The following is a 144,179-nucleotide window of genomic DNA, read 5'->3' as shown; positions in this document are numbered from 1 at the left end:
CTGCAGAACAGCCTGATGTTAGTATTGCAGTATTTCTGCCCGAAGATTTCTGGATTGATTTGGGTTTGTGGTAAACAAGAACATAGCCTTCCCCCTCGCCCTCACCCCAGCGGTCGGTGAGAAGCAAACCTACATGAGGTGTGCTACAAGTGTGCTTTCTACCCTTACTTTTACAGTCTTTGTGATCCATAAACACATTTTGACTTTGGGTGAGGTACATTTTGATGGCACCACAGTTATCAAGAAAGGAAGGATCTGCCCTCCTGTATGATTCACAGAATGGGGAGAAATGTTACAGGTTTGTTTTCTCTACAACTTACTCAGAGCAGTACAACCAGCCAGGCTTTCAGTGAAATGTCTAGCTAAATGTCCAAGCTCCTTTAGATAGCCTTTCCTCCCTATTCCTGTTGTGAACCCATCCCTAAGCCTGCATTATTGAATGGTAGGACATAGAAGAGGGAGGAAGAGTGGCTGCAAATGTAACTGTTATCCCTGCCTAACAGAGAATTTGCAACCCCTCTCTCTGCTGTCAAAAACCAAGTACCTGGGGTGTTACGCTCCGTGGTTATTGGGAAATTGTTTTCCCATTTACTTAATGCCCTAAGAGCTCTTAGGACTGTATTACTCATCTGCATTAAAGAGGAAGACTAAAGAAAGATAGTGTTTTCCTTGACTTGTCTCCCCTGGTAACAAAACAAGCAAACAAGAGGTCATAGCTTGTGTGAAATCCAGGGAATGCCATGTCTCTTACTCCTGAGGTTCTGTGTAGGAGCAAACCAAGCCTAAAAAACCCCTGGAATAATAAAATAGACATTTCTAATGGTGGTTTTAAGGGTTCGTTTGCTGTCACAATGACACTCCATCAGCAGGTCTGGAAAAGGTGAAGCATTCCTTGGCCATGCTGGTCTAGATCTTCCATGGCACATTTTCCATTGCAGATAGTTGTGTCAGAGCTGGGGGCAGCCGGGACAAAGAAAAAAAATATGCTACCCCCAAATTATAATTTCCAAGGCTACAAAACTGAGAAATAAAATCAAAGGCATGACTGTCGTTTGGTGACACTGAAAATGTTTTGCTAAGTGTTCCAGTAAAGATGATACAGTAATGGTGTCACATTGTGCATTTATATGTCACAAAGCTTTTTACAGTAGCTATAGACTTGCAGATGCACTCCTTGATAATCCTGCAATTTTATCATCAGGGAGTGATAAGCTCTCAGATATGAAAGCTGATGTCAGCGTCTTCTGCCACTTTGATCTGCGTGAGCTGATGCCTTGAAAATTAATGAGAATGCTACATGGGAAATCAAAATCAATCTACTGTGGATTTTTTTCCTCTCTCCACCTTTCCAGGAGCACTGGCAGGGGGAGGGGATGGGTGGGAGACATGTGTTATCAAATCTGAAGCGTGGCAGAGTATAAAGGCTGTAATCTCATCTCAGGATTCTTATGGCTTTAATAAACTCTTCATGCTTCATTCTTGCAGTTTACTGCATCGTAGGGACCCCTCTGCAAAATTGCAGCCATAAATTTTCCCTTCCTCCGGACAGATTTTACTCCCTTGCTTTGGTATATGTCATCCTGCTTTCAACAGAGTCGAGACATGACAAAACTGATTAAATATTTGTATTACCTTTCCAAAATATAGAGAGAACTACAGTTTCTCAGATGGAGGGAAAGAAGGCCAAAGTGTTGTTGAATATGCTTCATGGGTACTTCTTGGTGCTTACAAACACACAAAGAAAAGTAAAACTCAACTCCTGTCACCTCTTGGGATGAAAATTCCTTGTCGCTTGATCTAAGATGGGCAAAATAACTTTATTACCACTGGCATTTGGCAAAAGGTATTAGTCAATCATCCAAAAAAGCATTATTGTCCTGCCATCTGCTCCCACATCTGCTTAAGTCCTGATGGCCCCCAAGAAACTGTCTGCCATTAGCAGTGATCCCTAAAAATAAAGTCCTTTTTACTATGGGTAAGTGAACTAAGTAGACCATGTTCTCCCTTAAGATGGTCATCTGGCTGCGATTGTGCATTAATTATGTTTGGGGCTGGCAGCTGTAAATCGCAGTAATTGTTTGCCAGCTTCCGCTGGAGGAATTTGTGGGGTGGAGCCTATTACAGTCCTATCATCTTTTCATCTCTGTTCTTCTCTCCAAGGCCCAGGCATGGCCTCAGCTGACCCTGCTGCTAGCCAAGCTTTCGCCTGTGCTGTGTGTACGGCTCGCTGGAGCCAGCTTAGGTGGCACGAGGCTGGCGGTCGCAACTGCTGTTGAAATGAGCGCAGAGCCGGAGCTACTTGCCAGGTGTGACGCCGTTGTGTCCCTGCTGCTGTCACCCAGGCTAAGCCTGTGATCCCACCACTGCCTGTAGCGCCCATTCCTGGGAGGAGGCAAGCACCCAGGGCTGCGGTTTCCTCAGCCGGGAGTGCCAGAGTAGGGATGGTTTCTATCTTCTGCGAGGATGGGATACCTGTGCTGGGGAGACAACTCTTTTCCGCCAGGGAAGGCATTCCCAGAGCTGCCAAGGGAGGGAAACTGCAGAATGCAATTAGAGTCAATACTGCTGGCAAATGTGTCTACGCCTATGACAGCAGTTTGGTACACACAAGCGAGCTAGCATCAAATTAACAGTCGGAACTGGAAAGCAGGCATTTCCAGGCGCTCTGTGCGCACGTTTAGGTCGTGGTCTACACCACATGGAAACTGTGCTTACAGCTAGAAGTGTTCTGTGTTGGGTCTTCATTGCAAACTGTTTTGAGCAAAGTGTCATATCAGTATTGCAATGGGGTGACAGTGTGACATGAGTAAAACCTTTGCTTTATAATGTTTTGACCACTAGGAACCAAACTAATCAGAACCTAGCATTTTGGGGTTTGAGATGATCAGAGAAGTTTTTAAACGGACAAGGGTATTAGGAATTTCATCTCCATCTTCCTAAAATGTTCAAGAAAGCTGCAGAAAAGGTAGGATATTTCCATTACAAAAAGCTGCTTAGTTCTAAACCTCACCAGTTAGAAGTATTCTTGCTTTTCTTTTGTTTCAGGTACTTGTGTTCAAATTAGTCATGACATAATATATTGAAAGCTCTTTTACTGATAATGAAAAATAAATTCAAATAACCCTGGTGCCTCGGTATAAATGTCACGACGTTTGAAAATGCAAGTCTAGAGTATCAAAACTCAAAGGTCTTCAAATTAAGAACCAATTTTAAATTTGCAACTGTCATGCTGGTTTCAGCAGGGAGCAAGTCTGAAAGGATGCAGTACATGAATTGAAAAAGCAGTTAAGATTTATGTGTCTGCATTACCATCGCCAAAAGAATCTTTTCCTTTCTTTTTTAAAAATGGCTTATATTAAGTCTGTAGTTTCCTAAGGAAGGGAAGAAAAGACACTAAGCCTTAAATATGAAGGCAAAGATGAGACATAAACATTTCATAGTTAAGGAGGATTGTAAGATGGATGGGAAGGAAGATGGATAGACAATTACAGGGAGTTTCTTCTGGCCTTATTTCCTTTTGTCCTACAAATCTGAGAACTCATTCTGATCATCCGCATCCATGGTGGGACCCAGTGGCGTGTGGCAGTGGAGGTAGTCGTGTAGATTCCTGAGCGGGTCCAGTTGTGTTTGTGTGCGGACATGACTTGAGGATTGCTGTCTTCTCTACTGTAAACGAAGACCAGCGATTAAGCCCTTCTGTTTCAGCTGGGTTTAACCCACGTTGGAACAGGCAGCTCAGCAGTTAGTTTTATATATTCATATGTATTCACGGTGTTTCTAGAACCTCAGTTCTTCCACAAAGAAAAGTGAATATTTCCACTGAGTTCATATTTTTTAATGACTTCCCCAGTTCATTATTTTCTTACCTTGCTCAGCTCTTTGTGTATATAACCACGAGGAGCACTTCTGTGGTGTGCTGCGCTTCTGGTCTGTAGGACTTGCTGCTTCTTGTAATCCAGAGCGCTGAGCATGGAACATAAAGCCCTCCCACGGCATATGCGCTAGCTGTATTAAAGGCCCTGAGACATATATGCTGAAAAGACTTTGAGGACCTTTCTAGTGTCTCACTGATGTTTTGCCTAACAGGTTGTAGCAAAAAAGGTCGTTGAAATATGGAACACCAGATTTTCATTCTCAGTGGATAGAAAAAATAAAAAAATAAATAAATGAGGCTTTCCAAAATAGTTACAGGATTTAGGAAGACTTGTTTCTTAGGAATTCATTAGGAGTTCATAGAGCTGGCCAGGAAATTGATATCTAAAAGATGTTTCAGCAAAAAATATGATTCCTGCTAGATTGTTAGTGGCATTTTATTTCCAGTGGAAAAGCTGAAAAGTCCATTTCAGGTCACTTTCAATACTTGAAATTGTAGGGATTTATAGAGTTTCATTCCAAGCTAATTCAATAAGAGGTTAAGGTGTGCATTCTTCTGGGAACCTGTATTCCCAGCCCTTTCCATCTCATCTGGACAGGGTCTCCTGAAGTACTGGTATTTCCAAAGAGACACTATGCTAAAATATATTTAACGAAACTGTACAGCACAGCCTGCCGCCAACATAGCCGTAGTGCTTTAGGGAAGATGTAGTTCACAGCAGGAGCTTGGGCCACAAGCAAGCCAAAGAACTACGACTTCCACAAGCCACCTCGGGGATCTCAAAGGAAGAAGCAGCCACTGTAGCGTTTTTCTGCCCGTTTTAGGCAGACAAGGACTACACTCATTAACCTTCATATCACATTGCAAGGTCTATTTGCTCGAGACTTTCCTTCAATGAGAGGTTATATGCTAGGCTGGTTTGACAATAAAAGCATCAATGTCAGTTCTGAATTCCTTTATGAACTCATAATGTTTTAAATTGAAATACATTTGTTCAGAGACTGCCATGGGTATACATCCATCAGAGTAGAAAATAAAAGTATCATGCTATTTCTGATGCACCAGCAGCTGTACAGACCATCAGACGCTGCTGTTCTATGTCAAATGTGCTACTTAATCTGGTGGAACAGGGGAAACAAAAGTTTTCACAGTCACATCCTCCTTCCGTTGTCCTGCTCTGTTGATTGCTGCATTTCCAAGGCGCTGGGTTCCTAGCCAAAACTTGCCTGAGCGTTGGAGATTTTCAAAGACATCCAGGACAGCTTGTCTCCCAGCTCCCGCACTAAACCCTGGCCATTTCAGGAACCAGATATGAGTCTACCCAGTCAGATAAGATGTTGTTTCTTGTAGGTTTATTCAGTCCCTGGAGTTGTAGATACTGGAAGGTGGAGCAGAAGCAGAGCAGGGTGCTGGAACGAGTCAGTGCTGGGGCCAAGGGAGAAATGGATGGACATCTGCTCAGCAAGAGGATGTCCGGGGGAAAGTACTGGCCCAGTTACTCCCCAGTACTCTGATCAGACCTGTTTTATTGAGATTTGTGATCTGTGGTGTGTCCTAGAGCCTCAGAGGATTCAGTCAGCGTAAAGCAATTTCTTGTTCACAGGAAACATTGCACTGGAGCTGCAACCTGCTGGATATCTCAAGAGCCAAAGGCAGGCTACAGGTGTGGTAGCAGTATTTGGACTGTCCTCCTTCGTTGTCATGTGTTATCCCTGTCACTTGGCGTTTGTTAGTTTTCTGCCCATTATGCCTGCTCAGCTACTTAATCTGTTCACTTAACAAAGCTACAAGAAACAGGTTAAGCTACATATTAATGTTTCAGTGCAACACTGCAATTTGATAACAATAAACAGAAGCTTTTATGAGGCTGTAAATGTCTCTTCCATTTATAAATATTGTACTATAACTGCAGGCTCTGGGGTTATCAGGCAGTCAAACCTTTCATCAAAGCCAAATAGTTCCTAAAGTACCACTCTTAAAAATCTTTTGCAGGCATTAATGTTTCATTAGTTCTCTCAAACGAGTCTCCTTGGGAATCTGTACAGCAAGTAAAATCTAGCTCTAACCCATGGAAAAATTAACTGCATTTTTAATTCATTTCTTTAGAATTTACTCCACATGGCTTGTGGTGGTACATAGCTGGTATTCCAAATGTACTCAATTTTAAAGGGTAGCAGTAAATTAATAACATATGTACAAATGCACATTGTACAAATGCGCACGCACCCTCCAGCTAGCTTTCCTTCTGTGTGCCCATCCAGCTCTCTGTCTATCCCTTGCTTTTCCACGGAGAGGGGCTGTGTGTACCCCGAGTACGTGCGTACTCAACAGAGCATATTGCAAAGCCTGCTGGAAGTTCCGAGTATACTCATACTACCACGCAGCACCCTGCAGGGATAGTCCATTCCATCTTGAAAAGTGTGTCGTTCAGCTAGAGCGATACAGCCCTGAAGCTTGAAAATCTGTTTATGCAGGATATAGCTCCACCACTGCTAGTTCCAGATCGCTCTCGTTTTGCCCGAACTGGGGAATCTACATTGCGTGGGGTCAGCATGCGGGTCCGTATGTGCGTCTCTCCAAACCTGGTGCTTCCTGTCTCTGCTTAGCCAAGCTACATTTCCAGACTACACTAAAGTTGCACCCGTGGTGCAACAACTAAAGCAGCACTGTCCAGTTTGATTGATTCATGGATTTTCAGCTCAGCAGGGACCCACTGGGACTGCCATAAATACACCTATTACCTATCTAATGTACTACTCGAAACAAATTGTGCCAGCAACACACACAGCCTGTGTATTCACCGTTCCCCCTTTTTTTTTTTTAACTCTAGCCTTGTAAAATATATATCCTCAGCTCCTGCTCAGTGTTTAAATGTGAGAAATTGGCAACCTGTTGTTACTGCACATTGGTATGGGGCTTTATAATTGGTGTGAAAGAAACTGATTTTGGTGTCTGCAGTGGCTTTGGTTTTTCCAGTTCATATGTGGTTTTCCAAGCAGTTCTTAATTTTGTGTAGTTTATCCAGCAGGCATTTAATATAAAGCACAGCCAGAGTGCAAGTGGGTAAGACTGAACCTGCATCTTTCATTTCACAAGTGACTGACAGTTTATCCTCTCTGGGCTGGCTTTTTTGGGACAGTCAAGGCCTGAACTGATAAATAGATGTGCTTTGTGAGCATTTATGGTTATATAAGGCCTCTTAGAAGTAGAAAAAAGAAGGAAATGCCTGCATGTTGCCTTTGCTGAGATGTTGGGAGTTGGGATGGCAGGCACTGGAGGGACGAGAGAGGTAGGGGCACATCAGGGAGGTGCGTCTCTGAGTGCCAGGTGGAATGGGCATGAGCACGTGAAATCCCATGGCTTACACTGCTGTTCACACTGTTGGTTTGAACAGGGTTGCAGTTCAAAGTACAGCGAGCTGAGCCGTTCCTTGCTTCGTCACCTCCAGCTCAGTGTGACCTTGGCTCTCCCATTTCAGAGAGCTTTGGATTTTGGGCCGAAATGAACTGTTAGCATTGGGAAGAAGGGTGAGTCTGTCCTTGACAGGGAGTTTGAACATCGTTATACCTGATGTCAGCACATCTGTAGATTTCTGCAAAACACTGATATTCGTCTCAGATCTCTCCGTTATTGAACCAATTGCAAGTGTGTTTACTGATAGTTACCCAAAAGCATTAGTAAACAGGGAGTCAGCAACAAAATGGTTGCGTATCTGATGGGTGCCCCGGGAACCTGTTTGGACTGATTAGTCTACATTATCTGTTCCGACGGTCTGGAAGAAACTGTCCAGCCTTCGCTGAAAAAAAAAAATTCAAAATAACAGAATTGGTAAAGCGAAAAATAGCAAGGGGAACAATCACGTCGTAGGGGACGAGTGAGACTGTGTGGTGCCATTGCTTGATTTGAACTACCTCTTTAGCAGAGTCAACACAAGATGATGCATCCAGGAATGCACGCTATAGTTCCCACTGACTAGATGGTGCTGAGTATCTCAGAAAATGGTGTCTCAGGAAAGGATGTTCAGCATCGCAACAGAAGTAGTCAACAGAATGTGAGCTGACTTCTGCAAAAACCTACCTGTGCCAAATCACTATAATAGGCTCACAGGGTTGCTTTACTGATCCACGTGCTGAAAGCATTTGTCCTGCGATATCGCATGGTCATTTGCAGTGAGTAGAGAGGCCCAATTTGTGAATTTGCTTCCCAAGTTTTCCCTCTTTCTTTCTCTCACACTTTATAAAATTGCTGTCTGTGGCAGTGACAAGGCAACCTTGCAGGAGAGTTACTCATCATTAATGCAGACAGTTTGAAGGCATAAGCAAACAGTATTTGGCAGGGAAAACTTTTTAATGAGAATGGCATTAAGGAATTCAATTTAAAATCTGTGAAGGGATTCTTTGCACATGCCTCCGGCTTCTCAGCCTTCCAGTGCTTTTCCTGTCTACTAAAGAATAAAAAAAAAAAAAAAAAAGGCAATTTGGGGTTCATCTTCCCAAATTCTGGGCTTTATTGACTTCACAGGACATCTTTGCCACTCAGCTTTTCACAAACAGGAATGCAAAAAGATTTTAGAGTTAGGGCAAAGTGCAGCAGGGATTTTTGATACTAGAAATCTCTAGAAAAAGGGCACCATGGAAATAACTGGCTGGAAAATGAAGCTGGCCAAAATGAGTCTATAAACAAAGTGGAAATGTTTAACAGGAAAGGAACAACTAAGCTCAAGTTGGGGTGAGTGATCCATCTCTTCCTGTGACATCTCTCTAAAGCAACTGCTAGTGCTCAGTCAGGAATTACAGGGTCGATGCAGAGATTATTTGGTATTGATCTTCAGCCTGGCTTTAGGCAGAGAGCGTAAGTCTGTAAAATTACAATGGTCCTTGCAAACGTATTAAAATGGCTTAAAATTTATTAATCACTTTGGAAATGCAGGTCATGGACTCTGAACTAGAATAATGAAGCTTTAAGCCACTACCAATTATCTGAGGAGTTTGTACAACGGGGTGGTTCGATTAGCCTGCGTGCAGGTTGCCCAGCCAAACTGCAGCGAGGCCACACTCACCATCTGTCCTTTCCTAAGTAGATGGGGCTGCCAGCACTCCCCAAATTAACACCATATCCCACCATCAACGATTAATTCTCATTAGTGAGGTATGTTGGTAAATTATTACAAGGATATTCAAATAAAATATTAATATCAGACTCAAAATATGCCAGACATGAGAAATGGGAGACATTAGAAGAAGCTATGGGCATGCATCGCTGTTCAGGGGAGTGGCGGGGGGATGCTTTTCTTATCTACACAGAAGTAATGGCTGCGCTGTCGTATCCCATTGCTCCTGATAAAGGAAGAGGTCATTGTTGTACATATTTTCTGACAGAATGAGGTCGTTGACGTTATCCGTGATTAGTTGAATAATGGTCATGACAGATTCTTCCTTGTCTTACCTTAGAAATGACAGTCTCGTTTCCTATCCTGGCTGACCTTTTTTTCTTAAAGGGAACTAGAGTTGCAAAACAGCGGTGGAAGCTAAGATCTGTGGGGGTTGGGGTTTTTCCTCTCTCCTTGTGAAAGGATAGTGGGAAGAAAAGGAGAAGAAACTTTAGTGGGTACTGCAGCAATAAGGGCCCCTGTTTATCTTGCGGTGTACGTGAAGGATATGGTCTCTGCAGGGTGAGAGCCAGTGGAAGATATTCCTCCACCTCAGCCATAGCAGATTGTTGCCCGACAGATGAGGCGGGAGAGCTCCTTGCAGGGTTATTCTATAAGAAGGGTCATAGAAACGGTCTGAGTTGAGAGCAACGCCTTCTGGGTGGAGGAGTGGGGTTGGCAGCAAGGGGAGGGCGCTTGCACCATCGGCTCTGCCATTAGGAGTGGATCTGCCCCCTCCACCCTGCAGGGTCTTACGGGCTCGTGGTGGCTGGAGATGCCGCTCCTCCCACCTCTGCCAGAGACAATGTCCTCCTGGCAAGGATCGCCACTTGTCACCATCCCACGGGAAGCGGGAGGGTGGTGGCACAACCCCAGGGGGGACAGCAGGCTGTGACAACTCGCGGGACTGTGGTGAGGAGCACCCCAGATCATCTGCTGAAATGCTCAGCTGGTCAAACTGGGTCTCATACAGCTGGGGCAGATGCCTGCTGAAGAGACCCTGAACAGCAAAGGGCTACTCTTCAAAGGAAACATTTAACTGGTTTGCCTGTGTGAGAAATTTCTTAAGTTTGCCTCGGTAAGATATGCTTAAAACACTGCAGAGCTGAAATTGGAGCCTTCTTATTTCAGATAGGTTTAACAGTATTTCCACACAACTCGATTCAAACTGGAGAAGGCACTTTTATACCAAAATGAGAGTTTAAGTTCAGGCTTTATTCATTTTCATAAATTTTAAGGCCAGGAGGACACATTAGATCATCCGCTTTGCCCTCCATAGCATCTCAGCCCTGTGCCCTGGTACTGAGCACAATAACGTGACTAAAGCTCCTCTTAACATTTAACGGCCCCATTAATTTTCCATTGATGCACCACTCAGACTAAGGGATTTGCACCCTTGACCTTGGGCATTTAACACATAAACTATCAGATTCTGTTTTTGCAACTCTCTTGTACGCATTCAGTCTTTCAGTGCTGGGAGCACAGACGGTTATAACCAGCTCAGTCAGCCAACATAAAAACCACTTAAAGTTTTCTGGCGTAGACAAGGCTAGAGACGCAGGAGAAATTCAATGTCCTTGTCTTGTTTAATAAGTCTGCAAGCTTGAAAGTGTTATTAAACATTCAGAAAACAGAACGTGACACATTTAGAGAAAGTTTGTAGGAATTACCTTTTCTTTTTTTAAAATTCCTGTTGAAGTCTCCTTGAAAAGTGAGAACTGAGAACAGAATTCTCATTTTTGGTGCCTTACAGTAATTTGGATTGAATGTGAACTGGTTTCTTTTCCTCTCTGTTCATTTAGCCAGCAAATGGAAAACATATTTTGCTTGAGAAACCTTTAGGGAGTGCATGGGAATGAAGTTATTCTAACTAACCACTGCACTGGAGAAGTAATATAAATGAGGTTCAGTTTTTCTGTGGAACTTCTCTTGAGTTTGACCTGAAATGCAATTAACTAGATCAGAGACACACACTTACAGGAATAGTTAAATTATAGGGAATAGGAAGGGATGCAAAAGTTAGAGCTAGAGCTGACCTGTGCCTGTTCTCTGATGATCCTCCCTCCCCGCCCGCCAGACTTGGATAAATTTGAAGTCTGTAGTGAATGGTGTTAATTATTCACGTAAGCAGCTCATGGGAACTCATAAAGCACTAAGCCTTCATGAGGGCAAACTTCAGCGAGCTAAGTGGCTGCTTTACTGGAAAACTCCTTCAGACACTTCTTACTCTATTTGCAGCAGGAAGAAGGGCGAGACATTGGTGCAGGGTGGCTGTAAAGCATGAATAAGCTCTGGGGTGAAGCACGGTGCTGTATTTCTGAGACTGGTGGGTGCCATGTGCAGCCCATCTCAGGATTCGGCAGGAAAGCGAGGAGGCTCTGAGACCCTCTGCGGTGTCCGTGCTGGGTGATGTCTATCCTAGCCACCTGTGGAGCCCTTAGGGCTTTCTAGGTGCTGTGAACCTTCAAATGCCATCTCAGTCTTGGCAGTGTACAGTGATTTCAGGTCACTTAGAAAGCTCGTGGAAACCTGCTAACTTGAAAGAGGACCAAAGATGGTGAAATGCCTTCTCTAGGAGCAGGTTTGTTATCCGCCTTTGAGGCAGAGTCAGGACTCGTCCTGAGGTCGTGGGGCTTGGGTGGGTACAGACACATGAGATGGAGATGGCATCCATCAGGCAGGGGCACGCAGGCATTCCCCAGATTGTAGGAACGCATTTTCTGGGGTGATACTGGCCAGTGCCTTCTCTCCTGCAGCAAGGCTCGGTTTGCTAGCCCAGCCACTGGCCAGGCCACGGCGATCTCCTCGTGGTACCCAAGGGGTGAAGTCCTGGCAAGGGAGAGATGCTCCTGCCATGCCATGCCACGGGAGCGGAGGGGACTCTGAGACAGCAGGTCTCACACGCTGCGGGTTTTTTGAGGCATGTCCTAAGCAACAATATCTCTGTTTCTTTAGATTCAATGACTTCTCATTTTGAAACCTGCTAGGAGGCTAGCTCAAAGAGCTACAGTGTTTTGGTTCATGATCCAGTATCATCCGCTACTTAGAATGAAAATCACGACCAAGCCCTTTGTAGAAAAAGAAAGGGGCCAGTCTGGGATGGAGCAAAAAATAAACCGACTCTCTAAAGTTATAACCACCCACAGAAAGGCAAAATAATATTTTCCAAGGTTGTTATCAGGGAAAGTTAATAGAGCTCTAATGAATATTAATTTATATCCATATAGATTGCTATCTTCTGTGCTTCTGCTGACAGGGCAAGCAATCAGTATTTAAATATCTAGTATTTCTTTTGATTTGCCACAATTAATGTTTCATGGCATGTATGTGAGTTTATAAATTAAAAAATTTAATTAGAAGTTGTCGTTCTTGGTTTTTTGTAAGGACTGAATGGCAAACAGAGCCATAAACCCATGTCATACTCAGAACCGGGATGCTGATGTAAATATGGGTGGATGATGCTAATCACTCTGAGTTATTTCTTTTTAATCTCCTCATATTTTGAATGGAAATACAGCTTTAAATGAAAATGCTCATTATACAAATTAGATGGATGTTATTACTAAGCACATTAATCATTTTTTTCTCCAAATTTCACTTCACAAATGTAATTATTTTTAATCATACTGGTTCCACTAAATTAAAGATTTGGTTTCCCTTTTATACTCAAATTCAAGGCCTTTGTATTTAAAAGCACGCTACTTTTTTGTAGATTATTTCCTGCCATTTTATTTCAAAAGCACCTAATAAAATTTCAATAAATGTGATTAAATAGCACAGAAAAGTTGCCATGGTATTTTTCTTCCTTTCAGCATCATGAAATAGCTGGTTTCTCTATTGCAGGTTTGCAGCTTCTCAAGGGTGTGGGTGTGTAATTAATCTGATTCCTTACTGTGTGCATTGAAAACATATTTCCTTGCAGGTCAGTGACTGATAGTAAGCTATTGAGTATTTAACCCCGGCAGAAGATCAGGACAGGGCCCGTATGGCATTCAAATACTGCCTATAGCTTATTTTGGAGTCTCGCAAGGTACTTAGTAGACCTTGCTGTCGCCTCAAAAGCAAGCATGAATTCTATCCCACGCTTAAAAAAATCCCAAATCCTGGAACTCACGGGAGATTTTGCGGACTGCTTTTCCCCTGGCAGTCTGCAGCAGAAAAAGCAGCACAACATGTTGTGTTATCAACCGCCATCTGGCAAAATTTCTTTGTCTGAGCTTTTCACCTGCTTTATGAGGAACAACAATTAAACTCCACACTGAAGACTGTTCAGCCTCGCAACCAGATCCAGTCATTTTCAGTACTGCCCCTCTGTTAGTGTGTATAATTAATATGGACTTTGAGACATTAAGCAACAAATTCTGTAATTGGAAGATATTTCATGTGCAGATTAGGAAGCAACCATCTGCCACCTTCTTTGTGCATTACTGTGGTTTATTTTAGAAAGAGAAGAAAAACCGTAGCATATTCGCTGTTTTGCAAAGACCAAACACGCTCCCAAGAGAACCTGGCTTTGCCTTTGCTGGCAAGGTAGTTCAGCTACAAGTGTAAATTCACATTCTCTCTGCACGTTATCTACAGCAATTTTGCTAATGTGTTAAGGAATAGTACTTCTGTGAGATTCTGCTTAACAAAAAGTTGAGCAGAATTTAAAAAAAAGAAGAAAAAACTAAAAAATCTGCCCTTTATGTTAATCCACACAGCAATCCATGGATAGCATATTATTTGTCTGTGGTACGATGTTACTTACGTTGGCATCCCCTGCTCTAATCGCAATATTGCATTTGGTGCTGCGACACTCCATATCTGATCTTGTATGTTATGGTGGTTCGGTGGGGTGACTCCCAAAGTGCGCTTCAGTGATGCCTCCCCATCTAGCTTGTACGATCTTCATCTTTTTTTAGAAAATAAAAATCCACCTAGCTCCTATTGTCCCTGACATTGATGTTGGTTATATGACCGAGTCTGCCTCGCCACAATTTGTCTACAAAAGGGATCATGCAAAAATGCAGACGAAGGAAAGAGATTAATTGATTGTAATTAATTAATTGTAATTTGGGATGAAGCAGAGATGTGCTATGAGTATTTGTGATAGTTAAAGGCAGCACAGGTATTCTTAAACATGTAAAAGAGAACATCCATTCAAAAACTATTCCATGAGGAAACACCGCTCATCTCATTGCGTTAGCAATTTAATGCACTTTGAAAAATAGTTTGAAAGATTGTTCCTTTTTCATTCCTTGTACAGCAGGTTGCTATTGTAGAGCGTGGTGTTGTAGCTCTGATGATTTGTTGTTTCAAAGGCATTTTTGAAAATTGGCAAAACATCTATACCAGTTTTGAAAAAGCGAGCAAACAGCTGTCCAAAAGAAGGATGTGGGAAAAAAGGGATTGAAGCTGTTGAGAGGAGAGAGGCTCACTGGTAACTATCACATGCAGTGACCCGCTGGTAACCCATTGGATGCAAGTGTCTACACTGGAAGGAGGTGGGAGGGAGTCCCAGAGGAACGCGTACTCCGCCTGCGTCCTCTTCAATGTTCTTCTGCAAGGGCCTCTTGCTGTCAAGCTCAGAGGTAGAGACTCACTCCGTGGACATTTGAATTGATGCACAAGGGCTGCGTATGTAATTCCCGTGTGGCATTTTATAGTTTTTACTGAGATGATTGTCTTGGATTTCCCCGTGAAGTCCAAGGAGGCAGGGAGCTGTGTTTCACTGAGCTGTGCTTCTCTCAGTCCCATAGGGTTTTGTAAGATCCCAACTGAAATATTTCTCTTCCGCACTTCTCTTTACAGCGTAAAGCTCATTTTTTCTTTGCTCCATAGCAGCTTCCATAGTGGACTCATCCCCTCCGTGCAGCTCTAAATATAAAACCCCTCGGCTGAATGACCACAGAAATCCAGTACCATAGGCAGTCAGGGCAGTAATTATTTTGCCGCTGTTATTGCACCTCACTGGCATGTTAAAGAGCTGGCAGCTCCATCAGTGGTGGGATGAATTTAGCTCGGTTTCCTATGACTTTTTGTGCCAGTGTTGGCTTCTCGGAGGCTGATGCGGGTGACTCGTCCCCATCTGTTCCTTCAGTGGGAGGCTGCTAATATATCTCTCTTTATTCGCTTTCCCAGTTCTGTGAAAGTTTTTAGGTATTTACTGTCTTTAAGATCTCTGTCTTTTTGTCAAGTTTGATGGAAATCTTTGCATTTACTGGGGAGGCATGGATGTATGCATACATACAGCACGATCACCTCACCTTTGTTTCCTTAGGGAAGCTAGGTAGAAAGTGTCCACTGCATCCCCAGTCCCCATCAGTGCACAGTGGTGAAGCTGTCTTTCTTCAAAGGCATTTAATTTTGGGACAATTTTAAAAGAGAACGAGTGATGTGTGTTCTATCTAGTTTGTAGTAAATGAGCTGGGATTTTTTTTTTTCACCCTTCAGAATCCTTGACATATAACCTTTTGCTTATATAAAACACTTCAGCTGTTCATTCATAGGTTTAACTATGCTGAAGACTATCCAGTGGAAAGAAATCTTATTATCTCCAGCTTAATGTTTCATTATCTGGCACAATATGAGGATATTAGACTTTGATTGCTGGTTCTCTTCAGAGATTACAGCATTTAAGTTCTTATTTCCATCTTCATTTGAGATTTTATCTTTTTTTTTTTTTTTAAATTGGTCACATTTACGTTACATTTAAATCTTGTCTTCCAAATTTTCAGGGTAAAAAAGTTTAGGCAAGAAATATTCTAATTAGGTTTGCCTTAAATCGCCCAGATTATTCTGGTGTTCATCCACTCATTTTATATCCTAACAATATGTAAACAAAATAATGGACACCAAGCAATTGCAATAGCCGTTTGCTAGACACCAGCATCACAAATCTGACCAAAAAAAAATCACTTCAAGAATGTTACGATGACCTGATGCACCTATGCATTTTACAAAACCATTAATCTGCGACAATGTCACCCAAAGATACAGTAAATAAGTTACCAAAGTAGTTTTATGGGTCACAGTACCGTATCTGTTTGGAATCTGTTGTACGCAGAAAGGCGTATGCGTTTGCTGTAAATGGATCTTCAATCCCTGTGAATCATTTTATTCTTTTTTTACACACTATAGAATTGCCGTTTTTATGGCCGGGCTTGATGTATGATATGGCTGAAGAATTGTATGAGTTAATTAAAGAATAAAGGGCTGTCCCTTCTGCTGTATATTTCTGTTCATGACATTAGCATCTTAGCACCACTGGTTTGTACCGTGCGGAGATTTAACTTTAAGTGAATCGTATAGGTTGTGGTAGGCATACTGTCATACTGTGCAGGAGCACGTGAGTTGGTCCAAAATCCAGAGGCTTTGTATCACTGAGGCTAGCATCTGCACTCCTAAGATGTCTTTACATTTCTTTGAAAGTGTCAATAACATCCCAGACTGCAAAGCGGAGCAGTTTCTGTAAATGGTAATCCCACCAAGAAAATGAACAGGGAAAAGTAGGGCAGGGAAGGATCACTTAAATTCTGTCTGCTGCTGTCACAGATGGCCATGCTGTCTCATCTCAGTCAGGCATGCATCAGCCTCTACCTCAAATCTCCTTGATGTTTGCTTTTTCTTGCTTTTTTTTTGTTTATTTTTGCTTTCTCTTCCCCCATCAGCAGGCTGTTCTAGGAAATCACTCCTCGAACAGCTAGAAATCACCCTCAGCTTTCCAGCCAAAATTTATTCATGCCAATTAATGCTCATTTGTTCTCGTGCCAACATTGTTCTTTAGCTTAAATTGCTCTTCTGGCTCTCTGATGCTTACCCCGATGTATTTATAGAGCTCAGTCAGATCTCTCTCTCGGCCTCTGCTCTACTAAGCTAAGTAAGACAAACACTCTTAGTTCACTCTCGAGAGACAAACTCATCATTTCTTTGAGCATCCTGCACCTATTGGGCTTACATTTTTGCACAGAGCTGGCCAGATCTGTCCCCTGAACATCAGTCAAGGTCTCCCCAGGTGGGAGATGATGTGGGAAATGATACTCTTCTCTCCGGGGAGGAGGGAATCAGGGTTGCCAAAGTGGCCTATTTTGCATCAGCTTTCAGAAGAGAATGTGTGTGCCCAAATACCTGACTCTGGGCTTTACACTAGCCATGTATTTCCCGGTCAGTAGCTCTCGTCTCATACCAGAGATGAGCAAAAATCGTATCGCCAGGGAGCACCTTCAGTTTCGATGTTTTCCCTTTGAATCCTGGCTGCTGTGCATTAAATAAGGTAGTTTCTTCCTCTGTAGCTACATGATGGGAGTTCCCACAAGCACTTTCCTTTTTGTCAAGAGAATATTATTTAGACAGCCTATTCTTCTATTATTTAGACGGCAATTGTAGCATAGGATGATCATCAGAAAGAGAAAAGAACGCCTCCTTATATTTACATTTTAGAAAGCATGAAATTCTGTTTCTCTTGCTCATCGTTATCCAGTACGAGCTAAGACATTTGCAGAATGTGTGCTCTCCAAAACAATTTTAAAAGATAAAATATTCTAATTGCTCTGTGGTATAGAACAATTTTTTTTCTCCATATTAGTCTCAGAGAAAAAATAGCACAAAAGTGTCAGGAACTGTAACTCATTGCTGTTTTTCCACATAACTTAATCATGTGCCTTAATTTCGAAGCCCACATCCAATAATGCAAGTTCACTTTTAACGGCACCTTTAATAAATCATCCTTCTCCTGCACAGCCTTTATTATTGCTGGGCCCTTTCTGTCATATTTTTTCTTCATGTAAATGCTATTATACATGCAGATTTTTAATATCACATGGATACCTATGTCTTCTCCTTGAGAACATTTTCTTCTAAGGAAAAAAGTGTTGTCTTTAGTTTCAGTTACAGACAGGTGCAATGTCTCATCCCCATGGGGCACTGCTTTGTTGCAAACAGGCTAGAAAAGCTAGAAGCGCAGTTAGAGAAATGAACAGTAGAGAAGGCAAAACACCGCAAGAAAGGTTCCGTGTGGGTTATAGGGCTTTACAAGGTACATGGCTCTGTCATATTCCTTCCTAGAACCCAATTTTGTCTTCACAAATATGCCCTACAGCTACCATTTCTCTCACATACTAGGCTTATCATCTCCTTGCCCTTTACAGCCTTCCTCATGTCCTTTGTTAGCTCTAATAAAAGTTAATCCAGAAGAAAAGGCTCAAAAGACCAAGCTGACCAAGCTCAATTAGTTCTTTGATTAACTTTATAATTGAGCAATAAGCCACAGAGCCAGACCTTCCTCAGCCAAAAGGGACGGCACTCGTAGTGGCAGGGTAGAGCCTGCTCAATGTGCATTTCGGCACAATCGTATTTATATCGCAGCCTTTTATAACTTAAAGCATTTGTTCTTATTACCTGAGTCTTCATGCATTGTTCTTTTCTCTCTCCCTGTCTGTAAGCCAACTGGAAGGGCGCTCTCATAGCCGCTCTGTACCTCGTTGCATGTGGACTTCACTAAATGAGGATGCCGGCCCCCTCTACTTGGCACGAGCCGCTTGGGACCTGTAAATGTAACTTAGCGTGAGTGCAAACAATTTGGGAAAGGAACCTCCGCTTAGGACCTGTAAATGTAACTTAGCGTGAGTGCAAACCATTTGGGAAAGGAACCTGCAGTTCCTCTTCACGTGTTTCAGCGTAGTAGGAGGGCTTTGTATTCTAATGAATCTATACAATGATTAGGGCTGTATATCTTGGTTAACACCGGGTAGGTAGGTGTAAGACCCCAAATAAGACCACAGGTTATTTCTCGTGCTGTGCTCCAAATTGGACGGATGTACGCCGACTGCAGCCCACAAGATGCAGATCTTTTAAGGGGGGGTGTGTTTGCCTGGGCATATGTGCTATTGCTGTTACGTGGTCCCTGCCCCAGAAATATTTTGGCTTTGGCTTTTTGGATCGTACACTGAGCCTGTCTGCTTCTGCCCAGGTCGCTACACCTGCCGAGTCAGAGTCCTGAGGCATATGCAATCGCTTTGTCGTTGTGTTCCTCCTCTGTCATCCTTTCTGGACGCTTTTGAAGACAAGACGTCAGGTCAGATGGGCCTTTCGCGTGATGCAGCATGGCCGTAGCCTTGTGCTCTGCTCCAGACCAGGCTGCCCACAGCTGTACCCCAAACCTTTCATGTGCTCATGAGCCTTTCCTCGGCATCATCACATTTCCATTTGCAAGGTTTAGCGGGGAGGTAGTCTGGGTGTCACGCGAGCTTTTATTAAGAACACCAAAAGGTGAGCAGCCAGAACGAGACATTAACTTTTAGACCTGCTTTTCTGTGGTAGGAAAGTCTCCTTGCAATGTCCTGCAGAAATGTCATCTTCTTGAGGCAGCTCTGTCCGGAAGCATTGTATTAAAGAGGGTGAGAAATGCAAGGATTTGGGCTGGGAGGCAGAGGGGAGGCAGTAGAAGAGAAAACAGGAGGGTCCAGGAAGGGTGTCTGTGATGCACCGGTATTTGGGAGCAAAACCCAGATGTCTGTCCGTGCAGGGGGAAATCTGTCTGTCCTTCTTGGCATAGGGTGCAGTAGGTGGGGTTTCCCATGTGTATTTCTGTACCAAGATATCCGTCTGTACAAGACACTGTAGGTGTTTGGAGACAGAGGAATACATTTTTTAAGAACCCAGCAAACAACTCAGATTGGTTTTCAGGAGTTTCCTCCTGCAATTGAATATTCGAAAAATGCTCTCACGGTAAACGTATGCCCATCTGTGATATTCACTAGCAGCTTGTTTTAACTTTATGATGCTGGAGACAGACCTCGAATCTCAGTGGGCGCGTTCTCACTGAAGAAATAGCCCTATAAAAGGTAATGGGCAATTAATATAATCAAAAATTCTTCAGTAATGGCTGGGGATATCAGAATTTGGCTCCTATTTCCTTTTGGGACCATGGAAATTAAGTTTTATACTTTCTGGCAAAAAGGCTGCCCTTTCTATTCTGAGTACTTTTATCTCAAAGTGTACATGCAACAGCAAATAATACATTTCCACAGTTTTGTACCGTTCTTAAAAGAATTTGATTTTTTCCTTTACTAGTGAAGGAAGGAAGATCTGAAACATCCTCAAAGCCTAACGAGATGCTAATGTGCTAGAAAGAGCCTTTGAATGAGCTTGTTTTAGTCAAAACATTGCAAGTGTGTTAATTCTGAGACCTTCAATGACACTAAAAACACTCATTGACAAATGCCTCACTTTCTCTTAATAACACTTGCTTTAATGTTGCTGTAAATGACATCAACTTTGCCGTAATGAAACAGCGTTAGCAGTTAAAATCTACCTTCAATGGTTATTTGTATTTTAAGTTTCGCATTTTCATTTGATCCCATATGCTTTTGACAAGCCTGGATTGATTTAAACCCAGGTGATTACAGAACATTGAATTAAAGCAGAATCCTGGGTGCGTTACAAAGGCGAGGGAGCAGCAACATTCTAGGCGACACCTGAGCTAATGTCTCTTTTCTAATTGAGTGATAGTCAGGCAGTTTGCAGTGCCAGCAAGTGTGGTTAAATCAAATTGACTTTTAGTGTTAGACAATGGTGCTAATAGGCTGGGTTCACTGTCTATGAGTGGATATGGAAAGACAAATACATTAAAAGCAAAGGTCATTCTTATCTTTTGCTTTTGGCAGCACAAACTTAACTGTATGAAGTTCGTTTCGCCTCCAAGAAATTATTGTTCTTCCAGTTTATCTCAAATGAGTTTGGTAATGAAAACCTGGAAGGATTTTTTTCTTTCCACATCACCCCTCATAACTCAAGACTTATCGCCCTCATACCTTGTTGTATTCGTTGCCTTCCCTCATGCTCAGATGGGAGTAGGGATTGTTTGCCTTTCCATTTTTGCTTACGGCATCTAGCACAACGATGTCTTGATCTTTGCTTCAGGTGCTAATATAGCAACTATTAAGCAACCACGGGTCCAAGTCTGGGGAACAGGAGGAAGCTGTGAGCCGTCTGAGGGAATGGAGCACATGGTAGGAAAGATGGATCATTGCTTCCTTCAGCATCCAACAGAAAGAGAAAGAGGCACCCTGGTGAACTCGCAACGCTGTTCCCCTGCTTTGAGTTCGTGAACTTTTTGCCGATGTTAAAAGAATGGCCTTTTCCCACAGATGAATACCATAGGCAGGGAAAGAGTTTTAATACTGCTTTCGGTGTTAAATGTCAGGTACTGAGGGCTGCAGAAGGCTTGGCCCATTGATTCCCAGGCCAACTGTATGAGGTTCAACAAGGCCAAGTGCCGGGTCCTGCATTTGGGTCACAACAATCCCATGCAACGCTACAGGCTTGGGGACGAGTGGCTGGAAAGCTCCCCCGCAGAAAAGGACCTGGGGGTGTTGGTTGACAGCCGGCTGAATATGAGCCAGCAGTGTGCTCAGGTGGCCAAGGCGGCCAACGGCATCCTGGCCTGTATCAGAAACAGGGGAGGTTTAGGCTGGATATGAGGAAAAATTTCTTTACTGAGAGAGTGGTGAGACACTGGAATAAACTGCCCAGGGAGGTGGTGGAGTCACCATCCCTGGAGATGTTCAAGGAACGTGTGGATGAAGCATTGTGGGACATGGTTTAATGGGCATGGTGGTGTTTTTTGGTTGATGGTTGGACTTGATGATCTTACAGGTCTTCTCCAACCTTCATGATTCTGTGATTTGTGTAGGGCTTGCAGTCTACTTGGGGTTAAGTGTGTGCCTCTGTCTTGGTTCAGGATAGCGACCAGAGAGCTCTGAACCCTCCTGTATTAATACCAATGCCGGTAGCAGTTAGTCAGGGCACAGAATAACTACCTTCAGCACAGTGGGGGCAATGACAGCGCAGTAAAAATGCTGCATGTTTACAGCTGAACGTTTGTGTCTGAAGATGAAAGGAGTTGCATTTCAGGAATGCTTCTCCTTACGATAAGAAGAAAGAATAAGATTTTGTCAGTAAATAGCGGGATCCTGTACCTATTGATCGTGGCTGAGAGTCCTGCCGGCATTTCGGCAATTTTTGTGGTGTTATGTATCTAAGGCTTCCTGCCCCATAACAGGCCCTGAGAGCTGTCTGGGCAGTGCCATCCCCCACACCAAGTCACGCGTGAGGGAGGGGAAATTCTCCCGAGAGCCTGATCTGGTCAGGGGATCCACACGGGATGTGCTTCAAATCCTGCCAGTACCCGCAGGGTGGGAGAGGAGAGAGATCTCTTACTTTCTGGGTTGGAGCCACCCGATACACTGAGCGTGATGGCCATGATTCACAATGCATCACCCGCTCCCTAAACTGCTGACTTACCAAGGTGCTTCTTTCCAGTCTTGAACGTCGTGGTTTGCGTTACTGGAGGATGACACAGGGAGGGAGCAGGTTCTGCATGCCTGGGTTTAACGAGCTGAGAACTGGCAGTGCTCGGTGCGCTGCTGCTGCAGCCAGGAGAGGCTGTGTCACGCTGCCTGTCGCTGTCTCTTTGGAGACTAGAGAAATATGAGGGCTGGGGAGAACAGATGCAAGAGGTCCAATGCTCGAGAGCAGGTAGGGCCAGAGACCCACGCGCTTCATAGCTCCAGTTATCGGCGCATTCCTTGGCGCTGGCCAAAGCCATTTTCCGGAATGATTTTTGATGGAAAATGCTCTTTTGTTGACATCTGAAAATTCTGTAGGAAGATATCCAATGGCCAAATTCAGACAGAGCGCTTATTTTTTTTTTAATAGTTTCATTTTACCTGTCAATAGTACTGCCTATTTCTATTAGTTTGGATGATAAGTCATTTTTGATTGCAACTGTTATACTCTGCACTGAGAACTGCAGTGATTCTACCATCTTGCAAGGAAACATTTTGACATTATGAAAACTAAACTTTTTACTCAAAAATTTTGACATCCACAAAGGTAAAATTTTGGTATGGTCATTTCATGGTTTCACTGTAGACCAGGTTTGAAATTCTGTTCCACGATACATTCTGACTGCGCAACAGATTTTTCTCCCTTGATTTAAGGAGGGCAGAATAACAAGCGAACTGAATACCAAAAATCTGGAGCTTCTTGCAAGTTGAAAATTCCATGTTTTGTTTCCCTCTAACACCAAGAGAGAAAAGGTTAATCTGAAAGTACACAGAAATTCACATTTACAAAATCTGGTCTCCACAAGGCCATGAAATCCCTAATTTGTTTATTTCTCCCAGAAGAATACAAATCACTGTTGCATCCCCCAAATGTTTGCGAGTTTATCAAAAGGAGCATTTATTCAGCATTCATTCCACTCTGTCATTAAATCCTCTGGATTATATGGCTGTTGTTGTCTTTTAAATTCCTGGTAAATATGTTGCTGACAACCAGCTGTTCTTTTCAATGCCTCATAACCAAGCATCCTAGAGTAGATCATTAGTCTGCTTGCCTCCATCTATTTCATTTATGTCACTCAGGGAGATTACAATGGCCATCTGCAACTGCGGGCAGCTTTTGTTTTGGAGGAATGCGCTACGGCACCATCGAGGGCAGGGGAACGTGAGGGACAGGGCAGAGCTTCAAGGCTATTAGCTCGCTCGGAGTGATAAGGCTTGCTGAGAGCCTGGCAAAGGGACACTTTGGTGTCTCTGGTGACTTTGGCCCTTCTTGCCCTGAGGTTGCTTTGGAGCCACGCAGACCGGTGACGCTACGAGAAGCCCCTTGGGGCAGGAGCCCCAAGCAAGGTGGGGGGAAATGCGTGAGCCATCGCATCACCTGGTTATCCCTGGGACCCGCTGGACCTGCTGGCTCCCAGGGACTCCCTGCTCCATCAGACCCTCTGCTCCCTCCTGGCCCCTGGACAGAGAGCCCATGCTGGTGGCAAACCCCATCGCATCAGCTGGGGGTAAGGAGAGAGGCAGCCTGTTTCTCACCCATTTCTCTTCCACATCCATCCCATGGGTGGAACAACCTGGACGCTGGCCCCATGCCTACACTCCCATGTCAAGTATAAGCGTAGCCCCTTTTCAGAGCAAAAATTTGGGTGTACAGTAAGTGTCAGTTATGGACCAGTCTTTTTCCCCTCGTACTCTGACCCCACGTTACATTTGTTAAAGAAAAGGTCAGAGCTACATTTGTTTCCCCCTTGGCAGCATGCTGAATCTTCCGGCTGCTGCTTTTGACTTTTCAGTGGTCTGAAGCATCAGGTTTGGTTCACTCGCGGTTGAAGCTATGTCAGACGCCCATGCACAGAGCAGTCAGAGGATGTTTCTGCTGGGGAAATCAAACTGTTTTCCAGTTTGCAGCGCTCAGCCCAGCTGGTGCTTTCTCTGAAAACAAGGGAATGCCATCCCTTGCACTTGTAATTTACAGTAATTAGCAATGAAGTGATGCTTGGTTTGAGGGAAAGAAGCACTGTGAGCAACTCATTCCTAAAAAGGTGATTTGGAGAGCAGGGCCCACAGTGGGAAATAGTACATTTTGATTCCTGGTGTAAACATAAATATTCAACACTTTCTGTGAATCAAAAATCGGAAGGAAGAAAAACCAGTGATCTTGGATTGATTGAACTTTTTCTCTCCTAGCTTATGCTGAAATGCTTAGTATTTCAGCTGTGTGTGAAATGCAAGCAAGCTGATAGATTACTTGTATTAATTAGAAAAAAGGAAAAAAAAACCTAAACCAAAAAAAATCCTAGCTGAGACACTTTACTTCCAAAGAACAGATGGCTTTCATTTCTTGCGGCAGTAGAATATTTTGCTGCAACATAAAGGCATATAGTATATCCTCTGGGGATGAAGGGAATTGAGATGGAGAGAAAACATTGCTGGGAAATTCATTAGAAGCTCTAGAAGTAATAGCAATGCTAGGCATGATTTTTGGTGCCACCAACCTTCATCGGCTCCAACTGGCAAGTCCTACGGTGCTTGCCTGAGATCCAGGCATCAGGACCCCTATTTGCCCTGAGTTTTCCATCCTTCTCCCCAGCAGGACAGCAGCAGGAGAAGCCCGGTCCACAGACATTTGTTCTGGCGGAGAATGTTTTCTATGTTTTCTCTACCAGCCTGCCTGGCTTAACCTTTTAACCATCCTTCAGCCTGCCTCTTTAATGGGACCGTTTTATCGACAATTGCAGTTAAAATGGCAGTTAGTTTAGCCGGTCCTGTCCACTGCTGCTTGAAATCTTTGTGTATCGTGACCTTGTTTGTGCCCTTAATTTCTGCTGGAGATGCTCATCTCCTTGCACTGTAACCAGTGAATCAATTTTATTTTCTCTGCTGAAGGTGGGGGGGAAACAAAGTTTCCCCCTGACTCCTTATCTCCCATAAGGAAACTCCTGCAGTTTTTCTCTCTTTGTAACTGTCTATTGATTGTGTATGTCAACCGTACATTTGCTGTACGTTTGTGGGCGTGGAAGGATTTGATTTTATTTCTGTTTGCTCAATATCTGAAAACCAAGTGCTCAAAGGGCTGCTGAGCAGTGGGGATCTTGTCAACGTGTTTTATAATGCGTTATTCGCATATAATTACAACACGAGCGTGTGACTACATGAGGTATTTCTTTTTGCTTCCTTGGATATTCCTTTTGGATGATATATGCATCTGCAGTCGTGAGGCCCCAGAACTGGCAAGATCGCCCCATATTGCCTGTTGCACATGCCCAGATTTAGTGCTCCTATATAATCTGTTTGCCAGTCATTTTTCTAAGTGTTTGATGGCAACGGCTGCTGTGCTCACTTCTGCTGGTCTGGGAAGTCCTCTGTCACTGAGAGCAAGTCAGATGCGTGCCTTAACAAAGCACAGGCTGGGAAGGACCACAAGAGTTGCCAGGGGGATGAGAAGCAAACATCAATGACTTCCTCAAGGAGGAAAAACTGTTTGGCAGGCTGCTTATTTAGATGGCTTGCCCAGGTGGCCAAGAAGGCCAACGGCATCCTGGCCTGTATCAGAAACAGTGTGGCCAGCAGGAGTAGGGAGGTGATCGTGTCCCTGTACTCGGCACTGGTGAGGCCGCACCTCAAATACTGTGTTCAGTTTTGGGCCCTTCACTACAAGAAGGACATTGAGGTGCTGGAGTGTGTCCAGAGAAGGGCGACGAAGCTGGTGAGGGGTCTGGAGCACAAGTCTGATGAGGAGCGGCTGAGGGAACTGGGGTTGTTCAGTCTGGAGAAGAGGAGGCTGAGGGGAGACGTTCTCGCTCTCTGCAACTACCTGAAAGGGGGTTGTGGTGAGGTGGGTGTTGGTCTCTTCTCCCAAGTGACAAGTGATAGGACGAGAGGAAATGGCCTCAAGTTGCAGTGGGGGAGGTTTAGGCTGGATATTAGGAAAAATTTCTTTCCTGAGAGAGCAGTGAAACATTGGAACAGGCTGCCCAGGGAGGTGGTGGAGTCACCATTGCTGGAGGTGTTCAAGGAACGTGTGGACGTGGCACTGCGGGACATGGTTTAATGGGCATGGTGGTGTTTGGTTGATGGTTGGACTTGATGATCTTACAGGTCTTTTCCAACCTTCATGATTCTGTGATCTTGCATCTGGCTTCAGCATCCTGGCCTTGCACCTGCAGCACGTCTCCTAGCAGAGCTCTGGCCGGCTTGTGACACGTCAGCTCTTGAGCAGTTCAAAGAGGACTTGTGCGCTGAAACTGCTGGCCAGGGCCAGAGGGAGAGGCAGTGGCTGAGATGGGCTTTGGTCCATCGTGGGCTCAGGCCCGTCAGCACTGGAGCAGGGCAGTTTGTGGAGACTGTTATCTCCTACCCATGAATGACTCCTGAACTCCCTCTGTGAAGCTCACGCAAAGTCTTATGCCTGCCCCAAGGATTTGTTATGGCAGTTCGTAACGGCAGGAAAATTTGCCACCGCTTCTCTGGTAGGAAAAGCACTTAATTTCCCTGAGAAAAAATGAAGACAGGTAACTATATATAGTAACAGACATGCGGTAATTCCCTGTGTATCTTGCATTACTCTGTGCAAGTCTGTCATGCGCTTATAGTACGTGAGTGAGAATTATTCTAAAGTTGGTGTTTCCAAACCAAGCGCAAAAATGTTTGAGGTACAGCTTCCAGCAAATATTTGCATGTGACCAGAATAGATTACCTGTTTATTTCATTTCAGATCCATAATCAAGATCAGCATTGCCTTTATTAGACTGCAGTAAATCTTTATTGCACTGCCCTCTCCCGGGATAGGTGCCCAAGGCGCTGAGCCCCTGAGTAGATGCCAGCTCTCAGATTACTACAGCCCTGTTCTCTTCGTCCCTGTATCCGTATAAGCACAATATCCATCTTCCTTTTACCTGCTAGGGCTCTCTGAATAAGAAAACATGTCAAACATGTACATGAGGGTGTTGGAGCTTCTATAGTTGCAGGTTTCTGGTTTAATAGTAAGAGACTGTTGCAAACCTGGAAGAATTACACCTGTATTTTTGCAGTGGGAAGTCCCCGAATAGCTTCAACCCTGCAGAGGTTAGGAGCAAAGGAAGCAAGGAGAGTCGTTTTGAAGTTAGGGCTCAGGTCGTGCAGAGTGTTGCACTTCACTGCTTCGAGATTTAGCTCTCTGCTCTGCAACTGGATTAAGGTGGGATGTTGGGCAAGTCTCTGAACATAGCGTCGTGCTTCACGTGGCTGTTAGAAGGATATCTAAACACGGCAGCAAAATAATCACGTGTGTGTGGGGCAACAGGGCTGAAATTGGTTAACAGCGTACAAATAGATTCTTCATCCTTAGCTTTTTGAAATCAACAGCTGGTTTTCCTGGGACATCACTGCGTATATCAAAGCTCTGATGGGTAAATAATTCAGAGTTAGAATGAAAGGTGTACAAGCCCAAATGCAAAGCATCTTCTGCAAAGAGATGATGTAAACCAGAGGGTGGAAGAATACAGTGTTTGTGTATGTGACAAATATTCCCTGTTGGTTTAAGAATAGGTGCTGTGTTTTTCATTAGATACAGTATTGGAGATGTGTCATCTTTAATCCATTTCTGTCAGGCTCAGTTGTCAGAAAGAGTGAAATTTCTTTCCAAAAAGACATAGCTGCTAATCCCTAAAAGCACGCTGCGACCACATTCTGGTCCTTCCAGCTCTCTAATCAATGTTTCCTTCTGCAAGGGTGCCCTTGAACCTGAGAAATGGCCTCATATTATTAACAGAAAAGGCAAAAAAATACCTTTTTTTTCTATTCTTGTCTTGAGGAGATGGACACCTTTTTAAATACTTGCTTGTTTTCCAACTTAGTGTCAGACTGTTTCACCAGTCAACTGAAAACTCATCAACTTTTCAGTATGAATAAGAGGAAAAGAATGTTTGATGTGGTCTGTTTTCTTTGGAGCCTGTCCTGTAGTGCTTTAAAAGAGCCCCCCATATGGTAAAACCTGTAATTTTAAAATAAAAGCCTTCCTTATTGAGTGTGGCCTGGTACTAGGAACAATAAAAGGGATCACTGGTAGAGATATATTACTTTTTCAGAGGAATAATACTGTGTATTAGGAGGAAGCTGGCTAACAATCAGATTTCTTTGACAAAAGATGTGAAGTTTGCTTTTTTACATAAGGAATTCATTAGTATTATTGAATACTCTTATCATATTTCTTTTAACTGTAAATGATTTCCTCTCACTTGGTTCCTCAGTCTTCAAAGGCTTTAGAAGTTAGATAAAAGCAGGTATACGTTAGAAGCCTGGGTATTGTGGAGGTGTTAATATGTGGTAGATTTTTTTTTTTTAATCTAAGCACACATATTTCAGGACCCATTAACTTGTCTTTTCTTTTGGTAAAGAGGTTTTAGATTGACTATTACATTGCGAGGAAATTCACTGCGGATTATTTCAGTCACGCAGTGACTGATGCTCGTCACCTGGACAACTGCTTGTCCAGTCGAACAAGATGGACAAGAAAATGTCTTCTCAGATGTCCTCACAGGGCAGAGCCGGGTGAGAGCCAGTCTCTGGTGTGCGAGCCAAATAAATAACCAAGCATCGGGATCGCGATAAAGGCCCGGGACAGCTCGTCTCTTGGTTCTGATATCTGCAGAAAGGGTTGTATGTTTGAGTCACATACGGCTGAAGATGTGCGGAGACCATTAAAATAAACATTCTTCCGTGATGCTAAACATGTGTGATGTGAAAATTGCTTTTCATCGTAGCTATACAGCAGCCTTTATACAGTCACCTATGATAAACCAGGCTTTTCATAATAAAATATTATTCATATAGATACTAATCTGTGTGCAATGACAGCACAACACTTCATTTACGTTTATCTGTGGAACACTGGAACAGGCATACAGTGCGTTTCTCTAAAAGCTTTCATGAATGTTAATGACAGGGAATATTGCTTGAAGACAAAACTTGTGCCTAGGAAAATATAGAAAAGGGAAGCCAATAAAGCATCATGTGGAAAATATTAGCTTGCTGGAAAACTCTTTATGGTTTGAATTAATTTTTAGTTCAACAGCACTTGTTAAAACTATAAATAGATAAATAGTCTCTTGCTTTCCTATAGCTTTCTTCCGCTTATAGTGTGCTTTAGAATTCTTCACATTCGGTGATTTTTATTTTATTATATTTAGCTATCACTGCAGGATCTCTTTCAGAGAACTACTTTGATATCAGGGTGCTTTATCTCAGTTCCTAGTGTGATAAAAGCCAATTTAGAGTCACTTTCTTTATACAAAACAATGGAAAGTACAAGATATTTTGATGATAATAGCATCTTTAAAAAAGGATGACCATCTGCCTTTATTCACTTCTCCTGCTTTCAGTGTCCTTTTGAGCTCTGCTTTCCCTATGGAAAGATGAAATCGCTGAGATCATTTTCAGTCCTGTCAGCTGCGAAGATGTGGTAACTGTCTTACAAGACAAGCATATGGCTGGGTCTTAAGGGCTTTTTCAAACTGGGGATCCAAATATAGGCTGCCAAGTTGTGTACAGGAGCATCTGCCATTTCGGTTCCCCTTCACGACGCCTCCCTGCACCACCAGGAAGCCTGACCTGGTGCCTGCTCTCTTCCAGGTTGGCATTTCGTGGCAAGAGCAGGCCACAGAAATGCAGAGCTGCCTATCTGAAGGCTTAACTTTAGGCTCCTGAATTTGAAAGTCTTGGGAATACTTTGGGAAAGATGAGGCTCGCCCATCTGGAGGATCACAGCAGAAACACAGCTGCAGGGTGAATATGGAGGGACCTGGATGTCAAGCGGTCTCTCTGGGTGGACGGGGAAGCGATTCTTTTGAGACACACTTTGAGCCCACAGGCCGAGCAATGCTGCTCGCACAGTCCTTGTTAGGCAGGCTAGGAAGGACCCATTAGTACTTCTTCTGATTTATTTTTACACAGTCCCTGCTAAGACTGTTGTCTAGCAGGCCCAGTGTCTCCATGTCTTGCTGTATTTGTGGTCTCTTGGCTTAGATGGCTTACCTTCTGAGGAGTGTTGAGCAGGAATTGCCCCATACATGGGGGCCTAACTGTGCCAGTGACCACACCGGCTCCTCATATCTAACCAGAATGTGTCTCCAACTTCAACCACTCCATTTTCCTGCTGTACGGTGCTGCTGCCTCCTGCCTTTTGTGACAAACACCATAATTTGCCTCTCTACAAGCTGTTAGGAAAGGATTGGGGCTGACAGAAGCCACAGAAGCCACGGGGCAGCTCAGGCTGGCCCTGGGGGCAAAGGCAAGGGCAGGGCACCATGGGGAGTAGATTCACCGCCCTGCAGTCCGTCACCTTTCCCGATACAAAAACGGAGGAAAATGGCATCAGAAAGGGATTTCGCTCAAAGGGATAAATTGTTCTTTGTTGCAAGTAGTGGATTTCATGGCCCTCATGGAGAAGCAGGATTGCAAAATGTAATTCACATTGTCATGATTATTTTCCCTTTTCCACGGACACTAGTGCATCCAATGCACTGGAATGGTGACATCCTTAGCAATGCCTGTAAAGCGGCTCCATAGTAAGAGTGGGGAGCACCTACCTGAGCTGCATCTGATGGCTTACGTTGGAGGTTGGCTCCTTCTCTTTGATCTTGAAACACGATGACATTCTGGTAGTGGTGTGCCCTTGCCCATGCCTTCCTTCTACTGATGGCTCTGAAAGAGTTAGGTCTGTGCTTAAGAGAAAATATTGCCAAAGGAATTTGCAGTTAACCATTTACTTCCCCATCAGCTGCTAATAGAAGAAATACCGGTATATTTAGAGCTCACTAAGGCATTTTTTTCCCCCAGGTAATCAGTCCAGTCATGACAAACTTTCCCATGAAAATGTTTGTGTGGAGACAATTGGTTTGGTTCAAAAGGTGCATGGTGCTTGTGGCTAAAATCACTGTTGATAGCTGTTTTTTATATAGTGATACTTACTTTTTGCCTGTGGTGGTTTTTTGTTTGCTTGGGGTTTTTTGTGGGTTGTTGTTTTTTTTTTAAAAGCAAGACCCCCCAAAACATTTATCAAAACAAAGACTGACCATTTTTATATACGTTTTGTTTTAAAGCAAAACATGCCCCCCGTGCCAGGAAGTTAACTTACCTGCTCTAATCAAATGGAACTTGCCCTGAAAATCAGAGAGGACAGAGAAATACAGAGAGATCTGTGAAGGCGCAGGAAGTTGGATTTGTTGCTCTTTGTGAAGCCATTTAACACTGCTCCGAGTGATTTTAGCTGGTCGACACCCCGTTGGTGAATCTCAAAATATCTGCCATGTTTATCTGAGACAGCCTCCTGTAACATATCTTCATTTGTTCTTACCTAGTGTTTGCTTTCACTCCCATTTTAAAACCTCAGTCATTTACTACAGGAGCCAAAACTCTTCTCCCCCCGCCACCCCACATGCTGAATGACCAACTAATAAGCACAGAGGTGAACAATTCCTGAAGTTAACTGGGGAATAGGAACCGCGCTCCCAGTGATTGGAATCACTCTGGAAACATGCCTTGAACAGACTGTCCAGAGAAGGGCAACGAAGCTGGTGAGGGGTCTGGAGCACAAGTCTGATGAGGAGCAGCTGAGGGAGCTGGGGTTGTTCAGTCTGGAGAAGAGGAGGATGAGGGGAGACCTCATCGTTCTCTACAACTACCTGAAAGGGGGTTGCAGAGAGGTGGGTGTTGGTCTCTTCTCCCAAGTGACTAGTGACAGGACAAGAGGAAATGGCCTCAAGTTGTGCCAGGGGAGGTTTAGGCTGGATATTAGGAAAAATGTCTTTACTGAGAGAGTGGTGAAACACTGGAAGAGGCTGCCCAGGGAGGTGGTGGAGTCACCATCCCTGGAGGTGTTCAAGGAACGTGTGGACGTGGCACTGCAGGACATGGTTTAGTGGGCATGGTGGCGTTGGGTTGGTGGTTGGACTTGGTGATCTTACAGGTCTTTTCCAAGCTTCATGATTCTGCAACTTAAAGCTGCAGCCATTGTAACCAAGAGACTAACAGATAAGTCAGTAATTTTGGCAAGTAACCCTCTCACATGAACTATTTTAAACTTGAGGATTGCTAAAATGAGATATTAAATAAACATGAAATGAAAACAATCTCAGTAGCTGGATTAAAAAAATAGACAACAGTCTGGACTCACGCATCTAACACTGGCTGGGAAAAAAAAGGGTTTCAAAAATATTGTCATTAGGTATAAGTGACTAAAGAATACAGAAAATAATTTTTCAAAAATAGGTCTTTATTAGCAGTCTGGGTTAGAGAACTAGATGTTCACTGTGACTCGGGTTTTCCATTGAGAGGAATGAAAAATTCTAGGTGTTCACAGGTTACAAGTCAAAAAAATATGGAAAGTGATTTGCTTACATTACCAAGATGAAATTGAGTTACAGTGGCTAACAGATAAGTGTTGTGAGTTAGACGTTAGAAGAGGGATATGAACCCAATTTACTGGGCAAATTAACTTTGTTAGAACACTTGAGCTGGCGCAAAGAAAACAGCGCCTTTAGGAGACAAACTGCCTGCCTTGCTTGTGTACTCTGGTGTTTCTGTAATGATTAAAGTTCTTTAGGCAAGCTTTTTCACCAGCGTAAAGGAGCCAAAAGACATTGATATATGTGCAACAGAAATAGAATGAAAACTGGACTTAATGCCCTAATTCTCCATACTTGCTGAAGCAGTTCTGGTTCTTTTGCTCTCTGTAATTAAAATGGCTAAAAGTTGTGCTTCTGCATGACACGGATGCCACTGATTTGTAAATGGAGCTAGAGTTTTCAGGACTTGACTAACAAGCCCAGAGAATCCCTTAAAAAATTATGTCCTGGAAAGCAAAGTAGCAGACAGAGACTGACCACACTGAAGGGGAGCTGAAGCTTTTCAGCAGTGTCCATCTCAGGCAGTTCAGATATGGACTGAAATGCATTTGGCAGGATCCCTTTCCTTTTCCATAATGACCTGTACTCTGGTTCACTTTGTGCCCAAGGATTTCACAGTGCTTGATACAAGTGAGGTGAATGGTGTTCAGTGCCTGACTGCTTCCAGACAAGGGGATCTTAATGCACTTGTTAGTCCAGAAAGTCTTCTGCTATTTCCAGAACTGTTCAACCTGAGAAAGGGGGATGGACTTAAATGATGTACCCAAGGTCACGCTGCAAATTAGTAGCGAGATGGGAAGCACCTCACAAACAGTCCCCTCTTGGGATCACGGGGCTGATCTGCCTACCTGAAAAGAAAAGAAAGCCAGACCTCTCTGCAGCGATCAATTTGAGCCAATTTGTATTGAACAATTTGCTATGAGACTCAATTAAAAAAAAGAAAGGAAGAAAACCCTTGTAAAGCTAGACTAAACTGTGTTAACAGCATAGTGGTCGTTCTTTGATGTGATGCTTTAGAGGAACTGAGGCAGAACATGCTGTTTCTGTGCAGTTTAATAAAACTAAGGCTGTGAAACATCTTCTGATGCAAAGATCCAAGACTCTCGTCAACATCTAACACTGAACCTTAAAATCACCAGACCTGAATGCATGCAGATGAGCTGTATTCGTTAATTCTAACAGCATCTGTGCCCATTTATACCAGCTAAATAACTAGGCTAACATTCAATATAAGCATTTTTCTTGTCCCTTCCCAATTAGCTCCATTACAGAAAATCTAATTAAATCATATCTTTTAGCAGGAACCAAGAATTCAAGAGCTACATTTTTTCACTTAATTAAAAGCTCTTCGTCTTGAACTGTTAATTTTCTGAAAGAGATATCCAGTAGTTCCTCCTCTGATCCACTTTGGTTGCTGAATGAAATGGCTCATTTCCTCTGAGTTAGCTCTTGAACTGTACACTTAGGCTCCAACTCTTGTGAAGAGCTTAGAAGATGATAGGAATCATAGCTGCTTTTCTCCGCACCTCTGGATAAAATCTCTTCAGGTACAGCTTGTGTTTCTTTTGGGCCCAGAGAGACATCTGGATGACCATCAGGAAAGCAAAAATGCCAACTACCAAGGAAAAAGAGATAAAAACAAAACAAAACAAAAAGTTCATGTGTCTTCTTTCAACGTCTGCTTCTGTGAATACAAGAGGATTTATGGAAAAGTCTGTAGTGTATTCTGTGGGCAGAGACAAGTTAACTCTGCCCTTGCTCTCAGCCTTGCAGTTGCTGATATACCACAGCCTGAGGCTCAGCCTCCACGTCAGAATTCACACAGGTGATGTTCACACCTATTCGACACACCCTGTATCACCTTCGCCATAAATCACAAGGCCTCCTTGGCCATGGTGCCGTCTCAACACAATTACCCGTGGCCTCTCTTGACTGTTTTGCTGGGTTGCTTTTGGCCTGTAACGCTCCTTTGTTTTCACCTCTGGCTCCCAACCATAATGGAGAGCTGTGCTGTAACTTCCTGGCGCGTGGAGAGAGAGCTCGGCCCTGGAGCAAGTGGGCAGTGGGTGCACGAACAGATTTAGCTGCCCGGCAGCGAGGTCTCTCAAAGCCTAATGACCATAGGTGCCCGGGCCCCAGCTGCGGTTGTCAGGAGCCAGTAAGTGGTATCTCGGGTACCTGTCTCTTTGGGCTGAGAGGCACCAAATGGGGAATGCTTTTACAGGTGCTTTTTGCAAATTCATTATCCTTTCTTCCTTAAAATGAGCTGGTGGATCGGGAACATTCATTTGGCATCTGGTCAAGTTGTGTTTGGGACGATTACAGCAAGCATGAGTGTGCTGCATATGTTGCTGCTCCCTGCCCTCATAAACCCAGCCCTACAATCTCCCCAAACTTTCCGGTCACTTCCACACCAGAGCCCAAAGCATAAAAATGTTGTATCTTTTCAAGCAAAATTAAAATTTTATTTTTTGCACCATGCAGTTTAATCCACTTTTGAAATTCCTTTCTTTTTCGTTTGTAAACCATGTGGGGCTACTTTTTGCAAGTAGCTTTTATAGGTTTCTGTTTTGGAATGGAAAAATAATTGAAAAGTGAATGTTTTGGAGAGCTCAGTCCCAGGGACCATATTTGTATGGGTATTTAGGTCTCTAAGGATGCAGGAAGGTACTGAGCAAGACTTGCAAACGCTGCTAAGCAGGCTGCTGTTATGAGCTGGCTGCCTGATATAAGCAAATGGGGAAATGCTACCAGGACGTGTGCGTCTTTCCTCTTTTGAAATACTAAGTACATCTGTTTTTCTCTGCCTACTAAAAGTATTATTCCAGGTTTACAATGCAAAGAAATTTTTCTATATCAAAAAGGATTGACTGTAAATGAAGAATACTGATGACTTTTTTTTTTCCTAAATTTCAAAGTCTGTTTTCCCTGTGGAAACAGAAGAAACAATATTTCGCAATAAACAGAGAGCTGGTTTTCATCAAAAGAAGGTGTTGCAGTAGTGTTCGTGCTCTCCACAGCTTTCTGCGGGTAGCACATTGAAGGTTTATACAGTCACGTCACAGGGGGGATTTGGTGGCGATATTTCATATGCCCTAAATTTTTTGGTAAATTTTAGATTTCCAGAATTCACTTCTGCAAACAACACTTTAAAGGTTATCTTCATTCTGTCTCAGACTTACCTGGCAGGGTTTGTGTCATCACTGTGAAACTAATCCAAGACCCAACCTGTTGCAAAGAGAAAGGCACTGTTAATTGTATGCTTCATGTAAAGCAGAAGGGCAAGTTTTCAAAAGTGACCACTTCCCCCAAAGCTCCCCCAGGAAGAAGAGCGTGATACTCGTACTGGAATTGGGAGAGGAAAAATAGCGAGAAAGGGATCCCCCGGTGTGCTGGATGGGGGTGAAGAAATGGGGGGCAAATCCTTGGATCACTGGGGAGTCTGTAGTGGAGGGGATTATATACAGAAGTCATCATACTGATGTGAGGGAAGAGAAGGGTCTGGTGGAGAAACATTTGTGGGAGCAAGGGGACTCCGACATACAGAACATAATGATTGATGTGCAGAGGGAACTGGGTGGAGGTGTTGCAGATTTTCTTCAGACAAAGGCTGAAACGCAGTAGCCACCTACCCTCTGCATATAAGTGGAAGAAAGTCACGTACCTCATATGTATAGTTGGGACAGGATACCAGCAAGAAGAGCCACGTGAAGGGGTTGTAGGTTGGACTTGGAAAACAGGCTTTACTTCCTTTATGAAGAGGGGGGAAAAAAAAAAAAGAAGAAAAAAAAATAAACAGACAAAACCAGTTTCAATACAGGGAGGGGAACTGAGCCTTATCACAACTCGCCTATGTAACAGCCATCCCCTTGGTCAACGCTCCCAGAGTACAACTTGTTAAAAACGTTTTGGTGAAATCTTTTGAGACAGCAAAAGCTGTATTTGTCCTAGTGAGAATGCTGCTCAGCGAGCCAGTTACCAGTTGTTACAGGAAGGGCCTGGCGTGTCCAAAGGATGCAACCTTTGTTCAGAGGGAGAGAGAGACAAGTAGCTCGATGTGGACTAGCCAGCAGGCGAGGGCTAAGGCCACTCTTCTGCGATATAAAGGATGCAGCTGTATCTTATTCAGCCTGACTCAGGAATGTGAACCTGTCCCCTCTTGCATCCTCATCCTTCATCCCAGGGTAGCTCAGGAAAACAGCTCCAGAGCTAACAGCGTGACTCTCTATGGCCACCAATAATGCTCACAGAAAATGCCACGTATGCAACACTTCATTTTTAAGTTCTGGCAACAACGCTATCTTGAATACTTGTAGGCACTGAGAATGCTGATGAATTATTTGGCTCTTGCTGCTTTTAAATGGAATTAGGCCCCTTGCAACAAACAACAAACCTGCCTAACCACAGCACATCAAACGCTTTCCGGAATAGAAACTGACCTCAGTGTGTGAAGTTGATCGTACCGTGGTGAAGTATTTTCTTGAATAGGGTGTTATAGTGCAAAATTATACTATTATAATCTGAAAATATATTTTACTTTCTACTATATATAGTATAACTTTTATTCTCATGGTACAAAAGATGCTGAAAACCCATGCTTGGAGCAGCCTTTTAAGAGCATACATACACGTCGATGCCTGTGTAGGTATTCATGAGTCTATCTTTGTGTATTTGTATATGTGTGTGTGTGTCTTTGCATGAGATGCACGTATCTAAAAACTCGGCAATCTAGTTTAAAAGTTTTTGAAACTTATTTAAAATTGAATCCTGCATTGTCAGTCAATAGGATGCTTTTAGAGAACTTCCATGCTTAAATCCATATTTAGATTGCAGTGCTGTATAATTAAGATAAATTTGCTATAAGCTTTGGAACAACAACAGTCTTGCTAATGTTTCCTTGTCACCACATTTATTTTGAAGATGTTCTATCGATGGCATGGTACCTACTTAATCTTTCTTTATTCTGGGGATGTAGATACATAAATTATTGTATAGCAGCAGAAGATGGATGGGTTAAGCACACTTCAGTCTTAAATAAGCAAACAGGAAACAAAGACATACCTGAATGATTTTGGTGAGCTAAAGCTACGTTGATAAAGTGATTTCCAGCTTCACACATCTGCAAGACATTAAAAACATATTTTCAGTTGTATGCCTAAAATGCTGTGGTAACTGCGTTGCAGTGCATAACCAGGTTCCCCCCGTTACAGCTTAGTCTGTGTCCAGAACGTACGTCCTCCTAAGCGCCTCTCCCGTGGGAAATACAGTCTGTGATCTTTGTCAAATGCACAAGTGTCCAGTGAGCACCGTGGGCGCAGCCTGGGGTGAAACCCCATATTTCGGCTCCGCGGAGCTCAGTGCAGGCAGGCCTTCAGTGTGGTTCCCATGCCCGGCATGTGTGACATGCTTCGGTCTGGGGGGATCAGAGAGGCTCCCTGGGGTCTAAGGAATTTAGCAAGATACTTTTCTGAACTGAACATCATTGTCAGGATTTGGATTTTGTCCAGCCTGTAAAGAAGCAGGTGAAAAGTTGACCACTGGTTTTGTAAAGATGTCATGAGCTAATGTGCCTACCCTCTTCCAACACGCACTTCCAAAGGCGTTCAGCGTAACGCCTTTGTTACGCCGGTTACAGAGCGCAGTTACCAGTTCTCTAGGTAAGGCACAGAGGAAGGAAAACTGGGGTGAATAAACAGGCAGCGGTTCTCTGAAGGGCAAACCCTTCAGAGAATGTATGGATAGTATAGCGGGATGTATGTGTAGTAGATGGATAGTATGTATAGTAGATGGATAGTAGTCGGGAACTGAAAAATGCTGGGAGCCAGTATTGTTCCTGGTTCCGCTACTCTTTGGTTCTGCCATTTCCAGTCCTAACCGACCTCTCAAACTTGATCTTTAATATTTAGGTGGTTTAAATCTTTGGAAGAGGTACCATGTGTCCCCACTTGGTTATACAGCATGTCGTACAAGGTGATTTCAGATTTCCTTGTGGCTTTCAGTACTTCATCTATTACAACTGCCATAGGATCAAAACCAATTACTACCCATATTTAAAGTGGGAACTCGTAGGAAAACCAGTTTCAATTCCTGAAACAGAAAGCCTGTCAGTACAACAGTCTAAGTTTATGTTTTTCATTTTTCCCCTGCTTTATGAAGAAAACCAAAATCCTGTATACATTTCAATCTCAGACTGAACTGAACTTTTTTATTCATTTCCAGGTTTGAAGACTGATTTCTCCTCTCAAATTGAAAAAATGCAGTGTTAAAAAGTTGTGTTTTCATATATCATTTCTCATTCTAAGTTTTGCAAGGCCGGAAAAAATTAAGAAATTAAAATAAAAAGGAAGAGTACTAAAACCTACAGGCATTAAAAGCGTAAAGTCGCAGAATTAATACAGAAAAAAGAAATACGATTGTAATTTTTAAAAGCCAATTCTGAAAGTCACCCATAACAAACTTCAGTTAGAACTAATTGAAAGGAATATGTAACTTCATTTTATATTGAACTGTGCCATTATCTGAAAGAACATTGTAGATAGCATTGCTGAAGAATTTTCGCCTTTTTGGCAGACAGATTTCTGTTGGTTTTGTTAGGAAAGTTTAAATCAGTTCCATTAGCAAAGCTGTTATTCTGCATGGGTATGCAGTCATGGGTCGAATCCTGCAGTCCTTTTATGTTTTTTAATTACAACTAACTGGCTGTCATCTATCATAAACACCAGATGTAAAACACTAAATAGCCAGAAAAGGAAATTCTATTATAAAATATCGTATCAGAAGCTGTAATTCTAGCCATAGCAATAGAAGTAATTTTAATTTATGTACTCCAATTATGAGCTAGGAACATTATTGTTGCTGATGACTATTATTTTAAATAAAAAAGTTTCAAAGTTAAAAGTGTCTTTTGTGAAACACTCTACATATGAAATGTGCAATGCCCATACTGTTGGGGAGCAAGAGAGATTCACATGCTATAGTTAACACCTACTAATTCTATAAACAATTCTAAGTAAAAGAAGCAAAGGGCATTTCTGCGGGGGTTTTTATTGGCTTACCTTTGACTCTGCAGCTGCATTCTGCTGTAATTAGCTCTTATGTCCCTCTTTAGAAATGTGGCTGATAATGCTCTACATCGAGAAGTACTGCTAAATGCAAGCTAGTCCTTAGTAAATGTCTCAGATACAACATACGGGGCAGTGGGGAGCAGCAGAAAATAGGCTTATCATATTTATGATGATAAAGTATTGAAGTCTATATACTGTTCCCCCTCTTTATCATTCATGTGTACCCTATGAGAAAAACGTCCCTGCAAAGCTTAGAGTAATTTCTCTAACTATGAGAATCTTTCAGAAGGGCCTGCTGACACTCTTCACTCTCCTTAGTACTGTTGTTTACGGCAGCTGCAGATGTATACACTGAAATCATTGCAGGATATGTAATAAAGTCAAGCCTTAAAAGAGGGGGGGGAAAGAAATCTTCCAAATATTTTATTCATGTGTTTTAGAAACCTATGAAAACAGCTTCAAATTATTTTATTTTGTATGTTGCTGTGTTAAATTCATTGTCTGGGCACCTGCCAGAGCAAGGTCTGAAAGGGAAAGGTTTTGAGTTTCCATGGGTAGGAAGTTCTCCAAAGAGCTGCAAGAATTCAGACCACAGACCAGGTGCTGATGCAGCTCTGAAGGGGATGGCCATATTTTATAGCAAATACCCCCAAGAGGACTCATCTCTCTGCTTGATGGCACCGTTTTCTATAAAAGCTATAGCAGGGTGCGTTACATTGAGGAGAGGAGGGATGTTTCGTTAGAAAAGGAGGCTTTTTCTATGCAGAGAGTTTGACAAGGACTGGTTTTACTGGTAGCACTGAATATTGAGGCAAGCGGTTTGCTTGGTTTCAAGCAACCCCTGAGCTGGGGAAGGGCACAGACAGTAAGGCTGTGGGCGCACTGCTGTCTGCCGCTGCCACAACCTCCTGTCTCCACAGTACCAGATTGTTGCTGTCGGCTGTAGAGCCTCACTGAGTGCGTGAACTTCTTCATATAAGTATTTTGCTTGTCTTTGCTATACTTTGTTAGGGCAGGAAAAGCTGAGAACTGCATAGCCAACCCCTGCAGACAAACACTGCCAAAACTGGGATCTTTAAGGGTCCCAATTTACAAAAGCATTTATATATTGCTATGGAGTTGTTTGAATGCTTTTCTGAACAGTGTTTGCCTGAAGGAGTCTAGACATGTTACTGTCCTGTCTTCCTGTTATATTTCTGGGCAGTGCACTGATTTTCAAAGAGGCTGACTGCTTTGCCTACAGAACCATGCTTGAGTAAGACTTTGGTCACAACAACCCCATGCAACGCTGCAGGCTTGGGGACGAGTGGTTGGAAAGCTCCCCCGCAGAAAAGGACCTGGGGGTGCTGGTCGACAGCCGGCTGAATATGAGCCAGCAGTGTGCCCAGGTGGCCAAGAAGGCCAACGGCATCCTGGCCTGTATCAGAAATGGTGTGGCCAGCAGGAGTAGGGAGGTGACTGTGCCCCTGTACTCGGCGCTGGTGAGGCCGCACCTCGAATGCTGTGTTCAATTTTGGGCCCCTCACTACAAGAAGGACATTGAGGTGCTGGAGTGTGTTCAGAGAAGGGCGATGAAGCTGGTGAGGGGTCTGGAGCACAAGTCTGATGAGGAGCAGCTGAGGGAGCTGGGGTTGTTCAGCCTGGAGAAGAGGAGGCTGAGGGGAGACCTTATCACTCTCTACAGCTATCTGAAAGGGGGTTGTGGTGAGGTGGGTGCTGGTCTCTTCTCCCATGTAAGTAGCGATAGAACAAGAGGAAATGGCCTCAAGTTGCACCAGGGGAGGTTCAGGCTGGATATTAGGAAAAACTTCTTCATGGAAAGGGTTGTCACAGGCATTGGAAGAGGCTGCCCAGGGAGGTGGTGGAGTCATCATCCCTGGAGGTGTTCAAGGAACACATGGCTGTGGCACTGCGGGACATGGTTTAGTGGGCATGGTGGTGCTGGTTGATGGTTGGACTTGATGGTCTTACAGGTCTTTTCCAACCTTCATGATTCTGTGATTCTGTGAAGTCAACACTCAGCACTTCCAAGTGTGATGCCCACAGAGGATGGAAAAGAATACACATTTCCACATGAGAATTTCTCACTGTGCCTCTGTCTCACTATATGGTTATGTTCATTCAAACATCAGGGTGAGTAGTCTCAGCCATCCTTCGTCACCTGCGCTTTCCCTTGGCTTAACCCACTTTGACAGGGATTGTTTTTATTGTTTTTAATAGCTGTTGAGGTTAAGTTAGTCACGGTACACAGTACTATTGCAAATTCTGCTTTAGGATGTAATTCTTCAGTGTTTTAAAAATGGCAAGTTCCAATCTGTCAAAATATTAGTGTTTTTACACAATTATGAGTAGTAATAATGCTGATAATGTTCTTACGGTTCTTAGATACAGTACTTCACATTAAACTCTGTAGAGGTAAATAGTACTAGGAGACTTCCTGGCCTAGAAACCATAATAGATTATCACTAAATCCAGCCAAAGGATGCTGTGGGTGTGGATGTATATATATATACACACACAAATGCATAGCAGCATTACTGCATTTTGCTAAATCTATTCCACAATCATTAATAAAACTCTATTTTTGTACGTACCAGAAAAGCAAGGGCAGCAAAAGAAACTTGTCTGTGGCCAAATGCTAGAAAATAGAATGAAATTATAAATGGCGTTTTACGGTATGCACATGGTTTGCTATGGGTGAAATTTAATCCAGTGCTGAGGAGCAGAAGTACTTCTTTCCTGACAGGCTCTGCAGAAAGAATGGATGTTATCACACACAGTATGAAGACAATGCAAATGGTAACAGCATTCTAGAAATGCCAGTCTCTTCACCACTGATCTCAAGGCAGTTTTCACCTAACTTCTTCTAGTGTTTGTCAGCTTCATATATCCAAGTGCTTTGTCAAAGCAGCTGGTGGTGTTAAATTCCTTGGAAAGCCAAGGGGAGGTGTGAAGTGAAGGTCAGTGGCAGAACCAGGCCGGGAATCACAGCCGTATCCATAGGCACTTCTATCTGCATAAGCAGAGAACCCAAGACATAACCTATCCGGTTTTTTTTTTTTAGTAGTGAGGCTTTACTATAAAGCCACTATCATCTTCACAGTCTCACCTTGCAAGAAATATATTTAGCCTTTGCAATATTTACTTGCCCTTTGCCTGCCCTCTCCTTTTTGCTGTTGTCCCCAGACCGCTGTAGTGCTGTATCATGTTCATCTCCAAAGGTTTACAGTTCTCAAGTAAATCTTGGTCATGGCTGAGGGACACAAACCACGTGTATATACCTCACTTTCCCTGACCAAGTCTCATCGAGCCTTTACTTTTGAGAACCCTTTTTCTCCGGCTGGCACACGACTCCCCTGTGGTGCCAAGGGCATGCACTAAAACTCCTCCTCAGAACAACCAGCACATGTCAACATGTGAGTATGTAGCAGCTAAGCAGATGTTCTTCACGGGCCCTTGCTCAACCTGGTTTAATTTACCACTCTGATATAGCATTCTGCAAGTACCTACCTGCCTTTCTTTACCCGTCCCCAAACCAGCCAACTCTGGATATGGCTGTGGAGGTCACCTGCTCCTGCATCAAAAATAAACCGTCAGTGTTTTACTGATCCAGCTGACTATGCCGGAGGGCGGGTGATCTCCAGCGTTAGACCCATGTACCTATAATTGTCATTTGAAGGCCGTCGCAAGCAATTAGAAGTACTCCTTCCGAATGCTTTCTCTGTTGGAAAGCTGTGTCTTGAAGAATGGTTTCCTCTATAAAGAAGCTGCACCCACTGATCTGATGACCTAGACTGCTAAAAAATGTGTCTAGGGAGGTTTCAACATTGTTTGCAGCATTACTGTGGAAGCCACACCAAATTCAAGTATGTCTTTCAGCGCATCACATCATTTTGAAACAGAATTTTTCTGTTATTTTGAAAGGAAAGCAAGTGCCATGTGGGAGAAATTTTTACTTGAAAAAAAATGAGTCATTTAACTGAGTGTAAATAAAAATGGCAAAGCAAACCCTTTGTTCCCAGAGCTCACAGATAAGTATAAGATGCAGAGGAAAAGAAAGACTAAGGTGTAGCAAGGAAGGTAAAGGAAACAAAACTTGTGACAATTATGCTCAAAAGAAGGAAAAGTTCAAAGAGCAATCAAGAAGAAAAAAATCATGAAGAAACAGCAGTGCAACAATAAAATATAATGAGAGGGAACAAAATGAAGAATGAAATCTGGAAATGAAAAACATAGGATTTTTTTCATTTTTATCAGTAGTATCTGATTGACTTTTAGTGGTTTCTCACCAAAAAAAAAAGAAAAACCATAATTTTCATGAAAAGGAGGTATCTTTAGCAAATAAACATCTCCTCCGAGAAAATGCAGCCAGCTCTAGTTCTGTCTTGCATTCATAATACAAATATTGTGAAGATGAGCCAAATATATCGACCTTTGTGTTTTCTCCACTTGGCCAATTATTTCTAGTTGCTAAAGCTGGACAGCGATTGACCACCGCTGAAGAGGAACATACACTCCGTGGCACAGCGGGAGTGCCTCCCGCACGACAATCTTCCTTCTGACAAGGAGAAAAGGCCCATCTCTGGCTAGGTTAGTCATACGATCTCATGTGGGGGCCACCTATTGATTTGGAAGGAGTTAAGGTTGCATATCAAAAACTTTTTAAAACTCAGGTCAGTTTTCTGTTCGACTTATACATACATGGTGGCGTGTAGCGTGGATGGTTGATGTAGTATGCAATCCAGGAAGTGAATCCCCAGTAAAAGGCACAGCCCTGGAAAGGACAAAAGAGACTTTTTTTTTGTTGGAAAGGGCGATAAACAAGTACAAACCATAACTTTATAAATTCTGGTAAGTGCAAAACCCAGATGACCATTGAAAGACTTTGCAGTGGCTTCCTGAGTCACAGAATACGGATCTTTTTAAGATGTTATGAAGCTACTGAAAAAAAAAAAAAAGACACACAGTGTAGATTTTTTGGATTGTGTTGAATGTGTTTTATGCCTGTTGTAGGAATTGACATTTGTTTTCTCCTTATTTGATTCTACTGCTGAAGGGCACATTTCTCTTGAGTTGCACTATTAAAAGTCTAAGGCTGGTTAAAACAGCTGAGCTGTTACTATACCTTAAACTCAGCATTTCCAAGCAAGATAGAGCTAGCCAGACAGAACTCTAAACCAGCCGAGACGATAAAGAGTACAACTGAATAGGCCTGCTTTAACCCTGGCAAAAAAAAGTCACACAGTTCCTACAAAGATATTTGAGCTACACACTGCATCTACTCCCATGGATTCGGCCCCGCTTCATCCTCTTGCTAAAAAGCAGCGCCCCAGCTGCCTTTGCTTGCTGCCTGAAGCCGTGGGCTTGGGAAAGTCCAAGCAGAGAGAATGCGATCATGTTCTTGCCACGTGTAGGGGTCACCGCTCCCATCCTTGCAATCTTGCATCCTTGCAATCCCATCTTTGTACAAGGTAAAACCAAAGCTCGACACCCAAACAACTGAAACCACCCTGGAAACTGGGTGGTTTTCTTTTTACGTGCCTAAGCTCCGCATCTAAGTTAAGCGTCCCAAGCTCAGTACCTTCTGGGGAAGAGCAGTGTGCTGGGACTGGCTACAGCTCCATCCCGTAAGTAGGGCTGCAAGTCAGGCTTTCCCTTTTTAATCTTTTTATGCAAAGCCACTGTGGTACATGTACCACAGACATGAGGGGACGACAGTAACTGTGGGTCTTTAACTCCCACATGCACGAATCACTTTGGAAATGGCACTCTGGTTCCAAAGCCGTTTAGCTTATATTCCTCTTGTTGTTTGTTTTTTTTTTTTTTTTAATAAACACTGTGAATTGTAAAACAACATCTCTAGTGTGCTTCTCATTACCTCCTTTCTGACTGGAAGTGAGTCGAGCTCCCTATCATGGCCATACGTTTATCTCATTCACTAAAATCTTATATATATTGCAAAACCTTTCAAGGGAGGATCTTTACATCACACTGAATGGGATGGGGGGTGGGGTGGTACAAAATGACCAAGACTGAGTATGTGAAATAAAAGAAAGGAGAGCCTATGAGTAATGACACGCAGGTGAAATTCAGGAGGCTTTGGGAGACAGAAGACTTTAGGCCAGCTCAGTATCTTCCTTCCTGAGGCCTCCACCTATAGAAGGAGATTATTATTTTTTTTCCTCCTTGTAATTTGATTTTAGCTCCCTAATGCAAGGCCTGACTCTTGCTCTGTATTTACACTGCACTGAGGAAGTGGAGTGTGATTTCTGTCAGCATTGCTAGATGTTGCAGCAGCATATCTCATAATAAAATAGCATTCAGACTGAGAAATATCCCGGGCATGACAATCAGCCCCTTGGGTGGATGAGTCAAAGTCGACACTGACATGCAGGAGCTAAAATGGACATTGATTTCAGTTCATGTCCTTGGGGACATGGCCCTGAAATTCTTCCTCTATTTGCATTTTGACTAATCATAACTCCTGGAGCTAGGAAATAAATGATTTTTTTATTTTCCTATCTTCTTCCAAGGACTGCTCTGATACGAGGATATTCTCTCTTACACAAACTGATAAACATATTGTCACCTTTATCATATTTTTCAGAGGAGTGTGCCCTCCCGAAAACTTGTGAACGAATAATGTCTCCAGAAGATGCCTGATGTAGTGTAAACAATGGCAGAGGCAGGCCAAGCTGGAAGAAAGAAAAAAAGAGGAAATTAAGGTAAGTGAAAGATTGCTTTTTATTACTTCACAGTTTAATGTCACAAAAAGAATAGGGACTAATATTCCAAAACTGCAGTCACACTGAAGTCGTGGGATTTAAGATATTGTCTTAATTGAAGCATCTGGAACCAAAGATTAATGGAATCATTTTCAGTGTTACACAAAGTTGCTTTCATTTTGCAGGAAAGCAACTTATTTTTACTAGCCTTGAATTAAAAAGAGCTCCTCGAGCTCCAAAAGTGATACATAGCCCTGACAAGACAGTAAAACAGGACAGCTGCGTATACAAGCAGGCGTCTGCCGTGCTTTTCCAAAAGACGTCTCCCACGTTTTAAGGCCACCTTAACGCTCCTGTAGGACGTGTCTGACATTTAAAAACATTCTGAGTATCTTCTGAATGGTTTCCTTGTCCTTTGCCAACTCAAGTAGCTCCATGGAGGTAGTTTGTATTTCATTTCCTTGTGGAAGCAAAATGAGATTTGGTTGCAAAGTTAATCCATTCTGATGGCTTTTTTGTTGCCCGTTACAAAGAAATGAGGTAATTGTTGTAGAAATTATTATACTGATTCTCTTTTGAGGAATATTGTGAAACAATAACAGGCGTTGCTGATTTGCTTCCGAGAATGAGTTGCAGCTCATAGAGATTGAGTTTCAGAAACAAATGTCAAGAGCGATTCCTGGTGGCATTTTATCTTGGTTACATTTACCGTACTACCAGAGTCCATCTCACTGCAAACCAATTATAAGACATAAATGAAAAGTGATTTTCAGCATGTGAAATCTCAAATACTTTTATTATGCGTCTTGTATGGTAGCCAGAGTCAAAGATTAAACAATTTCAAAGTAATTAAACCAGAGAGAGTTGAGCTAAGAGAATTTCAAACAATTAACGACTTACCCAAAGTCTGGAGCAAACTTCCAGCTTTGCTGGGAATTTTAAAATTAATTTGGCTTAGGATGGGGACCTCAGATGAACCCGTTAAGGAGTGGTCACTGGAAGGATTCTGCACATCCCTTGCCCCCTTAAAAGAAGGTAAAGGTATCGCTGGCTCTTCTGTGCTACCAGAAACTCTCTCCCTTTAAGTGTAAGAGCAAGAGAAGGAAGGCAAGCATCTTGCAGCTCTGGATTTGAATTCAACTATTCTGTGGTCTCGTGCCCAGCTCCACTAACTCCCTTAATGTCTCTCCAAGTCTCTGTTCCTCCATCTGTAAATGGTATTATTACTCACTGTGTTTCTCTGCTGTATACCAGCTCCCTTGATTCTGCAATCGTAGTGTAGAAAAAGTGCTGTGGGAAAGCTGTACTGTTCTTGAGGCTCCTAGTTCACTGTGTGCCCTCCCACTTCCAGTGCTCCAACTTACGCAGCCCACAGGCTTTCCTCGATCCCGTTCCACCCCTCTGCCAGGCACTAAGATTGTCCCAGAATGGGGACGATCACACTGAAGAGAAGTAAGTTGTTTAAGTGTGAAAGTTCCCAGCCTGCCTGGTGCATTAACCACCATCCTGTGGAAGGGCACAGTTGGTGGTGGCAGCGTCTTGAGCCTCCCTGGCAGTTATCGTGTGTAGCTGCTTGCCACTTTCTTGGCTGTAACAGCCCTTAATCCCTCCCATTGATCAGGTCTGCTTTGCTTCTTCCAGAGTCCTTCAAAAGGCTTGGGAATGGCAGGGGCTGTCAAAGGTTGTAAAAAGCTCTCTTGGTTGGCTGTCCTCTCTTTGTTGCTTTTTGGCACGCTCTTGAGTTCTAGCAGACTAAGCAGGTTGCGTTTCATTATGGTCAGCTCCTAGTGTATTATATCAGAGCTGTTTCATTTTCCTTGTTAGCATGACTGTTCCAGGGACGGAGAGAAGCCAAGCTACCTGGGTTATGCTTATGTATGAGCTCCTCTGGTTTGTTTCTGTACACCTAGGTACAACTTGTGCTCTTCACTGTTCTCTAACAGTGGCTGAGCTCTTGTTTTTGTTTGTCACTTAAGTGTTTTATTTCTTAAAAGTCTTTCAGAACTCAAATACGTTGCATTTGGCCCTGGGGAACAATTACAGTTGGAAGAGGTTAGTTCCAAAAATCAGATTACTGGTTCTGAATTCCTGTGGTGCAGGAGTAGGGAGGTGATCGTGCCCCTGTACTCGGCGCTGGTGAGGCCGCACCTCAAATACTGTGTTCGGTTTTGGGCCCCTCACTACAAGAAGGACATTGAGGTGCTGGAGCATGTGCAGAGAAGGGCGACGAAGCTGGTGAGGGGTCTGGAGCGCAAGTCTGATGAGGAGCAGCTGAGGGAACTGGGGTTGTTCAGCCTGGAGAAGAGGAGGCTGAGGGGAGACCTTATTGCTCTCTACAACTACCTGAAAAGGAGGTTGCAGAGAGGTGGGTGTTGGTCTCTTCTCCCAAGTGACAAGTGATAGGACAAAAGAAAATGGCCTCAAGTTGCGGCAGGGGAGGTTTAGGCTGGATGTTAGGAAAAATTTCTTTCCTGAGAGAGTGGTGAAGCATTGGAACAGGCTGCCCAGGGAGGTGGTGGAGTCACCATCCTTGGAGGTGTTCAAGGAACATGTGGACGTGGCATTGTGGGACATGGTTTAGTGGGCATGGTGGGGTTGGGTTGATGGTTGGACTTGATGATCTTACAGGTCTTTTCCAACCTTAGTGATTCTGTGATTCTGATTGTTTTGAGTTTCTCAGTTGTCCTTGACCTGACTCATGACATGCAGACCTCTCGAAATTCCTCCTTGTTGTGCCCAAGTGAGAGCTGGCATGGGCATAGTTATCTTCTGTGCTGGATGCTGATGCTACTCATCTTATGAGTGGGAATGCACTGTAAAGAGACTGGGAGTGGGACAACTGAAACCTTGTCCTCTCTGTCAAGTGTGACTTTGGGTTACTACCCACTGTGTTTATTATTTCACCTTTCTGTTCAGGCTGTGTGTCTAGAGTGCAAACTATTTGAGGAAAATACTACATCTCCCATTGCAACGAGGTGCAGTGACCGTTGCAGCTGGGATCCCATTTTTGGTCAGGCTTATGAGTGCTGCTAAAATGCCAAACCTGAACAATCTGAAACTCCCCCAGACTCTGAGACCGGGCACGCAGCCTCGCAGCCCCTGTAACCTCCTCAGCCCTGGAAGAGCACTCTCCATCCCTCTGGCTCCCTGTCCTCCAGGAAAACAGTTCACTCAAGTGTCACTTACTGGACCACTGGGTGACGGAAGTTCTTCGTACTTTCCACTTGATCATAGATAGTTGAAAGACGAATGTAAAAGAGCAGATATATTAGAAGAGGCCCGGTGTATTCTGTTAGAAAAAACTAGAAATGAAAAAGAAAATAGCTGTATCAGCGTAGGAAATTGTACCAATAAAGGCATGAGAAAAAGAATACCCCTAGCCACAACACCTATTCATCCTCCAAATGTCATTTTGGCTTCATTTTGAGGACTTAAATGACACATAGGTTTTTTTCTGCTGTCTCTTTAGCAAAGGAGTAAAATCCATCTAGGAAATGAGAGAAAGGTTTCTGTGCAGAACATTAACACAGTCAGGAAGGCTTCATGGAAGGTGGTCAAAATCACAGTCGTCTCCTCTTTATACTTTTGGCTGTGCCATCAGATGCCTATTTGGAATCTAAATAACACTGAAAATCAAGGCCCTAAAGCTGAAGGCAGCTTGCTTTCTGCCCGTGTTTTTTGCAATTAAGTGATACATCAGTTAAAAGCCAACCAAGCACGACAGAAACAAACATAGCGTTGAATCCTGGTTGCTAGCAGAGTCATCTGGAAGGGAGGGATCATTGCTTGAAATTTGGTGGTGGGTGGAAGAGCAGGACCTGCCTGCCTGGTGTATGGCACTTTGAGCCTTTGGTCAGCGACCGAGTGGGGCTCCTCCTTGCCCAGGCATCAGCAGAAGTAGCCTGCGGTGGGCAGACCGGACAAGAAAGTCACCCTGTAAAACAGAAGGAAATAATTTCATCTCCCCACTGTCACCCCTGCTAGCCGCAGAGAGCCGAGAGGAGGTAAGGGGGCAGGGAGAGAAGGCAGAGTTACAGCGCTGCCATGAGCCATCCTGTTTTGCCTTCTGGCTTTGGTTTGGTACAGCCTGGATTGCCTTTTGTCAGGGCACACTCTTAAGCTACAAACAGCTGGAAGAAGTAAAACGTGGTTAGAGTGACGTGAGGTCTGGATTTGATCATCTCTTCCCCACTGGAATGAATCTCAGAATAAAATGAAAATGGTGTAGTCCTACATGTTTACAAGGACCAGCAACTGAAAAATCGTAACTCAAGTGCATAGTATTGCTTAAGAGATAAAGATTCATAAATAACGGGCTGTTTGGCTTTAAGGTGGCTATTTGCTCTGCTATAGAATTATAATGGAGAAATACCTGTGGCTTAAGGAAGCAACGCTGAATTTAGACTACCTTTCTCAAAAGTACTATTTGGCAGGAGGTCCAACCCCCAGTGGGCTGTTCTTCTAATCGCTCTTCAGAAGAGCTTTGAAACGGAAAGGTTTTCCTGCAGAAATAGTCTGCAATTAGGTTTCCTTCATTTGGGACCCTCACTACCATTCCTTTTCCTCTATTACAGGGGAAAACTTTTTGAAATTTCAGCCTTTCGTAGCAGGAATGTCTCCAAAAGTAACAGACTTAACAGTTCTCTACCAGGGAAATGCCAAATTCTCTTTTGTTCCACGTGACACCATTATTTCTGTGCTCCGTTTAGACTCTGCATGATCCCAGGAGCGGTTGTGTGTGTACGTGTGTATGAAAACATTTAAGCAAGGAGTGTCTAAGAGGCCACATTGCAGTGGAACACACCACGGCCAAGGGCGTATTAGAGTTTCACCCTAATAGCAGTTGTATGGGTCTATTCCTAACTGTGAGCCCACTGTGTTAGGCACTCTGCGAACACTGTAAGAGGCAGCCTACACTATTAAAACCTAACACACTAAATACAGTGGTATAGGAGACTGAGGTGCAGATAATATGGTCTGGGCAGGTCAGTCTAAGAGCTTGGAAGGAGCTGCTTTCTTCAGTGTAGCTTTTCCTCTCAGCCATAAGTTGCACCACAAAATACACCCGTAACTGCCAGCTTTTATCATCTCTTTGGCATGAGCATATTACAAAGCTGCCAGGAAAAGCTTGGCAGGACTTAGCACCAAGTTGTGGTTACTTGTCACCGCACCAAGTGTTCCCCCATTACTCCCTGGCTGATTTCAGATGCTGAAAGGAGAAGGAAAGCTTCAAGATTTAGTAAAAAAAAAAATCCAGTCTCTATTTAACAGCGAAAGCTACCAGCCACATGGTACCTGAATCCCTGTGACTGGGTGAGGAGGTGTTTCTGAAGTAGGCAGGGGGATGCAGAACCTCCCATCAGAGCAATTCAGAGAAGCAGCTGAGAGCATCACTAGCAGCTCTTGAGTTGGGGTTTGTGGAGGTGAGCAGCATCAGCACGCTCGGGGTGCTTTACCGACCGGGGATGAAGTCCCGTCTTATCTGTGTGTCAGTCACATCCAACACAAACCGTTAACCGCCCATGCGGAGGCAGGCGGTCCAGGGTCAGCTGCAAGATTTGCAATCAAAGTAGGTGTTGTCTGGCAGGCAGGACTGTATTTGCCTCTGTCATAATTGCGTCACACTGCTGGAACATAGTTAAGATCAGCAGCATTCTGTTTTAGAGGATGAGGTTCAATCTGCTGTAGTGTTTTGGGGTTGTTTTTTTTACATTTTGGGTGAGTTTCAGTCTGTTTCCCTCTGTTGCATCTCCTGTGCTGCAAACCCTGCTCTCCTTCTCTGGCTCACTGATTTTAAATTCATCAGAAATGAAAACTGAGTCCCAGAAAGGCAGGCAGAGAAACTCTGCTAAAAATCCCATGAGTTCAAGCAGGTGGAAGGGAAAGTAGTCTTAAATTAACAAAAAATTACAATCAGTTCTAACCGATTGATTGGCAATCAAAGGCAAGCACCATTCTTTTACTATGATTCTCAAAGAATATATGCAATTAAGCCTACCTAGCATCTTCATGCTCATCCTATAGTTGACTAACTGTGAGGCTTGGGGAGTTATTAGTTGTGTTAAGGATCAGTTCAACCTATCATTTTTACAGATGCTCAAAAAAACCTACAAAATTACTAAGATACTAATTCCTGCTGACATATCCTGCAAAAATAAGAATCAAATTTTAAACAAAACCCTGAAAATAATAACCTTGTATCTTGTAGTTCCTAGACAAAAGACATACCATTTTGTAAAAGCAAAAAAAGTGATCATTTAAAACACAAAGGATTTCTCTTCTGCAGAAATGTAAAAATCATCCAATATTTAGAAGAAAATTACTTTTTCTTTACCATCTTGTGAGCCTGCCTAGAGTATTTTGATGTATTTAGTGCAGCCAAATACGGTGGTCTTTTGTAAACTACATCTCTATTACAATGTGCATAGCTCAACAGAATTTAACTGTTGAGCTCATCATTAACTCCCTGAAGAAAGAAAACAGGAGATTGCCCCTTTTTTCCACTTCTGCACACTCTGTTTCCTGTCTTGCACAGTGTCCAGTTCTCTTACCTTCCTTCTCTCCTCTACAGTGTCCTGCATTATATATTCTATATACCTCTTATATTTAGTGGCGTAGAGAACGTGGTGTTCTTGAGTTAAACCTCTCCAAGGCATGAGCTCCATTCAGGGCGCTACACTCAAGCTTCTTTACCTGTCTCAATTATCAGGTCCTTGGGGACCTGATTCAGTAATACCTAAACTGGAAACATCTACTACATAAATAACAAAGCAGAGATGTGAAATACGTCAAAAGGGAGCTAATGTAGGAGTCTCCATCATTCAAGAGATGATGAGACAAATGGGGAAAAAATACAGGATAGCTAATTCGCAAACCAGCAAGGCATTTCATCTTGCATGAGCCAGATTGTACCTGCTTTTTTTATCTCTGTTCGGACGATCGCGCCAGTAGCACCTTGCTGAACTGAGTAACAACCAGGTCAGGAATTATAATCCCAGACCTTATGAGGCAGAGGGTATATTTAGGGAGATATGAATGCAGCAGAGGTGAAAGGAGCTCTTTAAAGTTATTTGAGGGAATGTGAGGTGAACTTTCTGGCTGGTACGGGGAAGCTGGCATAGTGCCTGACACCATCCCAACAGGTCTGCTACAGGGAATGGAAAGGTGTTTGATGCGAGTTAATAGTGCCATGTGTACTGGCTGGGAAAAGGCAGAAAAGGACAAAAGGAAGCTATAAACAGAGGGGGTGGAGCTGAGGGAGTCCGAAAAAAGTCCAACAGACTCTTTATAAACGAGCAGCCCACGGATTAGCAATCTTCACATGAGGGCATCAGCTAATTCCTCTCTGTAATGTTTACGGCATGCCCTTTCTGTAATACCACACAACACACCCTGTCTTGTATCATGTTGCCTTTTGGCATAGTCTCACATTATCTCATTTATGACAAGCTGCAGAGCAGAGCTGAGGAAAGGCCATACAGCCTTTTCCATACTGATCCCTTCCCGCAGCTCTTTCCATGCCATGTAGGGGCAGTTTCCCAGTTCATCGGTGCTGGTCATGATGTTTTCTCTTCCACTGCCAACGGGATATCTGGGTTCAAGCAGGGGAAGCGGAGAGCATGGTATGAGGATAATACCTGCAGCGGGACGATGACTTTGGGCCATTGCCTGAAGCTCTCAGCACAGCAAGAGGTACAAAATAGCTCAAGCGTGTCCTGGGTAACTTTGATGGAGAAGCAGCTGCAGTATATAAATTATCTAATGGACAGAACTTAGCTAAATGTGAGACAAAGGCACTTGTTGCAGGTCTGAGCCAGGGTCAGACCAAAACAGTACGTACCGCATAAAGAGGAGGATCTACTGATATCGGACAGACAGGCCGTTACTTTGTGTGTATGTACAGAGGGCAGCTGGGATTTCTGAGAAACCCAAGAGAAACAGGCAGCTGAACCCCCCCAAATCACATTAAACTTAGCGTCTAACTACGTTAGGGCTGGCATTGTAAAAGGCATCTAAGTACTCTTGTGCTAATGATCATTAAGAAACGTTATTAATATCTGGACTAATTTCTACTTCATATGCTTTGCTTACCTCATTAAGGGCCATACCATTACCTGGGGATGATAATGGCATAATTTTAGCAGCATCTCTAAATCTTTACCTTTTTAAAATTTTTGTATTTTCATGTTTGCAAAAATCTGCAGCAGCAGCAGTTTTGCATCGGGTGGAACAATTCTGAAGGGCTGCTTGAATATGCAGTGATTTTTGTTCCAGTTCTCATGAAACCAGCTAATCCATTCTCCAAAACTTAAATAGCGCACGCAGGGGCACGTGAAACTTCCCTCATCTGGGCAGATTTTGCAGTGACTCGGTGTCTAAGAGTATTTCAGGCTGCAGCTCAGTATTTACTGCAAATATCAGAGATAGGGATGGATTTGCTATAGGATTTCCTAGGCAAACTGCAGCTGACTCAGGCCAGCTTTGGGAGCTGGGCAGTGAACAGGGATTGATTCTGTTTCTTCCTGAGCCAGGCCTGTGCTCTCTCTGTGGGAAAAGGGAGGTGAAATCCTAGCTTTCTCCTGTCTCTTCTCCTAAGACGGAGCTGTCCGAAACCACTGCTTTGGCATCAGACCACCTCATGCTCTGGTCAAGATTCTTCCCTGAGAGCACCAGCCTTTGCATGTTTCTTACTCAAAATGGAAAATTACTTCAAACGAACAAATTTTCTTCTTATACACACACGTATATGCATGTTATATATGTTTGTACCTATACATATTCAGCAAAGCACTCAAGCTCTGTTTGTAACCAAACACCAATATGAGTTCAGATTTGCTGCCAAATCTTTACAGGGCTTTGACAGCGTTTTGAAATCTGCCATATAATGTGTATCATTTTAAAATGTACATCTATCATCTGCTATGTAGACACCTAAATGAAATAGCGCTTTTTAACACCTGGCTATTACTAATAACCTCAACTAGCTCTTCCACAGGGCTTTTCATCTAGAAGCCTCAAAGCACTTTGCAAAGAGGAAAATACTGTTATTTTCTTGCCGCAGATCTGGAAACTGAAATACAGGGAAATTCAGTGACTTGTCAAGGTCACCAGACAAGGTGGGCAAAGACTGACAAAGGGGTACTTGGTCCTCCCAAACACTGGTTCACTCTCTGGTTCGCTCTCCCAAACACTGGTTCACTCTGGTTCGCTCTCCGCTTTGCGCTCTCCTTACCCCCCGTCCCCCCCCCGCCCGGTAAGGGGTTGGGCAGAAATTGCCCATGCAAAATAATTTTGCCAGGCTTACGCATTCTAGAGGGATTAGAACTTCTCAAATTTGCGTAGATTGGCAAATCGTCAACCTCCCTAGTTACTCTGAATACAAATAGGAAATGGTCTGCACTTATCAGCACCATACCTCGAGTAGCTCTTTGTTCCTTAACTAGCAGGAGGGGTTTAAGTGTAAAGTTGTGTATAACTGAAAGAAACAGCTTGTTCTGTTTATGCTTACTGAATTCCCTTTACCTTTTCTTCGTGCTTGAAGCGGTAAAAACTCAAGGGTATCACTAGAAACACTTATCCATAGGTTCTTCAGCCTGTTCTGTGCTCAACAGCAACCAAAACGCTCACCCCTCAGAATTAATTTTCCTCGTAGCTCCCTAACTCCCTTTGGCGCCTGAAGAATTGACACACTGGCATGGTTCATCGTGAGCTTGTGGCATTTGTTGCTGAGACCAAGAGAAATTATTGCAGCGCTGTTTGCCTTATTGGAAGCAGCGTCTGAGGAATCCCAATCAGCCAGCTGGGCAGTTTCGGAGGTCTCCTCTTCCCTTATCAGTTGACTTCATGCTGCCACTGGGCAGTAACAAAGAGCCAAAAGTGTACGTGGCCCGAGGAAAGGCACAAACAATACAAAACCATGGCAAGAAATCAGGCAAATGCAAGCTGTTCGCTCCTGATAACCCTGGAGGCAGAAAACTATTAAACTGAATTAAACGAAAAATAAGACCAGTCTTGTGGGTGTAGGTTGCCTTTGTGAAAGGTTACAATGTTTTGAAAGTTCATAGCGTTTGGCTAGGATCAGCTCAAGACTTGGCCAGCGGTACCAAGGTAGAGCAGCACTTAGTGTGTGTTCAAGCAGAAACCTCTGCCAAGTACAAGCTGCTAGCTCTAAAAGGGCGGTGTTTTGCCTTAAAAATAATTGTAGTTGGAAAAGGGGCTGTAGAGGAAACAGTGACTTCTGTTTTTTCCTGGAGATCATCTGTGGTGATCAAATTATCTATTGATCCAAGAGGCTTAGCAATGAAAAACTGTTTGGAGATTTCTCTCTCTTTGGCACTTCGTTGTAGTCGCTCTTAAGCCACCCACAGATTTATACAGAATCACATGTTCTGTTTATTTGCTGCTAAGTTTTCCAGGTACCCACTGTTCTCTGAGAGTGGTATTCAATTTGTAGGGTCCTGTCCCACAACTAACTGTGTTTGAATTGGCCACAAAACATGCAAGCTGTGATACGTATTCGCTGAGAAATATGTTCAGTGACATTCTCTACTGATACATCCTACAGAGCCTCAGCTCTCTCTCTCACCTTCATCTCAAATTCCTTCCTATGCAATGATCATATGAAGTTTTTTACATTTATCTTCTTCACATGGGCCCGCTAGTTTGCTGGGACTCCCGGCCCTCCCACTCCCTCAAATTCCTCAGACCCTGTCTTTTTTCTTCTGTTACAATCATCTGTACTTCTACATCCCATGGAGAGGTTATAAACCTTCACTGAAGTCTCTTCTTCCTTTCCCAAATTAGGGAAAATATCTTAAGTTGTTCCCCATGGGAAGCCCAAAGCTGACCTCAGTATAGAGAAGGTGGAGAAAATGAGTCTGCGGCAGTTTGGCTGCCTCCTTTTTACACCCTTCGATACTCATAAATTGCTTTGTATCACGCCCATCCCACAAACTTCATGGGTTTGTCCCACATTTACAGGACCTGCTGAGTGGGCTCTGCCAGCCACAGTCAGAGCAAACCGCTCCTCCCCTATTCACCACCCACCCACACCCAAGGACAGAAACACTTCGGTACGCGGGCACTGTGCCAGTAAGAGGAGAGAACCACACTGACCGAAACACTGCCTTCCCCCCGAGAGAAGAGGGGCACCTCATTTTCCAGCACAGCGTGTGCTTCCCCACTGTGTACACCCGCTATACGTAACCACAGAGCTTTAAACGTAGCTCTCTTGGCTTCTTGTTCATTTTCCACGATCTCTTAACTCAGTGATAATTTTGCTCGCCAGGCTGACCGGAGCAGACCGAATAGAGAAAGCGTAGATTTTCAGATTTCAAAGATGTTCTCGGGTTTAAATATTAATCTCCACGTTTCTAAATTGAGCAGAATCTTTTTTCATTGGAAAAATTGAGATTATTCTAGAAAAATGACGTATAATATAATCTTAAACCTATTAAATAGAGTTCCATTTTTCAGCCAGCTCTGTTTTATGCTAGCAGAAGTCTATTGAAGTGGTAACTCGGATCAGAGAGAATCAACAGTTTTCCCTGTGTGATTATTTGTTTGTATCGCAGAGCTGTGTGGAATCAGAGTCGCATAGGGAGGGTATGCGAGGCGGGGGACTGTACAAACACAAAGCAAAAAAACGCATGACCTAAGGAACTATAATCTAAGCAAATGGAGCAGTTCTGCTGCCAGCCTCAGGTTTTTAAGGCTCTCAGGAGTCAAAGTATTTAAGCAATCCCTAATTTTAAATCACAGTTACAAAAAATATTTACTGAAGTACTGTGTTTCAGGGTTAATCTTATGAAATTCACAGACTTTTAGGAAAAATATATTTTTCACAGTTCTGTGTTGTTTTCTCAGTTTTATTTTGATCCTTCTGGTAGCCTGCCCGGGCAGCAACTAACAGAAGCTGATAAATCAGAAATTACAATCACTGCTCAAACAAGGAAAGCTTTAACAGAAGTCTGAATTTGAGCAGGAAGAACGGTTTTCTTTTTCCTTTTGACTACAGCAGCAGTATGCATTCTTGGCGGTAAAATGCCAGCCATGTTTCAAAAAGTCACGTGCCGCGTTGCAACATGTCAGAAGAGGTCTGTGTCAAACATGGTAAGGCCCAAAATTGGACAGAGATTAAAAATAAAATCAGTGGTGGGAATTTCAAACACCCCTGGGGGTACAATCTTTGCAGGAGGCATACAGAAAAGATCTGTAAACTCGGCTTCCATTAGTATCTCTGCAGCGTCAGTCAGCAAACCTCAGCTGTCCCCTCCAGGTGGGGTAAAGGAATTGGTAAATCTTGGGGAGAAGTAAATTATGTGTTTCAGGTAATACCTGTTTTATAAAAAAGAAGGCAGGGTAGAGAGAGAGTTCTACCAAAATCCATGATACTAAGAAACAGGTTTTGTTTTCTCCCTGAGTTGCTTTCTGGAGATGAGCCTTGAGGGCCTCCATTCCTCTAAGAAAGCCAGCGGAGGTTGGATTTCCACCCACATTATCCCAGGAAAGGGCCTCATTCTCAAAAGAGATTGACAAGTGATTGCTCCAGTGAAGGAGAACTGCAAATCCCTCACCCCGGTTTGTCTTCCCTCAGAGCAACCCAGCCTCTAGAACTTGTTGAAATCTGGTCAACCCATCTCAGAGCCGTGGTGTAGCCTGAGCCCAGGGGATGGCTGACCTTTCACACCACAAAACAACAAAAATATTTCGGTCACTGTGCAACTGTGTTTTAAGAAGGCTGAGGATGAGAAAGAAACATCCTTTCTACAAAGTGGCAGCCTCTGATGGGGGGACCAAGGAGACAAGAGGAGATGACAAACTCTTGAGCCTCCAAGGTGGAGTGTGACAAGGACTGTAAATCAGAGACCATGCATGCTCCAAAAGGGAAGCTGAGGTTTCTTGATTTCAGAAATATGCTCTCCTAGACTTAGGGGCCCAAACTGTTTGTTTGGGAACAGGCAACAGCATCATCTTTTATTTTACAACATGCCTGGAGAGGGTACTGCTCCCAAGAGGTGGAGGTGGGTACCACTTTCCGTTTTAAAAAACATGAGCTCATTGTCTTGGTGTAAATCCCCAGCATTGGGGGGCTTAGCGTTCTTGATCCTCAAGTGGGCATCTCAAGTGTGATCTCCAATGAGGTAACAAAGCCCCAGAAGACCCACTTCTGTGCTTAGTTTTCCCCTAGACAGGTCCATGCCCAATGCATCGACCTCAGGAGCCCCAACCTATCTCCATGAGCTTCTGTGTCTGTTTTTGGAGTCCAGACCTGAATGTGGCCCTTCGTACCTCAGCTATCATTTTGCTGACGAGATAAGAATATTTTTATTCTGTGCCTTGTTTATTTAAATGTCAACCCCTTAAATCAGAAGCATCCCTCACTGTGTGCATAAATCCGATAGAGCGTCAAGGGGGATGGGAGAATGGGAGCTCTAAGCACAGTAAAAATGGCAGTAAAACTATACATCCTGTGTACAAATACATTCTTAATTGCTTATTGTTAGAATGCAATCTTCTATGAACTTTTTCTCTATTGCTATAGACTAGCTATAATATAAAAATCTCTTGACTATTTAAATGATGTGGCTAGGAAGAAGATTTCTGCCCCTGAGAATGGAAACAGTTTCGAATATGGAACTGAACGGGATAAGATGAATATTCAGAAACTCATGGAGTCAACTTTCTGCACACACGGATTAAATCATAAAAAAATGCCACCGCCTGCAATATCAACGCCTGGTCATAACTGCGCTATTTATAATGGCATATTAAGCTTTAGTTATGTTACTGTCTTAGGCTACATAAACCACCAGGAAAGGAGAGAATAAATAAGGTTCTTGCAAATTACTTAGTAGCAAACAGGAGGCTGCACTACTCACAATTTTGCTTTGCAAGGAAATTCCAGGGTTGGGAGGTGGTGGGATGGGTTCGGGGGGAAAAGGGACCCCGATTAGCATTAATCAGTACGGCCCCAGTAGGCCATTAATCAGTGTGGGAATCAGCGGGGTAAAGCCTCAGCCTTGGCAAACTCCCAGACCTCTGCTGAAAGGGGTAGGTCACACAGTGCGAACCGCTCTTACTCCACTGAAGTAAACTGCTTGTCACCACTTGGGGATTGGGAAGGACAGATGTAGGTCATATTCTTGTTCATAGGGGCTAAAACCTCCCGGAGTTTGTGCTGCTAGGGGCTACCTGCTTCCCTGGAGAGAGAGAAATGCACATGAGCTTGAGCAGGTGAGATGGATGTGTGACCTTGCAGTGCCAATCCGGAAGCTGACTCTTCCCAAAGTCAAGGGCAGTTCTGGCAGTAACGTCTGCCTTGAGCGTACTGCTTAACGGATGAGGAGCTGTAAAATAGCACGTCCATTCGACGTGTCTTGTAGTAATGCTTCCTAGCCCATAGTGACCTACTGGAGAGAGGAACCAGCACTATCATCTGCAAGCTGCTTAAAGACCTGACGCTCACAATCTCCATCCATATAGGCACAGCCAAGGAAGGACGGTGGCTTGCCAGTGGGCCTTGTGGTCACCCCACCTGAGCAGGGTGGGATCTGTGGGCTGCCTGAGGTAAGCATCTAATAATTTAGCCTGAAGCCATGATGCCAGTTAGCAAAAACTCACTTGCTTCATTGAAGGAATTGCAAGCAATTGGCAGTGTTTCCCATTGCTATGAATAGTCTCATCATGGCTTTTATGGCTTTCGCATACTGTAGCTCTTGTCTTACTCGTGCTTCTCACTGCAGAAATTGGGAATCTCGTCACCCAATACACAGGTGCGGGCTGTGTGTCACTCCAGCTAACGCCGTACATGCAAACTACAGCAAAAGAGAGGTCAGTCTTAGTAGCGAGACTACTTTCAGCTCCGCCACCTATGCCTGCTGCAGGACATTGGAAAGGTCCCTTCATCTCCCACTCCTTCACTGTCCTTTCAAACCCTTCTGCTGTCTCCTGTCTTTGGGCTGTGAAAGAATTGAATCTTTCACTTCCTCCTTGCGCAGATGAGCCCGTAAGCTTAGAGTTCCCCACAACCCTATCCGGGTGGAATGTGTTGCCTCTCTCCTGCCACCCTGCTTACAGGAAAGTAACTGAAGTCAAACTGTGACCAGAAGTAAAAACAGACCGTGGTTCTACCCACAGCATGATACAGGTATTGTTGCTCGTGGCAAATGCTTTTGTATTGCAAAGAGATTCGACGAAGCTGGTGAGGGGTCTGGAGCACAAGTCTGATGAGGAGCGGCTGAGGGAACTGGGGTTGTTCAGTCTGGAGAAGAGGAGGCTGAGGGGAGACCTTCTCGCTCTCTGCAACTGCCTGAAAGGGGGTTGTGGTGAGGTGGGTGTTGGTCTCTTCTCCCAAGTGACGAGTGACAGGACAAGAGGAAATGGCCTCAAGTTGCACCAGGGGAGGTTTAGGCTGGATATGAGGAAAAATTTCTTTACTGAGAGAGTGGCGAGACACTGGAATAAACTGCCCAGGGAGGTGGTGGAGTCACCATCCCTGGAGGTGTTCAAGGAACGTGTGGACGTGGCACTGCGGGACATGGTTTAGTGGGCATGGTGGTGTTAGTTGATGGTTGGAACTTGACGATCTTGCAGGTCTTTTCCAACCTTAATGATTCTGTGACTCCTGAGCCTGGCTGGGCATCTTCTGCCTGCAATCCTTGGCCTCACTGCTCTCTCAGAACTGTTCTTTGGGTGAACAAAGAGTAAGACATTCCATCCAATAATTTTCCTGCATTAGTAACAGGATTACCAGAAATTCATGTTTTCTTTTTAATATCCTTCCACTTTCAAAGCTGAGGAGCCTTACAGCAAATGAATGTATTTGGCTACAGGTCCTGCACAGGCATATAAACCCTAGATAAGCTAGAACTGTTTTTAAAAATTCATATTTTTTTTCCCCTCAGGCAATATTGTTAGGTCCACCTTCTAATCTTTAATTGGATGTCAGAGCTAGCACGTTGATAACTTGGCTCACTATCCATTTAATTCTGTTTTGACTGCTGGTAAAGTAATTACACCATTTGACAAAGAGAAGGACAGGCTGAGGAAGTTGGAGTAATTTGACGCTAAAACACATTGTACATTAAGATGTATCGTGTTGATTGTTACAAGGACGTACTTACTGTGGTCCAACCGACCTGCTGACCCAGGTCTGTAAAATACAGTGTAATGATGGAGGAAACAGCAAGGCTTTGAATGTTAATGGAATCCTTTAAATAGGGCCCATCTGTAACAACAAAAAGGGAAGAGGAGATGGCACGAACAACAGGCATCCTCTCAGAGGCTCAGCTTAATGCGTAGGCTGCCCTGCTAATGGTCAAGGTGTGGGCCCTACTTGTATTCTGATTTATTTTGTGACTTGGTACTTATTCTCCAGGTTAGCAACTTAAAGCACTTCTATGAGAGTTATTCTCCTCTCATTTTAAAAAAAGCAGTAGGCTGACATGTCACTGGGCAGCAATGCGTAGCAATAGTTACGGTGCTATCTCTGTTAATCTAGCCCATTAGAGACATGCCATGCAATCACACAATTTCATAGAGCACTTTTTGTTCTGTCTCGCAAGACTAATGGGAAAGTCGATGCTATGCAGTGTTTCTCTCACTGATATCTTTTGCTGAAGCATTTGCATTCTCAGGCTATTTTACAATAGGTGGCACCATCATGATGAGCGCAACTTCTTGGGCAAAGGCTCACAGTCCAAGATTTCTCTGTAAGCTGCCTGACCTAGGCAGACCAGGTGTTATCTGAGCATTGCATTTACTTTTCACAGTATTCTGAGGCATCTGCTTCCAGTCCTGATGGACCTAGAGTGTACAGGCAGAGACATAGAATAGCAATATCTGGTTCTCTTTTTTTTATAGAGGCAGTGAGTTGGATATTAGGAATCCCCAACAGCCACTGGCATGGGGTGTTGCCATGGCTGCAAGTCTTCTTTTCTCATTTCCACATTGTGTATTGTGTCTCCCTTTCAATATATGTTCATTGACTGTTTAAGTCAGTGAGGGTGCTAAATTCCACCGGGTGCTGAGCCCTCATTTTTCAGGGCTCTGCAATGCTATGTGTCCACAGCCCAAATGCCACACAGCCCGTGGCAGCTTCATCTCCAAGAACTACACCAAGAACTAGTGTAGTGGCGTGAAAAAAGAGGCTGCCTCCTGCAGCCGGTTGCATCTTCTGATGAGGCTGTGAGCAAGTATTAAAATGGATAATGCAGAGAGTGAAGGATGTGAGTGAATGGTTTTAAAACTGCCTTGTCATCGTTACTTGATCATGTATTGTGTTCTGAAACATTTTTACTCCGTGGTTATGAAAACCATTAGATTCCTTTATTAATGAGAAAGCTAGTAAGTTAATCATTGATGTCAATGAATGAAAAAGTGCTAACAGTTCACCCAATAACACATATAGAGAGAGAAATACTGTTAGGAGGAGAACTTGCCAGAGGGTTAGTAATACGTTAGGTGGCTGTATTCAACCATACGAATACTTACTGCGTTCTAGTTGCAGGCCAACGCGGGAAGGGTACCACTGGGGACCTGTTCAAATCACAATGCGTGGCTGTTAATTTCATGGTGGAGGATCCAAATTTCTCTTTCTGTTAGTATTCTTTTTTAGCTACCAATAGCTACAAATGTGAGATTAAAAAAAATTCCTCTCTTTCGGTCTTGGCTATTCAAGCAGAATACAAGAGAGCTAGGAGGAGCACCCAATACACACATTAGAGCAGAAATCCCCTCTCCCCACTTGAGTGTTGGAAGGGCCAATCTCAATGCTGAATGCTCCGTCAGCCCACGAAAAATGGGCATGTGCACGCATCACTGGGAAGTATAAAGAGGACCCTGTTTATTGCTGTATTTGCCAAAACTCCGTACTAAATGTGTCAGTCTTGCCTCCCCCTCCAAAGTGATGCTTGTTCTACGGTCTGGTCCAAAGGGGTTGTTTTTTCCCATTTAGGAATATAAAACCTCACCAGGGACGTGCAGCTAGCGCTGGTTCTTAATCACGGATTAATCAGGCAAATGGAGACACAAAAAGCAGAGGCACCTGGGTAGCTAATACTGGGTTACATATGACTTCCATGATACCCATCAACTTAAGGATGTTGCCTAGAAGCAGGTTTTTAAATGCTCTAGTTTAAAGGTAGCTCCTAAACGCACGATAGCAGTTGGCAGTTGTTATGAGGTGCCCTTTGATGATTTTGGACAGAGACCTGTCAGTTCGTTTGAACAGGTACAGGTCTCCAGCTGCATTTGTTTCTCTCAGTATCAGGGCAAGTGGGTAAGTGCCACAGCAAGACTGCAGAAAGGATCGTGACTTCAAATTCGTTAACTTGTCCAGCTGTTTGTAGCAGCTGTATGCAGAAGGCTGTGCCCCTACAGCTGTGCTGGCTGAACTGACAATATAAGCACTCCTCCTTTGCATCACAAAGACATGTAACTTAGCTTAACCCCCACGCACGCTTTGGTTTGCTGTTGAAGGTTTTTAGGGCTGACCTGGAGCCGCCTGGGGAGGCCTTACACAGCCCATGGTGTTGACTGAGATTTGGGGGCGGCAAAGTCTGACAGAGGAAAGCGAGGGAACAGCCGCACTATCACCACCCCCAGCCATTTCTACCGCATTTGTCTTTATTTCTTTTGACATACCTTAGGACAGTTGATAGCCCAAAAGAGATTTGCTTTGTCTTACTAGTTCAAAGTCTGGGTGAAATTGGTCAAATATAACCATGGCTTTCTTTAGACTTGACTTAGAATTGTCAGTATTCATGTATTTAAGATACCAGTATTCCTGTACCTTAAGCAACTGGAAAAAAATTTTCTCCAATGACTGTGATCAAACATGGGACCATTTGTCCCGAGAAGCTGGCGGGATCTACTTCCCTGGAAATAGTCAGGCCTCAGCTGGGGAAGACCCTGAGCAATCTTATAGTTGGCCCTGCTCTGAGCAGGAGCCTGGACTGGATGAGCTCCAGAGGTTGCTACTACCTTAACTGTATTTCAGGATGATCAGGAGAGCTTGTTCACCCCACCAGCTGCCAGTCGGAGGGGAAGGGGAGCTGTACACAGTGTGCGCTGCACTCACCGTGCAGTGGGCACCCAGCACAGTCTCATTTAGAGCAGAATGAAGCCCCCACAATCCAAGCGGAGATGGTTAGCAACCTGCTATACCACTTAGAAACTCACAAGTCTATGGGACTGGATGACATCCACCCAAGGGTACCAAGGAAGCTGGTGGAAGAGCTCACCAAGCCACTTGTCATCATCTACCAGCAGTCCTGTCTGACTGGGGAGGTCCCAGCAGACTGCAGGTGAGCAAATGCGATGCCCATCTTCAAGAAGGGCCAGAAAGAGGATCTGGGGAACTACAGGCCTGTCAGCCTGACCTCCGTGCCAGGGAAGATTATGGAGCAGATCATCTTGAGTGCCATCACACGGCATGTACGGGACAACCAGGTGATCAGGCCCTGCCAGCATGGGTTCATGAAAGGCAGGTCCTGCCTGACTAACCTCATCTCCTTCTGTGACAAAGTGACCCGCTTACTGGACGAGGGGAAGGCTGTGGATGGAGCCTATGTAGACTTTAATAAAGCCTTTAACACCATTTCCCACAGCACTCTCCTGGAGAAACTGCCTGCGCATGGCTTGGACCGGCATACTTTTCGCTGGGTAAAAAACTGGCTGGATGGCCGGGCCCAAAGGCTTGTGGTGAATGGAGTTAAATCCAGCTGGTGGCCGGTCACAAGTGGTGTTCCCCAGGGCTTGGTACTGGGACCGGTCTTGTTTAATATCTTTATCAATGATCTGGATGAGGGGATCGAGAGCACCCTCAGCAAGTTTGCAGATGACACCAAGTTGGGCAGGAGTGTCAATCTGCTTGAGGGTCGGAAGGCTCTGCAGAGGGATCTGGACAGGCTGGATCGACGGGCCGAGGCCAATTATATGAGGTTCAACAAGGCCAAGTGCCGGGTCCTGCACTTGGGTCACAACAACCCCATGCAACACTACAGGGTTGGGGACGAGTGGCTGGAAAGCTGCCCCGCAGAAAAGGACCTGGGGGTGTTGGTCGACAGCCGGCTGAATATGAGCCAGCAGTGTGCCCAGGTGGCCAAGAAGGCCAACGGCATCCTGGCTTGTATCAGAAATGGTGTGGCCAGCGGGAGCAGGGAGGTGATCGTGCCCCTGTACTCGGCGCTGGTGAGGCCACACCTCAAATACTGTGTTCAGTTTTGGGCCCCTCACTACAAGAAGGACATTGAGGTGCTGGAGCGTGTCCAGAGAAGGGCGACGGAGCTGGTGAGGGGTCTGGAGCACAAGTCTGATGAGGAGCAGCTGAGGGAACTGGGGTTGTTCAGTCTGGGGAAGAGGAGGCTGAGGGGAGACCTTATCGCTCTCTTCAACTACCTGAAAGGGGGTTGTGGTGAGGTGGGTGTTGGTCTCTTCTCCCAAGTGACAAGTGACAGGACAAGAGCAAATGGCCTCAAGTTGCGCCAGGGGAGGTTTAGACTGGATATTAGGAAAAACTGCTTCACAGAAAGGGTTGTCAGACACTGGAACGGGCTGCCCAGGGAGGTGGTGGAGTCACCGTCCCTGGAGGGATTTAAAAGACGTGTGGATGAGGCGCTTCGGGACATGGTTTAGTGGTGGACTTGGCAGTGTGAGGTTTGTGTTTGGACTTGATGATCTTAAAGGTCTTTTCTAACCTAAACGATTCTATGATTCTGTGATTTCAAAAGCACTTGGTCTGAGTTTTTTAGGCAAGAGCAGGCATTAGATGAACCTGTGAACCAGGGCTAATAGCAGGAGGTGAGACATCCATCAAGTAAGTTGCATTTTTTTCAAGGTACCTCAACAATCCATGGCTATTAAAGATAACAAAAGGAAGATAGAGAAAGAGCAGCTGTCTGACTTGTCAAGGAAGAGATGATTTGTTCCAGGACAGCAGATATCAATAGTTATTTGGGAGCCTGAAAAGCAATGTACTTGTGTTAAATTGGAATCTTCCCCCCAGCCCCACCCCCATATTACAGTATGTTTCAATAAAAGCCAATTTACCTGGTCCTGTGGCAGTGCGCTTTTAGGTATGGCTCATAATCCTCACAAGGGCAAACAGAGGTTGTGCGTTTCAGCACGTCATCCCACATTTCCAGTCCTTTAGCCTCAGTACACCGTTATGTTCAAACATACTCAAAGATTTAGAGAGATGGAAGTGCACCTTTGCTGCCGCTTGTCTGCGGTGACCTTTGCTATCACACCGCTGTGTCTCTCTGGTTTCCAGATCATCCTTGGGGGGTGCTGTGTGTATTTTGCCAGAGGGCCCTGGAATTAGCTGTTGGGATGCTCCTTCCCAGCTCTTACCATGGGTGGGGGGGCACTAGCTAAGGTCAGGTGGAACTGCTATGCAAATGGAGTGGGGGACAAAGTGCAAACACATCTCTATATGTAAGTGTGTTGGTTTTAGTCTGAACATGAAAGTTTCCCCCTTTCAATCTTTACTGGCAGCAGACTTTAGCAAGGCTGTTCCCAAGTCTTAGCTGCCCAGGGTCCTGCAAAACGCACCATTGCTTTCTGGAGAGAAGTGTGACCCCGCTTTATTCCTCGGGAGGTCTCAGGGGTCTGGCCGCTCTGCTCTCCCAGCCTGATGAGATTCATTTCAGAGCGAGGAAACCCCACGCATTCCCGGGCATCAGACATTTGCCTGCTTACCACTCAGTAGCAGTCAGGCAAGGGGACCCTGGCCCCACTTGTCACCATCTACCTGCCTTCTCCCTGTGACTGAGTGTTTTCCACAGGGATCCTCCAGAGCTCTCATGAGGACAACTCTGGATTTCTATTTGGCAGTGCAGGAAGCCATTCCCATCCAGTCTGGCTCTGGCAATCGCACATTCATGTCATTCCTCTAGGAGAAGAGCTCTTCTTCCTTCTAACAGTGAAAAGAAGCAAAACGCAGTGACTAGTTATCACCCGTATTAATTCTTGCTACTGCCTGTCAGAATAGGGGGTTGATGGCTCTCTCGGATACCTACAGCCAGTCCTATCTGGCAGATAAGCTTCACCTGCCATAGCAGGAGTTCAGAAGTGGCAAGTGCATGCTCCCAGGCTGAGTAAACAAGCATTCACTAAAGACAGAGCCGCAGCTGCAGCCGTGTGCCGCGCTCGAAGACCTCTCTGCACTCCCACACCTGGCAAAGCTCCCCCTGCTTCCAGTCTGCAGCTGAAGGGTTTTGCTTTTCCAGGGTTGGGGTTTTTTTCAGTAGGCTTTACTTCCCAGTTTATTCTTATTAACACTTCCCGCTGGGGCCTCCTGCAGAGATTAACCGCAATCCAAGAGCACGGCTGACTGAAGTTTAGCTTGTAACTCCTGTTGCATCTAAGATCAGCCATGTGTTGTTATTTACTTTCTGAAGTTGTGATGGTGCATCAGAGCTCAGCCACGTGGTACTTGGTAGGTCACAGTCCCCGTATATTCCTTGTGATCAGCAGAGCCGTTCAGCTCCTTGTGCAGGGTTGTGGTTTTGGCTGTGCATTTCACACTTGGAACAAAGTTGTAAAAAGAACTTTTCAGCCCACTTATATCCCAGACCACTTTTGACTTGAAAAAGCAGATGTAGGCTGACCAGAAAATAAGAATGGTCATCATGGTTCAAACCACAGGTCTATTTTAGCCAATATTATATCCTCTGATATTTAGCCAATATTGTGGTTCCTCCACCACATTTCTTAGATTTCTAGTATTTGTGTAGAACAGTGTTGGTTCCTTTCTTTGCAACGCGTTTGAACAGCTATTGAAACGTCTTCCTGGTTTTCCATCTCCTATTGGATTATTTCTACCCTCCTGACTTATCCTTCTCTTGAAGGATGTTTGTCTCAGACTTTAATACCCCCCAACTGCATGCAGAGAGGCACCTGAAGGCTTTGCCCATTCCTCAGCTGAAGGTTTATTCACAAACTCCTTGATTTTAAGTGTCATCAACATCATTCTTCTTCACTGAGCAACCTGATCTAGTGAAAGATGGCCCTGCGCATGGCAAGGGGGCTGGACTAGGTGATCTTTGAACATACCTTCCAACCCAAACTCTTTTACAATTCTGTGATTCATTCTGTTATGATTCAGACAATGTTCCTTCTATGCGTAAAGGCTTCCTTTAGTCTGGAAGTGTAAGCAATTCATGGTAAGTCTTAAGCCTTTTACCTTATTCCATCTTCTCTGTTCCAACTTTGTGGAAAAAGTCCATACATTTATTTAAAAACAGTTAAAATATTTTAATGCTATTACCTTTAAAGCATCATAATTTTTCAACACAGGATGGTATTTTCTTGGAAAGTGACTCAATGTTTACTTTTAATAATCTGTTTTAAAAAATGGACATGAGGAAAAATATTTGATTTTGGATGGATTATTTGTTGTACCTGCCAGTATTTAAAACAAAAATTAAAACATAAGCAAGCTAACAGCCACCTTTAATTTGACCATACCCAACTATGAAACCACCTATTAATACTGGATAAAAAAGAGCTGTAGTGCTACTAAACAACCATCTACACGCTTGCTAAAATGATGGCCTCAGTGCCATGCCCAGCTGCCAATGCCACTATGCAAAGATGCACAGAGAACCAAGTTCTACTGGTCCCACTGCTCACATAGTTTGTTTTTTCGCTGCATTTATATTAGAATTTTAGTAAATGAATCAGCTGACAGTCACAGGAACTAAGGACAGTTTTAAAAGCCCATATGCAGTTTTAAAAGCGTCCAAAGGTGCTCTCTAGCCACATGATTCAAATCAACCTTAATGCGTGCTCCACCACTTAAATATCACAAGAGGTTTTGAAAATTTAACAACTAAGAAATCTAAGCACTAGGTACTTTCCAATAGTTATGAAATTGAAGGGGTCAGTCTAATTTTTATTAAGTTTCATAAAGAACCTTCCACACAAATTCTTTAGTGTGCTGCCTGTTCTGTAATAAATTACACAATCAAATGACTATTGGTCACAAAGTATTTATGAAGTTACGCAAACCTGTATGAGAGCAAAGGTGTAACATGATGAAGACCTCTCTGGCTGGGAAATTCGGTGTGCTCCTTAGAAGGCAGCCCTGCAAAAGCTATTCCGCTGGGGAGCAAGGAGTCTAAGAAATGCGAAACAGAGCTGACGGACACAGTTTGGAGAGAATTAGCAGATTGACTTTCCACGATCAGCTAATTTTATTATTAGTTAAATTGTTTGCTTCTCATTGTATGTCACCACACTTGCATCTCTAATAACAAATAGCCTTAATAATTACAAGCAATACCTGCTGTGATATGAATAGGATGATATGAACAGCAGAATTACTATAATCGATCAGCAGCAGCATGCTGTTTAAATTTGCAGAAATACAGGAAATTCTGGGGACCACTGCGGCACCAATATCCTTTATATGATCACAAAAAGTTACACGTTAGCTGGGAAATATAACAGCACTTGCTCACGTGAATGGAGCACAGCTGAAATGCATTCCACCACCTTAACCAGACGGTAGCTTTGATATCTATGTGGCAATAAGAAGAGATTGCTAGAAAAGATTCACATATTGTATGTGTGGGGATCGTTTTGTGCTTTTTATATAGAGACAGACAGACGTACCGACACGCAGATTATCTGAAAACTTGCCAAGGTCTTTGCTTGACAGGTAAATGCTGAACAAATACAGTTGTTCCATGTCCGCGACTGTGCTGGTTTTGACTGGGATAGAGTTAATTTTTTCCACAGTAGCTGGTATGGGGCTGTGTGCTGGTTTTGGCTGGGGTAGAGTTAACTTTCTTCATAGCAGCTAGTATGGGGCTCTGTTTTGGATTTGTGCTGGAAACAGTGTTGATAAAGCAGGGATGTTTTTAGTTACTGATGAGCAGTGCTCCCACAGAGTCAAGGCCTTTTCTGCTCCTCACCCCACCCCACCAGCGAGCAGGCTGGGGGTGCACAAGGGGTTGGGAGGGGACACAGCCGGGGGAGCTGACCCCAACTGACCAAAGGGATATCCCATACCATACAACGTCATGCTCAGCATATAAAGCTGGTGGAAGAAGAAGGAAGGGGGGGACATTTGGAATAATGGCATTTGTCTTCCCAAGTAACCGTTACGCGTGATGGAGCCCTGCTTTCCTGGAGATGGCTGAACACTCACCTGCCGATGGGAAGTGGCGAATGAATTCCTTGTTTTGCTTTGCTTGCCTGTGCGGCTTTTGCTTTACCTATTAAACTGTCTTTATTCCAACTGAGGAGTTTTCTCACTTTTACTCTTCTGATTCTCTCCCCCATCCCACCTGGGGGGAGTGAGCGAGCAGCTGTGTAGTGCTTAGTTGCCAACTGGGCTTAAACCACGACATTTTGGATTTGTGCTGGAAAGAGTGTTGATAATACAGGGATGTTTTCATTGCTCTTTCCCCAAGTGACTAGCGACAGGACGAGAGGAAATGGCCTCAAGTTGCGCCAGGGGAGGTTCAGGCTGGATATTAGGAAAAATGTCTTTACTGAGAGAGTGGTGAAGCACTGGAACAGGCTGCCCAGGGAGGTGGTGGAGTCACCATCCCTGGAGGTGTTCAAAGAATGTGTGGACATGGCACTGCGGGACATGGTTTAGTGGGCACGGTGGGGTTGGGTTGATGGTTGGGCTTGATGATCTTACAGGTCTTTTCCAACCTTAATGATTCCAACCTTAGTGAGCGGCAGGGTGGGGCTTAGATGCCGGCTGGGGTTAAACCATGCCAGCGAATTTAAACATCAGTGGTCATTGAGTGTTGCTTCTTTTAGTTGCTGCAGGTGTGTTTGAGCGTTCTCAGGAACGCTCCTGAGAAAACAGGAAGAGATAGAGATATCACTGTGCTGACAGTTGCAGCCTTTGCTGGACTGAAGTTTGCATACCCTTGCTTCACTGAGCTGACAGCAGGGAAGCGGGACGCTGAAATGACTTGAAGCTGTTGCTTTCTGCTTTTATTTGGAAGAAACAGCTGTGGGATTTATTGTGCTAACATTGCACTTGAGTGATTCCTAAGCATGATGGCAGTAAGCAAAGCACACCTAAGAAACCACAGTAAAACTAAGCTGGGCCACAAGACCAAGAGGGAAAGTATCTGAAGCAATTACTTATTATGCTTGTCTTCACTGTGATAAATGACAGCCGCTGAGTACTGCAACCTGAGCGACCAGCCCACTTGAGGAATTGCAGCTCTCAGCAGCGAGCCTGGGGCCAGCAAGGCTGGCACTGTGTAGACATGGCACTGCAGGACACGGTTTAGTGGGCATGGTGGTGTTGGGTTGATGGTTGGACTTGATGATCTTACAGGTCTTTTCCAACCTTAGTGATTCTGTGATTCTGTAGATGCAATCAACCAGAAGAATGAAATGGATGTTTATGATCAAATAACTGCTTTTTCAAATTCCACGTGTCGTTACGAAAGTGGTTATTTGTGTGGACTCCACCACCTCCCTGGGCAGCCTGTTCCAAGGCTCGACCAGTCTCTCAGTAAAGAAATTTTTCCTAATATCCAGCCTAAACCTCCCCTGGCGCAACTTGAGGCCATTTCCTCTCATTCTATCACTAGTTACTTGGGAGAAGAGACCAACACCCACCTCACCACAACCCCCTTTCAGGTAGCTGTAGAGAGTGAGAAGGTCTCCCCTCAGCCTCCTCTTCTCCAGACTGAACAACCCCAGCTCCCTCAGCTGCTCCTCATCAGACTTGTGCTCCAGACCCCTCACCAGCTTCGTCGCCCTTCTCTGGACACGCTCCAGCACCTCAATGTCCTTCTTGTAGTGAGGGGCCCAAAACTGAACACAGCATTTGAGGTGTGGCCTCACCAATGCCGAGTACAGGGGCACTATCACCTCCCTGCTCCTGCTGGCCACGCTATCTAGCTACAACCACACCACTTGCAGAGGGAGAGCAAGCAGTGGGCTGGCTGAGTCAATGTCTCCAGACTCTGGCTAAGACCAACAGTGCTAAGGACAGGGTCTGGCCAAGGGGATGGACAACATGTGTTTCCCACAGACTACTAAGCAAGTAAGCCCCAGCCTGATGAAGTGTCTGGCTACATGCTTCCTTTTTAGCTGTCCGTTCGATTGTTCCCATTGGCCTTAAATGCTTAAAATCTGTGAGCATCCTTTTTTCCTACATAAAGTCATGTAACTGTCACCCTGGCACCTCCACTGAAGCCCCACAGAGCCCGATCCAGAAGGTTTTTCAGAACATGCCTAACGTCTCTATAGCAAAGAGTATTAGATTGCATACCATGCCTGCAGCCATTCCCCTTAAAAAGCGTCAGAATTTTGCTTTTCTTGCCCAGGAGCTGGCGAACGGGATAGCCCTGTCCATACGTTGGTTCCTGGGAGCAGTTAACCTGCTGTGACTGTGCCCAGATGTGGAATTCCAGCCTGTGGGGACTCTGCGCTGCACCTTGGGTCACAAATTCACCTGATTACATTTGCATTGAAAAAACTTATATAAATGCCTGCATGCGTTGAGGAACAGAACATGCCTCTCCCCCCACCCCACCCCCCTCTTTTTTTCCCTGAAAAAAAAAAATCTCAGACTTTAGCTATATTCTGATCAGGCAATAATGGACAAATTTCTTAAGAGTCAGCACGGTTTTTCTTAATGAAGATCGATTGTTATTAGTGGTAAACAGAATATTATTTGTCATTTAGAGGTCAATTTCTGTCACTAGCAGATTAAGCTTTCAATTTTCCTTCTGAAACAGCTTGACACTGAAAGCAACCATGGAAATTTAGACAAGCGAAAAGCATCAGAAACTAAAAGCTAGCAAGTACGCAACATTTTGATATTTTTGCTACATTGTTTCTCCTTTCCACTTCAAAAAAAAAGAGAAGAGAAGAAAGAAAAGCCAGCCCTGTGCATTTCAATTTTCCGTGTAGCCTGCTGCAGAAAGTATAATTAATTTTGATCTCTCTGTGTGGATTTGCATTTAAATTAATGTGCGTGGGCAAGGGAAGGGAAAGGGAATGAGGCTCACCTTTTATTTCATTAATAACAAACACAGAGCAGAATGCAGAGAAACAAGAAAATAGATCCTCTGACAAGCCGGCAGCTTGAAGCTGTGTTTCTGTAAGGGACTGCCCTCAATCAGTGCAAGGAGGCGAGGCGGTGCCGAATGCATCGCGCTGTGGCAGCGTGACGCACGCTCTGCCTGGCCCGTAGCAGTGTGCCCGCAGGGCTGGCTCCCCTCACCCGGGCTTCGTCCAGCCTTTACTGCCTGTGTGACCCACTGTCTCTGTGGGGTGGTGGTGGGCAGGTTGGTCGGCGAAACTGGACTCCACGTAATGGGTTCGGGGGGCGTTTTGACCAGGGACCCCCAGGGAGGACTGCGTCGTGTGATCCACGCGCTAAAATAGCACTGAGTTTGCTTCGTATTTTGCAGGCACTTGTGTTCTGGCTCTGAAATGCCAACCCCAATTAAAAGAGAGATGAGTAATTTATGCTGACTGAGGATCTGTATTCTGGCAGTTATCTTTGTCTTCGATTCTCCTGTCTCTGCAAGTTCAGAAAGGGTAGCAAAGATAATTGTTGAGGTATTGGGGATGTGAGAACTCAAGCAGGATTCTCTTCCAAAATACAAACTCTATCAGCGAAGCCTTCATACAAAGGGTGACCCAAAAGTGAGAAACTGCACGTTAAGGAACATACATTTGCCAAAACAAATATGTGTTTTGGGGACTAAAAACATCCTTCTTTCTCTATCTGCCTGTCCATATTCTAACGTGGGGTTTTTAAAAACGCAGCTTAATGTTTGGTGGTTTCTGAAATCAGCTGCTGTCTGACTCCTTAACTGCTCAAATACCTTCGCTGGCGTGGCGGTAGCCAACCCAGCCGAGGATTTGATAGGCAGCAAAGCAGAGCATTTAAACACAGGTATCTGACCAGCCTCGTGGGCTCAGAAAACACGAGCAGTAAGATATAAAGGCCCATTTTAAAATGTTGTTTCTTTTAAAACCTTTGGTCATGTTCAGCCTGTGCCAGGTTCTGAGGGAACAAAGAGTGCTGTGCCTTGCAGCGGAGGTGGTACGCGATACGCTGTGTTTCAGGACACTGATAACACAGGTCATTGCCTCCTCGCTTCAGAAATCTCTTGTTTGGCCACCGCCGCAATCAGGGCGACTGCTGAGTACATTTAGGTAGCAGCTCTCCACACAGCTGCACGAGGGGCAGAGAAGAGAGAACTGGCGAGGTCGTTCTTTTACCCCGTGCTGCTTGCACACTCTTTGAATGCGGTGCGGCGCCGGCGCACGTTACGGCAGGCTTGGGGCCATGCTGATTTACGTTCCAGCATCAGAAAGTACCCGGTGGTCCAACAACCACAGCTGAGACAGCAAAGACAGCTCAAAAGCTCGTTTGTGCCTCCACCTCGGACGTGCCGGGCAGAGGATAGTCTTACCCCAGGCTCTAGCTGTGTTTCTTTAAGAGCATTCCTTAGTCAATTAGCTAATAAAATATGCTAATGAAGTATAATATTCTTTCAATATTTGACTGCCCAGGGGATAGCGCTCTCTCCAGTCTCTAGTCTAATCAGGTTGCATCCCCTCGCAACGCTTTTTTTGTATCTAATGGCCACACCAATGCCATCAACAATTAGCTGAACACATTTGAACTGACGTGATTTCTTCCTTGGTGCAAATTAACTTCTCATAAAATCATTGGTAAATTCACCACACTGAAAATTAATCCCCACTAATAAGAGGGCTAAATTGTAGTTTATCCACGAGCGATGAGGAAAAGGCAGCACAGACCCGCCCTGCTTTGGCAGCAGATCAGACAGTAGCATGTGAGCCAGAGGCTCGGTCACGTTCCCATGTCCTTCCTGGGAGAAGTTTATTTGGGCTGGTTTAATTCCCCCATCCCACCGCCTTAATTAGGTTGAGCAGAGGCTTCAGTGCCTCGGAAGCACTGCCACAAGGCTGGGGAAACTGCTTTTCCCGTCTCAGCTCTACGAGAGATGACAAGTACTTTTCCCTCTGCATACTGCAGTTCCCCTGCTGTGAAAGGAGGGTGTAGTACCTTTCAGTGAACAGAGACGTTGTGAGGATAAAGAGCAAAGGCGGTTGATTCTCAGTGGCCTCCTGTGCACGCTGTGAGCGATGCTCTAGCCCACACGGAGAGCACAGGACCCGCCACCCCAAGCTCTCCCAGCAGGAAATGAGCCCAGGCAGGCTGTCCGCACATCAACCACGAGGCAGCCGCGGAGGAAGAAGTGTAACATGCCTAAAACTGATCCGCAAACTGCTTTTCCACAATTATACAGACACAGCCCATGAGGGACTTGATTAGGGTGATATTGCTCGATGAGTACGTTCATTCTCATACTTGAGGGATGATGTTTCATCCCAATCTATACAGCAAACACTTAATGGCCTTTGAACACCTCTACCGATTTTCCTCTTCTAAATGCTATAGCCACAACTCATCTAGACTGTTTGTGAACTCTGAACTTGCGCTCTAATGGCAAAATATAAAAAAAATATTGCCTTCCCGTTAGTGTGTATTTAAACCAGAGCAACATACATTGTTCAAAGCAAATAAATCACTGGCATAACCTTCTGTTTGTTCTATTTCTGAGCCACTCAGTAACAATTTTTGCAGCTGGCCTTATTTTCAGGCAGAACTCAGTGAAAGTTTTCAAAAATATTTTTGAAGCTGTAGAAACATGGCTTTTGTTTCAGAATTCGGAGTTGTTTACGGAGAAAGTGAGGTTGTATATTTCAAACCCAGAAAAAAACCCTAGTCTTGTGTTCGGTGACTGGCTTACTGGTTCTTTTTCAGCCTCTGATTTTCCATGTACAGTTCTCTTTTTAGTTTTTCTACCTCCAGATTTTCTTTCTAACCACACTTATGGAATAATTGTGAGTATAAACTTGCTTTTCTTTGTCTGAAGTTTTAGTAACTGCTGGTTGGCAGGCTAGCATGTTGAGTTTGCCCGCCCTAGGGAGAAAATCCAGTCTCATTAACTGATGCTAGGCATGACATAGCTTTCTGAACTGGAAATCATGGTTGGAAAACATGGTACCTCCTATATTCATTTTGATGGGAAATCAAAAGTATGAGCCATATTACCCAAAAAACAAGTGTGCATTGAAAACAGGCTAGTGTCTAGGCTGCAGCCTTAAACCCACATCCAATATATGTCGTCGCAACAGCAACAACAAAAGCAGTGAAGGAAAAGTTAAGACTTTCCAAGGTGTATGCTAAATAATTACAAGGTTTGTCTAAACTCAAAATCACAGAATCACAGAATCACTAAGGTTGGAAAAGACCTGTAAGATCATCAAGTCCAACCATCAACCCAACCCCACCATGCCCACTAAACCATGTCCCGCAGTGCCACGTCCACACGTTCCTTGAACACCTCCAGTGATGGTGACTCCACCACTTCCCTGGGCAGCATACACAGAAACACCCACCTTTCCCCTGGGCTCAAATGCCTTTACCTTTATGTGATAAATCTTGTTCAGATCATGCAGGAAATGTGGCTATACTTTGCCGCAATCAAAGCTTGCTTTGTATCAAGGCATCTAGCCAGTACTGAATCCAGTGTGTTTGGACTCACACAGCTACTAGGTTTGAAACGGCAAGTTTATGACAGATCTTCAAAACTTCAAGAACGGTGTCATCTTTTTAGGGATCAGAAATGTTCCTTCAACAAAGGTGCTGCCACGCAGTCATCTCAGTGTAAATTAAGACAGTCCTTGGCAATGGTCAAACTAAATGATGTGTTGTCAGCTTTCCACATGGGGACACAGCAACCACCGCTCTAACCTAATGGATACTGGGGTTATCTTCAGGAAAAACTGGATTGCTGTCCTAAAGATGAGCATATTCCAGAGAAGTCCCCATCTGCTCTTAGCTAGATGCTAACCTTTCCACACTTTCAGAAGCCCCGTGTATTTGTGTTTGTGTTTGCTTGTTTTCAAATGTTCAAAAAAGAGATTAAAACAATTTGAAAGGGAAGGTAATGGGGCAAACACCACACAGCCTCAGAGACTCGCTTCTCTTTCCAGAGTCTTCTGAGGAATTCAGAGGTGCCTGTGCCTCTGTTTCCCCAGATACGAGATGAGGTGTTTGAGTCCTTCATTGAAAACTTTGAGACTAATTGGTGGGGATAGGAATTAGTTTCAATCTAATGTCGGTTGGTAGAGCATGGTTGGGGGACTGGAAATAATTGAATGCAAGACTGGAATACAGAGGTAGATGTGCAAAGGCACAATCACTTATTCAGCTGCTTGTCTTTGATGCATTGCTTTCATTAATTTGAAACAGTAGCAAATACCAGGATTTGTTTGAAAGATTTCTTATTTTGGTTGCTCTTAGGGCTTCTTTCCCCCACGCCCAAACAGGAAAATAAATAAACAGGCTACAAATATGAGAGAGAGAAAGAGAGCATGCGTGTGTAAACAAATGCAAACCAGCTCACCATCACAGGGTGGCATCCTTCATGTTCAGGTCTGAACAGCCTCCCTTACTCTTGTCCTGCTCACCTGACCCTACCCCTAGAACTGCAGCTACTTGTTACGTCACACCTCCTCTTGGCCCAGTCAAGGGTCACCTATGAGAAACCTGATGTAGATACAGAGCACATTTAAAGGCCTGAAGTGATCTTGACCCTGCCATAATCAGCAAGCATCTGTCTTAATGGACACGAGATTCTTTTCCCAACCATAAGGACCCACTTTGGCTTTTAGTATCTTGAATTCCTTGAATGAGCATTACGCCCACATGAATCTGGTAGTGAACACCAGGTTAACGCTGGAAGTCTATCTGTTAATCAGACAAAAATGTAATACCTGAGTTTAAATTGATCTAGGAGCTGTGTAAAAACCAAAACTACTTGAGCATCTTCTATTAACAGTTCAGTAGGCTTTCATTCTTCATTTTAGCTGAGACTAGATATTCTCTAGGGCCTGGGTTATTTCTATAGGGTCTTGCACTGTCCTTTTGTCAGCTGAGCCACAGGCACTAATATAAGATGCTTTGTAACTAATAATAGGCAATTCTGATGAACAAATTTTGTTATTTGTCATCTAGATCTGTCAATTAAATCTACTACAAAGGCAAGAAAAGCAAAGACTCTAGCTATGAAATTTCCTTTTCTTAATGAGGCATTTAAAGAGCATCTCACATTTGTTCTCCAATTGTTTACATAGGATGTCATTTGTGATGCATTGTTAGAGCCCTGTAAATCTCAGCTGGGAACAATATTATCCCAGAGAGCAGAAAGGGCCAGTTCTGCTTCAAGCTACATCTCGATAGATTCGCTGCCTTTTCTTTTATTATGTTACTCATCTGAAATGATATCTGTAATCCTGCTAATGAAATGCAATAACATCAGATGCAGCAGCTGCCAAAAAAAAAGAGAAATAATGTGAATTTCCATTAAAGTTTTTGAATTGATCTTCACTTTTTGTATTGCTGGTTTAAATATTGCTGTTTTTTCTGAAGGTCATCGCATTTCTACGAGCATTTAATGGATAGCCTGGCTTTCGTGTTTTAGACACCTTTCTCCCTCCAGTTCAATAGGTCATTAGGCATATATTTAAGTCATTCTTTGTCCCAAATGTTTCTTACGGGATCACAGCCAACACAGACAAAAGATTCCAAGGTGGATGAAAGGCAGGTTCATGATTCTTATTGTACAGATGAGAAAATGAAGCTCAAAAGGGAGAAAGTGTCTAGCACACAACTCACCCCAGTCAATAGCGTTGACTCCCACTGGTTTTGAATCCAGTCTTAAAGACCTAAGTCTTAAACATCACATTCATTTCAGTGTGAATCAGGAGACTTCAAAAATCTCAGCTGGCCCTCTGGCTTTTGTTGTTATGTGTAGAAGACCAAAATGCTTTAAAAATCTGACCCTAGAAGTCTTGCTTGAGGTCCTATGTTACTAAGTGCACTGCTTCTTAAGGAGCTGGGCGAGCCAAACCTCAACCATTGGTTCCTAATTCAGTACATAATGAAAATATTCTTTCTAACTACATATACATTTCAGAAAGCAAAACTCCAGGGATATCTGATCAGATGCTTTTCAGACTGATTTAGTATTTCTTTCGCCACAACTTATAACGACATTACAATGCTCAGCAAAAGTGAACTGCAGGTGCTTAGTCTGGTGCTTGCTCTCATTGTGAAGCCCAATAGTTGGGAGCAAGAAGCCAAAAGTCAGCACCCCAGCTAGAAATGTCCAAATGCAAGTTCTGGGCTTTAGCAGTGTCAACAAGAGACCCATGAGTCTGGGCTCGAATGGGAGGGTTATGGCCACAGCTCAGGATGCAAAATAGTGTCTGTGAAGTGCACAGCACCTTCTGGAGGGCTACCCAATGGCTACACCGCTGTGAGCGCAGCTGGAGCACTCCATGCGTTGTCTGTCCCTTTTGAAAATTGGCCAGAATCGGTTTTCTGTAATTCCAACACAGAGTGTGGGAGAAAAAAAAAAGAGAGATTTTGGGGTCTAAGTATAAAGTAAATCTTTAGTCACTTGGAAGATTAAAATCATGGGGCTAACTCAGTTGGGCTTCTTCTTTCTTTTAACTGTGTTAGGTCAATGACACCATTCTCATTTCCTGACCAGTTATTACAAAAGAAATGAAAGTATTTCCAGCTTTCACAGACATGCTTCAATTATTTTGACAGCTAAGCCATAAATTCAAGTTACGCAAATCTGTACCAGTAGACAGACTCTTGTATTTTGTATAGAGAGATTTGCACCGATATGCCACAAATAAGCTGCGAGGAGGTCATCCTCCCGATACTTCTTCCTGCACAGATCAGCAATGAAGCTACCGGACAGGCTGGCCTCGTGGCTGAGGCAGCACGCCAAGGCAAGGATTTAGGTCTCTGTTGTGACATGCAGGCGCTGCAGAGGCAGGAAGCAATTTACTCTCGGATTAGATCTCCGATTGTGAGCTGGGGAGGAAGATGGTAGCGACTGGTTTGAGTTTTGTGGCAGGAGCTTTTGCTTACTTTGTGCTTAGCCTTGCAAAACAAGAAGTAAAGAGTTTAAGTGTATACAAGCCTCACTGTGGCAGTAACAAGAAATTCAAGGAGTTTCTAGTAAACTGAGTTGTGTTGACAGGCGTAGAGAAGTAGAAAGAGCTTAGGATTGCGTCATGTAAGGGATGCTGAAATTCATGGTAAACTAGTCTTCTATTGCTATCTGCTGTGTGACTAAGACAAAAGAAAAATAAATTACAAATATAAGATGAAATAAATATCACCATGTTTCCTCCTAATCTAGTCATTTTCATTTACAAAGTCAACACAGATGAATGAGCAATTTACCCAGATGAAATCACCATACTTCTTAGTGCCCATTTGCAATAACTGCCCGTCCCTCGTGATTCACCTTCATTGTTAATTTCTAACTGAGCTGTTATGAATGCAGAGAGGGGAAAGTTTATTGAAAACAATAGCTGGATGTGACCGTCAACCCAACGCGCTCTGCGAATCTGCGCCAGGGACGTAACGCTGGGTCTCTGCGCTCTGCAGTCAGCCAGCCTGCACAGCAGGGTGTTGCCTGTCCCTTTGTAAACTCATTCATATATGGATTCGAGCTGTGGCTCTGGGCTAGCGTGAACTACTTAGGACAAAAATGGGGAGGAAGGAGTTTGAGATTTTTTAAGAGCTATCAACTTTGCAGCTGCCTTTCTGTCTGGGGAGAGCATCCAGCTCAAGGCGACTCATGGCAGGATCAGGTTGTTGCCCTCTTTCCAAAATTTGATCTCCTAATATAGGACAGAAGAAAGATCCCTCTGGAAGGCTCTATGCCCTAGATATAAGGTATTTGGGTCTCTTCAGTTTGTGAGATGCATGAAGGGCTCCTGGTTGATTGACAAGCCACGACTATGAAGTCAGCTTGGGAGAGCCATAAATAACGTAATTCAGCTTCTCTGAGTCCCCAGCAGGTGTATTCATCGGGCACACGGGTCTCTCCAGGCATCAAAATTGACAGGTTTCATTAACTTTCTTCAACCTGAGAATCTGGCTGTAATAGTGTGGAGAAATCAGAGGAACTGCAGGTTCTCAGCAAGACTGTGTTATCAGACAGTCCTGATTATACAGAGCCAGTAGGCAAGGCGCTGGCTTAGCAGTCCCCATTTTCCTCGGTACTGCTCTTAATGACTAATCCCCACAGCATCCCTCCTCACCTCTCTGAGCCTTGCAGTTTAACGTCGCAGCCAGCCTCTAGAAGGGAATTACATGATGCAGTACAAACAGTCGTCCTTTCCAGCAACAGCTCCGCATCCAGCTCCGGCGTTTTAGCACAGGCCTGGCAAAACACGGAGTTACTCCTTAAGCCCTTGCTCTTGGAATCATGCTACTGGCTCTCAGATGTCATTAAAAACAGGGAAGCTGCAGATTCAGAGCGTGAAAACCCTTAGCAGACTTTCTGGAAAGGAGAAAAGAAAGAGGACCTCCTCCGCATGCGTTAAGCCCCTCTCACAAGGCTTGCCATGTGATTTCGAAGCAATGAGAGGTTCTTTTCCTTGCCCTTCACCAGGCCACCTTGGCTTCCACCGTTCTGTGGTTTGAAGGTCTGCTTCGGGGTTTTGGGTGAACCATAACCTGCTGGTTTTAAAACGCTGCTCTCCTTCCAGCTGCTCAGCACTGGCTGAGCTGAGCACTGCTGACAGGCAACTGGGGGGAGAAGTGAGCTGGAGGCAGTCACAGGTTGTTTTACGAAGGGAAGGAGGGGGAATACGCGGGGGCCTCCCGTGCGGCTGGAAAAGAATTGTGTGGTACAGTACTTCTGCTTGTGTTTGTCCTCTGAGACCATGAGGCATCTCCTTGCATTAGGCAATAAAGATTCTTAGTCCAGGCACTTGGAAGTCAGCGGGAGCATTTGATAGAGTCAGGGAAATGGCATGTTGGAAGGGCCTGCACAGGAGCTTCTGATCTTGCTTTTGTGCAGGGAGTCAGAGGGGGTACGCTCTGACCGTGGTCCGGAGGGTGATGACATCTAAGGGGCTGCCTGTTCTCCTGTGGCTTCTGGGGAACATGCAGGATGAGAGCAGGAATCACAGAATCACTAAGGTTGGAAAAGACCTGTAAGATCATCAAGTCCAACCATCAAGGTTGGAGGATGAAACCATCAACCAGGAGGTGAAACCTGGCATATGAACGCATCCTAACACTCTACCCTACAGCCTGTAAGGAGGAGGCTAAAAGAGAGATTGGTCCCCACCACAGAGAAGAAATTGCCCTGCCTTTCTCCTTGTCCTCTCTCCAGAAGAAAGCAAATATCTCATCGGTTTTCCAGGGAACATAGCTCTTAGGATCACTATAGAAATACCTGTAAGAAGGAGTTGGAAGATGGTATACCAGACTTCCGAAGTTTCATAGTGTCCAGAAATGATGCTATTTATTCTTGAGTGCCATCTACTGACAATTTCTTTCTTATTGATTTACGTTCATTGACATTGCTTATTTTAAATACCCTTTGTAACATCTGTTAGCTTAGATGGGGGGGCCTGCAATTTTGGAGCTGGAGGATTAGGAGTTAATATTTTATAGTGACAGCTGGCAGCTTGTAATGTTCTTTATTCCCCGAGCACCCCACTCCCCTCTGCAGACTGGGATATTCTGCACGTGATGTTTTCAGTTCTCTCTTCAACTTCCCTTTTTCCTTCCATCCATTGCCAGGCTCCCTCCCATCTGCCCTTCCTTCCCTGCCTGCTCCTTCTGCCTAGAGGGCAATTTCTGGCCTCCCTAAGCTCACTCTTCTGACTTCAGACAGTAGCTGTAGTTGTGCAACCTCCTTGTGCAGGAGGTTGCATCCACGAGTTTGTTACAGTATTGCTGAGATTTTATTTTCCCCTCTCCTTTCTGTTCTTCCTCTTCTTTCAAGAGCTTTTTCAGCAACTTTTGTGCAGTAACCTTGAAAATATTTAATGATCACTGACTCCACTATATTACCTGTTCTAGAGGTATTTTATTTTAGTTATGTGATACTTGAATTAGCATTATTATTACAGTTTTTCATTTTCTATCTGTAAGATTTCCTCCCCCACCAGTCCAATACATTTTGCAAAGATAAAAATAAATTAAAGGTGAAGAGTTATGGCCAAGGACAAGAGCTTGCAAAGTTTAGCCTACAAGGTATTTCTTTCCCCGTTGAAAACATAATCTTTATAGATAAAGAAAACGCCAGGTACCTAACTCATTATAAGCAGCTGAGGAAGTGGGACAAAAGGCTTCCTTCTTAGGCACTTACTTTTTGGCTTGGTTTCCCCTCTGCCACCTAGCCAAAGGAATGAGGAAAATAGTAGTAAAGTCACCTAGCACACAGCACCGATGTGCTTGAGGCTTCTTTGACCATACCTTAGGTAGTACAGTGGGATGGCCAGGCACTCAGCTGCCACTCAATTTCAGGCAGAAAACATCAAGCAGTAGAAAAGTAGACATTTGTACGATGCCGCTATAGAGGATGTATTTTTGTCCTCAACATACTTAGATTGTGGAACTCCTTCCCAGAGGATTTTGCTGAGGTCAAAACTGTAAGTAGGTTTTAAAAGGATTAGACAGATTCATGGTGGGCAGGTGTGATGTTTGCTATTAAGCGTGACAGCCTGGATCTAACATCTGTTACGGAAAGCCCCTGTGGCGCCAATGGCTGGAAGGCTGCAACAGGGAAACTGCTGTCCTGTGCTGACCCTGGTTGGTGCTGCCAGACCCTGACAGGGACCGTGGCTGCAGCAACCGGGGGCCAATTCAAAACAGCGGGTCTTCAGTCTGGAGAAAGCCTTTGAATTCCCATGGAAATGGCAGTTTGGTCATTCTCCACTAAGAGCTCATAGATCCCCGAATCTCCAGTGATAGAACTGGGGTTGCCCCCCTGAACTCAGTGCCACAGAAAGCCCAGGGTTGGGCTTGGCCAGGGTTGTTTCAGTAGAGACAGTTTTGCTGAAATGCGGGCTAAGGAGTATTTCAGGATTTGTTCGGGGACTTCTAAGTCCGTATTCTGCCTTTCATATAAACACAGATCCAAACTACTGTTTGACTGACTTAGAAACTACTGAGCGGTAACATGTTATGTGTCACTTGCATCCCATTTCTTTTATTTTAATGATTAACAGCCTCCTGTGCTGCAATTCGTAATTCAGCCTTTTTCCTCCTTTCTTGAGTCAGGCAGCGAAAACTGATCAGTGACAGAGATAATGCTTGTGAAATTGCTGCACAGGGGTTCCTCTCGCTGAAGGACTGACAAGATACCAGCTGAGGAGAAGGCTTAATTGCATGGGTGATCAAAGGAGAACGTATGAAGACAGGGAGACTGTAAGTGGGTGTGTGTAGGAGTGTGTTTTAGCAAGAGATTATAGGGGAACACGTGAGTCTGGCACACACAAAATGACAGAAATTAATGCATGAGCTAGTACAAAATAGCGTGCTAACCAAAGGCATCCACAGATCAGCTTCAACCCCTTCTCAGCTGTTGCCTAAAAGAACTGTATTCGGTAAGCTGTCATCCTCCAAACTATACGAAGAGAAAAAAGGGAAGGTTTGTTCTTTGCAAGTTGGGGGGAACCTCATGAGACAACAACATCCAGGCTGAACTGGAAAAGAGAGATCAAAGCAATGAGCTGGAATGGGAAGAAAGGACACGGGACACTGACAGGGTGTACTCCCGGGAATGGTGGGAATTGAACTAAAAAATTGAAAACTGAAAAAGCACCGAAGGCACACGCCAGCGCTTCCATGTGCTGTAAAATGCTGTACTGTCAGAGTTTTGGTTCACGATTTGTGTCGTACTTTGTTGTATTGCTTAGGGTCTTCCTTTATACTCAGCTCCACTTACATCACTGGGAATATCTGAGGTGTAAGGTACCTCTAAATATGAAAACAGGTGCCACTAAAATGGCTTATACACAGACTTGTACCATTTTAGCCCAAATCCATTAAAAACCTTATTACAGTTAAATTGGCATAAACCTCTGTGCCAGTGATCTTCAACTGATTTAAGGTGCATCAATATAAATCCAGTTTCAATTGATTTGAGAGGGTCGAGGCAGAAATGCACTGCATTTCACAAACTGATGGGAGGACATACTCTTACTGAAATATTAAAATATGCACTCAGTCGTTTCATATCCAGCTCTGGGGTTTTTGAACTTTTACCATTTTGCATTTTACAAGCCCTTACAGGGAGTGAAAACAAGTAGTTTTGGAGCAGTCAGGTCAACAGCCTTTTGCTTCATCAACCGAACCTTTGTGCAACCACAAAAGCCTTCAAGTTTAGTGTTTCATAAAATTCTAAGGACAGAGGAGAAGCATATTTCTTCTACTTACTCTACTCCGAACTCAGTATTAGTGTCTGACTAAAGCTTTTTTTTTGCAAAAGGCATCTAGCCTTTAGTTGAATACACCCTTTTTTGTAAAAATAATGAAAGCCCACCACCTAAGATGCTTACTCCAACAGTAAACCGTCGTGCCTCTTGGAACCAAATACCTCATTCCTAATTTGAGTTTCTCTGCCCTTCACTTCCAACCCTCAATTTTTGTTGCATCTTTTTCTACTCAACTAAATACCTTTGCAGTTCTAAGAAGTCCAGCTCAAGGTAATATGCCTTGCATAGACCTGCACATCTCAAATGTGGGTGACACCCAAGGTTACCAGTCCTCATCACAAGTAGCACTTTACTTCCCACAGACAGGAATGAGAGAAACATTTCTCAGTCTAGGAGCAAGGGTGGCACAGTCAGGATCTCTACAAACACAGATACAGCAGTATTTTAGCATTTCGGAACTCTACACATGTATACATCCTATAGGTTTCAGGTACATTTGGCCCCACTCCTCTAAATCCTGACCAGCAATTCAGTGGATAACGGTAAATGCCATCAAACTTTGGCACTTAGCTACTATCATTGCTCTTTCTCCCACCTTTCCAACCACCTCCCTCTAGTAAGGGCTGGAGGCGTGTAGCTAGGAGAAGGCAGAACGAAAGCATCCAGCAAAACTGCTCTGTTCTCTTGCAGGAAGAAAAGAGGGATTTTTGAATGTGATTTTTCTCATCTCTTCTCATGTACAAGGTCCGTATCTGCAATCTGTATGTGCAAAAATTACCCTCTCCCCCACTATTTTCTCCCCTCCTCGTGGATGTGAAAACCAAAAAAAGCGGTACTAGAAGGAAGGGAGGTTGCCCTGACCATTAAGGAACTGGACATGGCTGAGTCAGTTGAGAAGTCCATCAGATTGCCTCCACGATCCCAGATAAGTCGTTTAATCACTCTGCGCTCGTGTTCCCCACTACAGTAGTTATTTCGTCTACATGGTCTGTTTATGGCCAGCTTGAAGCAATCTCATGTTATTGAAGCTTATCTAACATAACACTATGAGGGCAAATGCGGTTGTGGTCTTGAATTGACACTGTGTAACGTTAAAAAGAGGGTAGAAGAGTATTGCCCCCCGTGGGCTGGCAGTGATAAATTATGCAGTCCTCTCCTTCCAGCGTCTCACATCTGTGATAGCTACAGCAGAACCTTAGTCCAAACGTTGCTCTTATTTAGCACCGGAGCTGTCAAGCCAGTCTCAGCTTTCATGCGAGATTTCATGAAAAATAAATTTGACAGTTTCTCCAAGCTGAAAGGCCTCTAACCATGCCTCCAGCCTGCTAGCCGTAGTACTCACATGCTTTGTGAAATTTGTGTTTCACATCAAGAAGGGTAGATGATGGAGGCACCTGGAAAAGAAAACAAAATGCACACCGATTAATTTTTCTCTCTTCTTCACCCTGGGATCCCTTCTCCCCTCCTCTAATGAAGAGATGATTCAGTTTGTCTGCAAGTTCCTTAGGCAATAATGAAGCAAATGAGCAAATTTGCTCTCACACGGTGATATGTTATTAAGGATTGTCCACATCTGATTTACGCATTACCTGGGCCACCTCTGCTTGGCCAACGGAAGGGTAAAATCCCAAGGGTCAAGAGGGAAAGCATCTGGCCCTGCTTGAGTCAGTGACTGCCCCCAAGATCAAACCAGTGGGACAACTTGAAGGCTTAGCTTTAAAGTTAGGTTCAAGAATGCTGAGGCCTGGCTCTTAAAGATATGAAAGGGTTTTCCTGAGGGGCCAGTAGCAAAGGTGGCAGGTTCTGTCCTTTCTGCCTGAAATGAGTTTGCTTCCGCATGCTGTTGTTCACGTGCGCTGAAGCAATTCAGGTGTCACAGTGTTAGATGGCAGTCTGGAGGCCTTTTAGGCTCTATTTTATTATGTATATTGATTTCTTTGCACAAAGTATCTGAGAAGCACAGGATTTACTAGAGCGAAAGACTTAGAAGTACCTTGCATTTACAAGGAAAGGCAACGGAACACTTCAGGGAGTTGTATGTTGAGATTGAGGTGGCAAGAGGCAAGGGTCTGGTCTTAACAAGACCATCCCTTTGCAGTTGACACTGGTTTAATATTCTATATTGTTCATTTAAGACTGTGTCTTCACCATGGGGATCTGCTTTGGTTCTAGCAAGAGACCTCATTGCTGCAGTCAGACAGCAGAATGCGGAAAATCACCTTCCCTGGGGACTTTAGGCACCTGGGCAGCATAGGCTAATGCCAGTATGAAGTGGTGGTGACATATAGCAAAATCTTGAGGAGCAGCAGAATTTCTTTGGGCTGAGGTAGAGAAAGAGCTGTGGCACTATTTTCCCCGTCTGGGCACTCATCAGCTGGTTCACAGCACCTCCAGCTTCCCTAAGTCTAACCAGAACGCGGCAGTTTCCTGACGCAGCCTCCTTGGCAGTTGCACAGGAACCCAACAGTTCTGCCCTGCAGAACCCTGCCTGTCTCTTCGCGCCTAAAGATTTCTATGGGATTTGCTGGGCAATCCAATTCCTCTTTCATTGAATTAGTTAGAACTCATACACTTAAGCATTAATCGACTCACTGAGCCTTGCTTGGATCTTGGCACCATCTTTAGCCTGTAGCCCCACTTCTTCCAAATGTAATTAGTGATATTTATCTATCTATCTATTTTACTTATGAGTGATATTAGTGAATTGTGACAATAACCACCTGTAAAAAGTAGAGAAGAACATAAGGAATCCTGCTAGTAGAGATCAAGTCAGCACCTAAACATAGGTTGTTTTGCTGAAAAGACTGAGTCTGGAGAAATACTCATGTAAGAAAATAAAATTGCTGACTCAAAAGCAACAGATCCGTACAGGAAGAAAAGTTTTGCTCTTATATCATTTGACACCCCACACAAATATACAATATATGTGCCGTTAGTGCTCAGGAGTAAACCAACTTGTTTCCAGTAATAATAGGAACAGGCAGAGAGCTCAATACAGGTTTCAATGATCGATCTAAAGCTGTAAAATGATACATGTGCTAAAGTGTATGTAAAGTTCAGATTTTTCCTAGCTTTTTCTTTGGGTTTAGATAAGAACGCTTTCTTTTCCACAGTTACAGAGGGTTTTACCGGAAAAGTCCTTATTTGCAGAAAGTGCTGTAAGTGAACCTCGACTTAAACCCTGACTTGTCTCTCTGATGCACCTGCTAAGTGATGCCAACTCTGCCCAGATCAGGGGCTGGAGTCCTTAAAACCAAGGACATACCCTTTCCCCCTCCCCGGCATCACCAAGGTCTGCGTTGCACCCAAACCACATTGAACATTACTGGGCCAGGAAAGGGACATTGCCCTTGGAGTTCCTGAAGCCAGCTGGGTCCCTTTTCTTCCCAGCTACGGGGAACAATCGAAGAAGCCATCTTATCTTTCTCAATTCAAAAAGGGAAGAAAATATTTTATCTGTATTCATTGCACTTAAGTCATTCCACGCAACATCCAGTAGAACAGCGCATCTCCCATTGTCTGCATGTGCCTTTTCTTTTAATGTATACAACCGCTGTTGGCTTGAATATGGGAGATGGGCGGGGGGATATGTTTTCAAAAACCTCTAAAAATATCTGGAATTGCTTTCTTTACACCTTGTAATCTCACACCTGGGAGGTCTGGAGCCCAGAACCCATCAGATACGGATGCAAGTGCTGTTAGCTGGCAAGGATCACACGGCACACAAGACCGCAGACCGAAATCTGTCGTGTGTCCTGGCGCAGGGCAGGTGGGCAGGTTTTCAGAGCTGGCATTGCCAGCTCAAGGACGAGGATGGTCTTTTCCGATGCGATGGAGGATCATCCGGCTTTCTAAATACAGTATAAGCCACGTTACTGCAGGGCTGACATCCCTACAGGAGATCGTGCCGTGTTCTGGGGAAGAGTAGCCAGGGCCAACCTGTGCTCTGGAAAGCTGATCGTCTCATTACATCAAGGGAAGCTGGAAGACTGTTAAGCTGAGCACACTCACAGAGCAGTGCTAGCTCAAAACGGAGCCCACGGTCTCTGCATTCCCGAGTATGTCTCGACTTCAGGGCAGCGCTGCTTTCCATCAGTGCAAAAATTCTAGTCCAGCCCTTCTTAGCAAGTCTACCTTTACATCCCTCTCCCATTTTTCAACCTGAGATTCATATCACCTAAGTTTAGCTATCAAAAAAATTAGTCTAAGCTTGTGTTTTAGGTCTGCCTATAGAACCATGCATGCACCTTAGGTGTTTCAAAGTTACAGAGTGCCTGCCAGGATCTGTGCTTACAATGGCCTGCTGCAGCAGAGGAACCAGTGAGTGCATCCACCTGGTGTGGCGTGACCCATCACGCACCACCTCCCCTACACCCAAAGCCGGTGCTCGAACCATGTAGCTGCGGCTGGGGGGGGACACCGTGCTCTGTACAACACCCGTGGGAGAGGCAGAACTCATTAGCGAGAGCTCTGCCATGCCCGAGTACCTCCAAGCTGCTTCAGGCTGGTTTAAACCCCGCCAGCCCAGGCAGAGCGTGTACCGGGGCGGTTAGTCGCAGCGGGCCGCGGGCACCCGAGGAAGGCCTGGAGCATGCATCCAGCCGGGAGGGCAGGGAGACATTTGGTTTATGGGCCAGCTGGCTTAGAGAAGGACCCTTCCACCTGAGACAAACTACACAGATCGCAAGTTGAAAAATAACACAAATAGCTTCCTCTTCGGGATGGGCTATGACATAGAGGAATGGCAGTGTCCTTTCCGAGGCAGAATAATGAGGCTAGAGCCACAAAAGAATGAAATACATTTTTTTATGATCTTGATAATTCTGTGTCCTTTTTTTTAAAGACCTCATAAAACAACCGGTGAAGTTATAGATTCTAATATTGATCAATGTGAAGATGGATGCTGAGACATCAACTTACTACTAAGAGCGTCCTCTTCGTAGACCATTAATTATCTTTTGTTCTTTTCATTGTACATCAATACGAGCTAAAGAATTGTAAGGACTGGAACAGCTTCTGCTCTTATTACCCTTTGTGCTAACTGAATAAAACACCCTGGAACTTTTCACTATAATTATTAGTCTTACACTCCTTTTATTCTTTTAAATTATTTCTGAAAGTGTTATAACTTTCCTTTTCCTCTATTTCAGCAGTTTTCAAATACGCAAAGGGAAAACAAGAGTGAAAGACCACCCTTGGTTTATTTAAAACAAGATGAATGTCATTGTAAAAACACCTCTTACCTGGCATATACCTTCTATGTCTGATGGCCAAGCCAGTTTTCCCTCCAACTTCTTAACTTGTAGTCTAACACCAGGTTTTAAATATAGTTAACTTTCCAGTAAGCTGCTATCATGTGTAGGGTTCAAGACTACTTTTTCGTCACAAAAAAAAATGTTATGAAGAAATGCAGATTTTATAGGTGTGGGTTGCATTCATTACACTTTTCATTCAGAAATGGACGATTTAAAAACTTCAAATCCTCTTTTTCCTCTACCTTCATAGCAAAAATTACTTCTACTTTTCCATTCGAGGCAACTTTTCATTTTTTAGGAATTCAAGAATGAAAGGACCTTCTGGGTCATCCATTTCAGTTCTATCCTTCCTTTATGCAGCAATGCACAAAGCATCACATTTCTTTTTAAGATTTAAAATACCGTATTAGTAACTTAGGCTATGGCTCAAGGAAGAGCACTAAGTGAAAGATATTATGGGAACTTAATACTGTCTTTTGTGAGTGCAAGCTAATCAGATAGTTATCCACTTTCATACCTCTTTCACATTTATAAGTCAAGGAATTATAACAAATCTGGTGATCTGTATGTAATTGCATCACAGTTCCTGCACTAAAGAATGATTTTAGGGGTTAGAGGTCAGCAGAATATCAATAAGAATTTGAATAATAGGATTTTAGCAAATAAGTGATCTTTCATTCAACATTTCCTTTTGAATGTGTTTTCTCTTTGTGACATGTCAGTACCACCGCGCTGCTGAGTCACCTACGCCCCACCAGGCAGTCATTTTCCATAATTGCAGAAATGCAGAAATTCTGCCGCTCCGGCTGCTCATTAACCACACACGGCCCCATCTTCAGCCAGGCTAAATTTGTTCAAAAGGGTGACATCAGCTTATTGCAGCTGAGGATCTGACCCCAAAACAGATAACCAGCTAATGGGAAAGCCAGGTAATTTCCAAATTCAGCACTCGACAAATACTTCATCTGCTTCATCATTACTGCTTCTGCACCCTGTCCTTGCTTTGGGACTGCGCTGCATTATCAGAAATCAGCAGCATTTCACAGAAAGTTCATCGGGAAAAGACCTGTTCTAACTCATCTCCCTCTCTTGTGAGTTTGGCTTCTAGATCAGGTTACTTTTTCTTATTGATAATTTTCAAAGACAGTATTAAAAATTGGGTACCGTTTTACTGTAACCTCCCTCAGTGTGTCCCACACTGCTCTCTCGTTAGCCTGGTGAACCAGCATGCTGGCGTGTCCAAAGAGATATAAATAGATGAGCCCACCGTGGAAATGACGTAGAATTAACTACATATAGACAAATGTTGTCAGCAAGTACACAAAGGCTTTATATGGAATTTAATATTTTACTCGGTAGACTGGAGGAAACTGCCTGCTAAAGAGCTAGCGCAGATCTCAAGCCAGTCTTCCCAGAAACTGGAGGTATTCAGAACTATGGCTGTAGCTCAAGCGGTTCCAGTATACATGAGAAGGGGGCTGTATCGCTTAGTAATCTCCGAGATTATTATGTGGTCGCGTGAATTTTGGCATAGGAGATAATCCAACTGACTAATATTCCCAGTGACTGTGGGTCAAGTTATCAAAGAATACACATAACCACATGCTTCCCGGGCGCAGTCATGTCAATTAACACTAGCCAAGTTTGTCGCGAAAGATGTTATATTGGTTTGGTACTGCTAGCTGGGTACTTCTATAAAAAAAATCCTCTCCCTTTGCAAGAAATCTTCTGAAAAAGTGTCAGACACCAGAAGGAGCTTTTTCTCCCTCTGCCGAAGATGAGAGTGGAAGTAAAGAGAATGCAGTCCATTAGAAGGTGTGCAGGCCATCCATCAATTTACAGAATTCACCACGTTCACCTATTTCTGAGCAAATCTGCCTAGAATTGGCATGCCGCCGTGCCTTCTGACCTTTTGTTAAAGGGAACTAAGTAAGGTTGCTGTATTCACCTTGGGAGCGTAACAGCAAAACGAGTCAGGAAGCCTCTGTCACAACACTTTTCTGCCAGGAAAATGGAATTGTTCTGGCAAAACTCCGGATGTGTAAGTCTGCGTGGACTACAAATTTAAAAAATGAAATAGAAAATGTTTTTTTTAAAAAAATCCTGCTTCAGGAACGTGCTGAAAATTCATTTTGCTGTGCTATTTTCATTTCTTTTATTTCTCATTGGTATGGAACTTTCATTACTTTTGCATTATTTTATGACACATCAATCATGATAGTGTAAAATAATATAACGCACGGCTCTCATGCCATGGAAAATAACCCAATAGGAAATAATATGCAAACAAATGCACTATTAAATTGTCAAATAAATTGCATGAGAAATGAAATATTTATTGTGTCATAACAGATTGAAAGATTCCAAAACTAATTTGTAATACAATCTTTCCCAAATTCTACCTCAACAAAAATTCGAGACTCATTTGTCTTCTCTGTAACTTGCAACTCACAAAGAAAACAACATTTGGGATATGCACTTAAAAAAAAACCAAAAAAAAACCAAAAAAAAAAAAACAAAAATCCCCAACCAAACAACTAATTTTGACCAGTTCTTCTCAGGAAGAAGTTGGAGTTTTGTTTGGATTTTGATTGCCAGTCCTAGCACAGATTAATTATATAGCTCAGCTGTGAAATCTCTCTGGCTTCGTCTTCCCTTTTCTATCAAATGGCTGTAGAGATTTATGCTTGCTTTTTTATTCCTATGCAAACTGCTAACATCTAAAATCCAGCAGCACACCCAAGAAACTCAACCAAGACTTAGCACAGGATGGTCACAAACTATTTGGGGGACAGTATGAAAAGGAAAAGCACTCTGCCTGTGCTCCCTGCTCTGAAACACCATGCTACCCAGTCACCAGCTTCCAGAGACAGGCAGGAACTAAGTCATCTTTTGAGGCTTTTTTCCTTCTCCTTCAGATTTATTTAAATTTGGCCAGTAGGTCCAAAGTTACGTTGGGGAGAGCAGGCAGGGAAAGACAGAGAGACAGCAAGGACCCTGTGGTCCTTGAGGGCAAGTATGAAGCTGAGAAGCAGAAAGGAATGGGAAACGAGGGCGATACATGAGAATAATTCAACGTCATCAGGTCAGTTAGAAATCTAAGCACTTTGCACCATACCAAATGCAATGAAGAGCTGCTTTGCTGTACTTCTGGTACAGATTCTCTGACTGCCACAGTTTGTTCTCTTGTAGCACAAGAGCTGTGTGTATTAAAAAAGGAAAGCTCGCATTTTAAGGACTTTTTAAAATCCGAAATTGCATAAACGTAGGCAGATTTGTTACAATGATAGCATTAATATATACTGTTAGATATTTATAGATCCATTACTACATGGCTCAGGTGTTTTGTGGAGAATCACAGGTCTGATTTCAGAAAGAACCTGAAGCATGCTCTGATGGACCAATAAATCATGGGCAGGAGTATTTTAATGCTACCATAATGCCTATATGAGATGCCGTTATACACCTAAATTTCCATCATGGGTTGTGCTGATTAACTGTTAGACTAATAAAACACCTACAACTCACTATGGTCTTCTATTGCTCCAGTACGTTCATAATGTGCAATAATCTGCAAATTGTCTTTGATGCAATAAGGCAAGTGTGCAGCTGGGGTAAAACCTCATAACTTTGTTGGGAAAGAGGACACTTTCTGGGAATGGGCTGGGAATCTGCCTCTACAGATACACTTTTGGCAATATGTAGCATAGTTGGCTGTTACCGTTGGCCAGAATGGTTTATGTTCCTGAAGGGACTGGAGCACCACTGGCGTCTCAAGAATTCGTTCTCTTGTTTTTGCTGAACTTTGAATCAAGCTTAAATTTTTTGGACCATTTGTTATATTTCATTTTTTCTTTCTTCCCCCCAGGCTTAGACTTTTCTATCTAAAATAAGAGATGTACAAATACGTCATTTAAAGGCAATTCTAAGCTTTGAAAATTAGTATCAGCTGAAGCATTAGTCTTCTGTAGTGGCTTCTGTAATTCTTTAAATTACCCCTTTACAAATGCTAAATGCCTTAAAGTTACCAGCTTCTCCCCTCCCCAGTCCCTCTCTTCTAGATAAATCAAAGGCTATTTCTCCAGGTATTCTATTTAAAAAGCCGTATTGAAACAAGAATGGTGACAGCAAAGAGCAAGCAGAAATTAATATGTCTAGTTGCCTCTTTTCATCTGAAACTATCTGCAGCTATATTGACATTAAAATGATGTGAATTTCTAGTAGAGTAGGAAGAAATGAGTGTAATGCATTGCTTCAACAGAATTTGAATATGTTTACCTACTTTACCAAGTGTAACTAATAACTGAGGAAGAAAATACTACTGTCATCACCTCCAGCACTGGGGGGGTAGGCATAAGATTCAATTCTTATGGGCAAGAAAACTTGTAGACTTTATAACATGTTTGTAAGTGTAACGTATTTTCTTGCGGTGCCTCCCAGCAGGGACCAGACCCCTGTTGCGCTGGATGCTGTGAAAACATACGGTAAAAGACACAACGACATCCTCCTTCCAAAAGGAAGTAAAAAAGAGGACTTCCACAGCAATGAGCCGACCTCCAGCTAGTTTTGTGTCTGTGTTCCTTCACCGGTATTGCTGCGGGAATGCCTGGTTTGTGGGACACAGCGCCAACGTGTGCTCTTCCCATGGAAGCCCCCTCCTTTGACATAGCTGGTTATTCAGTCCCTTTGGGCATCTTTGGCATCAGCGGCAGGACATCTCTAATGACAGAGTGCTTGAATGAGAAAGACGATGATCTTAAAAATCCTATACACGAAATGAGGCCACTGTGGAAGCGCAGAGGTTCTGCTCATTCTCCACAAGGAAGAATCTAGAATCCTGACAAGTGAAATACTAAAATTGCAGGAAAAAAGACTATACAAGGCAATGAAAATATTAATCTCTTTTCTGGGAAAGAACTTCTTTACTGTACTTCCCTAGAGAAGATTCTGATGTAAAAGGCAATGTCCTGGTACCGCAAAGAGTTCCTTTGCAGAGTTTCATTGCCTGCTTTAATGATTGTATTTGCTCACCTAAAAAGAATGCAGTATGTCTAACCTCCAAGTCATGATGTGAGAAGTTATTTTTATTTGCTAGAGATGACTATGCAAAAGAGAGCTGGTGATGAGTGTTCTTCTTGGCTGCTCATTTTCTCTGACAGAGCTGCAACAAACAGGCGAGAGGAATAGATTTCTGATACTGGAGAAACCATTTCTGCCTGTATCCGATTTTGTTGTCGTGCCTTTGTGAATCCATTGTATTGCTAAGCCATAGCATGACGCTACTATTTTAGGTGCTTTACAAACAAAAATGCTTGTGAACTCCTTCAGAGACAGACAAGCCTTTCAGAGTCATCAGAATAAGCCCTAATTCATCTTTGGCAATAGATGTAGTAACACATATACAGTGTAATATTTAACAGCAAGAAGAGTTGTAGATGTAAGTGACTGGATTGATGCATAGATTCGTGTTATGCTGGGCGCGACAAAAATGAGTAACAAAAGGACAAGCCCTATGCAAGGGTCCTTTAATTTAAGAAAAATAACAATGTTCACATGACTTTCACTGTAGGCATTGCACGGCACGTCTACGCTCACAAACATATAGTTAAATGTTCCTACAGTACGTATCTCATTAACCACAAATGTTTAACTACCAGTAAGTGGGTCTTCCAAAGAGATTTCAGTGGGAGAGGGCATGGGGTGCATGGAAGACTGGTGTAAGGAAGGGTCGGAAAGCAGCTTCCATCGTCTTGGCAGCACAGCAAGAAAGGAGGCTCTGTCCCGCACGCCTTAGGAAGCAAACTCTCTTCTGCAGGCCTTAAGAAGTTGTCTGGAAAGGAGGGCCACTGCGTAGCAGCCAAAACCTGAGTTCGCACCTCTGCTTATAGCTTAGCTTGCAAAATGGTATAGCACGGAACTACTGAGCTCTGAGGCTTTCGATGGGAAAAAGCTTTCTTTGCCAGTTTCCCCAAAGGTGATTTATTCTGTGAAAACTATATTGTGTAACACTTTCCACCTTAAAAGCGACTCATGCAAAATTAATTACGTTGCACTATGTTTGTGGGAAAATGCATTTTACCACAAGTTAATTTGAAGAAAAAAATATTACACAATGAATGCTAGAACAGAAACAGTTATGAGTTGCCTTTAACAGCATTTATAAATCAAATCACTGCACATCGATAACTTTAAAACTAACCTACATCAGGCTTTTGGAATAATGTACAAGTAAACCAGTTTTTGAGTAGCTATGTATTTTTCATAAGTTGTGGCTGATGATGAAAAATGTGGATTATTTGTTAAAAAATACAAAAAGGGATTATTTTCTTTCATTTTTAAGACGTGATGAATTGTGCACGTTCCGTTGTTTTCTATGCCTTTTTGGAAGTAATATGGGAGCCAAAATCCTTAGACATTTTAGAACTCTTTTTCATTGAAAGTATTTCTAACAAGAACTCACTAATTACATGCCCTCTCCTCTTTACAGACAGACGGGAATTTCTGCCATAGAAATGAATAAATTGTGAGGAAAAAAGGGACTTGTGATCATCTAGGCTCGCCTGCTGTTTTACACTGGCCAAGGAAGAGATTTATTCCTTGCTGAATACTTCTTCTTGAGCAAGAAACCCGTACGACTCATATTTCAACTACAGAACGTCTTAAAAAAATGCGGCATCGATTTGCACGTTGAAATGTCTGAAGATTCACCCACAATATGCCCAACTGTTACCTATCTCACCCCTTGACTGACTCTCAAAACATGGACCAAACCTCTCGGCTAAATTTGCCTAATTGTGGCTTTCAGCCACCAGTTCTCGTACGGCCTTTGCCTGCTTGGGCAAACACCTTTCCGCTCGGAGAAATCTTCTCCCGGGCCGTAGAGGGATCTTGGGTCAGGCAAGATGCTCTGCGTACAGCCCAGCCGTGCTGGGCGTGAGGACCCGGCCTGCCGCCCCGGGGAGCAGGGAAGGGAGGAAGGGAGGAAGGTGGGAGGAAGGGAGGGAGGCAGGAAGGAAGGAAGGCAGGAAAGGAGGAAGGCAGGCAGGGAGGGAGGGAGGAAGGCAGGGAGGGAGGCAGGGAAGAGGAAGGGAGGGAGGAAGGCAGGGAGGGAGGCAGGGAAGAGGAAGGCAGGGAGGAAGGCAGGGAGGGAGGCAGGGAAGAGGAAGGGAGGGAGGAAGGCAGGGAGGGAGGAAGGCAGGGAGGGAGGAAGGCAGGAAGGGAGGGAGGAAGGCAGGGAGGGAGGAAGGGAGGGAGGAAGGCAGGGAGGGAGGAAGGCAGGGAGGGAGGAAGGCAGGAAGGGAGGGAGGAAGGCAGGGAGGGAGGAAGGGAAGGAGGAAGGCAGGGAGAAAGGAAGGCAGGAAGAAAAGCAGGAAGGAAGGTAGGCAGGAAGGGAGGGAGGAAGGCAGGCAGGAAGGCATGAAGGGAGGAAGGAAGGCAGGAAGGGAGGCAGGCAGGAAGAGATGAAGGCAGGAAGGGAGGGAGGAAGGCAGGAAGGAAGACAGGAAGGAAGGGAGGAAGAGAGGGAGGAAGGCAGGAAGGGGGGAAGGAAGGAAGACAGACCCAGGGCTCTGTCCTTCAAACTGACCCGCAGGCCTGGGCCCTTGCCCTCTCGTGGGCCGTGCGCAGAGCAGGAGGCCGCTCCCACATCTCCTCGAGACCGCAGTGCCTTTTGTCTCCCTGCTGCCATCACACCCGAGTGCGGATACCTCTGCTCACCCGACTACGGTCCCAGGGTACCTCCTCTGAGCACTTCTATACTGCTTTTAAGGACAGATGGCCGGGGTTGTAGCCTAGGTTTAAATTAGCTTTCCCTAATAACTCCTTTTTGAAGCCTTTTTCCAACTGTCAAAGGTAGCACCCTTCAGTCTACAAATCGCCGGTGCCTGCTGTCCTGCCAGTAGTAGTTTGGGGACATTTTGTAGACTAACTGGAAAAAAAAAATTTGAGACAGGTTTGTGTTTCCTCCCTTCTCTCCCCCTCCCCAAAATCTGAAGCCTCTTCTCCATGACATCGCACCTCAGAATTAATTTCTGTACCAAGAGAGAATCTGGGGAAAAAGATCTCATGCTGTTATTATTTCTCTTTTAAATTGTTTAAGTAACTTGCTAGAAAAGCTCGTGTGCACCAAACTACTTGGATAATGTCATATCCGCAGCAGAGAAAGTCCCCAGAGCTGGTTGGCAATATTAAATAAAAGAAATTATACTGCTATAAAGAATTTTATGCTCAAAGTACGCATGTCTAAAATGAACTGCCAGTGTTGCTGACTCTTGTGAATTTACCTCAAGTTTTGCAAGACCAGGTATTTTTCTTCAAGACCCAGCTCCTGGAGAGGATGACTATGGGACAAAATGTCTGGGGTTTTCCTCTTCTGCTATGTTCTTTCAGTATTTTTTTTCTGCCTTTCCTGACTGTGGAAAAGCCTGCAGTACGACGTGAATGTATCTTACAGGCTTGAAAACCACGCAAATACATATTTATTCTGTTCCTTTAAGCCAATCTTAAAGACAATCAGGACCTTGTAGTAACCACTCAGCTCACTTAATATTAAGTGACTGATCCTTCCCCACAGTGTAAGCTGGGTAAGAAAACCAAAGGAGATAATGTTATTTTCATTTTACAGACAAAGCATTAATTCACAGTTATTTACGCTGGATCCAAAGCCTACTGATGTCAATTGATTGCTCGAGACCACACAGCTGAACACACCTCAATCCCCAACACTGCCTTGAGCACAAGACATCTTTTCTTTCTAGATACCAAAACTAGTTAGATGTATCATCATTCTGCAGATTTTACAGAGTTCCCACTAATCTGAGTAGGATTCATATGCATACGCAAGAGTCTCTTAGAAACTAAGAAGCAGTGACTGGTATTTAACCACATATATTAATCATCTAATCACTCTGCCTGAGTTTCCCTTAGGTGGAGAAAGAAAGGGGTCTTCTCTCTGCCATTCTAATATAGTTGGTCCCTTTAGATTTATTAATCTGAGAATATTACAAATCTGTTTGCTAAATCATAATAGTCTGAACTACTAGCAATATGCAATAAGAGTGTAAATACATACATTTTCAGATCTTCAAATGGTTCCTATTCTCTCCTATTATAAATCCTGGCAAGTAATCATTACATGCAACCCCGAGAAATGAAGCTAATCGTAATTATCTTGCTAAGAGAAAACAGGCATTAGAACTGTCATGTTGGGTCTGTATCAATGTTATATTTAATTAAGCAGAATATTATGCAAAATCTGGTAAAATGGTCTCTTGTTTGCTCTAATAACCAACTGAAACGAAGTTCACCAATACTAACAAGTGTTCTCGGAAGTAAGGGACTCAAGTTCTGTACTTTCAGGGTTGCCTTCGGAAGGGATTATCACAGCATATTAAGGGACTTGGACAGCCAGGTGAATGCATTCAAAATCCAAATTATTTAGGCAGTCTTGGAAATCTCAGCCTTGCACTATACTTGCACCAACCCCTTGGTACTGTGCCAAAAAAAAATATATATATATATAAAGGTCCTTACTGCTGGCCATTTGCCATGTAAATTGAACATAGATTCCTGAGCAGATGCTTTCAGTTTACAGTTGCTATTGCTCCTCTGTGTGTGTTTTACCTCTATACAGAGAGTACTTCGCAACCACGACTCGTACTTCTCTTTCCACTGCTACAGGGGCAGAGTCTGTGGTTTGGAGAAGGTGTAGGAAATGTTCAGGCTCATCATAATTCAGAATGAAGATTAAAACGCAGGTCTGCTATTGTCCCAGCAGACTGCCGTTCTTCCATGCATCATGGAAGGATTCCTGAAATGTGGCTCTTGGCCTCATTCTGTTTCTGTTAATATATTTCTTTTAATGACGCTACAGGAAAGCTTAAGATAAGAAACAGACTCAGTCTTTTTTTGGATCAAAACCTTATTCAGTATAGTATTTAGATGACCCTTTTTAATAACTGCATAAATATCACTCAGTAAATTAAATAATGCAAACACTATCATTAGAACTGGTGTTAATAGTTATCGTATTTGTTTCACCATTTTGTACCTGTTTCTCCTTTGGCTAGATTAAAAAAATCTCAAAAAATATTTTGCCTCATTAAGAATGAACAAATGAGACATTTACCTTTAATTAGGCATACAAATCACAAAAACACCCTTTAAATGATCAAGAACGCTAGAAATCTGTTAGTATTCCACCCTGCATATTTCAAAGACATTAAATTAAATATTTAAAGCAAACTTATCCACCGGTTCCAGCTGTTGCCGGTGAGGATAAGGGAATTTTTTTTTTTTTTTTCTAGCAAAACAGTAAGTCTCAAAACTCTGTGATGTTACTGAAAAATAGTCTAAATAGATTAGGATTCCCATTTTCGTGGCATGCAAGAGACCAGCTCTTCTGCTGAGGGACAATGAACCACAAAAACTGTGATGAAAATATTTATGAAGCATTTTTTCAGCTGTTGTTTACTGTCTTATAAACTTCCTTCCCACCCAGTCCTCTCATCCTACTTATACAACTTGACTGTAGATTATATATTTTGATTCACATTATTAACAAAAAAGTATATATACCTCTCTTAGCTAAGACCCTTTGTTTAAAAATTAAATTTTTTAAAATTGCCAGGTTCCTGCCCAATCTGATAAGTAGGGCACAGCTGAGTACATTTAGATACCAACAAGAACCCACAGCACTGCAGAGATGCTAAGCTTTGCAAATGTATTAAAACTGAATATCCATTCTGAAGTAGACATTTAAGTATCACGCTCTAAAATAAACACTGTGATCTAAGTGTCAAGAGACAGCCTAAGGACATATCTTGAGTTCACAGAGCAGCCAGGAGTTCTAAAAGAAACCACTATTGGATTATTTGTAAAAATCCTGGAGAATAACAGCCAAGGATTGTGACTAACGAGAAGTTCTGAGTATCTCCCAGAGAAAATAACGAAAGTATTTCCATTACAGAATCAGACCAGAACAGAGCGAAAGCAGCGTCCCTGCAGTGGCACCGTGTGAACCAGGCACAGCCCCAGCATGCTGGAATAATACACTCACCTTGTCCACAATGCAGATCTGCTTCTTGCTTTGCACATCAAGAATTTCCACTTCAAAGTAAGTGATTTTTGAATGTTTGAGCACTGGTGGTGATTTGAGATGGCCAGCAGAGAGCACAAGCTGAGAGAAGTTGAAAAAAGAGCGTGTGTCATTGTGAGACATGGACAGAGCTTCTCCATGAGCTGCAAGATCCCTCTTGTGCTCTGGAGCGTTGGGTTTCTGCCTCCTGTGCATCCTGTGACCCGGCAGTAGTGATCGTCATATCAACAGGGGACAGTTCCAGGGGGAAAATGTTTCCTCCCCGCATCAGTTAAATACAATCACAGACTGATGAGACACGAAAGGTCAAGTGGCATTCCATTTTAAGAGTACTGTCGTATTTAGCAGGCGTGAAAACAATGGCTCTGTAGTCCATGTCTATATTTAACCTGCTATTGTGATGTGCCGTATTGCTGCTGCTTTTTCTTTTTATTTAAACCAGCATTTGAAGCAACGCATCTAGAGATTCCCCATGAGAAGAAGGCAGACCCTGAAATTCCAGAGCCCCAAAGGAATCAGGAATGAATGCAGCAAATTCCACTGTTATCTACTGAGACAGGTGTTTAAAAGTGTCCACACATGCGCATATGTATAGGTATGCATACAGATATATGTTATATATATTTGTGTATGTATGCACCCTTCGTGCGTATCTACAAAATTATGTCAGCTGTCATCTATTGGAGAAATATTTACTAACAAAATGCCAGGAGCTCATCAGCAAAATTTAGGGGTTGCCTGCAAATATAGAGAGGCTCTCATACCTGCTTGTATTTATTACTAGGGACTCTCTGTTATTTAATGGGGTAGAGCTTTCCTTGCAGGTCTGCCAGGGAAACTCAACTGAAGTCAAGGAAATTATAACCACAAAGGCACTAATTCAGGGCTTGGATCGTTTTACTATTTTCTTATTCTTTCCTGACAAGTAATTGTCACAATACAAGTCTGCAGCAAAAGAAACGTAGCCTTAATGGTAAAAATAAGGATTACTTAAAACAACAGATTTTCTCTAAAAGGGCTTCCCCAAACCTTGTTTAAACTTCTTTTTTCCTTGTATGACTTTTTTATAGGATTTAATAGAACTAGCAGCACTTTTCCATCCTGAGATTCTCCCTGAATTTCCCTGGGCTGCCTGGGATTAGTGTTTGAAGGGCACCACGGCTTTCTGCAGACAGCTCGTTCCAGCGGAGACACAGAGTAAGTTCTGAATACATTTCTACATGGTAAAACCTCAGGGAAGCTATGATCGCTATTACAAAAATCATACAGGTTTGTGACACTAAGGAAATTTAATTAAGTGAAAAAAACCTTCCACAAGATAAAAGTGATGACACAACTAACACCCTCTCTGGGAGCCAGGGTGGGAGACAACAGGTCTCTTTTCCTTGATTCTGCTATAACTTACAGAAAATTTAGTGGTCAGCACATCTTGTCTAGAGGCACATGACAAGAAGTTCTATGAAATAACAGACAAACTCATTGGTAAGCTGTTGCAAGAATTAAAAATGAGAGTGAGGGGGACCCCCAAAATAAGGCAGTTTCCAAACTGAAGCTCCTCTCCTGACAATATTCACAGATACGCTCATCTTTACATGTACAAGTTATCTAGTCGCTGTTGATGGGATAATCCACACTACACCAAGTTGCAGATGTGCTTAAGTTCTGGAGAATCAAGCCTGCATACATGAAACGTGTCCTGCTTATAGACGTACGGAAAAGACATCTGAGAAGGAAAGGGCGAATTAGCAGGGGTGAACGGGCGTTTGTACTGACAAAATAGTTGCAATACCGAGAGCTACTCTAATTTATTTATGATTCTTTAGCCAGTTGTTCGGACTGAAGAAGCTAACCCCAACTCGTAACTAAGGTGCTTTGTTTCCATACGACCTGACAAACTTCTGTGTAGCTAAGGTCTGAGAGAAAAGTCCCTATTACTTGTTGATGCAGTCACGCAGCCTTTGATTGCCTTCACCGGCTTTGTTAGCGGAAAGTCCTGAGTGTGGGAATGCAGGTGTATAAGAATATTGGTCGCCTAATACTAATAAGGATTACGTTTTAGCTACGGTGAAATCAGTTAGTGTCTTGCCATTGATGCAAAACAAGTCAGCATCTAAAGAAAAAAACAATGCTGTTAGGCTTGAACAAGATTATATTGCGGTCAAAGAAGTACACCTCTCTCCAAGTTTAGATGGAAGGTGTGCAAGGAAGCACCACCTTAGTGGAGTCAATATAGCAAGCAGAAATTTTGATATAAACTAGTCAGAATGTGGAGAGTGACGGGCTGCCCGTAAGGGGCTTACTTAAAACAGCCAGGTAAAGGCCACAGAACATCCCCGTCCTAAATTCCAAGTGTAAGATACACTTATTTGAGCAGACCACTATAAGGAAACTGTATAAACTGCTGTACAAGAGATGAGACAAACTGATAAAATATCCCCTTTTAGCCGTAAAATCTGTGAATCAGTGAGCTGTAAGAGCATATATTAATAAATTTCTAAATTTATTGCAATTCAAAAGCAATTCAAACGAACGACTTTGATAATCATGGATAATTTCTGTGTCTATAAGGAACTGGTGTTGCAGTCTTTACTGTGGGTATATTTATAACGTTATTTAAAATGATAACGTTTGAGCTGCTGCTTCTGAAAAAAAGCTTTTAATTTACTGCAGGCATTTAAATGATCTGCATTTTATTACTGACCAACGGACACTTGAATATCTGAACCAATTCCAGGAAAATGCTTACAAAAATATATTTTTATTTTTTCAATCTAAGCTGATCATATGCAATTTCCATATCTTGATAAACAACGATCTTTACAGAGCCAAAGACTTTGCTGACACAAACTAGTAGGGCTTCCCTGAAGGTGACTGGCCCTTTCCTCACTGTATTAAATTATGGGTCTAGGATTAGACTGCAGCACCATATCTACAACAACCATATTACTCGCAGAGAAGGTGGACGAGAGCTACTCTACCAAAAATAATCAGGGATAGAGTTACCACTGATAACCTAACCTCTAAAGAGATGCATAAAAGCAGTGGAGATTTTGCCATTAATGTGACAAGCGCTGCACTTGCTTGAAATGTCATCAATGGGTTTGGATGTTCTGGCTCGATGTGAAGTAATTCAGCCCATTCTGTGTAGAAGTGCACGTAGAAGGGAAACATTAATTACTGGCCAAAAGGCACATCTTCCCTTTCAATGCAGTTATTTGTACCTCATCTCAGTCCCCGACACTGGAGACGGGGAGTCCTAGCACGCGGGTACAAGCAATCAGTCCTGCGGTGAGATTTATTGATCCACACGACATGGGTAGGAGCTGCTGGCACAGCAGCTTCCCGGAGCTGTGGCAGGGCTAGTAGCCAGCAGTCACCGAGTCCCTGACCTCAGCTTCATTCTGGGACTCTGAGAGGAGTCAAAGAGCACTCAGCAAGAATTAAATCATCTCTGACAGCTTCAACTTGCACTGAATTTCCTGCCATATAAGGGGCCGGTATTTTCGAGGGGCCACGAGGATGGGCATAACTCTTCTCAAACTGTGGCCCTACCTCCTCTCCTCACTTGGCACTTGGCTGACACGAGCCGTTTTGCAGATGGGCAAGGGCAGGCATTTTGCTAAGCCATGCGTCTGAAAGGCACTTTTTCTGAGAGGGAGGGGATCCCGGCCCCAAAGCACGCAGCAGGGCCATCACTTCTGGTTAACTGAGCTGCTGGTGGTTTCACAACAAAAGCAACACCTGTAGTGGACTTTTTGCACCCTTCTAATACAATATCTTGAAACAAGCATCAACCTGTGCAGGTCATGACAGAAGAAGTAACAAAGTGCTGGGCAGGGACTAAGACTTAGCATTCATATGACACTGATTTCCCGTGAGCTGTTAGAGAACTGCTGTTTTCCCTGCTTTTCCCATCCCATTCCACATCCCTTCTCTGGGTGAGGCTCTCTTCCACTGTGTACTTTTCAGACAGCCTGGCACAAAGGGATTTCACAAGATCTCAGCTGGGGCCTTAAGGCGCTTCTGAAGTTCCTTTTCATCCTTGGACATGTATTGTACTCCTCCTCCCCCAGAGAACTGGTCATCTCCTTTCAGCCTGCAGAATGTCGACTGTGAAGTCAGCAGGAGAGGGTCATCTCTGTCAGTCCAGATGCTTGTCAGCAGCCCCTCACACATCGCTTTTTTATCGCACGTACTTCGAATGCTTGCTGGAAGCAGGGTTATTCCTTTCCCACTGGCTTTGCGATGCCAAAGAACCGAACAATGCCCCCAAGACACCAGACTCCAGAGCCCGAAGTATGTGGAGTTCGGTACCGCAGGTCACACAGCCTACAGCAAAGCCGATTCCCAAGGTCACGCATACTCACTTCAGCGTCCCAGTTTTGGAGATTCTGCCATTCATTTTGCTGGGGAAGGAGAGACACTGGGACCCAGTGCTCAGCTGCGTTGCAAACAAGCAGTGAGATCCCCTTGCTAAAGGAGGTCCGAACCAATACGTTCACATGGTACGTACCATGCCTCGTGGCCGCAGCACCCGTGTCTAGCAGCTGTGCAGCCCGGACGCCTAGTACTGTGCTTGATCTAATCAGCGCTGCTCCACATCTCCCCATTTCAATCTTGGATTTCGTGTTTTCAGAGCCAGGCAGGACTGTAGCTATGCTCTCAGCCTCTTTTTGCTGAGCTGTCCAAGGCAGGATTTAAGAACCTGACACAATGTACTCATTGTACACTAACAGTAATTCGTTTGTCTGGCTCCTGGCTTCATCTGGCTGAGAGTTTAGGAATAGTTTTACCAGATTACTTTGGGGGCTAATGCTTTTAAATATTCTCCATATCACATTAGTAACAACTAGAATGCATTCCTGAAGCATAGTAGAAATTTAAGCATGTGAGCCCAGCTGTTAGAAGTGAAGAATGTAGATCTAAGATTGCAGTGCATACTATGTGGAATTTGATACCGTTATTCCCAAATACTATTTATAAAGGCTGCATGGTAAATAAAAAACAAACAAACAAAAACAAACAAAAAACCAAAACCCTGCATGAACCTCTGGGATTTCTTTGCCTGCACATACCTACCTTAGCAGTCTCAAAATCAATTTAAAATATTCTACCTACATGTGCATACACACACCAAAAAAGCCACTTAGAAGAAGCTCCGCAGTGTTACTACTAAAACTACTTGGTGCTTTTTTTTTCTCACGTGAAGCTGAATCTCTTAACACATAAGTAATGGACAGGATAGAAAGGCACAGAAGGAGAGTGCACTGACTCAGTAACACAAAACAACCCTAAAAAGCTATTTTAAATAATGCTGAGGTCAGAACTAGACCTCGTCAGTGCTAAGGGACAGGGCAAAAGTTCCTCCCCTTCAGCCATACTGGCAGGTCTCCCCAGCAAAGGGTGACAGCCTTCCCGAGCCCATGAGCCGCACAATGGAAACGTGACACGGCCAAAAGCCACGAGCCTCAGGCCACATCCTTCAGAGGCTGTGAGAAGGGAGAGGCCAAGGAACAGCTTGTAAGCAGGGCCCAGAGATCTCCAGTGCCCACCTCGTCCCCTTGCAGGAGAAGTTTTTACCACTGACTATCAGAGCAATGGAGTTTTGCCAGCTGTATAAAATCCCTCTCCAGTAGCCTGGCTTATCCGTCCGGCTTTGAAAACTGAAAATGTTGACTTTAAACTTTGGTGTGGGTGGTGCCAATTAGAAGCAAATTCACAGTGCAAATCAAATCCAAAGCCGGCGCTTATTTTATCCCCCACAGATACCCACGAGAGAGGTAAGAGAAATAAGCAAAGCCAACAGCCAGCCACGGTAATTCTATCTGCAAGAAGCACAAAGTGAAACCGCCACCCCCAGCCCGTCGCACACAAACACACACCTACCAAAATAAGTGCAGCATGATACAGAGCTCAACCCTGATGACGGTCAGAATGTATTGTAAAAGACAGCTGTTGGATTGCAGCATAGAATAAGCGTGAGGAGATGCTCCTGGTGATGAAGAGGCCCAAAGGAATCTTTGTAGGTGACCTGCTAGATCAATCTTTTAATATTATTGACAATAAATAGTATATTTACAGATGTGCAGCTGAGAATTTTCAGTTCTTCTTTAAATTAAATTCCTGATGTTATTAACTCTCATTCTTTGAGGGATGCGATGGTCTTTTCCCCTAAATACATGGCATTTGGAAGTAGATGACTATGTGAAATGCTATGTGAAATGTCTTTTTTTTTTTTTTTTTTACTTATATATTTTGTTATTCTTTTTCACTTAGCTAAGTGTAGCCCTTAGAAACATGCAGGAATGTCTGAAAACTTGACCTCAAAAGGGCTAGAAACAAAGTTACTTTTTTTTTCAAAACCAAGTCTATGATTTTTAAGCCATTCTTGGCATTTTGCAGACAGTCGAGACAGGGAGATCAACACTGTTCGTGTTTAAGTCCTTACACCGACAATATGCTTTGTACCCCACTGTTTCTTTGAGGCAAAGATTAGAAAGCAGTATTAAAAAGCAGTCAACGAAATGATGCCCAAACTTGTCCAAGAACTACTTTTAAGGAAAATTCCATTGACCTTTACCTACAGAATTTTCCCTACAGCATTACACTCACCCTTTAGTATCTCCTTAAGCAGCCTTTGCCTTTCAATGGCAACAAGTGTTTCCGTACGTTGACCTTAATATGGTGTGACGTCCCCTTGCTGCATCATCAATTCTGCCTAATAAAATGGCATCTCAGTTAACAAAGGTTAGAAACTTGCTTCCAAATGTTTGCTTTCATTTCAGGGTTTCACAATAGGCTTTGGGCGCTGTAATGTGCCATTGCTTACTTGAGGAAAGCCGCTGTGATGAGCTCCCTGTCAATCGCAGCATCCATACTCATGCCCAGCAGCAAAGCAAGCAAGAAAGCGGCATCTAGGGGGATGAGAGTCCTCAAAGCATGGACAGACAAAAAGTTTCCATGTGTTTCATTGTGGCTTTATGTTATCATGCCACTTCACAGTATGAAGAGAGGGGACTGAGCGGATTAATGGAGGACAGGTGCTGATACCCTGTACTTTGCAGCGGTGTAAGCTTACTTCATGTCCTCGCTTAATTTCAAATAAGTATATGTATTACTGACAGCATTTTTTTAATCCCCCTCCTAGAACGTATCCTGACGAGATAATGGATTGTAATTTCACAGGGTAAGATCAAGTAACCCATTATCGGAAGCTGATCAGCCACTAAGTGAGGATGATGAAAAGAAATACAGTAAGGCAAAGCCATTTTTCACAAACAGCAGCAGTACAGAATGGGCAAATCCATGCTCTTACAGCTGAGATTAAATGCGTCTTTCTTTTCTGCAAAACTGTTACGTGCAAGATGAAGCTGGAGTCACTCAGAATAGTTTCAGGAAAACAAAATGTTGTTCAAATATGCAGTTTTCATTGACGCTGAAGCACTTCTAAAGATTTACTCATTTGGACAAAAAGATTTTGAGGTTCAGAACAATCTGGTCTCTCTAATAATTTCTGACCAGTAGGAGGGAAGAACAACCTTGACTAGAACACCTACAGATTCCTAAAGGAGCTATTTCAACAGAAAAATAGTCAAAAGGTTTTGTTTGCTAATGTAGGACGTACAAAAATCCTGAAACCTCAATAACTGTCGCAAAACATAATCGTGCTTTCAGACAGTTCTATCCAGAGATATGTTTAAAAAGTTTACAATGACAAAAAGAAGCCTAACTCCCATTTTACAATACTTCTTTTTTGTCTGAAGTTCTTGGGATGATTGGTCTTTTATTACTTTTGAAATGTTACGTTAGTTCTTCTCATACAAGAAGCCAAAATGTTCTCAGTCTTTTTCATTTCAGGGCTTCATTAATTAGGTTTCTGAAACATCTGTCAGCATAACCTCCTTCTTTCACAAACTTTCAAGTTTTCAGAAAAGTTGCCATTAAGTATGACATTTTCAATATTCAGGCTCAGCACAAAAATATTCTTGAGCTGAAAGAAAAATGATCAGTCTTTTTTTACATTCACTTTGTGACTAAAAAGTATTCTTGTGACATTTTTCTCTCAAAGCAGAATGATTTTGAGAAACAGCAGAATTCCTGAAAACTTGGAATTAGACAAGCGAACAAAAGAGGATTTTATTTATTTCATTAGAACTGTTGTTCAGCGCCAGGTTTTTTCAAGCTTGAAATGTTTGGGAAAAGGTTTCCATGCAGCAAAATTAAAAACCAAAGGCAAGCATGCTCATCAGATTGAAATGCTCTTATTTTTTTCTAATTTTTTCTCCTGTTTAGACTCTTCTGCCTATACAGATAAATCATCTGCCCCCAGACTACTACCATTCTCAGTAAGGACCTCGACGAAGAAGTGACCCTACCCCAGTTTGGGTATTGTCCTGGGTGAGGACCCTGTTTCATGTTTTGACCATTATTTCTGCCAAGGCTGCATCAGAGACCAGGGTCTCCTCACTAGTCTTGTTTAAAACAGTACAGGAAATCTATCATATTTAAGGCAGGACAAGAAAACCCACTCTTTATTCATACCTCAGGATCAGAAAGAAGTTTCACCTGAGATCAGACCATTCTTCTGCTAGGGCTGGGGCCTTGTCCAGCACGGGAAGCGGTGCTGGGCCAGGCAGTTCTGCTTGCGGCAGGTTGAGGTGAACACGACGCTGACTTACTACCTCCAATTTAGCAGGATTGCGCGCTCAAGATTATCACCTCATCAAACCTGCCATCCTCACACCCAGAGCCACCCCATACCCTGAAATAAAACCTGCCTGTCGTCAGGAAATCCAGCCAGACCACAGGATACTGACGGAATGGCGGTAAGCAGTAGCTCCATGGGGAGCCCGGTGGCACGTACACGTGTGCCACAGTGAATGGCGAGAGCTGGCTCCCTCGCAAGCTAGTTAAGCAACCCGGCCCTTTCACTCATGCCTAAACACGATAAGGCTCCAGAAACCAGGCACAGAAAGACCTGCCTCCGGACTACCCCTCTCTTCCCAGAGGACGCCCAGCAGATCAGGCTCTTGAGTCCCTGCATAACTTCCAAGGACAAGACCCAGGTAAGCACCCCACGCTGAGACACCCGCCCCCCCTACACAGGTACAGGGTGCCCTGGTAGCTCAACACCGGACTCTGAACACCTCTCCAGGACCCACCTGCCTCAGAGCAGAGGGCTCTAGCGCTTGGGTCCCTTTTAGGATCTAGCCTGTGCTCTCATGCTCCGTGCCATGAGTTCGTGCTCTGAGGAGAAAGCAGAACCCACCCGTAGGGGAAGTGGGCTGCCCACAGACGTAAAGTCGATGAATCTCAGCACAGCGTCAGGGCATCCTGCCGCACGCAAGAGGATGGAGCCCATGTGAGCTCCAGGCCTCCGCTCACCTCCGTTGTTAACCTCCAGAAAGAAGTACAGACAAAGATGTGTGCGTGCCATCTCTGTGATGGTATTATACCACACAGCAACCTGGAACAAGTTGAGAAGGAACAGGCTTTTGAACCTGAGCTCCAAGGAAAAATGGTACTGTTAGCTCCAGAAATGCTTTTGTGGTTTCTGGTGAAACACTTGTATTCCCAGCGAAGAAAGCATTTTCCACCTGGTTCCCTGTGGCTGGCACACCCCAGTTTATCCATGCTTTGTTTTATCACACCAACATGGACACAGAAGCATTTTAAAGTAAAAAAATTGCTTCTGCACAGCACTGTTGGCAGGGAAGAGCATACTAATTTGTGTGAAGTTTGCAAGGCGCAGACTTCCCCTGTCCTGTAGCAAATCAGAAAGGAGAGAGGCTTGCTGCTTATATTAGTTAGCATGTGACAACTCAGCGGTAAGTAGTTTGGCTCTGAGGACAAGCAGAGCCAAAGCAGACGGTTGCCGTGGTAGACTCTAACACCTTGACAGGAGCCGATACGTAAGCTCACGCTGCCAAAAGACAGTGCTTGTTGCTTGACGCATTAGGACAACAGCATGTCACTCAACACCTCTGGAGTCTGAGTTGCAGTTTAACAGCTCCTAGTCAGGAATGACTGTGACCAGCTTGCAAACAATGTCAGGACAACCACCGTGTGGTTACACCCAGCTGTCAGAATTATCTTTGCTTTTTAAAAAAAAAAAAAAAGCTGATGCTGTTTGTAGGCTGACAACTGTCTCTCTAAAGCATTCCTGCAATTTCCGTAGCCATCCTGGGGACAAGGTCATACAGATAGATGTGACAAGGAGAGCCGTGGCATTTAACAGTCTGGGAAGCAACACTGAAGGATTACAGGTAAGATATCAGCATGCTTCACCAGGACTTTCTGTTGCAGAAAGCAACTCGGATCACAGAATCACAGAATCACTAAGGTTGGAAAAGACCTGTAAGATCATCAAGTCTAAGATCCACAGACAGCTTCAAAACTGCTGTAAAATAAAGCCCCTGGGTACAAACAATGTCCTCCCTCTATACCCAACAGTAGCAAGTACTGTAAAAGGCTGAAGATGCTGCTCATTTTTAAGGGTGAAATGAAGGAAGATTCAGGATCACATCTGCAATCTTCCAGCGCTAGAAATTTACCAGTGGAAAGGGAAAATCCACAGTTTCCTAGTGGGACTTGATGCAGTTATCGCTAGTTCCACGAGCTGATGAGATACATAAATTCTTTTTTTTTTTTTTTCACAAATAGGGAAACTCTCCAAGAACCCTGGCTTACCTGTGCTATCTTACAGCGGGAGACTGGAGTATCTGTCTGCATTTTTGAAGGACCACTCTCATCAGCCAGGTTGTTAGATGTCCTCTACAGCCTTAATAAATAATTGCTCCTGTGTCCTGTTCGAAAAGTAATGAGGTATAGCTTTGCTTTTTCCTTCTTGACCATCAGCTATTTTTCCATATGCCCAGCACCTCAAGCTGTCAAATATTTGGCAAACCATGTACTGCTGCAGATGTACTTAGACATAATCCTTGTGTACTGCTCTACCGTGCTGACTGGGAGGTGTGAGTCGACCAGGGTTACTCACTGTGCACGTGTGACAGCCATGCTGTACCTTCACAGAATCACTAAGGTTGGAAAAGACCTGTAAGATCATCAAGTCCAACCATCAACCCAACACCACCATGCCCACTAAACCATATCCCACAGTGCCACGTCTACACGTTCCTTGAACACCTCCAGGAATGGTGACTCCACCACCTCTCCCTGGGCAGCTCGTTCCAATGCTTCACCACTCCCTCCATAAAGAGATTTTTCCTAATATCCACCCTAAACCTCCCCTGGTGCAACTTGAGGCCATTTCCTCTCGTCCTATCACTTGTCACTTGGGAGAAGAGACCAACACCCACCTCACCACAACCCCTTTTCAGGTAACTGTAGAGAGCAATAAGGTCTCCCCTCAGCCTCCTCTTCTCCAGACTGAACAACCCCAGTTCCCTCAGCTGCTCCTCATCAGACTTGTGCTCCAGACCTCTGTCCTGTGCTTCACAGCCTCTGTCTCTTTGTCTCTCTCTCCAGAGCTGCAGACAACTGTGGTCATCACTGTCATAAAAAGACCCTGCTCTAACTTGCTTTCTGCTGCCATTTTCCACCGAGAGCAAACCACGTACAAGCACCACAGATGCTGCATCTGAGTCCATCCGGTTTAGCGGTCTTCGTGCCAGAGCTCTTGGCGTTATGACAGCCCTGAGAGGAACTGGCTGTGCCTGCAAGTCTCTTTACAGATAAAGAACCTGCTTTGCCGTTGCTGCTGTTAATACAGAGGAATTGGGAGTTTCATTCTGTTCTCAAAAAAGCTGATTTTGTGAGCAAAAGCACAACAGCCAAGAACAGGCGCGGAAAATAACTAGAACAGGCACAGAAAATAACTAGTCAAGAGACTTAATCACTGTCTGTTGCAGTTTTTCTTTGTAGGTTTAGCTATTAAAAACACCCAGCTGCAACGTGAACTGTTGGTGTATACAGTTTTAGTAATAAAAAAATGGACACATTGCAAATCGTCAAGTTTCTAATGAACATTGGAATTCACAGCTTTTCTCTGAATTCACAGCATTTAGAGCAAAGCGGACTGACCACTGGTGGTGGTGTTGACCACTGGTGTAAGCTAAGCATAGGACTGCCTACGTAGAGGGAACGACAAACTCCACCTTGGAGTATTTCTTACAGAGCACTTCCTTAGCAGACTAACACCCATTTAAACTGAAATACTTCAGCCAGAATAAAAATACAGCTTTAATGAATAGGGCCAAAAAAGACGTTTCTCTCAAAGTTTCTCCCAAAAAACATTTCTGTTTTCAGCTAGCTGCAGCACTCAAGGGTAAAAAAAGAATCTGTCAGAACAGGAACACAGCAACCTCCTGTCTTGCTTTTGCATGGCTTACCAGGAGGTAAGGATGACATAATTTCTGCTCGTATGAATTTTGTTATTAGATGCTAACTACTGCAGCACAGCTTTTTAAAACACTCCTGAACAAAGTGAGAAGTTCTTTTAAGAACAGTGGAGGCTCCAGGAATCCTCTCCCCCAGCCCGGCAGGTCCCCTGTTGCGGCTGAGGCGCAGGCTGGAGTCGTTGCTGGTGGGGTGCTGCGCAGACCTGTGAACCTGTCGGGTCAGGAGACAGGCTGAGCTGCTCAGGCCCGTGCCTTGAGTCAGCTGAGATGCTGATAAAGAAGTAGTCAGGCATCTTCACCAGCAAAATCCTTAAAGGCTGTTTTAATAACGTTCTGTGTATTGCTAAAGGGCAAGTTCTGAGCCAAAAGTTAATGGTTTCCCACTTGATGGTCTTTAGATGTTGAGAGACAAGCATTTCAGTATCAGTACTTTCTCACACGCATATAGTTTTCCAGCTCTCTTGCAAAACGCAACCCAAAAAGGGAAAATCTTCAGCAGCAGCATGTGCCTCATTTTCAGTAGCTCTGTCAGCTTTGTCTCAAAGAAGCTGAAGTACAGTTTGCATCTCTCCCTCCTGAAATGCAACAACTGGTGGAAACAATACAGGACAATATAAAAGTGCCAGCGAAGCATCTGTAACTACTTAAAAACAACAGAACAAGCAGAAAGTCATTAATAAGACTACTGAAACCCACAAATTAAATTATATATTTCTCCCCTGAGGAAAATAGGAGATTGAGCATCGCAAACTATTCCAGAAGACCATCTGGGCAGAATTTTGAAAATCACAGCAAGTGCATTAGCATGGACTGGGCGTTTGGCCAGAGGGAGCTTACCAAAAACTGAAGGCCTCAGGGGGCTCAGCGGACAGTGACCTGGAGGCTGAGCTCAGAAACAACACAAACCGAAATGAAACTCTTTGCCAGAAGAAACTTGGGTTTGGTTGAAAAACACCAGCATGTTCATGTCCTTGATTAAAAGCATCTGAATGAAGCACTTAAAAAATGAAATATTTTGAAACCTAAGAAAGATAGTAACATTTTATGGGATTAAAGGGTTAGAGAGCTTTCAGTTTAGTTGTCATCTCATTCAGATGATTTTCGCCTAGAAATGAATAAAATATGGCTATTCACACCACCCAGCACAGGAAACTGCTTTTTGTACCTTTCCTACATACAGAGTCAGCGGACAGAAGGTAAAGCAAGGCACTTCAATCAGGCCTGGGAAAAAAATACTCCCTTTTCCATGGAGTTGTGTGCCTAAGGATGGGCTCTCTGAATAACCTTCTAGGTGTCCACCATCAGGAACTCGCAAGGAATGAAAGCTCTGCTTTCTGATCCGTTTTAGTCACTGCATGGCCTAAATTTTGGGATTAGCCGACTTCTCAGAAAAGGTAGGCAGGGATCCAGTCAAGCTGTAGGTAAATCAGAAACTGCACTTCAGATTTCAGCTCCAAAAAGCCTTCCAGTGGCGCAGGGCTCCCACCGGACTTAAGGCCGGTTCCTACCCCATTCTCCGAGCCATGCACATGCACACCTGCCACCAGAGAGGGAAGGACAAGGCCACCATTCCAAAGTTAACACTTGCAGACAGGCTTTTTATTATTAAAACATCTGCATAAATCTATTAGCCCCAGCACATTTATTGTCATTCCTTAGTGGGTAACCAAGATCAAGATCTGGCCTTTCATTTTCAGCACACAGTCCAATTAACCACAGATACATATATAAAATAAAAGCCTATTTGGAGAACTGATTTATAAAGATGGATGTTTATCACCTTGTTTGCAGAGCAAATGGTTAGGTTAGGTTTAATTCATGTTTATTAAAGTCCATGAAAGTTGCTGTATGAGAGACAAATGCAATTATCTTTACTACGGGAATAAACGTGTAATGAAATCCTAGCTTTCCCTCTTTAAAATAACATACTTCGCAATAAGTATAGATTTTGGCAAAGCAATGTTCCCCTGCCACAGAGCACATGTTTAATGAAGTTACTCCTCAGCTGTTTGTAGCTGAGCTGAACTGAGCCAAAATGAGATAAGCTAACTGAGTTTGTAAGCACTCCTAGTCCATTAAAGTGGAAGCCTCCACCGAAGGAAAACACTTTACAGTTTCAATCTAAAAAGTATGTCAGCTTATCAAAAAGACAATCATACTGTCTTTTCACAAAGCAATTAGAGCAGAAAGCAATCACAGGAAGGAATTAAGAGGGATTTGTGGTCAGATCTCCCATCAGGATCGCTCAGACCAGGCGGATTCGTACAACCTCAGATCTCTCCCTTTGCCTTGTCACATCCTGGCCAGCAACAGCTTTGGCACGGGTACACTGAAAGAATGCCAATGGCGCTTGCATGCACTGCAATTAATAAGCAAGGTTTTAATTTACCTATTAAAAAAAATTACATTCTAGGAAGCTAATGAAAAGCCATTTTATTAACAAAACAAAGTCTTTCCAGTGGCCTCAATAAATGACCCCAATATTACACAGCCCACCCGAACTCAGAAGGGAAGGTTTTTGGTTTCAGAAAAAAAAAATCAAGACTTTTTGCATGGAAAACCATGTCACTGGAACAGTAAGGGCTGCAAAATGGAGCTTTAATAGTCAATAAAGACAGACAAAGGCAGTGCTTGCTGCCTTATAGCTAGCAGGTTTTCAAATTATGGCATTCATCTGTCACACTCCACTTAGCATATCTGTGTCACTTCACCAAGTAATGCCACCATCAGATAGTTATTTTAATAGTGAACAGGTAAATGAATAGTGTAAAGGGTAATAGAACGGGGAGGAAAAAGAGACGAGACAATTAAGTAAAGACTTTTTTTCTTCTTTTTCTCTGACACTGAAGAGTGAAGATTCCTCTTTAACTTGCTTTAAATGGGGAGGAAGGTAAAAAAAAGGGAGATGTATTTAACAAGGCAATTTACTTAATACAAGAGAAATCTGCAAGCTTATTTGAGGGGCACATGTCTAGTGGTGTTTGCACTCCTCAAGGGTAAACGGACACAAAGAACTTTACTGCATGGATAAATGATGATTTAAAGAATGCAAACTGTGGTCCAAACTTAAGAGTGACTTGAGACTTGTCCCTAAAAATTCAAAGCCTCCATCTTTACGGTCTTTGCTCTCCACAGCAGCTGATCAGCAGTGGTTTTTGGTCACGTAGTTCTCAAGGTCCAGGCTGCAAAGCCTGCAGCTCTCTCGAGATGCGCCCATCCTGCTCCCGGAGCGGGCTGTAGGGAGCAGTGATGGACACACTGCAGTCCTTCCAGCCTCCACAGCAGAGGCAGCAGTTGAACGCGCAAGCTGCCCAGAGCCTCGGGCCATTCTCCAAATGTGCATCCATGCATTCCCCGCTTCTCCAAGTGCTTATATCGGGACACTGAAAGGGAAAATCGCCTTCCTTGAGGGAGAGGTGCAGAAGTCAGGATTCCGCGCAAGGGAAGATTTCTAGATAAAACATCTTGGTTTGTCTGTTTTCCTGGTGGCTGACTTGCAAGAGCAGCACACGAGATGGCCATCCTGCTTTGCATCACAAGGAGGCTCCCCACCTTCCCCGTGCTCCAAGCAGGGAGCAAAATGCCCAGGCCCACACCACTCTGGGAACTGGGGACCTGTGGACCTGCTCTTCACCCCACCTCTCACGTTTGTTAGCCCAGCTGAAGCCATCGGGAGGTTTTAGTAACCACTGGGTTTTGCTCTGAAAAGCTGTTTCCCTCAGATCCTTTGGTTCTAGCACTAGCTTGAGCCAGAGAGGCAGCAGAGAACATTACCGCAGCCTGAAAGCTCAGAGCTCCAACATTTCATGTTTTGGTTTTAACCCGCCTTCAGCTGCTGCTTTGGGTCACCACTCCCACACCACGCAGTCCATGGAGACTGGGGGAGTCCGGGGGACAAAGAAGGAAGAGCTTTTGCAGGCAGGGCATGTTTTCTAATGTAAAGCCCTAGCAGCCTCTGATATGTGTAGCCCACACATCAAATCTGCCCCGGTATATACTGCTGCTGCATACATACTGCCGTGTTTATTAACCAGCCCACTAGAAAAGAGTCCTGTATCTTCTTGAAGTCTTCCCATTCCTTTTCATAAAATAAAGTGTACCTATTGCACAAGAGATTATCTGAATTTTGCGAAGATCCTTTGTTCATTATTTAATAGAAGAAGATAGCATACATTCAGGGAATATAAAAATGTTTTATTCACTATCTTCAGCTGACTCTTATTTTTCCTCTACCCCAGTAATAGAGTTAATACATCTGTACGCATTCTCAATGTAGTATTTCACATTCCACCTGCAGATATATCTTTTTGTCTTTGAAATATCTATGAAATGCATTAAATAATCACTGTAAGCCATCTTTTGTTGATAACTTTATCATTTTACTGCCCTGAATTATTCATACAAAGCCAACACCGTATCACTATATTATTACAGGAAAGCAATTAAGGTAGACTGTATGATCTGGAGAAAATGGAAATCCCTCTATTCTGTTGCGTAGAGCAGGTTGTTTCCATCCCCCATGTAGGTCAGTATCAGAAAACATCAGAAGTTTGCAGAGCTATTTGTGTGTGTGTGTGTGAGGGGGGTGGTTGTTTAGTAGCGTTACCAGTTGCACAGGGGAATAGAGACAGGCCATTTCTCTTAGCCCTAGTGCCTGGCTCCAACACAGCACTTGTCACCAAAGCACGGATAAAGGAGCGAGCGCAATTTTTTCCCTGGCCACAGCTGGCGAAGCAGAGGCATGGCACAGTCTCCCTCCAGTCACGCAGGCGAGGCGCCTGCAGTTCTCAAATGCCAGCTCAGTGCAGGAGCTGAACAGCTGCACAACCACACGAGCAGACAAAACCTCGGCCTTAGCCCAGCAGATGGAAGTGACTGGTTTTAAAAATGCGGCCACTGGTTTCAGGTGCCTTAACATCTGCGTATTGCTTTCATGTACCTGTGAACGCTACTGATCCCTTAACAGCAGCCTGTAAACTAAAGTCTACGTTGTGACTCACTTTATGGAAGAATCTGGGTCCGTCTGGGCACCAATCTTCCTGTATATGTTTGATATCTGATTTGGTAAAGACACACTTACGGCTTTCACAGGGCACTTCTTATATGAGAGAAGAGTACCCAATACTCTAATCAGTCCAACTCACGGAACACTGAATAAAGCACTCTCCAATCCAAAATACGTATCAAAGTCATGGATGTTGCTGATTTAATGAAATCAACTGGGCAATCTGCACAGACAGTCAGTACAGCTTTTGTGTTTAGACCAGATAATAAAGCAAACATGCCAGAGAAGAGAAAACAGGAATTGTCCCCACACAGTCTCATACAGCCAGCATTATGGCCTGGAACAGCGGCCTGTGAAAAAAATCAATCCCATCGATGAACGGTGCTGACAGAAAATGGAAACACTCCACAGTGAAACATCTCACAAAAGCTCCCTGTTCATCATCAAAAGCTTTTGCTATGAGAAAGCATAAATACTATTATACATACATATATATATTACTAGTTCCAGTAATGAATTATTCTTCCCTAGGAAGCGCCAAAGAAATTAATGAAACACTTTCTCACTCTGTAGAGACTTATTTTAGGTAACAACTGTAAAACAGAAAAGGAAAAAAAGATTAAGTAAAAATAAGAAAATTTGCCAAGAGGGTTCAAATTCGGGGGGGGGGGGGGGGGAGCTGGGGGGAAGCCCCTTTTCTTTGAAAAGGTGAATTGTTTAAAAAAAATACACACAGGAATTCTTACTGCTTTGCCAGTCTCCCCCAAATCAGCAACTGTGCCTTGTCACAACTCTAGAGGTGGTAAGGTGGGACCACAAAGCAAACTGGGACTGCGTAGTCAAGTAAAAAAAAAACAAAACAAACCCCAAACCCCACGTAGCTATTACAGATGGAAACTGAAGTGAAGCCTTTTCCCTACGTCCAACGCTGTGCAGCAGCCAGACGAAACCACAACCCAAAGTGAATAACAAAACGGCGAGGCTGAGCCCGTGTCCAGCGTGTCCTTGAGGTCTACAAGACACCTCAAGCCTGTCTAGAAATCCTGCCCACTGGGCAGTGGAAATTACAGGGCAGAGAGGAACCGTCCCTGTGGGCACCAATTAAGAAAGAAAAATAGACCCTCCTGCCCTTAGGTAGCTCTGTCCTTCTGCTAATGTGTCCTTTCTTATCAACTGGAAACAGCCCTCATGGATGTAGAGCGCAGGAAATCACCTCCAGGTTTGCAAGAAACCACTTTAGGTTCGAGGGAAAGAAAAAAAGCTCTGTCAAGTCACTGTCATTTGCACAATGAAACAATGGTCAAATAGGCACTATTTGCTTATTCACATTCAGCAACCCAGAGCATAAAACAAACCAGGGAGCTGGCAGGTTAGCTGAACAGAACATGCTGGGTAATTTATTATACACAGCTTCCTAATGAGCTGTGAAATAAATTCAGATGTGGCCATTTTAGCAAATTCAGAATAATCTCCATCTCTCAAATATCTGAGCTAATGACTCACAGTTTGTTCACAAACGGAAATGTCACTCCCCCAGTCTGTTGCTACTGGTTTTAATGTCAAGGGAGCAGTAACAATTCTATACCTCTTCTTTGCATCATAGAGGTACCTAAACACTCCAGAAGGAGCTGAAGTTTCTCTCTCCCTTTGCAGTGCCTTCACTGCAGGGTGGAGATTTTCTAAGAATTCTGAGACAGCTCAGAAAACACCTTTTGATCTGAGAACTTTGGCAAGGGCTATCCTGGCTACTCTTCCACATCATAGTTACCATCCCTTTTCTCCATTTAACCGTAAAACAAGTTCTCTACTAAACATGCCTTGCCAGCTAGGGGTTTGGGGTTTTTTTTCAGAAGTGAGAGGAGCAGATATACATTAAAGGGAGCCAAAAAATACAGTGGGTACGTGGTTATGACTCTAAAACATACATGATGGTGTGCAACAGGTAAGATGCATATATTATTTGGTGTGTCTGTTGGGAAGTATTAACTATGATGAGCCCAAGACTGCAAAGCCTCAGCTAGCTTAGCCCCATGGTAACTATAAATTCATATGCTATAAACACATAATCTTTCTCGACCTGCAAGACATTTGTATTCTGTCACACCCAGTTTTAAAAGTCTCAGGCAAAGGTGATTTTGCAGACTATTATATTTCATAAGCAAGAAGCTTTCTGGATACTAATTTACAATTTTCTCTTCCTTAATTAAGTCCAACTACTTCTAGTTACACCTTTGTGTGCTTCATTAAATCATTTCATTTCCTCCTTGGTATTTAACAGCCTTCAGTTATTTGCAGACTGCTGAGCTCCATTCTCACCCTTTAGGTTGGCTAGTGGCCAAAACTAAACTAGCCAGCTCAGATCCTCAGCTGGCATAAATCACTTCAGTACTTTTAATCTTTCTCATACTGTACAAGTCGCTCATTCCAAGTCAACGATCTGCTCATCATTTTTTTCTCTTTCAGCTCTGACCTCTCCCTACTGATAACACATTGCCCAGACTCAGCACGATATTCAAGACATGAGTGCACCGGAGCACTTCTGTAAAGGCAGCCCAGATTACCACTGGCTTTTTCTAAATGGATTGCAAACCAATGTCTAATTCTGGTCTACTGTCAGAATAGTAGATTCTCTGTCTCCTTCAAGATTTTCTTCCAGTGCTGTGTACATGTGGATGTTTTCAATAAAACCATTAGAAAAAAATGCAATTTAATGCAACTTAACTCATTTCCATGCATAGTTTTGTAGTTTTTCCCTGCTCCAATGCCTTTTTCTCTCTTGTTGAATCACAGAATCTCAGGTCTGTTTATCTCATTGAGTAAAACATAAGCCCCAAACAAATCTCGTCGGAGTCCGTGCCAGTTAAGTGTATAGGATTAGCCGCCTCTGAAATGCAATAGCATAATACCTACTCAAACCTGCTCACTAGGAGAGGCGTGGGGAACATCTCTGGAGCTTACAGATGTCTACAGTACAGAACTGGAGGAAGGAAGTAGAAGTGCTGTCCTCCAGTCTGAATTATTATCTGGCAGTGCTAGAGCTGCTCTGCAAACAGAAAGCTAGTCCTTGTCTATGCTGCTTGCAGTGTGAGTACGTTCGAAGAATTGCAGGCATGCCTCTGAGTAACTTTTTATTGCTTGCTACTGAAGGAACTATGCATACTGCATAGTGCTGTCATGATGTGCAGAACTAATCTCTCTAATTAGATGTGTTGTCCTCAGTAATTTCCCAATGACTTCAGCTGAGTAACTGACAGAAGGAAATAGCTTCAGGCTTTTGTGCCTCTGAGGACTCAGCTTCCCTCCCAGCCCAAGGCAGATGTTGCCATTTCTGCTGTGCAAGGGACAGCGCTTCCGAGTTTTGCTTCTGAGCATAAATGCAGTTGCACAGTCCAGAGTGTTCGGAGGTCATTTTGTGCCATGCAGCTTCTCGGAAACAGCCCTACTAACAGTCCATGGACGTGAAGCATGACAAATGGACATGCTATGAACAGCAATGATTTCTCACAACAGAGAAGGCGGGTGCACAGTGCCAGTAAAAGACCTGAAAGGCATTTAACACCCAGGTTTTCAATGGCCTAAATAGAGAGGTTATTGTCCTCAAGAAAGGAAACAGTCATGGCTGGGGTACTGCAAAATAGTGTGAGCTGAACACAAATGCCGGGAAATAGTTTTCGACAGAACTGACACAGCTGAACTAGTGTTTAGCAAACAGGTCAGTAGCTGGGGCTATCCCAGAGGGCTGCAAATGTCAATGTGGCCAAGCAGTTTCTGCGTGAGATGAAGGGAATTACATCCTACCCATTCTCTCAGCAACATAAGGGACAGTGGCCTGACTGCCACTTTCTAGAAGGACAGATATAGTTTGCTTCTCACCCTTCCACACTAAAATTGAACACCTTTTTGCGTCCCATAAGCTATATACATCTATCCCACAGAGGAACAAGAGGATGGCTATCTGACAATTACCTATGTGCAGGTTAATGAAATAAAAACTGTCTTCTCAGACACACTGGAAATAGCACTATAGTAATAAACAGCCCTTCACGCTCACCAAGGATCAGACGGGGGATCTGATGTTCGGTATTGGACAATTCGTATCAGACAATATTTACTAATTAGACAATTCCTTGCTATGTCTTATTAAATAACCAAAATTAACCATGACTGCTTTAGAAAAATCCTGTTCTTTACCTTCAAATACAGCAGACTGAACTCTGTCGGCTTCTTGAGGCAGACCGATGAAGACATTAGAAACTGCAGACTATAAGAAAGTTGTTTCCAATGCAATGATTCTCAAGACCAGAACTGTCCACGTTATCATTCAAAGCTGCTCTGGGGTTGCTCTAAGCTACACCATATGTATGGGATCTTAATATAGACAGTACGACTGCAGAAAACCAGCAGGCCCCAGACAGATATAATCTGTACCTTCCTTCCATATGGGCTGTGTATTTTTTTCTGCATCATTATTAGATGCTAGTAATATTACAATGGGTGCTAATATTTGTCCCATCAGCGATCTCAAAGGTCAATTCTGCTCTCAGCCACTAAACGGTTGGCCCTGATCTATGCCAAATGTGGGTACAGCCACAGCGATCCAGAACTTCACACTGTTGTTAACTCTTGACATGAAGATCTCCCATCCCCACATAAACCTCATTTTTCTCCAGCTGAAAAACGTGCAAGACTTACGGACGTCTTTCTAATCCAAGGATAATCCACATGGAAGTTGTGATTTGAATTCAGGCCCTTTGAGTAGCATAAAGGAGGCTGTGTGTAGCAGAGTCCAGCAGAGTTCCCAGTATATGTGAAAAATGAATGATATAAGAGGGTAAGAGCCAAGTCAATACAGGGAAAAGTTGAAATTTGCGTAGTTTTCCCAGCAATTTACAGGAGGAGAAAGTTGCAAGTAAGGCTGAAAAGAGAAACCTAGACCCGCATCGAGCTCTTGTCAGAAGTTCTGACAAGCCGGTGCACTGCACTGCAGATTATTCTGGACTTTAAAGGCTGCAATTTGAAACTAGCCAATCTTCAAACTAATGGAATACAGGGAAAACAAAGTATATTTTCTGTTAGAGAAGTCTTCCTTTCTAAGGGGGGTCTTTCCTTTGTTTTCCATCACTTTTAACCTGTTTTAATTCTGCTGCTCAAAATGACAAGCGCCATTATGGCTAGAGGATCGATTTTTCTCCAAAATCATCCTGTGCTGTAAATCAGATCTGCAGATATTTTAAGCATGAACCTTGCAAGTTTTGAGGTTTTTGAGGTTTCCTGGAAAAATCCACCTCTTGGAATAAAGTGGTTATGCTACAGTATCAGCTTTCGTTAACAAAAAGTTAGGCTTCTCATCTTTGATGTCCCACATGCAATGTTTTTAATGTCCGTGTTGGTAGGGCAACATCTGTCTTAGCAGAGAATGACTGCAGCCCTGATTCTAGAGAGGCGCTTCATTTTACATGTTATGATCAATTCCCATGGGAGTATGAAGATGAGGAGTTTCAGCCACGCGCAGAATTCTTGCCATTGCTGGCAATCAAATGTGCTGCAGAAGCTTGGCCTCACCCCAACTTGCTTCCCCTGCCAGTCTGAATTTTAATATTTTTATGCTTTTCTCTTTCCCTCTACAATCAGTCAACCCACATACACATGCATACACTCCTTTCTCAATATCTTTACCTCTGCAGTCCTATAACTAATCCAAGAGTCAATAATGACTCTTGCAATTGCGCTGAATTGCGAGCTTTTGAGGGCAGGATTGTGGTTTTTATACTGTGCCTCAGCTTTTGCCAATAACCAGCTTCTCACTCAGGTAATCCCTCTGAAAGCCTCAAGCAGCCACATGTGTGGCAAAACCTGTCATCCCAACACAACTTTTGACATATGTATCTTGCCTGCAATACTAGTGCTGCCTTCTGCCCCAGCGTATCTAAACGTTAGGGCAGGACAAACAGTGACATGCTCTTTGTCTTCCGTTTTGGAGCAGTTTTACCTCAAGACCCTATCTAATTGGGACGCAGCCACTTCAAAAAAAACGAGATTTGAGAGGGCATTATCAACAGTCTCCTGCAATGCCTGTTTTAATTGATCTGTGTTGAGCCAACTGCACTTTGAGCTTCTTATGCCTTTGTTTGCTGGGTATGAATCATCTTCATCATTTGTGCTTTCATTCTTTCACTGATGGAAAAGATAGCAGGAAAGGATTCCTCAGGATTGATTAACTAAGCTCTCACCCCATTGCCCTTGGTAAGTTTAAAGAGAACTAGAGGTTATAATCATCTTTATCACTGCACGTTGCACAGCCATGCAGATTTCCATCTTTCATTTTATCACATCATGACTTTGCACTTAAAGGAGCACATAGAAAAAGTGCAAACTACTAAAGCAACCATCTCTTCTCTCTCCAACCAATAGTTGCCAAGAAAGTTCTGGATAGCTACGGCATGCTGTGAAGCCCCCTTTAGTGGGCATGGCTTTATAAAGTGCTTATTGTGGTCTAGAGAACATGACATTAACCATACGGGGGTTGAAATCTGTGCTTCATCCTATACTACCTGTGTGACGTTGGGCCGTTCAGGTTGGGTAATAGGCACAGCAGGACCATATCTGTTCTGCGTGCCTGTGAAATTCAGAGACCTGGCTTTGCTCTTCCACGATAGCGCTTATGGCAAGCGTATGAGCCTGGAAAAGGACTACAGAGCCAGAAGGGTGTATGAGGGAAAAGCATAGTGTTTCAGGGCAAATTGAAAAAGAGACATCACAGGGGTCTCAGAAGTCACCCTTCTCTTGGGCTTAGAGGCACAAATCCAAGTGCAAGAGCCAATTTAGTTCGACCATTACAAACCTCATCTTGGATGAGGGATGAGAGCAGGAGTCTGCTTAACACATTTCTAACAAGTAAAACTCTTTTAACTGAGCAAATGCAGTCCAAATTTCAGAAACCAAAGTGTCTACTGTGTCTCATGGACTGGTGGTAAAATTCTTGACTCAAACCAGCCTGAGAAAGAGAGCCAGCTGGCAGGGCATGAGGGTGCTAATAGACTCTAATTGCCCTCATCAACCTCTCCTGCTGCATCCAGCCTCCACCCATAGCTCAGGAGCTCTATATAAGCTCAGGTCTTACCTTTTCTATCTTTTTTTCTGTGTGGTGTTGTAGGGAGGGTTTGGGCCCAGCCTTGTTCTCGGCTGAGCCTGACTTGCTTACCAGATTTCCTAGCTTGCCCTGGGACTTGCTTCATCCTTGCATGTTTGTCTGGCGGCTACCAGGCTGTTGCTGGGACTCATTATTGCTGCCAACCCTGCTCTGCTTGCCCTACTTGGTAGCGTGCCCCATGCTGCTGAAGTTGCTGTGGCGTGGTAACCTGCACGTCCTGGTTTGTCCTCCTCAAGGGAGTGGCCCTGTTCTTCCAGCGCCCCGCTGCTGGCCTCCGACCTCCAAGGTAAGTGTCCTGTGAACTTACCTAGTGACTGGTAGTGTCTGGTCAGACTGGCTGAGCACCCCTTGGGGCAGGGGTCTGCCTATGCCACAGGTACTAAGGCTTGTCCTGGTGTTGGTAACTTCATGCTCCTTGCAGGGCCATGTGTGGTGTGAGAGCCCAGAAAATGCGGCTGGGGGGTGTGTAGGGCAGGGCAATATGAAGGCACAGGACCCTTGGTTGTTAGCAGTAGAGAGCCCTGGGTTGCTTTGCGAGAGCTCCTAGCCCAAAGCTGGGGACCTGGGTGCCCCTGGACTGCAAGGTGGCAGAGCAGGGGCTTTAAGAGAGGCCACTGATACTGAAAAAGCCTTGGGCAGATACATTTTTGGGGGAACAGATAACTGTTTGAATGAGGGTCTCATGCAGTTTATGTGCTGCTGCTTCTCTAGGGAAGGCAACTGATGAGAAAAAGAGGGTGTTTGAAATGTTTAAGGACCTCTGGTTTTGTGTTCTTTCTTTTGTTGAGCTTGCTTTAGTGACACTCATGAGATGGCCTGATAGATCTGATGGAGCATTGATTCCATCTCCTGGTTGCCAAAAGAAAGTCTGAATTGGAGTAAGATTTTTATTGCCACTGTGAAGCTTTGTAAGCCTTCTTCTAAGCAGTACAGCAGAACAGAAAGGAATTATAAAGAACAAACATGTGAACTGTGCTTTTTCCAGAGTTTAAAGGTGAAGTTGTACAAATAGCAGAAACTAATTAAGCTGACTGTGTGATATTTAGTTATCTTAGATCCTAGGAGAAAAATTGATTTCTGTTGCACTGAATTAAATTACATTTTCATACTGATTGACACAAGCAGACTTTGCTTCTACTTGTCTTGCAAAAGTAACCGTTATCTGACTTCAGTTCTTGAAACTAGGCTACTGAACTTTTACAGTGATGATATTTTAGCACTGTATTGATGAACAGACACTTTGTCTGGGGGTAACTTTGGTCTGAAAGATCTTATATGCACATTACATTGCTTTTCCAACTAATTGCAGTTTTCAAAAGGGCATTGTTTTTGCTAAGTGAAACAGTATTTTTAACTTGTACAAATATGCTGTGCTGTTACCAGCTTCCAGCTGCAGAAGCTTTTTGTGTGAGGGGGTAAATGCCAGTAACAAAAGCTTGTTTCCTTCTTTAACTGCAGTCAGCTTTTAATACTAATTTGGTGCCTGGAAACCAAGCACAAACACATGTTTGAGTTGCATGGCTCCTTGCATATCCCCCAGCTGACACCAAACAACCAACTTCAGGAAAATAAGCCTCAAATTGTGACTTCTCATCTGGTAAACCCCAAATTCAAGGATGTGACATCTGCTGCTGCTTGGCAATGGGGCCACAGTGCAGGTATTTACTGTAGATCCTTATTCGTTGCTGTGCCTCCTCAGAGGGAGGAAAAGGAGCGGTAGGTGTCCAGCCGATGGCCGGTCCTCTTCATTGCTGAGTTGCAGTCAGCTCCTGGGTGGGATCTTCCTGCACAGCCGTGCAGCGCATGCCAGTTCCTTTGCTGCGAGTTGCTCATGCAGCTGCAGAATTGGAGATCCTCGTTTCTGATCTCTCACTGTAAGGACAGCTGGGGTTTTCAGCCTCGGAAAGCCAACTCCACCAACAGTCCATATCCCTCCTCCAGCACAAAGGGAGGGGATGCTTGTACCTGCGGCTAAAGTGGTCAGTGTCAGGGAAAGACAAGGAGGATGTAGTATGCTGCTCTTAAGTGAACCAGGAAGGTGGTCCTAACCAAGTGGAAAGGCACTAAGACATTTTTGGATGATGCTAAAACTGCTTTCCAACTGTGAGAGACTTTATCGCCTTTTTTGCTTGAGGGGGGAAAAAATACAGGGAGGTTAGTCTGAAAATTTTATCTTGCTATCTGGATGCACTTTGTAATGGATGATCCTCTCTTGATCTTGTAAGACAATTTTGAGAATCCCGTTGATTCCTAGGGAAAGCAGGCACACCTGGAACTGCCCAAGGCTTCTGGTTGGAATAATTTTCTGCATGCCTGGCTCCTTCCATTCATTCACGCTTCTCATGGATTCCTGATGATCTCTGTAATGGAAATTGCATGTGGCATGTCTTTCACACTCATGGGCTTATCAAGGTAAAGCTGACAAGTTCTCTCTTCTCAGCCTCTGACTCTGCGTGACAACCTGTAGTAAGTCTTGGCCGCTCCCAGACAGATGACGACTTCTGTTTCCCACCAGACCAGAGATGCTTTGTTACACTGATAAAGCGCCTGTCACAGAGTGCTGGGGTTAAGTGCTGCTCAAAATACACCAAAAGCAATGGGGATCTGGCACAAGAAATGATGATGAAAGGGAGAAAGGAAACTTCAGGCTAGGCCCAAGCACTGTGAAGAGCTTGGTCACCTTATGGGGAGAACTGCTCAAATTCAATTCAGCAGACAAGCTTTGGATGGTAGGCAAAGGTGAATGCACCCGGTTTTCTCAGGTCACAGCTATGTGCTGTGTCTACCTGCCTTCCAAAGTTTAGTTTTCTAAGCACTGTGAACAATTTGGATACAGAAATCTGTGCCCAGAATCTTTGAGACAGCACTTCAAGAGCTGTGTTATAGAAAGGGTTTTAGGCAACCTTTATGCTTAGTTGGGTTATTGTTTCTAAGCACTGCAGGAAGAAGTTAAAAGGCTGTATCAATTTGCAGGCTGTTCTCTTACATAAAAACCTGTCCTTCCTATCCCATCTCTACCCCAAATAATGTTCATTAAGGCAGAGTTCCTCTGCCTTTATGAAGGCTGAAGTAAATGCTCTCTTGGATATCATTTGAAGAAAATCTCCTGGATTCACTGAGAATTATGACAAAGGCTTCCTACTCATTTGCTTCATTCTTTCACTTTGGGTTGTTTACATCAAATCAGTGTAAAGACACTTTGTTACAGAAAATTACTCCAGTTCCCCTTCATGCAGGAACGTATAGAGACAAAAAGTTCTACTTTGTAAGACTAAAGTTTGTAAGACCCGTTAAGGAATGCGAGGTGTTTGCAGATGGTGTTGATAAAAACCGCAAGTACTGGGATAAGCAGAAAGGGTAGAAATAAATGAGGTAGAAAGGACATCCTGACAATACCAAAATAGCCTTCGAAGATCAAGAGGTTGCGGCTGAGACAGATGAATAATGGTGGAAATACAAGCTGCTGATGCAAAACCAGAAGAGAAATGATGGCTGCAGAGGTGACAGTGGCCCTCCCCTAAATTCACCAGCTCATGTGCCCTCTGTTAGAGTAGATTCAGCTTGCAATCTGTTGCTTTTATTCTTGTGCCCACATTAGATATGGGGCAGAGGTGGCCACTGACTTTTCGGATGGGGGCCCGGGGAGGGCGCTCAGAGCAAAGCGAGCAGTCTTTCTCCTGCCCTGCGTGATCCGCCAACCCACCGGGAGCTTGCTCTCATTCTGCTCAGCCAGTTTCAGAAGTAGTACTCAAGGACTAAATTTCCACTTAATATAATTGAGAAAGGCTGTAGGGCTTTAGTGCTATCATTGTTTAGCAGTTATTTTTCCTGAAGCTGCAATTATCGCTGCCAATGCAATTCAGTGGGTAATGGAGGAAGTCAGGACGGTATATGCTTCACAACCTCTCAGGAGCTACCTACCCATGACACTTACTTGTGAGGCTCCCACTCTGCTCCTCCATTGTTCCAGGGAGAATAAAAAGCAGGAGCTCTCCCGGTTTAACCCCCCAGCCCATCTTTTACCCGTATACTTAAAGGAGTGTTAGGGGAGGAGGGGAACACATTCAAAAAGTTAAACAAGGCTAATTCCAGAACAAGGGCAAGGAGTCTGCACTCATTCATTTAGCCCTCAGGGAAGCTCATGAAGTGTCAAAGACAGTTAAAGTCATGGGCAGGAAAGATTGTTAGCAACTGCATTGTGGAGCAGGTAAAGTTTTTTTAAAACGATGGTGGGATTTAGGCCTTGGTAAATCCAAGGGTCATTGGGTACTCAGTCATTTGTGCTGAGATGCTTCCAGTTTTCCCCTCGAGGTTCTCATTCAGAGCTTGGATCCTCGTCCTTGAACAGAAGATGCTCCTATAACAGCCAGCCACCCTCCAAAGATGTCACCCCAGTCCCTGAAACATTTGAACTTGAGATCCTGGTTGTTTACTTTTGCCATCAAGATTCTGCATATGAAGAGCTAATAAAGGTTTTAATACATTCCTCATGAAGTCATAAAATCCAACTGACCAGCAAGTTGTTTCTACCTGTGGCCTGTAACCAGGTGCAGCATGTGCTGATGTGTTTACAACCATCTAGAGATAAGTGGTGTATGTGATAACACTTCATACTCATTCATTAACCCCATATAGCCCACTGGAGAATGTTCCTTTGATATGAAGTTGAATCGCAATTTTATTACTCGGAGGACACAAATTAATTTCCATTTACCATCTAGCCAAACAGAAGGTATCATTGTTTAGTTTCAGCAACAACTCATTGCTGCTTTTGAACTGAAAGGGCAAAAGAAAACCTGAATGATGCACTAACAAACCTGCCACAAACCTTCTGATAGAGAAAGAAGAAAATACTGGGCAAGGAACATTTGCTGCCCTTGGAAGAAAAGGCTCAGTAAGGCAACAGCAAGTTTCTTGCCAAACTTGCTGAAAGAAAGAAAAAGTAATGAATTATCCAGACAATATCTGGGATTAAAATTGCAAAATACAGGGCTTTCTTGGTGTAATTATTTTATTATGCCCTGCTTATTCCTACTCAATACTACAGTGTTAGATTCCTTTCATCAATTAAACAGGTACATTCACGATGCAAAACAAATTAAGTGGAACAACTTTGGACGGGATTTGCTTGTTGGTTTGTCCTGCCTTCAGCCTGCAGTGTGCTGATGCAAGTGTGCCATCAAGTGGTACAGCAAGAAAGCATTTGGCAAAGAACTGATCCTCTAGCTTAAGCCTATTAAATACAGGAGACCTACTGTCCCCTGAAATGCCACCTTTTTATCCGTAAATAGCAAGTGGCAAATATTGATATGTCGCCATAACACCAGGTGGGAAAGAGCTCTGTGTCTGGCGTTACTGGGCACATCGCTGCAGGGGCACGTGTCTATTAATTCAACAGGCTTTGAGGCTCTTGCACCAGGCTCATATAAAAACCTAACCTTTTCGAAGTCTGCCAAAGGCCCCAGTTACCATCCAGCGTGGTGTACATCCCACGTAATGGAACAAAGCAGCTCTTGACCCTTCTGAGGAACTGATGAGCAGCGTGACTTGTTCAGACAGATGATGCTGACTTCAATGCAGCTCGCTTCAGCCCAGAAGGGAAACTGTCACCTGGGACCTGCTGGTAGTGCCTGGTTGGTGAAAGACCTGTATGCCTACATGGGGACACCCGGAGATCCTCCATCTCCTCCTTGCCTTACTACCAGCCACGCTGGAGCTGATGAGTTTGGCTCAGAAATGCCTGATTGGGCTCAGGGATATGAAGGAATTAATTTAGCGACATGAAGATTCCTTGCTGGGGATTTCTCAGAGACCTACAACCCTTCTATCACCAAACTACCTCAGTATCTGAAACCTGAATGTATCGATCCCTATGTTACTAAGAGGAAATGTTTTACTGTCTTTTTTTACATCCGGGTAACTTGAGCACGTACAAGGGAAAGGTCATACTTCAAGAGCTGCTAAGGTGCCCGTACTCAGTAAAATCACTAGAGGTTAACTGCCCCTAAATACCTTTACAAATACAGTCTTAGGCGATATGTCTCAGAGGGTACAAGCACATAACCTTGTACAAACCCGCTGTTTCCCTAGGTGTAGTGGATGGTAAGACCAAGAGCAACGCAAAGCGGAGCTGCTAGTTTTCAGACTAGCCTGGTGTGTGTTTGCTTTTACCTCATCTGTATGTAGCCCTTACGAGTTACCACTGCATTTTCAATTCTGGTGGAGCTAAGCAGCAGATATTCCCCTGTGCAGAGCTACTTCTGGCAATGGCACTTGTTCTAGGTTTTCAGCATTTGCTTGATGCAGCTGAGACAAATGCAGCACAATTTCCATTGATTTCTTTTTTTCTCCATCTTAATTAGAACTTCCCAGTATTTGCTGAATGAAACAGGAAAAACTGGGGCAGAGCAAGCATTCAGTATTTTAATACAGCCCTGCACCGTGAATAACAATAATAGGCTGCTTGGCTGACATTCAGGTAAAGATTCTTTAAAATTATTGAGACAAAGTTACCTTCCAAACCCAGGCTGAATTTCTCTTATGGTGACCTTGAACTTCACTCTCAAACAAATATTTCCCTGGATGTTGCCTGATGCCAAACACATCTCAGTGCTGCCTGCTTCCTTTGATGAAAAAAGGTAATGCAGTTGTGTTAAGAGCGCAACTCTGCAAGACAAATAGCGTGTGGTTAGTGGGTAATCACAGCTGTGTTGAAGGAGATGTCTGAGATAACGGAATAGGAAAATGTCAAGGAAAAAGAACAATATGAGCAATAACTGAAAGATTGTTTGGAGAGCATCAGCAATTTGTGGTTAGCAACACAGATGTTTGAATCAGGACCACAATCGTTTACTTCCTAAAAGCGAACAAAACAAACCTCCTTTCCAAAGCAGCTTGTTCTCACTGTCAAAAGCACTAGGAAACATCCAGCTTTCCTCTTTTCCACTGCTTGTGAAGACTTACACTCAGTACAGTCATCCATGGTCAGCTGCGCTGGGATAGCCGGCTGCATTTGTCTTCTCACCCACAGCCAACCTCCCCTGGCAAAAAACCCACAGGAGCAGAAAGGGGGCCCTCATTCACTCCTTGGGGAGTATCTGTAATGGTGGCATGCTGAAACATCCAGGTGTGGTATTCTCTTTACTATCAGCAGCTACATGGACCTGCAGATAGAGGAGATAAGAAAGCAGACGAAGAGAGGAAATGGCAATACACTACATGGCAAATAGAGGAACGTTGCTTCCAGTAGTTAAATGGCTAGAGGAAAAATCAGACTTTGTAAAAAAATTAAGTGACTATATTTGCATACTATGTAATTTGTAGTCCAGGAAAATTGGAAAAAAACAACGGCAGTTTCATTATTAGTATCATAAAACAAACAGTAAAACATATTGCGTACTGGCAGATTTTCTAAGCTACCAAGGAAGTGTGAGTGACAGGGAAAAGTTCGTCAGAAGACAATGGCAAAGAATGAAAGGTAATTTAGTAGGAGATGTGTACCCAATTACCTGGGAAAGCAAGGAAAGGAGGGAGGAACGGTGTTCACTAAAAATAAATACACATCTGAAAGTGTTCATTGTTACAATTGCAGCTACTCTCTCCTCACTTCAAATGCTGTTGGAAAAGTAAACCTGCTGGTGGGTGAAGGCATGGGAGGCTTGGAAAGTAAGATGTGAAAAGTGGAGGCTGCACCTTAAAGTGGTCAGAGAAAGCGAACCTCAGAACTTCCCAGCCTCTTCCAAGATGCTGCCTCCCCCCTCCTGTGGTGAACAGGCCTCCTGGCTTGTCACGCTCGAGTGGCTGCAGCGCTGGTTTGTGGAAAGGGCCATTTACCTTCTGCTCTTCAGCTCTTCTATTGTAACGCCCCACCTTCCTTTCTTTCTAAAGCAAACCTTAAATGAGCTTTTCTGTTCCCCCAGCGTGCATAATGTGATGCGCAGTCCTATACACCCAGACTGGCCCGGCTCTCGCTTTCTGCAGATGTCGGTCTGGAGTTTGCTGCTACCAGCTCTGTATCAAAGAGGGGTCATCAAAGCTGGAGGCGGTGTTAGAGGCAGCATCACAGAGGTACTCATGGTCTAGTTCTATTTGCCATAAGCCTTATGCTGAGCCTGCAAAAATGAATGAAAAGACTCCCAACTCAGGGAGCTGCTTCCCAATAATGTACTATTAAACCGAGAAGCTTTTGAGCATCTCTGTTTATGTATGTAAACCTTCCTCAGGGAAGGCGGGCCCAGAGTTCAGTGAGACTAATGGTCTCTATGTAATAGGTTGAGCAACCGTGCAAAGGCTCAGAGAATCAGACCTAATGGTGTCAGAAATCTCCGTGGCAGAGAAGTGGTATCTCACAGCAGTAGGATGGAAATAATCCACCTCTCTTCACTGTCTTAAAAATGAAGTTGACTTAGATGAGGTTTTAATTGAATTTACCTTCTCCTTTCATCTGCTCTTCAGTCTTCTTATTGCAACTTGTAAGGCTTCTCCAATTTCCAAATTGATTTTCTCATAATTAATTGGATAATTAACTGTAACTTAGTAATTATTTATCAAGTATGCCAATTATGCAAATATCTACAGATCTAAAACATATCCACACTCAATGAATTTAATAACAAGGCATTGCTGTGGTTGTTACAGAACTGTTCTTCACTTGCACCAAATATATGAAAGGCAAATGTTAGGATTATATTTCCTTTCACAGATGTCATAGGTTTTTGAAATGTGTTGTAGAATAAAATTACTGCATTGATTGGAGACTCAAAAGCTCTTGAAGACTTCAGAAAAAAAGTTAAAATGGTTTTGAAATTTGCCTGACACTTCCAGGCTGACACAATGGTCCCTTGATGTCAGTATCAGTATTCAGCTTAAGGATGTTGTAGGGAACATCCCAGCCAGCAATGCAAACTCCCTCTGGCAGGGTTGTTCAGTGTAGTAAGTTTTCTATGCTGCTTTATAGGTGTAACCCTAATTCTGAAGATCTCCATTTGCCAACCCTTTTTCCCCCTTTAAAATATGGCAGTACTTCAGTTACCACCATGTGCTTAGAGTCCTAACACTGCACAGGAGAGGGAACTGGGTGTGTGGATCACTGCCAGCAAAAAGGACCAGAAGAGGCCATGCTGACCACTGACTCCAGTTCTCTGCCATCACAGGCCAGCATGCAATAGCCTATTAATGCTGAAAGGTCTGTAGAACATCCCTTTCATGAATCTCAAACCTCCATGAGCCATAAAACATTCCATAACTTAAGATGGTGGCTCCTGATTTTTTTTTGTAACAGTCAAGATTGCAGCACACTGCAGAAAAGAGTGAACAAGTACTTAAAAGGTCTTGGAGACCTGCAGTAGACTAGCTGCTTTTTCTCTGTTAATTAGCCCCTCCCCAGCAACTTTCTAGCTTCAGAAATTGGGTAAGCCTTTTTGCTACATGTTAATGCACATCCTAAAACGCTCCTGAAATGGAATCAAGTAAAAACAAAAGCAGTATCTTCTCATCAGACAGATTTATCAGCTCAACTATACCAAATCAGCCGGCAGTTCTACACAGTATGCCCTGTTGCCCATCAGCCAGGTTATTGTATCATTCTTTCTGCTCTTCCTTTTGCAGACAAACTCCCCTTGATACATGTTGTTTCTGCACCTGTTCTATCGTTTGCATTCCTAGAGCACCTCTGAGACCCAGTCATGTTTTGGTCTCCTTGTATTTTGCTGTTTGATTAGACTGCATAGGCTGATGTGAAGCGCCATGCCATTTTGGATTGAATTAATGGTAATAGCTAATGTTCTGAAAGAGCGAGAACAAAAGGAAGAGCAATTTTACTTTTCATGACCTTGGCCTGAATAGTTCTTGTTTCCATGCTTCATTCTTCTGTCTTCCCTCTTCATTCAGAATGTCTCTACCAATCCAGAGTACACTAATGTTTCATATGGAGAACCAAGGAACCATAAATGGCTGTTCTTGCCACTTTGTCTCATTTGAGAGTCCCTCCTGTGTCTACGATTAGTGACATCTTTTGAATTACGGTCAGTTCTGCACTTCTACCTTTTCTGCTGCTGTTTTCAGCTCTACTTTATCATGAGGCACTCAGAGGCAGGTGAAGACACTGAACTGGAAAAACTGTTCACAGCTATAGGGCAGTTTCTGTGATTGGCTATTTTTATTTTTATGGCTTTTTGAGAGGTAAAGCATTGGAAATACTTGGCCTGCAGTTATTTGTGAGTAATGTTAAAATATCCATCATCCTGACTAGTTGGAAAGCTTGGAAGGCCATTTTCTGTGTGGAAAATGAAGTTGCATCTATGTTTTCTTTAAGAACAAGGATTCTTCCTGATGGTTTGATGTCGAACTTGCTTCCCTTGCACCCACCCTGCCAAAGGTAGAGTTCTTCCTCCCAGGGCTTCCTTGGAGCGTTGCTCAATGGTTTGGCTTAGTAGTGAGAAGAAAAGATAAGTATAATGCATTTCCTAGGGTTAATGGATTTGCTGATAAATCCTTAGCAGCTTTTGATGGGGAACTGAAATTAAACTATTTAGCCAAATCCTGTTGTCACTTCCACCTGTGAAGTCTGGAGTCCTCCACTGAAGTCAGTCTGGATCTATTCTGGTATTTGGAAGATCAAAATCTGACCTCTTAGTGCTATACCACCAAGACACTTTGTTAGGTCAGTCACTTTCCTCTCTCATGCTAAGCGCACCGTGTCCTACCTTAATCCCATCAAGATTAGATGTAGTGGCAGTCAGTGCTCGGAATTCCCTGCTGAATGAGGAGAAATGATAAAGGATCAGGGTCTCCGACATTTTTTTGGATCTAGTTCCCAACCTTCCTTTCACTTTACCGTCTGCTGCGAAACAAATGGCCTTCAGACGTGCAAAAGGCATAGGTGCCATGCACAAGCGGGTGCTGGCCGGCCCGTTGCCAGCAGTGGGCCTAGCAGGGAAACCTCTGCCTGTGGCAGGGGAACAAACCCACTGAACCGCCTCAGGCCAGTGACGGCGCTTGCACAAAGGAGCGATGGAGCAGGGAAGGCCCTTTCTGAAGGAGCCCCAGCTCCCTCCGGCCGGACCGTGCCAGCCCGCCATCCTCCCCCGCCACTGGAGCCCCTTCCCTGCCCTCCGCAATGGGCCCTGAGGGCCGCCACCCAAATGGCCGCCGCTCCCCCGCGCGCCCGGCTACCGCGCGCCGCGCTCCCCTCCCGCGGCGGCAGCCGCCTCGCCGCGGGGCGGGAGTGACCTCTAGCGGCCGCGGGCGGCAGCCAGGTAAAACGCTCCTGCCAGAGCCCCGCCTTCAGCGCGTTCTGGGACTAAAACCGGCGAAGGCGGCGGGGGGAGGCCCTCACCGGGCCACCAGCCCAGGCTGGGTGTGGAGAGCCGTCCCGCCCCGCCCGGGAGCGCCGCCGGAGCGGGTCTTCCCCGGCTCCCAGCTGGCCCGAGCTCCGCCGGAGGCGGCCCGAGCCCTGAGGGGCGGCGGGGGGAAGCTGCCGGAGGAGCGCGGGGCCGGTGTGTGGCGCAGCTGTAATGGCGGCAGGGCCCCGCCGCCCCTCCCGCCTCGGCGGTGGCGGCGTTCCCCAGAGAAGCTCTGGGACAGGGTGCCTGCTTCTGAGTAAATGTTTTCAAAACGATTTAATTTCCCTTGTGATGTTGTGATAACGGCCTTTCTTTTTCTCTTTAATGAAAAGCAAAATCCAGCCAGCCTGGATGGAGACTTTGTTTCCTTATGGAAAGCTGGCAGAAGAAAGTAGCAATGCCTTCCTGCAAGGAGCGCTGAATCTCCATTCCCATTGCAGGTAGGGATCTGCTGTCAGACCATAGACAAGTAACCTCGCTGCTTTTATGGCCTTCGTGAGGAAAAGATATATAAGGCTGCCACACAGTCTCATTGACGGTTGTAAAAATGCTGCAGGCCTATGGGAATGCTTCATAGGCTTGAAATTATTTTGCAAATACTGTACTTTTAAAAGGGAATAGACACTATCAACATTTGGGTAACGACATACCCAAAACGCCTTCCCCAGAGATGCTTACTGCCTTCGTCTCAACTGACTCCGCAGCCAGTGATTATTCTGGATTATAGCACAGGGTTGGCTGATGTGACAAGAAAGCAAAAGGAGAAAATTCCAGCTGCTTTAAAAAAATCAAATGCTGCTTCTCCATTTGGCTGGCAGGCATTGACTGTAACAAATATATCTTCAGGAGGGGAAATGACATTTAGTCAGAGGATCTAAAAAGCTGTAATGTACATACAGTCACCTGTCTTTGGGCGTGGGGAAGAAGCACTGAAAAAAATCAGATAAAAAGGATTGTAGTACCCTATAGAATAAAGCAGCGTATAGATAGGTCTTGCCGCACAGGGCGTCATATGTGCCAAATAGGACCTTAATGCGTAAGAATATCACCTCCAAAACAGAATCTTTATACGCGTAGCAATTGCTGATCAGCAATAAATGTGTGCCTGCTGTTTCGGTCTACTCAGCCATCCGAGTACCTCAGAAGGGAAGAGGCTGTAGCTAGTGTGATCACTGGTCTAGCATTTGCACAGCCATTTCAGGTCATCTTTATCAGTATGCCCTGTGATCTTTGGGGAGGGCGGGGGGGAAGCGTGTCTAACCAATGCTTAAAAGCATAGTTTCTCTGGAGAGTTGGTGTGCTCCCGTTTTCCCTGTTCCGGGGGCAGTATCGCTGCACTACCAGCCTTCAGAAGTCATGCAGCCTAGCTGTTTGAAAATCATCAGCGAAGGCACCAGATGATGAGACTGGTGGCTTTGTCCAACAAAGGAAACTCCGGTGTTTCATTGACTATTACGTGTAAACATATGCCGCTTGCAAGCTTCTTTCTGCAGCTTAGTGCTCAGAAGAGGTGGTGCTTTTAAAGAAAGCTGAAACTTTGCATGAAACCTGCACGGGATTGAATGAGTTTTCTTCCTGGTTGTGATGATAATCAGCTAACTGCTTTTCATAAAATCAAATGTCAAGTCTCCTGGAGGGGGGAGTGGGAGAATCCATAATATTTGGGATAAAATTGTGAGATTTGGCAACATCGTCAGCTGCTGTGTTGATGATCGGTAGGTCTTGCTCTGCAGGTGGGATCCAGGCCATGATCCAGGCAGATGTGGCCAGCACACAATGGCACGCTTTGCAGGGTGACTGGCGTAACTGGCTGTTGTGTTGATGCTGGTGTCATAAAATGCACCTGCTTGGGCTGGTGACTTGCTAGGCTAAAAGATCTGAAGCTGTGCTGTGCAGTCTGAGGCTTAAATCTCTTTTTGTATGCTTTGTGATGCAACTCTTGGGGTAGAGGGTAAGAGACCAACCCTAGATCGACACAGAGTACATGTGAAAGTCTTGGCTTAAATGCTACCGAGAATCTCTCACTTCAGGGCAAATCATCTCCAGTCCTGCTCTAATGTTGTCCTTTCGCAGCTTGTTAAGTTGTTTATGCCTATGCGGAGTCAGTTTTAAATTGCTAGCAAAACGGATTGATGGCATTCCAGCATGGCTTTTCCGAGGGACAAGGGGAGGTCGAGTTATCATTCTGTCAAAGGTATCAATCATCTCTGTGGGTAGCACAATGATACTGTTTTCTGTCCCCGTTAAGCTCTTCAGCTCAACGTGTCTATGCTGAAGTAATGGACGAGCCAGCCCATGCCTGTTGGTTTAAGTGCAGTAGTTCCCAAATTACAGGCTGCTTTCCATGCCGAACTGCAAGGCACTGGTCATAAGTGGTCCCCAGAACCATTTTAAAAATATGGGAACATGACAGCTAGCAGCTGTTTGGCCTGAGAAATTTTTAGGGCTGTTACTGCTCTAGTAATTTAAAATATGCCAGAGACACAGATTTGAAACTTCCAAAGCTCTTGAGGGTACTGAAATTGTTCACAGCCATTTTCAAACCAACTTCAAGGAACAGGGCTGGCTGCACGCTCAGGTCCATGCCAGTCCAATTCATAAAGGCAAAAAGAGATTGTCGGTGCTTCTTCAAAGATGCCTACTGAGAATTGTTGCTGGACTGCTCGCACAGCTTTTGGTTTGAGGACCTCTTCTTCCGCAAGTTAAAGCAAACCAATTGGCAGACAAACAAGAGATGCAGACTTAAAGTTTCTGTACAGGCTGAGCAGTTGCTGCTGGGTCATGACTTAGACTTCTTGGTAATAAACACCACCAAAGCTACGCTCTGAGCACTGGTCGTGCTGCTTTAGAGTACCATCCCTCCTCCAAACCCTGGTGGCTTTGAAAACACTTGCTGCCTATGTATAGGAAATGCAGAGATTGTATTTAACAGCTGTTGAACTGTGACAGTAACTGAAGGAGCTGGGCCCACTCAGCTTCTGAGTAAACATATGTGTAGATACAACCTGAAGCATTCGTGCAAGTTCCCACCCAAGGACTGGACAGAAGCCAAGCCTGTCCTGTCTCTGGCTAGATGCCACATCTGTATTCACGCAGAGCTTGATTCTGAGGATGGCTAAATCCACTCAGCTACTTAAAGAAACCTGCACGCTTACACTGTCTTTGGAAACCAAGTTACTTCTGGCAATGTCTAATAAAGATCTACAGGTTTGAAAGTGTTTGGTGATATTCTGATGCTACTTGGATGTCATTGCTGATGTAGAAGTCCTGCATATGTCAGAAATACTGTGACAAATATGTTTAAAGTAGTATAACTCCTGCAAGATAGGTGTATAATGCAGATAGATGTGATAAATCTTTTATTCAATTTGATTTATACATGAATCTAGCCTTTGTAAAATAATTTGAATTCATCAGGCTTTGCTTTCAATGGTGACAAGGCATTTATTCATATTTCTCTTGACTGACGTGGAATTTCCCATATCTGCCACAGGTTGCAAAGCACAGTAATAAGGGATTTGGCATTTGAATGCAGGCAGTTGCATTAGAAGGTGTGTGGGGCAAGGAGTGACAGACAGCAGAGCTTGTCTGGGGATTTCTCATTTTCAAGGCAAATCCCACTAATGACAAGAGGAAACTGTACCTGACTTCGTCTTCAAGTATAGCAGACTCAGGGCAAGTTTCAGATCCTTGGTGTAAAATTACATTAGTTGTCAAGCACACCCATGTTTTATTGACACGGAAATGTTAACAAGGAATACTATTTTTGCATGTTATAATTATATCCATAGGGCATTAAAGTGGGAGACTGAAGGACTGCAATTTGTTCTGTTAAACATGAAGCTGATTGAGATGTGATTTGACAGTAATGTAGAAATAACTGTATGTGGGGGGGGAAGCACCTTGATTTAGGTTAGGAAGACACAGTACTTTTAGGTAAAAAAAAAAAACCTTAAAAATAAGGATCAGCTATTAATAGTGAGGCCAATTAACAACTGAAAATGTATGAGAATCTTTGCTGGATTTCTGCATTACCTGATGGCCTCACATCGGATGTGTATCTGAGCACTGTGTTCGTAAATAATACGAATATTTGGGCTCTTTTCTGTCCTTGAGTTTGTAGGAGGAGGTCAAATGAAAGGACCTAATTGTCCCTGATATTTAATACTTCTGGAACTTTCTTCTGGCACAGATCCACTGTCTTCACAAGAGCTATGCTAGCAGAAGACGGGTCTTGAGGTCCCCCTCTTGTTCCAGTGAATCAGAGGGGTAAGCATGAAGAGCAGGAGGCTTTAGTAATCAGACTCTGGAGCTCAAGAAGAGCGGGGTCAAGGATCCCCTTTTGTCACTGCAGACCCCACTCAGGCAGTTACACAAACGCACAAAATCTTCTTAGGACACATACCAGTGAGGAGTACGTGCTTCATGGGAACACCCGTGTGGTTGTATAAGTACAGGGGAAGGAAAGAAGGGCAAGTACAATGACAGCAAGGGAAGGTCAACATCAAGGTGACAAAGTCAGGAGAAAAAGGAAGATGAATCTCAGAGGAGATACTAAAATCAAGATGTCCAAACTCCATTAACTCTTGCTACCATTACAAAAAGGCTGACTTGCTAACCACCATTTGTTTGGATGTCAATTTTGCTCAGGCCTTCATAATGAGGTGGGGGAGGAGGTTGCCTTTAAAATGTCTTTGGCCAATCAACGTAGCTGGGAGATAATAGCTTTTTGAAGAGCTGAAGATGTTCCTGGAAACCTCAGAGATTTAATTGAGGCCTTCTGTCATTAAATTCATATTACTGTGCAATGGAGCTCTGCAACAATCTAGATTAAAGTGAGTCATCTCAGTAGAAGCTGGCATCGAGATGGATCCTATCGATATTAGCGGGATGGAGGCTTTCAGATAAACATTCAATTAGTTTGAAACACAGCAATGGAATGGCTTTGTATTAAGAGAAGCAGAGTAGTGTTAATGTCTGGTTTTGTGTTTGCTGGAGGATCCTGAAAAGTCTGCTTTTTGGGGGTTTAAGTTTAATTCTTAATAATGCCCTCACTGAAAAGCAAATAACATATGAAATGCTTAATGGATTTGCAAGTTAATAATAAAAAAAGGATTGATTTAAAGCTCAACTG

At 43.8% G+C, this 144,179-nt stretch overlaps 1 protein-coding gene and 1 long non-coding RNA gene across 6 annotated transcripts; one reads left to right on the top strand and one right to left on the bottom strand.

Annotated features, from left to right (window-relative positions):
* Window positions 1-32,579: 32,579 nt before the first annotated feature.
* On the bottom strand, window positions 32,580-103,438 carry TECRL (trans-2,3-enoyl-CoA reductase like). Its single transcript, XM_059817494.1, has 12 exons — window positions 103,151-103,438; window positions 88,182-88,233; window positions 64,016-64,060; window positions 62,647-62,750; window positions 49,709-49,824; window positions 46,387-46,492; window positions 44,499-44,571; window positions 42,392-42,435; window positions 37,795-37,852; window positions 36,398-36,483; window positions 35,916-35,961; window positions 32,580-34,348 (listed from the first exon to the last, which is right to left on the bottom strand). Exons 1-12 carry the CDS (start codon window positions 103,382-103,384, stop codon window positions 34,221-34,223), a joined length of 1,092 nt encoding a protein of 363 aa, XP_059673477.1. The 5' UTR covers window positions 103,385-103,438; the 3' UTR covers window positions 32,580-34,220.
* An 822-nt stretch (window positions 103,439-104,260) lies between these two features.
* LOC132317106 (uncharacterized) lies at window positions 104,261-113,922 on the top strand. Of its 5 annotated transcripts, XR_009484000.1 has the most exons (6): window positions 104,261-104,386; window positions 108,955-109,211; window positions 111,482-112,014; window positions 112,141-112,254; window positions 113,367-113,454; window positions 113,852-113,916. It is a non-coding gene; the product is annotated as an uncharacterized LOC132317106 (long non-coding RNA). The 5 variants fall into 5 exon arrangements; XR_009483999.1 differs by having other exon boundaries at window positions 111,482-112,254; window positions 113,895-113,922; XR_009483996.1 differs by having other exon boundaries at window positions 111,482-112,254.
* The last annotated feature ends 30,257 nt before the right edge of the window (window positions 113,923-144,179 follow it).

This window comes from Gavia stellata, chromosome 5, assembly GCF_030936135.1.
Source record: "Gavia stellata isolate bGavSte3 chromosome 5, bGavSte3.hap2, whole genome shotgun sequence".
Classification (NCBI taxonomy): domain Eukaryota; kingdom Metazoa; phylum Chordata; class Aves; order Gaviiformes; family Gaviidae; genus Gavia; species Gavia stellata.
This window is presented reverse-complemented; position numbering and strand designations above follow the sequence as displayed.

What these genes read in the sequence shown, in the direction of transcription:
- TECRL (XM_059817494.1), bottom strand. Translation starts at nt 103,384, where the DNA reads ATGCACAGGAGGCAGAAACCCAACGCTCCAGAGCACAAGAGGGATCTT. An exon ending in CTCTGAAAAATATGATAAAG is followed by an intron (nt 44,572 to 46,386) that starts GTGACAATATGT and finishes TGTCCTTTCCAG; the next exon opens with GGCTGTGCCTTTTACTGGGG. An exon ending in AGCTCACCAAAATCATTCAG is followed by an intron (nt 36,484 to 37,794) that starts GTATGTCTTTGT and finishes CTCTTCATAAAG; the next exon opens with GAAGTAAAGCCTGTTTTCCA.